The sequence below is a fragment of the Perca flavescens genome, chromosome 5 (assembly GCF_004354835.1).
Source record: "Perca flavescens isolate YP-PL-M2 chromosome 5, PFLA_1.0, whole genome shotgun sequence".
Lineage (NCBI taxonomy): Eukaryota > Metazoa > Chordata > Actinopteri > Perciformes > Percidae > Perca > Perca flavescens.
Window position 1 is genome coordinate 30,290,628 of NC_041335.1, and position 121,896 is coordinate 30,412,523.

The 121,896-nt window shown below is 40.4% G+C and overlaps 2 protein-coding genes across 2 annotated transcripts in view; one reads left to right on the top strand and one right to left on the bottom strand.

The window, feature by feature from the left end:
• The window catches only part of adamts3 (ADAM metallopeptidase with thrombospondin type 1 motif, 3), a 161,684-nt gene extending 124,334 nt beyond the window's left edge, over positions 1 to 37,350 (top strand). Inside the window, exons 16-22 of the mRNA XM_028578185.1 lie at positions 3,042 to 3,122; positions 10,177 to 10,340; positions 15,791 to 15,947; positions 18,132 to 18,264; positions 27,886 to 28,093; positions 31,999 to 32,116; positions 33,092 to 37,350. Of these exons, the coding sequence (XP_028433986.1) occupies positions 3,042 to 3,122; positions 10,177 to 10,340; positions 15,791 to 15,947; positions 18,132 to 18,264; positions 27,886 to 28,093; positions 31,999 to 32,116; positions 33,092 to 33,576 (1,346 nt within the window). The 3' untranslated portion in view covers positions 33,577 to 37,350. The remainder of the gene's footprint in view (positions 1 to 3,041; positions 3,123 to 10,176; positions 10,341 to 15,790; positions 15,948 to 18,131; positions 18,265 to 27,885; positions 28,094 to 31,998; positions 32,117 to 33,091) is intronic.
• Positions 37,351 to 76,399: 39,049 nt separating this feature from the next.
• npffr2a (neuropeptide FF receptor 2a) lies at positions 76,400 to 111,580 on the bottom strand. The gene is made up of 4 exons (XM_028578665.1): positions 111,337 to 111,580; positions 106,538 to 106,872; positions 95,058 to 95,157; positions 76,400 to 77,354 (listed from the first exon to the last, which is right to left on the bottom strand). The coding sequence occupies exons 2-4, from the start codon at positions 106,863 to 106,865 to the stop codon at positions 76,502 to 76,504; spliced, it is 1,281 nt and encodes a 426-aa protein (XP_028434466.1). The 5' UTR covers positions 106,866 to 106,872; positions 111,337 to 111,580; the 3' UTR covers positions 76,400 to 76,501.
• Positions 111,581 to 121,896: the final 10,316 nt, after the last annotated feature.

Sequence of the window (121,896 nt, forward strand, 5' to 3'; positions counted from 1 at the left end):
TGCAACAAACTACACCTGTGTACCATTTAGTTAAATAGAAAACTGTATAAACAATTAATATTATTAGAGTTTAAAAGACACTGGATAGCATCATGTTGTAAAGTAAAACCAGGAAGTTTAATTCTATACTGTGTACTAATCAGGTTTTGAGTTTGAAAGATCATTCTTAAGCTTTAAAATAGTATTAAAAAATCAAAAAATCAAAGATCCAGTTACTAGATTTGGAAATCCGAGGCTTCATCATACGATATCATCACAATACCTATGTCACGATACAATGTTATAGCGATTTTAAACATATTGCAATATTCTGCGACATATTGCAATTTATCACCTTATTTCCAACTTCAAATTTTTCCCAATTTCAAAAGATGTCCCCAAAAGGGAAACTTTGTCAACATCTGTTTTATCTAAAAAGATAAATTTCTCTGTTTGTTCATCTCACTTCAATTTTATTACTGCAAAATGGGATTGTCAGCAAAAATGACCAACACAAATATTAATAATAGATTGATACTTGGCGTCTGTGTATCAATATAGTATTGCCACGGAAAATATCATGATACTATGCTGTACCGATTTTTACCCCCACCCCTAATATCTTATGACCTTTATGGATTTTTCATCACCATAGTATGGAACTTTATAGTATTTCTAATATCTCCAGGTAAGGTGTGTTGATGAAAAGCCCGGCTGAGATCATAGAAGTGTGAATGAAATTGTGTCTACCTCCTGTAGATCTCCATGACATTTCTGTTTGCTCTTGCAGAATTTGCATTCACAGCTAATAAATGGCTCTATAGGGAGAGTGCAGAGTGACAGCCATCACCCTGAACAGTCAGGTTCATTTGGATTAAGACCCTTCTTAATTAGCAGAGGAATAATAAGACCCTTTTCATTCATTTGTTAATATACTAAGTGTGCTTTCCCTTCATACTAACTTCTTCAATTGAAGCTGCTTCCCTTAGGTTATCTCCCCTGTGCAGAGGGACACACACATACACACACATGCAAGCACGCACACACACATACACACACACACACACACACACACACAGAGTGCAGCATTAAGCTGAATGAGTAACTGGTTAATTTCCTTTTTGAAAAATGTCTTCACATTAACCACCAGCATAAAGAAAATAACCTCATGAATGACCCATGCATTTTCTTGAACGGTTTTATGATGCCTTCTAAAATCCAGCCCTGATGCCAGCCTCATCTGTCACAAATAACTTGTATTTAATCAATGTGATGATAGGGAAGATGAAGTCAATAAGAGAGCTGGAGAGAAAAATTTAAAATTGACTTTTCAGAGAGCCTGGACATGACTGCTTCATCAAACCGTTTCTTGGATTGTTGAAACTGTGATCATTCCTTTTTCTTTTTTTTTAACATCGCTGTCTCATTTATTAACCACTCACGTTTTTTAACAGGGAAACAGTTAAGCAAGAGAGCCCAAAAAGAAACTCCTTTGTTGGAATACACAATATGCAAGTATCCAGTGTTACTGAATCCCTCACAACCTCTTTCCTAGCATTTTCTGTGCAGCTTGTAGTGGAGATGGATGCCTAACGCTGTAAAGACCTAGACACATGAGTAATATAATTAGCTGTTTCTTCTGTTCCTCTATACTAATTAAGTGTTTATTTAGGTCTGACTCGATTGTCATAAATGTCACAGGTTCATTATCCAGTCAACTCACTAAAACTCTCTAGAAGTTATTTTTGATTTTGGGTTTAAATGAAATGACCATATATATATATATATATATGGTCATTTCATTTAAATCGCTTCAAAAGCTTAACAAACTAACTTTAAATTCTTTGTGCAGACAGAAAATGTCACGTTAAACAAACCTGCAGACCTTTGGAGGCAATCTGGCATGTTGTTGGCTATTTCCAATCTGATTGATTGAACCTCAACTGTTGCAGCCCCACCCTAATGGTCTAATGGTGGACCTTGTGTTCAGTACTTCCTATAAGTCTACAAACAACTCTGTGATCAAATTGTAATTTATATCGAGCGGCTCGTGGTTTTTGAAATTGACTGCCATCACAGAATGTTCTCTCGGAAGCGAAAGTGCATCTTTTGCCATTTTCCGAAAGGTAGATTGCTATTCACCCCTTCAATATACTGCAGAGTGAGCAGCACTTGATACTCTGCCACCTGTTCTAACCTTGTGTTAACCCAGCCAGCACATTCATAATCACCTCAGTGACAGCGCTGCATCAGGAGGCCTGTCTGTCAAATCTAAGGGGGACTAATTAACCAATTTTAATTTGTTGGGTCCCAATTAAGCTAATTTTAAAGCTAATTAAATAATAAAAAATGCCTCCACTGTAGGTGATGTTGTTGCAGAGAAACAATGAGACAGTGGAACGTAGAGGAAAGGAAACACTGCAAGACTAACTGATTTATTTCATTTTGAAGGGAAGACCAGAGGAGCCTTCTCTTTGCCCAAAGGAGCCCGAAATGTGTTTTTAAATGAAACAGAAGACTCTAGAAATGTACTTGGTGAGTCACGGTAGGTTTGCAAGCGGTGGACATCCCTGACAGAAGGCCACTTTGCTGCCCTGTAGTCTGACAAATCTGCTCCTAATGCTGTATTGAAACATGGCTGATTCACATCCTGTCTGCACATAATCAATATGAAAACAAAGAAAGGGGAGTTGAAGTTCATTTGGAAGCCGTCCAAGTTATGTTAATATTGCATAGGGACATATTGATATTTCTAAGAGTTCATTGATGACACAACAGATGGATGTGAATGAACGGCCTGTTTCAATTTTTCAAGTTTTACCTGCAGGCTTCTACAGCGAGGAGGAAAGTAGACATTTTGCCATTTTCTTTTTTTTCTCAAATGTCTTCAAACATGTCTGTAGAGCAAAGGGAACCAAACTTCTGTAACATGCGTGATGTCCACCAGTGCAAACAAACAGATTGTTTTTGTATCTGCTTAACTTACCTCTGTCTGTGTCTTTATCTTTCCTAACCCTCCCTCTTCTGCTTCTGCTGCTGCTGCTGCAACAAACTTGGCAAAGGTTACCTTAAGATGTTTCTCATTCCTCCTGGAGCTAGACATGTCATCATCCAAGAACATGAGGCCTCCCCTCAAATTCTTGGTAAGTGTATCTTCCTAACACGAACACATGTATGAAATCAGAGGACAAACTTCATCATCCTCCTCGTGTTTCCCTGAAAGACTAATGGAAACATATAAATTCATAGATTATAGGCTTTGCATAATTCATCCCATGTCTACTCTTGGGCTGAGAAAATCAGTCTTCATATTGCTCATTCATTATGTATCAGTCTATTACAGAGAGACTTATTGATAAATGAGTTCTCTCTTTACTGCAGTTTTTTCTTGAGAAACAAAACTGAATAAAAACTATTACATTGTATCCATGATGAATGTCCATACCACTAGAACTTGTAAATCAGATCTTGAAAACCACATTTTACGATCCCCTCAATATAAATTACTTTTCAATTCCTGTATTAGCCATTGTAATAAATAACCTAGAGAACAATAATCAAATGCTACTGAAATGTATTAATTGGGAATTTAAAAAAAATGAAATCTCATAAAATATAAAGCTGACTGCCAGTGTGGTCTATCAGATAACATTGTAATAGCTTGTACAGCCAATAGTGGCTAGCAGGCAGTAAACACGCAAATTAGCTCACTAGCGGTAATGCTAGCTCGGCTATCCCCGACGGTTGCCTAGCTTAGCAGGTCGTAGTGTTCCATTGTTTCCCGCTGCTCGTTTCCCATTTCCTACCAACCATCAACATCGGATTCCTTTATCCATCATAACGGTGGTTTCCCAAGCTTAACCATTGGTTATTATTTTATATGTTAACATAGTTATTATTTAATCAGAAACCATGATTTTGCTAAACCCTAATTAAATAGTTTTTGTACCTACACTTAACCAAACCTCAACCATAGCAGTGTCAGATCATGTTTGGAGGGCAATTACAAACAATGTATTTTGTATGTTTCATTTTGAGGACTTGTTAGTTTAGCATATATACTGTTACAGGGCTGTGTCCGACCCTATCTACATTATTATATACTAGAAGGGCAGTCAGAGAGCACAGACCTCGGCTAAGGCCATGCCCTATCACAATGTTAATCCAGTGTGAACTTTCCCAGTCAGGAACTAATTTTTTTGATTATTCCAGCACCACATGAATGCCACACAAACACCCTAATGTATCTTGCAATGTTAACAAAAGTGAAAAATAATATGTGTATCCGACCCGTGAGTCGGATCCGCTCTAAAATGTAGTGGGTTCTTCCTTCCAACAAGTTTCATGAAAATTCCGCCAGTAGTTTTTCTGTAATCATGCACAGACAAACTGAACCGAAATCAAAACTTCTTTGGCGGCAGTAATAATCTTGGGGCTAGGTAGTGTTGGCCAATCAGTTTACAGTAATGCTGGTAAATAATGTTAAAGCTGCCTTAATCGATTATTTTTGCACTACGGGCCAGAAAACAAGCTGGAAAGCAAACTGACAAGCATGCAGTCCTGACAAGTTGTAATCGTTAACATGTTAGTAGTTAAAAACATTATCATTCATTTGGAGTTGAATGTCACACCATTGTTAATACACTCTTCTTTTAGCCCCCGTTTGGTCTTCAAAACAGACTCGCTCTTTAGCTGTTTGATGCCCCACTATTTTTATCAACTAGTCTCTAACTTCAAAGACGGGTGTTAGTTATAATTTAATCCAATGTTAGTATAGGAATTAAAACATTTAGAAAGCTGTAAATGAACAAACACAACTTATAAGACCTCCAAAATTAATTTGTAACAAGCCTTGTAAAATTATGTGATCACATCATCAAGTACAAACATGACAGTTCAGAAAACACATCAGAAAATAGACAACAGTTATTTATTCCCTTATACAAACAACTATAGGGTCAATTTAAGGCTTTGTGAGACAGGTGATTGAAGGGTTGACTAATCTTGTTTCTCATTCTGCGAGTGGCCCAATGAAAAGCACGCAAAACTAATTCAGCATCAACGAGGTGAAACAGGTCAGCATCAATCTCTTCAGCCAGAGGCAGGAGCTCCGTGAGATAAACATGTACACTTAAGTTATTTATACATCACTCCCATCCTGGGCAATAGTTATAGGAGAGGAGGAGATAAGTAAAGAAAATAAAAGTCCTACATAACCTAAAGAAGAAAAATAAACTGATGTGTGGAGTAAAACTTTGAGGTAAAAGGATGGTAAAGAAAAAGAGGACGAATGGCATAGATATTCCAACACATTGAAAACGAGCATAATGTGAATTCCTAATATAAAACAGTGAAGGAGTTAGTTCATCAAAGAGGAATAATGTATAATGGTAAAGTAGCCAGGCTGATATTCTTCTGACATCTAAAAAATAAAGCCCACCTCAACCTTACAGACGTAAGTCCTGAATTGTGAATGGTATCTGATTTTGCAGTAAACCAAAAACATGAACACCATATCTACATATCTACAAAATGGTGCGCTCTGGGTTGCTTAATTTTGAAAAGTCACCTAAGCTGTCAGATATATGTAGCAGAGTAAAAAGTACAATATTTCCCTCTGAAATGTAGTGGAGTAGAAATATAAAATGGCATGAAAAGAAAATACTCACGTAAAGTACAACTACCTCAAATGTGTACTTAAGTACCGTACTTGAGTAAATGTACTTAGTAACATTCCAACCCTGATAGTAGCATGCTACCTCGTCTAAACACTTGAGATAGCAAAGCATGTGGAGACATTCAAAGCTTGACTGGACTGCTGTATAGCTGCAGTTGCTAAGCTATGATTGGACAATTGCAATTCGTGGAGTTTAACAAACCGTTCATAATAAGCTTTGACAGGCTCAATCACAGACATTCAGCTCAATCGCCAATCAGACTCAATCACAGACATTCAAGCTAAATTATTGATGCTAGGGTGGACTAACATGTACTAGTGATGCTGATTATTATTTCATATATGATGAGTAGGATGATTTAAAAAAAGTAAAGAGATTTACTTATGATGTGTTTATTTAAGTTATTTTAAACTGCAAATGGGACTAAAACCATAAATGTTTGTCATTTTTGTCCTTTTTTCAGGCAGATTCATAACCTCAAACTGTGTACCTTCCTATGAAATATGAGCAATATAAACAATTTAGAGGGAGAAATCCTCACATTTACTTCCATATTAAAAAAAATAAAAATAAATAATGCACAACTGTGTCACACTTAAACTGCTGTTTTGAATTTAACAATATCCCTCCGTAACGTTTGCTTTCTGTGCAAGCTAAATTTGTAACCTCACCATTACATTGACTTTCTCGTGTTAATGAAGTCTTTTAAATCCCTCCTAATTAAAACACGTTCAGACCTTTCAGAAACAGCCTCGTCAACTTGTTTGAACAGCTGAGGCACGGCAAGAGGTCGATGCACATTAACTTGAATTTGCAGTACCCCAATAATGTAACGATTATCATCTCATCAGTAGAGATTCATGTGCCTCAGCTACAGCATGCCTGTGAGAGAAAACTGGTCCGTGAGGTCGACTTTAAGGCTGGTGTCATTCTGTATTTTTCCTATTAAATAAAACTATTATAGAAAAGACCAAAATCAAACAATGTATCCAATTCTCATTACTTTCTGACTTTCGTCTTGTGTCTGTGAATTGAGATAAAAATGACTACATTAACATAAACATATTCTTGTTTCTTTAATGTCTCCGTTAGCAAGATGTTAGTGATCAGTGGTGGAAAAGTAACTCAGTACATTTACTTAAGAACTGTACTTAGGTAAAATTTTGAGGTAGTTACTTTTCATTTTATGTTACTTTACATTTCTACTCAACTACATGAAGGATGCAAATATTGTACATTTTACTCCACTACATTTATCTGACAGCTTCAGTTCCTGCCCAACCCTGGATCGGGTACCACTGGACTAAACTAGATAACTGTATATGAAGAGAGACCCCACGATACGATATCATCACAATACTAATTTCACGGTACAATATTATTGCTATTTTAAACATATTGCAATATTCTGTTCTTCCAACTTCAAATTATGTCCCCAAAAGATAACTTTGTCAATATTTGTTTTGTCTAAAAAGATAAATTTCTCAGTTTGACAAAAGAAAACTCAACTGCACCATCTAGTGGACTGAGAAAAACTACTATTCTACTACCAAAATGTTAAATTCTCTTGTGCAATTTATATTATAAAAGATCGATACATGGCATTTGTGTGTCGATACCGTATTGCCACGGAAAATATCGCGATTCTATGTTGTATTGATTTCCCCCATCCCTAATATTAAGTATTTAAAACTCGCTCCACCTCAAGCAGCTACAGCAAAGGCAGATAGGCCCGGCCTATCTGCCCGGCCTATATATATATATATATAGATATATATATATGTATATATATACATACAGTAGTGCTGTCAGTTAAACACGTTATTAACAGCGTTAACGCAAACCCATTTTAATGGCGTCAAATTTTTTTTATCGGAAGATTAATGTTCTTTTTGGCATAGCAAACTTTATAGTTTTTTTCACATGCTGTTGCAACAACTAGTAACGTTAGAAAAACTACAACATCACACCGGACCTAGCTAGACTGGAAACAAAACAACAGGCACGCTGCACACACTTGTTTGGGCTTGCAAACCGGCCAAAGAGTAGTAGGCTAACGTTGCGTTTTGAGTGGATGGCGACCGCGAGACGCCAAAATAGATGCCAATAAGATTCTGAAAATGAGAAAAAAATAATTGGACAAAAACAAATCTATGGACATTTAAAATAGATAAAAATGTTATAATAATTGCGAGTTAACTATGACATTAATGCGATTAATCGCGCTTAAATATTTTAATCGTTTGACAGCATTAATATACAGTACAGTATACCCACTACAATACGTTAGACTACACCACTGAGTAAATTATCTATATACTTCTTCCACCACTGTTAATGATTAACCACCATTCCTTAAAAGTATAACCATAATTTGCCCAACACACACACATACACACACCCTTTCTGGAGCCAGCTGTCATGGCCTGTGATGGAGCATTCTCCTGAGTTATCATGAAGCTGAAAGGCCCAGAGAGTGGTCAGCGTGAATGTTTGCGGCTACTGTCAAACACAAATTGGCTCCGTACTTCAGGAGAGAGTTGAGACTGTTCCAGATGAAATGACCTCCATCATGACAAAGCATCAATCACTGAGAAACGTCTGTAAGATGTGGCTGCCCTTTTTTGTTGTTGACCAAACCGTGCAGCTGTGGAACAAAGAAAGAACAAAACTCTCCATTGCAGAAGCAATAGTGTAAAAATACACAATTACTGTAAATGGGTTTTTATAAAGATTGCATCTGGAGTGTTCTGGCTCTTGATGAATCTTATGCTTCATAAAAAAGCTGCCAATTTTTTTGCATCAGAATTATTCCTCTGCTGTAGTTTATTAAACAGTATCCATGCTTTCTGTCACTGTCATTACCTGTAAAATGACATGTGCCTGTGAAGATTTTTCTGACTTTTGTCTGACAGTTCAAGGATTAGCTGCTATACGTAGTTTCCTGCTGTTAAAACTGCATTTCTGCCAAAGTGTCCATATTTCATATATACTGTGGTAGAGCTGACCCACTAAATAATCAGAAGTTATCTATCATGACTTAAAAACTAGACTTTTAATAATTTAGAACCTAAGTTTGAACACAGGTTTTGCTATATTGGTTAGTCTTGCCTGTCCAAATTCTAGTTTCCATTAGCATGGGAAAACCCTGACGAACTTCCGGCAAATTTGAGATTTGCTCTGCAAGTCAGTCTGGCCAAGAGCCCATTCAAGCCCATTTCCAATTTTTCCAAATCGAGGCACCAATCACAACCGTTGAGGCTTTACACGATGACGATAGCGCAGCGATGGCAAGCAGCTTTTTGTTTACATTCATCATGATGGCCACCAAAGCGCAGCAATCCGTTGATGCCGCTGAGCTGCTACGTCACCCAGATCGTTGGTCTGATTGGTTGAAGGACTATCCAGAGGCATTTGAGCGGTGGCCATTGGTGACGCCCCTTTGGAAATGGGCTGTGAATGAAGCTTGCCCAGACCCACTCTCAGTTACAACTGAGAAGGTTCTGATACTCCAGTCTTCACACTTAACTTTGTTGACATGAGAAACAGTACACGTCTAGCACTCAATGCAGATGTACAATAAGAAACAGTTAATGGCCCAAATTATTAACAGTTGCAGTGCAATCTTATTTTTTCACAATAAACTGTTCCATTATCATTCTATAACTTTGTCTGAACTGCTGACATTCAGTGCTAAAGTTACTTCTATGGATACAGGGAACAATTGAGTACATTTGTACAATCCAATAAGTTTCACAAATGTATTTATGATGCACACTGCACACATATATTTCATATTTTTAATAAATGTAGTAGAAATTTGCTTTTGGGTTGGGATGAGGGGGTTGTTGAAAATTAGAATTGGAATAAAAAACATTGTTAAAAAATAAATAAATTCACAAATATAAATGAATATAAAACATATAAAAACAAATTTGGATGTAGTTAGATTTATACACAAACTGTTGAGACTTATCTGACAGAAGTAAAATGCGAAAAGTTGGATCAGTGAGTTATGTTTGCTCTTGAATTAACCTGTGGGTTATCAAATAAAAATACAAGTGAGTTGTTACTGCTAAGAGACATAGATGGTTCCTTATTTTATTCAGGCAGAAGTGTAAGACTTGAGCACCAGAGGCAATAATCTGTAGAAGAGACTTGAGTCATTTCAGCATCTTTTAATTATTACTCATTTGCATTTAAATGCATCAGATGTATTTAAAGCAGCCCGCAAAGCATTTTCATTTCAGCTTCTCGCGTCTGAGACGTTCTATCATATTAGAAGTTTGGCAGCTTGTTGTGTATAAATTATAGCATGAATAAGACATTGTAATGCTCAGGCATAATCATTCCAAACGAGTGCCAGGAGTAGACTGATTCCATGAATCATCCATTTGAGAGCACAATTTAAGCTTTTTTTTTATCTCACTGAATGATACATTCAGCTTTTCAAACTTTTGTAATTGTTAGAGTAAAGCCTTTTTTTGTCAGTGGCTCATAACCAAATGACTGATTACAGCAATCAAGAACCAGGCAACAGGGCATTACATCCTCAACGGGAAAGGAGAGGAGGTCCAGTCTAGAAGCTTTATCGACTTGGGCGCGGAGTGGCACTACATCATCGAGGACGACGTGGAGACGCTGCACACTGACGGACCTCTGCATGACCCCGTGGTGGTTCTGGTAATAATACTTCTCTATCAAAACTTATAAGCTTATATTTTAATTCATTCATCGAAAGCTTATTTGCTTGACAATGAGCACTGTATAAAAGGAGCAGGTCAGCCATCCAGTTCAATTCCCCCTAACTCCAGTTATTCTCATTAGTTTTACATCACTAGATCTTAATTAATGAAACTCATTAATCAATAAATGAATTGCAATTATAAACTTTTTTATTTTTTAATTATTTATTTTTTGAAGTATTAAAGATTCTGAATGTGTCTGCTTGAGACCTAAAACTTGCCAGGCCACAAAGATGATTTGGCAAGATTTTTTTTTTTCTACCAGAGGATATCAGGCAGCAATCACACTCCTCTGATTGGGAAAGTCACAGATACAGTGTAAGTAGGAGTCTGAGCATGCAAGGTTTTTGAAACCAGCAGTAGAATCTTTAAATGAAATCCAAAATGGACGGGCAGCCAGGGGCTTGTTTGGACCACAACCATCTCAAAACTCAGCCTTCATTTTGATCACTATCGCACTATAATGATAGAATGATTGAATCCGAGCAGCAGTTATTGGTTGTATTTAGCCACCTCAGAGCTCCGGGCCCCCGGCTACCAGCAGCAGTTGTTTAGCTGCCAACAGGTGAGTGCGAGCCGGGTACAGGCACCGCCAGATGACAGCCCTTACAGGGGCCATGGTAGTTGAGCTTAGCCAGAAAAAGTGAGCGTCATGCAGCGATGACCGTTAAGTTTAGGCACCAAAACACTAGTTACGTTTAGGAAAAAGACTGTGGTTACAACACTCCTAAGTAATGAACAAGCGTTTCCTGGGTGAAAGTATTTTGTTTTCAAGTCACTCTCCGACTTGAAAGCGCTGTGTTTTATGTTGACACCACATTGTGCTATTTCATTTTGAGATTATTTTCCATTGAATATTGTTTTGGCATGGCTGACCACTTTGTCAACAACACCAGCGTCGCTGTCACAGCTGGTAAACAAACTCAGTGGTGCAACTAATTGCAAATACCATACTTATTTTCATTATTGCGTTGAATAATAGATTAAATGTCTGTCAATTTGTTTCTCTCTTTGTTTAAGAGGGCACCATTATATGCCTGTTTTGTCTTGAATCTTGAATGTTCAGCTTGAATTCAAAGCTGTAATTAATTGACTTGCTGAAAACGTTTCTGTTGACTGAGTGATTGAATCGGTTCAGCTCTAGGAAAACTAATCTAGCACCACATCGCTCATGCCAAAATGATTTTCTATGTCAAGTCAAATCAAGTCAATTTTATTATAGTCCAATATCACGAACCACAAATTTGCCTCAGAGGGCTTTACAATCTGTAAGGCATACAACACCTTCTGTACTTCGACCCTCACATTGGATAAGGAAAAAACGTGCAATTGAGTCGTGTGTACAGAACAGACCAGCATAATGAAATTACAAACAATCCATATGACAAAATGATATGTAGAAAGAGATATTGTTTCCCTGTGTTAAAGGGCCAAGATCACAGAGGACTAACATGAAATGAAATCCATATAATTGGAGCATTTAGTCACTTTTGACCTTGATTACAGCAGTTTCAGTGAAGAGAGAGAAAATGTGGGCCCCTGGATAGCTCACCTGGTAGAGGGGGCACCCATGTATAGAGGTTTACTCCTCGACGCAGTGGCTGCAGATTCGACTCCGACGTGCAGCCCTTTTCTGCATGTCAATACCCCTCTCTCTCTCCTCTTTCAAGTCTAACGCCTAAAATGCCCAAAAAATAATCTTTAGAAAAAAATGCATAAAATACTGAAACAGCATATGAGAAAACAGAAAACCTTCTTCTTCCGTCATATCTTTACTCTAACTCATCGCTGTTTTCGAGAAAAGAGGCTATTTCTGAAACCGTCAGGTCAAGTCTGAATAAAGCCATGACTTTACATTTACACTGAATGATAATAAAAGCACTTTAACAGATGGATAAAGCCATGTTCAATGTCTAAAAAGGGCTCTACTAACTAACTAGTCAGTGAAATGGAGCTAATGACAAGAAGACCTAGATTTGTTTCCAGTGAGATATTATTGAGTGTATATAGTGACTTTGCTGTTGTAGACATTAGGCTACTGTTGCTAGTCTAGAAACTACATTTAGTTAGATTTACATATAAATTAATTCAAATTCTGTTCTGAATGTATTCTTTATTTTAAATAATACATTTTTTTAAAGCAATTATTCAGAAATTCAAAAGAACCGATGAGAGTATTGATAAAGAACCTAACCGATAAGGAGCATCGATAAGAGTAGTAGTAGTAGTAGTATAGCAGTAGTAGTAGTAGTAGTAGTAGATAAAGCCCTAACGGTACCTGTCCCTAGATATGGGCTATTAAACCAGTTGTAAAAATCTGTTTCCCCTACAGCATTCAAACCATCGACTTACTGTATAAATGTTCCCCCTAGGTCCAGACAGAGTAAAATTCTTAATTAAACCATAGCAAGCAGCAGACAAACACAAAAATCAAAACAAAACAAAAAGTCAATTTAACCCCTGGCACTTATAAGTGTAGAATAAGAACTAATCTTTTTTTCTTCTAATGAAATTATTTTGACCCTTAAGTGGAATGGTTTCAAAAGTTTTCTTTCAGGTGTGCTACAGAAGTAATTAAATGATACAGGTGGATAACTGACAAGAAGAGCTTTGATAAGATTATGAATTTGTTTTTGTCGTGTTTCTGTCTGAGGCGTTGTTGTTATTGGTTAATGTCTTTAATACTTTACATTTTAATTAAGGTTCTTTTGAGCCAACAGGCATTTGCTCAAACACACACACTTCACTTTTTTTTTTTTACAAATTAGTTTTTTTCCCACAAGACATCAGCTCTAATTTCTTACATGGCATTAAATTGCCATTCAAGTGCGAGTTGAACTCTCCATATTATGACAGGGAAATAATTACAGATATTTTGTTTCAAACATACTGAGGAGACCAGCAGATAGACAGAGGTTAATTTACAATTTTCCTATGGACAGTATTTTTCTGAAAAGCAATCTAATGAACATTTTTTAAACAGAAAGGGCGATCTTGTGGTTTCAGAAAAAAAAAAGCTTTTAAATATAAGTATTGTGCTTGTTTGATGAATCATTCAGATAATTATTCATATTTAATTTAGCAGCAAGTGGAGGATACAAATAGATTACATTGTTACGGTACGAAGCAGATCTATTTCGAAAATGAGATCAAATGTTATATTCATGAGGCTTTCCTAATTCCTCATTCATACGGGATGTAACTCAGTCATCATCATTGGTATTTAGTAAGTTGTCTCAATTGTTGAATTTGAGATTACCCACAAACCGTTCATTTCTGCTTTCATTTGCCTGATGGATTAATAATGATCAGAGATTACATTTTTTTAGTAAATGTTGTAGGAAGAAGTCATAGCAATTTCATGTGAAGTTCACTTCATATAATAATCAAATTAATAGATCAATAACATGTAATATTTGGGGAAAGCCCCAGATATTGAACAACAACCCAGATAAGCTTTCCTGCTAAAGTCTTATCTCATTTACAAACATAAACACATTTTCTTCTGCAGCTCAGTTTTCTGAAGAAGTGTCCAAACATAAATTCACCTGGGAAAAGTGCACTTTGTATGTCAGTTTATAGCAAGGTTGTGCAAGTTTACATTTCACAAGAGCTAGCTCAAAGTTCAGTTCACACACGGATTAAAATAAACCACTTCACGTTCAGTTCTTCCTTTTTTTTTTTTTTAAATGAGCTGCTCCGGGCTATTCTTTTTTTGTAGAACCTTCTCCCATCCGTTCCCAGCCACCCATGATTGCGACTCCCCACTTCCCAAACTAAATTAATTACGGAATCTGTACTGATATGTTCATAAAACTCCTTAAAATGTTCATGTGAACTGGCTTCAGCAGCACCGGTAGCTGCGTTGTCTGGATTGCCAGTTGCACTAGCCATTCACGTTCATTAGTTACAAACGGATACGTTCAGTTCACCGTTCACCAAAAACATGAGCACTTTGGCACATTTATGCACAACACTGGTTTACAGGGTAGTTAGCAAGTCAGCTGTAACACAAAAAAAACTGCTTTAAAATGTTCTGGCAAGTGCCATTTCAGTCAGTTTAAAATACTGTTGTAGTCTTAACACCATTCGTTACCTCAGTATTCTTGATTCAGTCACATATAGAGTTCCATACTTTAACCTTAAAGGGAAAACAAAATGTTATTTTAGATCTTCAAAGCTACAAAAAAATGTTAACAGTCTGGGTAGACAGGGTGCATCTGTGCTGCTGGATAGTTAAAAAAAAAGAATTATGTCATGACTTTTCCCTTAGGGTTTGTGTTGGGGACACTGTGTGACCAAATCTTTTGTTTGTTCTGCACAGCTAATTTGTTTAATATTCGTGATCATCACATGTGCATATAAACAATTTTTTTAAACATGAAAGTTGATCAAGTGAAGTCAAGCTAAACTAGCTTGAGACTATCTTTGTCTTTATTTTTCAAGCTGCTATCAATCATCTCATCAATATGCATTTAATCTCATTTAAAAAATTTGTTATGAAGGCTGTTAATAAACTGTGTAACAGAAGTGTCATGGATTGGGAGGATCCGGACCCTGGAATAAACTCACTCCTGGAAAATAAAACTCAGTCAATAGACAATTTAATTAATTTAGAAGACAAAGAGATGACATGGAGTTCCTATACAAACAACAGGGATTAATGGTTGTTCGTTAGGTGCGCATATTCAAAGCTCAATGGCATTTATTTTGTTCAATTGTTTCTTTGAATAAATAAAAAAAACAAAAGACTTTAAGGATAAAATTGAAAATCACTAACATTATTATTGGCTGTAAAAAGGGATGACGAAATGTGATATCCGCTGGAGGCTTAGGGTGTTTTCAGTGCTCACTTCATGGCTTTAGCTCACAGATTATGCCATGAATTATTTGATTATATACAGTATATTAAATATCAAATGTATACAGTCTACATACTGTACTGCTTTCTGTTTTTCCCACCTACACTGACAGTTATGTAGTTCTAAATTCCAAGTAATCTCGGTGTGTGTTAATCCCTTAAACCTACCCACACCAACACCTGTTTTCAAATTTCTACATTTCTGTACTCCAGCAGGGTATTCTGCAAGAAGAATATGTTTCTGTAGTCAATGCCCTAGGGGGTTCCGTCTTGTCTTGTCTGTGAACGCTCCTATTGTCTGTTAATTCCCTGCAATGTCTTCAACCAATTACCCTTAACGCTACGTAATAGTTGTCACTGAGACTTTGAGTTGAAAAATTGGACAATGCAAATAATGTAAAATGCAATTTTCTTCTGTCTTCTTGAAATTCAATGTAATGCATTTATTTGCACACCTTTGCACTTTGCAAATGTCACTCTGCATTGAGGATGCTATAAAGGTGTTTCTTTTGTCTCGTGTTTTGCAGATTATACCCAAAGACAATGAAACACGGTCTACTTTGATGTACAAGTACATCATCCATGAAGATTCAGTGCCTGTCAACAACAACAATGTGATCCAGGAGGACACGTATGAGTGGGCTCTGAAGAGCTGGTCTCCATGTTCTAAGCCTTGTGCCGGAGGTAATGAAAAAATTACCATCAAATTTTAAAAAAAGAATAGAGAGGAATACAATTTATGTTTATACTTAAAGTAAACAATTATTTTTCAAGAAGAGAAGGGATCTTGCAATTCTGAAATTATCACGAGGCAATTATTTTATCTTTCATCACTAAGATCAACCTGTAAACGCTGTAAAAATAGGCTTCACATTACAAAGTTATCTATTAGCAATGTGCACTTTTATGTACCGTATTGGTCCGAATATAAGAAGTTTTCTTTCTTTCCTGGAAATACATCTGAAAAAGTGGGGTTGTCTTATATTCGGGGTCTAGACTTTCAGCCTTTCAAGTCGCAGAGGCTGGTTTTAGATCGTAAGGGACATCACCCGTTTCAACAGCCAATAGAGAAGTCAGCTATAAAGTTTAGAAATGAAATTATCAAGAATCCATTTTATTTTAATGTTACACACTGGTGTACAACAGCTGGTCGAAATGGCAGAGTTTTAGACGGAACCTCAACGACCGCCCAAAAGCATGGTAACGTTATGGTCAAGCCAGATAGAGAGAGACTGAAGAGAGAGAACAAAGCAGTGAATCAGAGAAGAGGCTGCTACCAAGAGATTGACAGGACAGTGTGTGATCACGTGACTGAAAAACGGAATGATGGGATGCCCATTACCAGGAAAGTCATTTAGCTGAAGGCCTTGGAAATATTTACCGTTAATTTAAATGTGACACTTTCATCTAAAAAGATATTGAAAATATTATTTTATTTAAAAGATGTCAACAATTCAGTGTGTTTTTATTAATTATTTTCCAATAAAATTATTTTCTTTATGAAAATAAGATTTGGTCTTCAAATAGTATTTTATCAAAAATGAGTCTTGAAGGGGGGTGAGGGGGGCGGGTCTTATATTCAGACCAACACGGTATTTGATTAGCCAGTGCAGCAACTTGCTGTATGACGGTGAATAGTGTTGGCCAAAAGTGGAAGTTCCGAAATGTTAAATGTTGCCTAAACACAAGTCAAGAAAGTCTAAAATAGGCAAGATTATAACTCAAATCTGAAGCTGTCTGAAAAATGAGGAATATTTTTTTTTGTAAAATAAACCGATCCGGATTGTTCTAATCCTATCATCTAATGGCTTGACCCCTGTGAGTAGATTCTGAAAGCAGGGTTCAGTTCACAATGTTCTAAAGGTTTAATGAGACACATGTGGATATACATATTCTCTAACAATCGCTCCATTCATTTAGTTGAGGTGTAGTAAGATAAGAGAGTCAGAATGGGAGGAAGGATCCTCTCAAGGTCTGTTCACACAGATGGGAAAACAGTGTTGTACTCTAGGTAGTCTCACTTTGCCAGACCTTTCTCCACAGCACTGTGGAGGAGGGTCTGGCTAGTCCACGCAGCATTCTGGGAAGGGAAAAAACGTGCTCTGGTTTATTGGCATTTCTTTATACCAATCACATCGTCATGGATAGCGCTAAGCACCGGGAAAAGCCACGGTGGCGCTGCAAAATAGCCTTAGAAGGAACTTGTTTTGGTGGAATGTGTGTACGTTCAAAAGTTGTTTTAGTCGTGCAACAGAAAACTCAGATTGGACAGATAGTCTAGCTAGCTGTCTGGATTTACCCGGCAGAGATCTGAGGAGCAGTTAACCATAGTCCTCATAAATCCACCGGAGTTAAAAATTCCAACACAAACAAAATGGAAGGTAACGGACATCCGGCCGAAAAGAGTGAAATCCAGCGGGATTTCCGACGGCAACGGAGCAATCCCAGAAGTGGAACGTCGTGGATGTAGACTACACTCTAGGATACAAATAAAATGGATGAGAACGCCTTTCTTCAAACTTCTCACAGAATGGACCTTTTTTACAGCAGACATGTTGACTTGTCATAGTAGGAAAAGCACAGCCGAAATTGATAACCTTAACGATGGCTCAATTCCGTCAAGTGTCCCAGTAAGCTATTTCAGTGAGTCAGCATGCCCAATACCAGGGCCTCTCCTAAGAGGAATGCAGCCAGCATCATTAATGGTTTTGAATACACCTGTGCTTTTCCTACTATGACATGTCAACATGTCTGCCATGAAAAAGGTCTATTGAATGTAACATTATTATTATTATTATTATAACAGTATTCACAACACTTATAGAAAGTATGTTTTTCTTACTAAAAAAGTCTTCAATTCTTTCACAGGGTTTCAGTACACCAAGTATGGATGTCGAAAGAAAGGAGACACCAAGATGGTCCATCGAGGCTACTGCGATGCCAGCAAGAAGCCAAAGCCCATCCGCAGAATGTGTAACCTTCAGGACTGCACACAGCCTCAGTGAGTACAGACATCCCAACTTTTCACAGGAAAACATACTGGGCTGTTTTTGAAAATGCTGATTAGATTCAAATTGGGATTTAGCTGCAGTCTATTAAGATAAACATATTCAAATGGCTTTTCAGCATGACTTGAATTTGAATTAGTTTCTCTTTAACTGTAGTGTGTGTGGTAAAGTGGGAATGGAGAGAAAATAAGCACTTAAAACCCCAAAATCTGTTCTGTTTCATCTAGATGTGAGATAGATGGTTCACTGAGTGATTTCCCTTCCATCTTTATTTTTCTTTTTCTTTTTTTGTCTTGTCCAACCACTTCATGTTTTGGCTCAAAACCTTTGAGTTGTAGAAGCAATTTAATTTCCCCTTACATATGTCAGTATAGGTGACACCTAAATAAAGTGGATACAATTCTCTATCATTCTATATCTCATTATATTGCAATCTTGATGTGCATTGAGATGCTGTAAATATCCTGGAAAACCAATGAAACTGTGAATATACAATAATCAGGTGAGTGTCTAATTTGGCTAATCCAGAAAATGTAATACAAAGACAAATTAAAGTACGACATTATATCGCTGCAAAATCATATAAAAGTGACCATAAAGAAGTCCTGCTCACTAATTTGCAACTTTGTCAACAATGATGTTATAAACCCAGATATATAAAAGGATAGGTACCACAGTACATGGTAAAATCATTGTCAAATTATATTGTCTCAAGGTAAACTGTATATTATTATATTGCAATTGTAAGCATTGCCTATTTCACATAAACTGTCATAAACCTTTAACATATTGTGTACATTGTATCATCTCCATACGGTCCTGCAGAATTTGATGTGCACAACTCAGTGGGCATACCTCATTTTTGAAATTGCACACAATTCATTCTTTAAGCCTTAAAATTACAGCTTTTCAAAATGTGTTTTGAATCACAGATGCAAGTTACCATTTTCTTGAAGGGGTACTCAAGGGGTACTTGAAGGGGTATTGCATTTCTATAAAGATGTGGGGCTTGTGAGTGAGATAAAAGTAGAATGATTAGAATTAAAGCAGCAGAGGCCGAGATATTTCACACATACTCAAAGTTGTCTCGTGCTAGATCCACACTACTACGTTTTTGTTTAAAAAAATCTTTTGCTACAGTTACGCCTGACATCCAAACTATTCCGTCGTTTCAGAGGCCTTAAAACAAAGACGTTTGGAAATGCTGCTAACCCCATTTTAAACTCAGGGGTTGCGTTTTAATCTGAATGGGCAGAAACAGAGAACTTTGGAAACAATGACACAAACGAATTGCAGACGTTTCTGACCCTGTTGTCGATGCTAGCAGCTGTGGTGCATTTAAATTCAGCATTTTATAATGCTACTACTGCCGTCATACACAGGAGGCAAGCTATTATTAGAGTAATCTGCAGCCAATTGTGTCCAGTGGCATTACCGACACGCGCATGCCCAGTGTACGTGAATGGTCTGTGAAATGCATTTTCAGGAGGGTTAGTATGGAGGGAGATTAGTTCTGAAACACAGAGGACAGAGATTGTTTTTGTCTTAAAACACCGGTTTAAAATGAAAACAGTAGTGTGGATGCAGCTTCAAAGTTGTCACTCTCATGCGTCAAAGGCAGGGTTTTCCGCAGGGTCTCAAAAAGTAAAAAAAAAAAGTCTAGAATAATAATAAAATAATAAAATAAAATACACACAAAATGTGTGCAGCCAGCAAAAACATTCCAAGGAGGAATCTAAATCTAAATTTTAGGCCTTAAAAAGTTCAAATTCACTGAAGTATTGCGTTCTAGGTTTTAAATCATTTTAAACAGGTATTAATTTTCCAACGTCCATGTAACGCATACCTCTAATGCTCATTAAAATACTTTTTTTTTAAATTCCGTGGTCATTGTAGTTCACTTTTGATAGTTCAAATATAATTAGCTGTATATGTACAGATTATTATTGTCGCTTTTGAAAAACAAATTTTTTATACATTTACTTTGCAAGTACTTTTGTGACTCTGCATTTTGTTGTACTTTAATGTCGTGATATAGGTCTTAAATTTGACTTGTTGAAAGTTGCAGAAACCCTGCAAAGGACATTTGCATAAAGCTGAAGCTCTCTTACCAGCTCCAGAGTTAAGAATCACCAGGGTGTTTTTTGGTTACATTGACAATAAATGGCTGCTGAGTGAAGACCTCAGCATGTATAAAAGTCCCCTTTTAACATTTTTATTATTTAAATAGCTCATTATGCAAATACTGTATATTGTTTCCTGAATCTGAATGTTGATAGTGTTGCCCTGAAGAGCTGCCAACCTTCAAAATGTTTAATTAGTTTGGATTTTAATGTGGTATCCCATGATAAACTAAATGCCGCTTTAGAGGTTGTCTTTTTTTTCACCCTGATAAGGGATTTTCAGCTTTTATTTGGAAGAATAATTAAAATAATAAGCAAAAATGTAGGTTTTTGAGTGCCATTCTAAGCCCAAAATTCATGGACAAGGTGTCATGAGCTTCCGGGAATTTAGGACCCAAATGCAGAGACCAGGCAGAATAGAGCTTTAATGTTACAACAAAAGGTCTCCTGAAAACAGCACGCAAAAATACAAAACAGGAACAGGCAGAATCCCAGAAACAGGAACAGGCAGAAACCCAAAAACCAAGGACAGGAAGAATTCCAAAACCACAATATACAAAAACAAAATATTAGGAACACTGAGACTAAACAGGTAGACTAAACACAGAGACACTCCTAACAGAAAATAATGACCTGACAAAATACAAGGGAAACACAGAGACTAAATACAAGAGGTAACGAGCAAACAAGGGACAGGTGATACAACAGGTGAAACACATCAGGGCGGGGCAGACAATCAAACAGGCGAGAAACACAAGACAGGAAGTCAAACAAGACAAGACTAGGGAGAAAAACAGAGACTACAAAATAAAACAGGAAACAAAACATACAACCATGACACAAGGACATGGCAGCCACGTTTTTGGCCCATCTGAGATACTTTGTGTGTTAATAATACAGGTTATTGTTCTGTTTAAAAGACATACAACATACTGAATGTATGTGTCTAGATTTGCATTTTGCAATTGGCTAATAGAGGTTTAATTAAACTAATCAGAACAATCACATTCTAATTAGGAACAAGAAGTGGAAAGTAATTTAATCTTTAAATTAATTACTCACAAGGACCTGTTATAATGATTAAAAAATGAAAGACCAATGGGTGTTAAAATGATTTAAAAGCGATGGCAGCTGGGTTAGAGACGGGACAACGGAGTGAAATGGCCTCTTTAGCAGCTACACTTGAAACAGTAGCAGGGATGTGAAAGTTTATTTAAAAAAAAAAAGAAGTAAAATCAGAGGACATGAATGTGTTGGCTGAGGTCATGGAGTCTAAAGTCAGGGCCATGACAGAAAAGGCCTGCCTGTGAAAGAAATGGATGCATAAGCTGATTAGTGGTGGAAGCTGTAAAATGCCAAGACATCTGAAAAAACTGCAGCTAATATCATCCATATTGAGGCATGAGGCGGCGGCTTCTTCAGTTAATCAGCTAATTTATTCACAGTGAAGACTTCAGATAGTAAGCTATTGTTTACCTGCCGGCTGTTCGGTAGAACTTTAAACCAAAGATAAGAGAGAGCCGAGAGATCCTAAACTGCTGTCATCTGACGCTGGATATAACATTCTTTCTCTGCTGTTTGGAAAAGTTTTTTTCTCTCTCTTTGTGACTTTGAAGTTGTGATCAACTTCTCTTTGAGATGAACTGAACAATAAGAGAGAAGCAAAGTGTATGCACACTCTACATTACGGCCAAGCATGTGCCCTTAAAATAGCATCTGAATAACGCGCCACTGACTTTAGACTAGCTTTTTCCTGGTCTGTGGCGGAATTGTTTTCTGAAAATAGCACCAGGGAACGTTTTCGCTGGAACACGCCTCCTCATTTTGCTGAACCGCCCCCGGGAGCGCAAGTTCATTCCCTAATTTTTTTTTATTGAAATTCATCCAGTTCAATGTCTTATTGTACTCTGAAATGAAAGAATAGAACAAATGAACAATTTAAATTAAAAAAGAAATCATGGAATCAATTTATAAACCAAAATGTATTCTAAATTTTTGACTCATCAAAGTAGCCCCCGTTTGGCAGATATAACAGCTGAACACACTCGTGGCATTCTTTCTACAATGGAAATCAAATATTCTTCAGAAAGTTCTTCCCAACTCTGTTGCAGAAGTTCCCATAAATGTGTGGCACTTGTAGGTTGCTTTGCTTTCACTTTTCTGTCTAGTTCATCCCAAACCAGCTCAATGGGGTTTAAGTCTGGTGACTGTGCTGGCCACTCCATGTTTTTAAGCTTACCATCTTGTTCTTTTTTGCTAAGGTAGTTCTGGCATAGCTTGGACTTATGTTTTGGGTCATTATCTTGCTGTAGGATGAACCCCTGACCAACTAGGCGCATACCAGAGGGTACTGCATGGCGCTGCAAAATGCTGTGGTAGCCGTTTTGGTTCAGGGTGCCTTTCACTCTGTACAAATCACCGACCCTGGATCGAGCAAAACAGCCCCAGACCATCATGCTTCCTCCTCCATGTTTGACAGTTGATGTCACACACTGAGGAACCATCCTTTCGCCTACTCGACGGCGTACAAAAATCCTGCATGATAAACCGAATATTTCAAATTTGGATTCATCAGTCCATAGCACCTTCTTCCAGTCTTCAGTAGTCCATTGCCGATGTTTCTTGGCCCAGGCAATCCTCTTTTTCTTATTCTAACGTATTAGCAATGAATTTCTTGCTGCAACTCGACCTATCAAACCTGCAGCTCGAAGTCTTCTCTTTACAGTTGAAACTGTGACTTGCTTATTACGAACACTATTAAGCTGTGCTTGAAGCTGTTGTCCTGTGAGCCGCCTATCACGCAAGCTGTTGACTCTCAGAAACTTGTCTTCTGATTCTGTTGTGGCTTTGGGTCTGCCAGACCTCTTCCTGCCAAAGGTTCCCCCAGTTTCTAAGTGCCTTGTGATGGTGAAGAATACTGTACACACCTTGACTTTCTTTGCAATTTCTCTTTAGGAAAGACCAACATTCTTAAGTGTTATGATGGTCTGTCTCTCTTCCATTGTTAATTGCCTTTTTCCCACCATTTTTATAGCAACACACTACTTTCTGCAGTACAATACTGTTCAAATAATGCTCACGAGGGTACGGTAACACAGTGTGTTCCAACAATACTTTTATACAAACAGAGGGGGTTGTAAATAATCCAGACAAGTTGGAACACCTGTAGGAATTGGTAGCACCAACAAAGCAGGATTTTCAATTTTTTTCTGCTTTTCAATTCTGATCAAAACACCTTATTTGCCCCCAGGGGGATTTTGCAATTTTATTTGACTCTTTGCAATTTAGTGTCAGAATGGTTCTTTGTGAGGAGGAGGACCTTTGAAAATAAAGGCAAATTCCCTTGATAGCTTGCCGGATTTTCTTTCTTCATTGCTGGCTCATTGCAGTGCTTGTGTTTCTTCCCGTTTAACTCTCTGACATTGATTTTTTCCTATGAATGTGCTGCAGTTTTGAGATCGCTGAAGTATGTGCATCATCACAATAGGGCACACAATACATTACATCATTTGTAGCGCTGCAATCATCCCAAAAATTACAACTAAAAAACTCAACGTGAATTTGTCTTTCTTAAAAAAAGAAATCCCAGTTACCCTTTCATACTTAATGGTAACAAATGTGGATTACTGTCCAGAAGTTTCAGTGGCTGAGATCCATCACCTCCACAAATAAATCCATATCTGTATTATATAAATATGTACATATGTTGTGGCTGATTGGGTTGCATATTGAAAGAATCTTATGGCTCATTCTGAGTGCTTCTAATTATATATTCAAAGAATTCTCCATTACAGTATCTACACATCCTGTGTTGAATATGAATGCTCTCTCTCTCTCTCTTTCTCTCTCTCGCACGCACGCACGCACACACACGCACAGTCCTTCTGGGAAGACATACAGAGATTTCTGATGACATGTTAGCATCAGTGAAAATTATAGCTTTCTTGATTTACTCTATACCAGTTTCAGTTTAATCATGGGTGAAATGATTTTTTTTTTTAAATCAGCCAGACCTTTATCACTAGTCTGTTGAAATAAAAAAAATCAAAGTACATACAACAGTGAGGGAAATAAAAAGCATTCTTCTGAATAAATACAGGTGTATCTTAAATTTTGATATGCATAATCTTAAATTTTACTTTTATAATATTAACCAAAACCCTCCAAGCTCTTACTAAGTTATGAGTCTAATCATATGAACCGTTTTAAGTGTTTATTCTGCTGTTTGCAAAAAATAAAATGCGTCCTCCAAAGAATCTAAAAAGCAGCATGTGGAAGATCCAGGTAGAAACATGTATGGTGTATGCCCCAGTCTGTTGGGGAACCAGATAATTATAAAGCAAGGAGGTCTGATCAGTGGTTTGGTGGAAAAGATTATCCTGCAGTGTGACGGCTTTACAGATTCAGACCTCAATCAATCCACTTGCAGACTGTCCAGAAGCCTATCATTACTCAGCAACACAGCGAGAGGGTTTAGTGAGAGCAATCTGGGTTTAACCCAGTGGTTTCTGTCTCACAGAGATTGCTCACTTTAAGAGTAGTAGTAGATTGTGTTTTCAGCTTTTACTGAAACTACAAATGTATCCAAAGGTAGATCGATGTAACTTGATTTAAGGCAGCAAAAGGTTCAGTTGTTCAGTAGAGCTACAACAATTAGTTGATCAGATGACATTTTTCAAGCAAAGATGCCACATGTTAAATAGTTCCTGGTTATGAAGTGTGAGAATGTGCTGCTTTTCCCTATTTTCTAATCATTGTATACTGAATATCTTTAGGATGGTTTGGATTATTGATGATATCAACTTGGGCTTTTTAGAGACCAAACAATTAATCAATTTAGAGACCAATGAGTTAATCAATTTAGAATGGAAAGTCGACAGATTCATCAATAGGCCTAATGAAAATAATTATTAGATGCGGCCCTGCTGTTCAGCACAGTTTACAGTAATTGGGCCTCTAATGGCGAAACAAAGTCATATGTGTCAAACATCAGTTTGACCTGATCATGGCGCTACATGAAAAGACACAAGATCGCCGAAGTTATCACAATTCATCCTGAGGGGGACATGAATGTCCCTGCCAAATTTCAAGGCAATCTATCAAATAGTTGTTAAGATATTCTATGGTGGTGTTAGAGAAAAAGTCAGTAGGGTCCATTGTCTGGGAACCATTTACATCTGGACTGAAGTTGTGAGTGTGTGTGCTTCAAATTCTGTTCCAGACAATGCTACCATTCGTCTCCTCTTGTCCTTGACGTTGTTCTTTTATTGATATAATGGTACAGCAATTATTGTTACAGTAGTCTGTGAGGTTATCAGTCTGAGGTCTATAAAGGAATACGTTTCATACAAATAGATATAATCTATTTGTGACAACTTCACACTAGTTTCTGTCGCTGCAGTTAGTTGTACACAGACAATGGCTGAATAACAATAATTATGAAAGTAACCAGCCGAATCAGAAGTTATTTGATGTGAGGTAAAGTACTGCAGGCTGGTGGATGATTTCAAGTGTATTTATTTATGACATTTAAATGCTTTCATGCATCAATGAATGGCAATATTTTCCGTGCTTTGGGGACTTGGAAAGGGACAAAAAGATCAGATGATAGAGCATTTAACAGATTGTTTTATAAAATTATTATTGGCAGTGATGCATTGATAGTTTTTGCTGCATTTGTTTGTTTATTTAATTATGAATTTGAGGACTCAAGAGACCAAAACTGAGGCTGTATTTATCCTTTTGAAATAAGGCTGTTTTTCACTCAAGTTGATTAACTGAGCTCTTGTCGTAAATATATGTTCACGGCTCAGCACTCTGATTGAATTTTTGGAGTGTTTGTTCTATTAGTTTAATTGATTCCTGCCGTTTAGAACAAATGCATTCAACAAATAAGCACGAGGTGCTTGTACATGTATCTTATCTTTTAATTCCTTTTATTGTGTACAGTGCTGAAATGTAAATTTAGTATGTAAAAGTCACAGAGCCCCCAAAGTTCATAAAGACAGTCAGTCCACCACTTTGGTCAAGACCACTTTTCCTCTATACTAGACAATTGGATGGTTTGCCATGACATTTGACACACACATTTGTGTCCCCATCAGGATGGATTGTGATAAATCAAATTAACTTTGATGATCCCCTGACTTCTCATCTAGCACGACCATTAAGTAAAAAACTGCACATATACTGTAAGACGTGATTGCCATAATTTGCTGCCAGATAGATTTTAAACATTTGTGAAAGTTGCATTGCTGAGTGTATTAATGCCTGTTTCTGGCAGTAGTTGCATATGATGAACCCAAACCCAAATTTGTGAGCAATGGAGATCCACTATGTCATAGTAATTCTTTTCCAATGAGTTCTCCAATTACTAGCACTATCCAGCCATGTATCCTCTCACTGCCAGTTGATAGCTACATGCTTAATATTCAAATCAGGGTAAACAATCCTTTCAAGAAGCCACTTGATGTTAGCTGTGATATCCATCAAATGATTCAAAAAGTTCTTAAATCTCTAACTCTAGCCAAATAACAAATAGTTTTAGTTTTCTCTCCCATTAATCATCTCACAACCCCTCAGATTTATAAACCTTTGGAGGGGCCGACCCCTAGGTTGGGAACCACTCAACTAAACTACCTAACTATATGCAAAGTAGTTAAAACTAGCTCCACCTCGAGCAGCTACAGCTGTAAGATGCTTCTTACATATCAATGCATCTGTATTAATAATCTAATAATCTCATATAAAATAATATATCAGTCACAGGGGACATTTTACTGATGAATGACAACTTTTACTTTTGACCCTTTTAAGTACATTTTACGTCGTCTATATCCACGATGTTCCACTTCCAGGATTGCTCCAGTGCAGCCATAAATTCCACTGGATATCACTCTTTTTGGCCGGATGACCGTTACCTTTCTTTGTGTTGGTATTTTAAACTCTGGATGATTTATGAGGACTATGGTTAACTGCTCCTCAGATCTCTGCAGTGTAAATCTAGACAGCTAGCTAGACTATCTGTCCAATCTGAGTTTTCTGTTGCACGACTAAAACAACTTTTGAACGTACACGTTCCACCAAAACAAGTTCCTTCCCGAGGCTGTTTTGCAGCAGCATTTTGGCTCCAGGTCCTGCGCTTAACGTCGCCAATGAAGATTGTTTTAAAGAAATGCCAATAAACCAGACCACGTTTTTCTCCCATCCCAGAATGCTGTGTGGACTAGTCAGACCCTCCCCCGCAGCGCTGTGGAGGACGGTCTGGCAATGCAAGACTACATTTTACGGAACAACTCAGTTATTATTGTAGGGCTTTTGCTTTTAATTGAGTATTTTTACATATGGTATTGCCTTATTTACTTAAGTAAATGAGTACTTCTTCCACTTTTTGTCCCTTTTTCCTGTCCACATTTTGGTCCGGATCTGTGGTTTGGACTTCTCCTACCACTGTTCTTCTTAAATGTGTTCCTTTTTGTTTGATTCATCTAGATGGATCTCAGAGGAATGGGAGCATTGTACCAAAACCTGTGGCAGCCTGGGCTTTCAGATCCGAACCGTTCGCTGCGTGCAGTTGCTCCACGAGGGCACAAACCGCTCCGTTCACAGCAAGTACTGCAGTGGGGAGAAGCCAGAGAGCCGGAGGCCCTGTAACAGAGTCCCATGTCCTGCCCAGTGGAGGACCGGAGCGTGGTCAGAGGTTCAGTATGATTTATTTAAAGAGAAGTTTTTCTTTGACTGTAATATCAAAAGGCTCCAGTGTGTGCAGCTGATCTTATTTCTAGAGGTTAAAGTATGTTCTTCTGTAGTCTGGGTCTGGATCATTTAGCCACCAATCCATCTGATGGTTGGTTCCAATTAACAAATGTCAATTTAATCGCTACCAGCTCGCCCTTTTCCTGTAGATGTATGTTGATGCAGCAGCAGCTTTAATGTGTATGATATAATTGGGATTTCTTAACTTTACAAGATTATGTATTAAAATAAAACATGAGGCATCTATTAAATTTAGAGCAGTGTCACATCTCATCTGAAAACACGCCAGTTTTAGTTCACCTAATGAGACCTTTGAAACCCTCAAAAGATCCAATACATCAGACGTCCTGCTGAGTGGTGGGGAGCAGGAAGGTGCTAATAAGATAAAATTATTCATGCCAGCAGCTGATTTGTGAGCTGAGTTCAGAATTGTGATTGTGACATGTTGGAATATAGCGCTTTATATGATTGTATATACAGTATGCATATTTGTGCACTTAATGATAGTAGTAGTATATTAGTAAAATAAATTGTGAGTTATTTGTAGATGCCTGTAACATGAATTCATAAAGGTACACTGTGTAGTGTTTTAAGTATTTTATTAGCTAAAATCAATGTCTTCATTCATAACTATGTCCTCATTGGGTTAAAATGACCTCTGCCAATGATCTGACTTATCCTCGTAAGCGAAGAAATTCTTATCTGTATTTACATTGGACGGGCAAGTCCAAGGAGGCTTCCATGTCGTTCTGACATTTTGAAAAACTATAATAGCTGAGGGACATAAAGCACTAGCCTACCGGTCTAGCTAATCCACAACGTGTTTTTGTTCAGAGCCAGCAAACGAAGAAGGAGATCAGTGAGAGGCGCTTGTCACTGCCCCGGCAAATTTGAAAGCCTGCACTGCACTTTAGTTCATAATGGAGGATCATACTTATGCCGAGCCACAGGAGAAGGAATCCTCGTCACCAAAAAAGCGAAAATTGGAAGACATTTTGTCATGGCTTCTTGGTACATAACGGCTACCGTAGTTGCCACACGCATTTGAAAAAGCGAGGCGCTAGAGCCAGGGCTGGACTGGGACAAAAAATCGGCCCGGGCATTTTTGGCCCATGCGGCCCACACCCATTGTGATTGGTCAGACACATTCCCTGCAGACAGTCTTCTTAAAATATGCGTGCATTCTATGATATGAGTTGCCTAGTGTTCAGCGTACATGTGATCGTTTTGGATCCTTCAAGAGGGGTCTCAAGACTTATCTGTTGATCTTACACTTAAATAATTCATTCATTCTTAGAGTTATGATTTGTATATTTATGGTATTTTTATTATTTGTTATTATTGATATTTGATATTGTATTGCCATTATTACTATTTTGCTTAATAGTGGCAACTTTAAAAACAGTTTACTCATAATTTTAACTATTGAGATTCATATTTTGTCACTTTAGACACAAGTGTCTGCTAAATACTATAACAATAACTATAACCCTTCCCAAAAGCTACAGTAAAGCTGAGAGTAGTATATGCCCTGGAAAAGGCCAACACAACCAACACAAGAGAAGCTAATTAAGCCATTCAAGGAACACTGATGCTTGTTTCAACACTGATTTTATAGATCACACAGACTTTTCAGCTACCCAACAGGCTAACCGCTAGCATTTTCAATGACAGCCACTATTTTTAATGTTACAGCCAAACCGCTTGTTATCGTTATGACATGTGAGACACACACACACACACACACACACACACACACACACACACACACACACACACACACACACACACAGCCTCCCTCCCTTCCTGAGAGTCCCTGTTAATTTGCCTACTCCTTACCACATCGTCATCTACTCTCTCTTCCATCTTTTCCTCACTCTCTCCCATGGCCCTGTCATGGTCACTCTCCTCCTCCTTGTCTTCATCCCCGTCTTTCTGCTTCTCTGTATAGCCAGCCACCTCTCCTCCTCCTCGGCTTCAGGTAATGCTGATGTTGAAGCAGCTACTACATCCCCAAACATGTCCGAAATTTTGGCACATTTTGAGGAATCCGCCTGTAGATTCTTAATCTTTTTCTCCTGTCATTTCTCTGCACCTCCCTTACACGTTGGTGGTCGTTTCTCCATTTTAACGTGGATGCTAAACTTCCAGCATAACTATTACAGCTCATGTCCCATAGTGCCATAGTGGGATTCGTAAATTTGCGGCCCGGAGTGGGGAAGGGGGCTCCTGTTTTTGATTGGGTCAGGCCAGTGCCAGTAAAGAAAATTAACCAATGGGCCGCTGTGAGTTCTTTATGGGCCGGCTCGGCCAAAAAATAAAAAACGCCTATTTATATCGGCGATTCGGCCCAAAAGTGCGTCGGCCCACCGGGAAAATGCCCGGTATGCCAGATGGCCAGTCCAGCCCTGGCTAGAGAGCACTATTCGTTTGAATGCAAAATACAATTTCACCGCTAAATGGGAGAAATTCCTACACAGTGTACCTTTAATAATACATGAATCATGATAATTATCTCTCTTTTTTTTTTTTTTTTACTTTTTCTAGGTTTTAACATTATTAATGTATCTTAAATCAGTCACAATAACTAATTTGGGCTACAGCTGCTCTCAAAGTTGTCTCATTCAGGAGTATGCAGACTAATTGCCTCCCTGACATTTTCATTCCATCACAGTAGGTGACGTCAGCAGGAGATCTATAGCAAGTCTAAAAACAGGCACCTAAGGTGGAATTAAGAAAAAGATCTGCCGAACAGTAGTGGTTTGTTTTCATATTTTTTTTTCAAGATTATTTTTTGGGCATTTTAGGCCTTTATTTATGACAGGACAGCTTAGACTCGAAATGGGAGAGAGAGGTGGAAGACATGCAGCATAGGGCCGCAGGTCGGAGTTCAACCCGTAAGCCTCTTTATATGGGCACGCGCTCTACCAGGTGAGCTACCCAGTGGTTTGTTTTCTGCTTTGGTTTTAGCCATCCACAGATCTGTGTTTATGGTTTAAACAGTACAAAATACCAAATTGATTAAGGCTTTTTGTAATATTTTTCTATTTACGTATCTAATTAAGGTCAGGGTGTACATGCGGACGGATCATGCCCTACATATTTGGCACATAACATACTGTATGTTGATTGAGCTGATACCAACGTCATTTTATTGATTTTATTGATTCATGCCATAGGATTTGGGTATAAAGATCATGGCTATCAAGCGTTCATAATGTGCATTTTGAAGCTGCCTGATTGAGATATAAGATGAAAACATATGTATTGCTACTGTTCTAAGAAAAAAAAAACGAATTGTGCAGTGATTTTTAGTTATGAATTAATTCCTAAAATCCCATTCATGATGCTGAAGCTTAATTGTCTCCCAGCTGTTTAGAATTTTACAGTGACTTTACAAAAAAATACTGGAATTAATTTTGGGGGCTCTAATCCAGTTTGTTCTGAATCTGATAAACTGGTGAAAAAATAAGTTTTAGAAATAAAGTTGAGATGTCCCCTCTTCCAGAAACTAAGAACCAGCTCTCAAAATACAAGCAACAGCATGTTGCAAAGTAAGCTTCCTGTTATCCAGGACACAAACTGTTGGGTGGTAAGTGATAGACTTTGTTCCCTCCAGATCCTCTGAAAAAGGGAAAGAGAAAAGTCTTCATGCTGATATTTTTGCCTGGTCAACTGTGCAGTGAGACATTTTGTTTGTAGGTGAAGATAGAACTTTGAGTTGGCTTGTGATCCCACCCAGTTATCCTGACATCTACTGCTGCCTGTCTGACCTGCTGTTAACTCTGCTCTCCAAAACTCTGTTCTTTTGCTGTGTGTGAGTGAGTCTCTGTTTGCACTCTTCCACAGTGCTCTGTGACCTGTGGAGAGGGGATGGAGAGGCGTCTGGTCACTTGCCGAATCGGAGATCAGTGTAACGGAGATAAACCTGAGACCGTGAGGCCGTGCAGACCGGGACCCTGCCACGGTAAGCATGTCATTTTATATAGGCAGATTCTCTGAAATCCGGTTCCTCTGCCTCCTCCTGGATCTCATAATAGCATTTGCAAGCACTGGGCCCAGACCAATCAGAGCAGAGGAGCCTTTCTTATGCAGGTACAGGTACATCCGCATTACCTCAGCAGAGCAAAGAGCCGCTTCACGCACGCATGACCGCGATTGCATGCGGGGGCCGCGGCGCCTCCAGAACGCAGCGCAGACATGTCTGGTGGAAAAAAGGGGGTAGACGCTATATATTTTTTTCTAAATTCACCGCTGTGAAATATATATATATGTATAAATATAAATATGTTCTATTCAAAGCTACCAGGCTCTTTATACCTTGCAGAGTAGCTGGTCTACTGCTGCCTCGATCGGTTAATTTGTTTGTATTATTGTGTGATTTTGGTGAATCCGAACTAACCCTTCAAAATACCAAAGTCACACAACAACACAAACTGAAGCTAACTCAAATCCTGCTTAGCATGAGTATGTACAGTAATATGAAACTGGGGCGCAGCTCTTGTCTAAGCAGACTTCAGCATAATGAGCATCATGCTGAATGTGGCTTAAAATGTACTAGTTTTTTTGTGTGGCATAAACACTTAGCTGTCTGTGTGGCTGGGTTGGATCAGTGGGTAGAGCAGGCGCACATATACTTAGAGGTTTATACCTCGATGCAGAAGTCCAGGGTTTGAATCCGACCTGTGACGATTTCCTGCATGTCTTCTCTCTCACCTAGCTGTCCTGTCATTTAAAGGTGGAAAATCCCCAAAAATAATCTTAAAAAGGAAACTTAGCTGTCACTCTCTGATAAAAAGCATTTTTGTGTGTGTCAGTGTTCTGGAATGCACCCACTTCAACGCAGCCCTTTTTTTAATCTTTTTCCATGGCCAACTTTCACAGCCTTTCAGCGCTGTGTGGCATGCACTGAGCTCATGCTGTATGCCTTTTTGCCTTTTAGATGAGCCATGTAATGGAGACAAATCCATCTTCTGCCAAATGGAGGTCCTAGCGCGATACTGCTCTATTCCAGGCTACAACAAACTGTGCTGCGACTCCTGCAGCAAGCGCAGTGGAGCTTCGTCTCTGTTCTCGGAGGCGACTGAGACGGAGGAGCATGTCCGCTTCGGATCCGCCTCTCAGCTATTAGAGACATTAACAGCCTCAGCAGTGGCCAACGGCACTCGCAGTGGTAAACACGGCTCAGGCAAAGGATCCGCCACATTAGGAAATGCTGCAAAACATGTCACCACCCCTCCCCCGCTTAAGAAAACCCTGTCAAAGATCACCACTGCACCACGGCGGGTCCGACGACACATGGGACTCACTGACAGGAAGCTGCCCGCTATCAGCACATCTCCTCAAGGAAGTCCCACTGATGGTCAAAGGTCGAGCAGCTTGAAAGATAGTCGGTGGCCCACTGCGTATTCTAAAGTGGAGAGATGAAAGTGATGCCCTTCCCCTTCAGGACTCTTAATGTACAGCAGATAATGCAGCTTCATCCCGAGTCTTCTCACGCCATAAAACACCACCGAGAGACAAACAGAGAGAGAGAGAGAAAGAAAGAAAAGTGCTGGTTCACTTTTTTGTTAAGAATTTTCCATCCCTTACAGGGAGCTCCCAGGGTATATTATTACTTAAACAGCCATGTTGCTTTGCTTTCATACATTTCTTTGAGAGGAGAAAACAATACAATAATTTTAATGTAAAGAGGGCCCATGGTCCAAAGGGAATTTTCGTCCGTGTCAAATGAAAAGCTTAACGCAACACAGCGCTGGTAGTTCATTGTGAATCATTTTACAAAATAGCCAAAGCACAGATTAATATTCAAAAGAAGTATTTAATATATACGATACTGGCTCCTAACTTTTAACAGTAGATATTACAAAGAAATGGTTGCTTAATTCCAACCCAACCTTTTAACCCAATGACTCTTGAAGCTTCCTTTGATGTCAGCTACCGTGACAGGTTCAGGAAGGTGTCTGTATTTCTCCTCTGATTGGTCTTTTCTCTGGTCTTGTCATTTAATGAATGGGGCCCCTTGTGTCTGGATAGTGTTGCAACGGGTCCTTTGGTGAATCCTCAGCAGTGACAAGGGAGAAAATGTCAACAGGTGCAGTCATAAGAGCTGATTCAATTTGTGAAAAAAGAACTCAGAACATACACTTGTGGCCGTGTAAAAAAACACAACACGGCTTAAATAACATTGCACAACAGCATGATGCAACTAATGAAACACTTCCATGTGAAATCTGTAAACTGATGAGAGATTTACAGTAATGTTTCTATAAATGTGAAGTGGAAGATGATAGAGAAAAAGTTGGGACGATTTAAAACGGATCATATGATGCAGCTGAAAATTCCCTTTTTACTTGAATGTTACAAACTGCCATTTTCTTGCCAAAAAATGTAAGTGTGAAGCTTGACTAGTAGATAATTCAATTGTCCCAGGAGTCACTGCATGTACTAAATCAAACACCGGACTTCATTTGACCACATATGGAAAGTGGCCAAACCAGTAAAAACCATTAGAAAAATGGTTTTAGTTGTATAGATTTTTTTTTTTTTAAATATCCAGTAATGTCTGTTAAATGGCGCTCCACAGTTTCTATGGAAATGGGTATTTATAAAGGTTCCTGTAAATACTGTACATGAAAAATCAGTATTATTTTAAGAAGCCGAGGATGCCATTTTAATCAACTACAATAACATATATATCATTCATAATGTTTACAGTTTCAGCACAATATGTTACATGGACATAAACAACTCTCTGACTGTTAATGCTGTTGCAAAGTTCTCTGGGGAATGTTTTAAAAGAATAGTTCAACATTTTCAGAAATATCCTTGTTTGCTTGCTTGTTGAAAGTAAAATATGAAGATTGATCACACTTTTATATCTCTGCTGTAAATATAAAGCTTTCAGCCAGTAGACGTTAGCTTAGCATAAATACTGGAAGCAGGGCAAACAGCTAGTCTGACTTCGTCCAAAGTAAAAAAATAAATGCCTACCTACACCTCTGAAGCTCGCTTATTATGCAATATCTTGTTTGTTTAATTCGTACAAACCCGACATGTAAAAAACAACACTAAAAGGTTTTGTTACCTTTTGACAGAGCCAGGCTAGCTGTCCCTCTATTTCTAGTTATTGTGCTAAGCTAAGCTAACTGGCTCATGTCTGTCAGTTCATGTTTACTATGCAGACATAAGAATGGTGTCAATACCCTCTACTAACTTTTGGCAAGAAAGCAAATAAGCACATTTCCCCAAATGTCAAACTATTCCTTTAAGAAGTATCTTGTATGCATTACTTCATCCCAGCCTTTACCTTTTTTTCTAAATCAGAAGTTTGAACGGTGCTAGCCCTCGACCTTTCCAACTATATTTATTATATTGCCCTCCTTGTGAAAGTGTTTGCCCAAAAAAGTTGAAGCTGTTAGATCAAAGAAGGGAACTAAGTAAGGAATGTATTTAACAAGTGTTCTCAATACTGTATGTTATATACAGCAGGCGCTAGTTCAGCTTGAACAGACTAAAAAAAAGGAAGTGAAAATTCCACCATGCAACTAAAATGAAACTTCTACTTTGATGTGACCATGAAAAACGCAAACATTCATGTTGAAATAGATTTTTTAGTGTTGGATTTGCAGGTTATTTTCTATAGCAACATAAACTGTCGAATTTCAATTCACTTAAAGCTGCATTAAGCGTTTTTTTTTATTACCACTAGGGGGCAGAAAGACTCCCAAACAAACTCACATAGTTGCATATTTTACACATCCAGCAGAAAGAGAGCAACAGGAATCACAGTTCTGTCCACCTGATGAATTTAAATCCAGCATTCACTCTCCTTTTAGCTCTTTTTAGGTCTCTACCAACTTCTGAGGGAAGTAGCTGTCTCTTTAGCTCCTAGATGTTCCAATTTCTTCACCAGCTACTCGTGTATTTCAGCTCTCTGCTGTTTGGTGCTAACATACATTCAGCTTTTTGATTTGATCTGTGGGGGTTGAGGAGAGCCAAACCAATCTGCTAAAAGCAGTGTAGTGGTGCAGGTGTTTATTCTCATGTGATTCAGCGCTGTTACATTACATAGTCATTTGATTCATTTTATAATAAACAGATCTCGCTTAATGGAGCTTTAAGATCATCACGGCCATACATAACAACAAGGTTTTATTGTACATTTTGTGTTTACAGGAACAAATCCTCATTTTAAGCACACTAAAATTTAGTGTATGTGGAACATGTTTTTTCCAAGTATTTTCCAAATGGCTTTTTATGGTGTAAGAAGGTTCAGGAGAGAGAAAGCTATTTATTTAAAAAAATAATAAAAAAAAAGGATTTCCTCACAACCACCATGCATCTGACTGCAATAGCAAAGACACAGTTTTGTGTTTTCAGCAAAGAAATAACTATTCACACTCACGTCTGTGTGCCAATGTATAGTACATGTATATAGCATTGAGTACATGAATATTTATTGAAAGTTAAAGCTTTGTTTTTACAGTATTTGCAGTGCCAGCTGGTCAATAAGCTGCACATAAACCATTGAGTCACATTAATCACCATTTTTCTTTCCACATTTTAAAATTTTAAATAGATTTCTACTTCTATTTTAAAACACATGATAGAGTAGGAATTACATTGTTTTTTGCAAACAATTAGATGTAAATACACATGCTCAATTTTGAGATGTTTTACTCGTCAGAAAGCTGTCTTTTCACAGCTGTTTCGTAGTTGTTAACACAGCTGTTACATCACAGCGAAGTGTACTGACCAGACAAATGCTTTATTTTAACCAATAAAACATTAATAGTGTAGTACCAGAAAACCAGTAATGTTGTTTTTTATGCTGTTTGTAGATGTCAGTATTTTCTAACCATTTTACATTTTCCTCCCTTGTTCTTTTCACGCCCTTTACTTGCTGCCTATACAACATTGCTGCTAATGTTATACAGAGCTTGTAATGATAAAATAGGGTAGTTGTAGATGTTACATTGACAATCCCTGAGCCTCAGACAGATATTACTGCATAGGATTCTCCATGTACTGTATCAATACCCCTGTGCTATCCATGCATTGAAGTATTATGATTGTCATGACTGTCAGTCACTCTCTGCTCTATTTGCTTTTCTATGTATTTGTGTAGATTGAAGTGTACACTACTGATGCTGTTTGTTGTAATGGGGAGCACATAGCAATAAAAGATATGAATAACTACTTTGATGTCTTGCCTTCTCCACCCTAATTTCTGCATTTGTGAGGTTCAGTATTGTAGCATTCAAGTGACAACCATGTATAATAAGTCAAGTTAAAGGCACAATAAATAGGATTTTCCAAAAAAAAACAACAATTAACAGTATATACAAAAGTAATCCCTTCCAATCATCACTTATTACCCAATGGAAGTTTGTGGCGGTGTCTGTATCTGCAAATACCCTGCCCTCTGCCTGTATCTTCTTATTTGCTGTGTTCGGGATGTTTCCGGCCGTCAATCTCTATGATAACATAGCAACCAGTTGCCAGATCGTAAGCGAGCATCCAAGAGGAAGCTACGAAAATGGCAGACACAGCACCGAAAAAAAGATGAAACGCCAAGCTAACAAAGCTTGTTCCAAAACGAGAGTGAATTTGGGGTTGGCTTTCACCAGTTGGCGAGCACCGTTACCTTCCTTGAGCCGTAGATGGAGGGGCTGACTTTGAATGTTGTGTTTACAAACTGCAACCACAAATCCCACTGATTCTGCCTTTACGTTTGAGTTTTTGTGCATTTTTTTTGTTTGTGTACGAATTACACAAAAAAGACAAAACGTAAGCTAATTAGTGAGCTTTAGAGGTGTCGGTAAGTGGATTTATGAACTTTAGAGAGAGTCAGGTTAGCTGTTTCTGCCATGTTTCCAGTCTTTACGTTGTTTCTGGCATGGGCCAAACTAAAGTACATGTCAAATGATTTTTCCCCAAAGATGGTTTCTGTCATTTTAGGTAGCTCTATTATCATGCTGATGTTTGTTTAGGTGTTCATTTTTCCAATAAGTTTGGTTTTATTAGTTATGCGATGCTATAAAAACGGGGTGAAACATCATGCTTGAAAGCTGTGATTGTCTCGTGAATGGACGCGCCAACCATCTTTATATACAGTCTATGGTTCAAACCAATAATGAAGGGAACACAAAAATTCTAAAAAGAACAAACGTCCAAGGCAGTCTTCTGGCAAAAAGTTAAAAACCCTTTATTTAGGTGGCTATTTCATGATGAACTACTACAACCCACGCTTAGCGGATACAAACAGCCTTCTTCAAGGTGTGAAATGCTACGTGCTCAAGCAGAGGGAAGGTGTACTCTATTATACAAGATCTAGTGTAATAATTTAAAGTGCTCATATTATGCTCATTTTCAGGTTCATAATTGTATTTAGAGGTTATATCAGAATAGGTAAAATGGTTTCATTTTCAAAAAACACCATATATTTGTTGTACTGCACATTGCTGCAGCTCCTCTTTTCACCCTTTGTGTTGAGCTCTGTTTTAGCTACAGAGTGAGGCATCTCACTTCTGTTCCATCTTTGTTGAGAATCGTACATGCGCAGTACCTAGGTAAGGACTACAAGCCAGTCAGAAGCAGAGTTTTAGGGCGTGCCACGCTAGCAGCTAGGTGAGCATTATAACGTGTGTTACAAAGTGACGCACGCTCGTCACGGAAGTAAAGGCTGGACTACAATAGAGCAGTTTGGAGCAGTTTGTGAACAGTGTTTTCTGTTGGAGATGGTAAGTCCCCTACCTATCACATGCACAAAAAAAGATATATAACACAAATAAAGGAAACGGAAAAAGCCAAGAAAGTATATTATGAGCACTTTAAAGGATACATTTGGCAATGGCATTATTCTGTATTTGTCTTTTTAGTTTGTTTCTTAAAATGTTATGGCTTCCTTTCTCTCTCTGTGATACTTGGACCCAAACTCATCCATTCACTTAAAATGGAAATGTTTTAAAATGGCTGGGAACTGTTGTTTTTAGAGAATGAATCAAAAATAACTACAGCATTCACTTCAAGGTAATGAAGGAACATGTCACAGTGCAGTGTGACTCATCAAGTCAAACCAGTTTCTTCCAGCACATGGCTAGGTGGTGGAATTAATCTCAGTGCAGGTGGAATGTCTGAGACAGTACACCACATACAACATCAGCGCAAACATTAAAGTGATGGTTCGGAGTAATTTAACCCTAGGGTCCTTTGCACCATGACCCATGACTCAAACACCCCCCTAGCGTTAGTAGCTTAGCGCAGGGGCTAATGGACCCACGTTTGTATTTCATAAATGACCCCACTAATAATGCCCGAAATTATACCAAACGTCTACAGATGCATAGGCGCGGGAAGTAGGGGTGCTGGGGTAGCTGCAGCACCCCCTGTTGGTGGCAGCACCCCTTGTTGGCGGCAGCACCCCTTGTTGGCAAACTGCGATCAAGCCCGTATTACCCAATGGGCATTAATCATTATGGTGATAATTATCCAATCAGAATAAAATACGTTGTTTAATGTAATGATTGGGAAAAAGGCCGCATGCACTGTGTAGATTGGCTAAAGATAAAGGTGGGTGGGCATAGAGCAGGTTGTTTACATCACACTGATCCAAGATCAGCTTTCTAAGAACGACTTGAGATTGAAAGAGTGGAATTAATTTGTAACTGATCCCCGGTCAGATTGGGTTGCATCAGTGAGTGAAAGTGTGGAAAACGGAGAGAAAGCGGCTGCTATAAAAAAATGTCCCGCGAATAAATAGCTTTTTAAAAAGAGCTTTAAAAAGAGCTGGGAATGACGAAGAGCAGGATGTCGAGGAGCTAGCCAACGTTAGCTTGGAAGAATCGCTGCCTTCTACCAGCTACACTCAGCCACAGCTAACGGTGGCTAACGTTAACTTTAGCGAAGTTGTTGTGGAAAAAGACAGAGATGAGGCCGGCGGTCATCAGCATTACAGAACAAGGTAATGGCCCCTCAAGTACCATCATCTCTGGAGACCCTGCACTACGGGGACCGATTACAGAGACCGTCCGGGAGGAAGTTATACCCAGAGGGATATTAGCCTTTCAGAATCGGCGGCTAAATGTCCAGCATCTCGGAGGGGGGACGAGGCTGGCGGCAGAAAGACCCGCTCTCTCACTAACGAGGCACTGACCCAACACCCACAACGGTGAAACGGTACCACGGGAGTGGATTCTAGATCACTGTCCACCGGAGACATTTATTGCGTTGCCTGTAAAGTGCTCCCAACACACAGCAGCGCATGTGTAGTAGGGGTTAGCAAGCTGCTGAGGGAGCTGGACTTTGAGGATTTGATCTGCGACTTTGCAAAGAAAAAGACAAGAAATTAGAACTTCTAAAGGTAAGAGCTATTATGCTATCTGTAAATTGAGTAGGTTAATATAATCTGTTGTGACCGTGTGACCAGATAATGTACATATTTTGTTTATTTTATTGATATGCCATGCATATCAGACGTATTGCATCATAATTTTGTGATGCTGCTATAGGCCTGTATGAGACAGTTGTCAGGTGCAGTAGCCTATATGTTGGCTTTTGCAGTTTGTGAAGTAGCCAGCTGACTAAGTGACTGTTATTTTACAACCTGCACTCAGCTGTGTTGTGTGATGGCATTGTTGTATCTTCAGTCAATCACGTTTCAGAATTACTATTGTGCTTTCTGCTTGGGTGATTTTTAGTGAATACTATATCGCCATAGTCTTGAGCCATACAACGCTTTGGTATGATTTAATTAATTGTAACATTGTCTTGTGATGTGTGAGTCAGATGGCAGTACTTGGTTTGTTGAACTGGAAAGGCATACTTGATGCCTGCTCAGCTGGACTAGTCATTCATCTTTTTTTTTTTTATTTTTTTATTCGATAGTGGATAGACAGGAAAGGGGGAGAGAGAGGGAATGACACGCAGGTCGGATTTAAACCCGGGCCGCTGCAAAAGAATCTTTTGACCAGTAGTGATTGGCATGTGATTTAGTGCCCATTTAGTTCGCACCGTATGTAGCCTACTTCATGGAGGGGGAGGCAGAGGTAGAGTCGTTCTGCGCCCCCCCCTGACAGCACCCCGCACCCCCTGCTGAAAATGACTTCCCGCGCCTCTGTACAGATGGATTGGAAAAGTTTGTAAGTACACCAGAAGTTTATGTAAATAACACTTGCCTGCTGGCTTCTGCTCTCTGCTGTTGTTGTTGCTGCTGTAAGACAAGTGCTTAGGGCCGTCTACAACAACAAACAAAAATAACAAAAATATTTTTTAATTTAACTTTTTTTTTTAAGTAAGTGCTGTAGTATAACTAGCAGGAGACAAGTAATAATTGAGGTAAGTTTGGAGACATTACCTTATTTAATCATTGAATTAATAAATATTTTTGTTGTATCTCTTTTCGGTGTTGTAATTTGTAGATGTCCCTAAGCACTCGTCTAACTGCAGGTAGTAGCAGCAGCAGCAGCAGCAGCAACAGAGAGCAGAAGCCAGCAGGCAAGTGTTCATAAACTTCTGGTGTACTTACAAACTTTCCAATCAATCGTTTTATGAGTGCATAACCTATATGTACTACTGTAGACGTTTGGTATCATTTCGGGCATTATCAGTGGGGTAACTTGCGAGATAAAAACGTGGGTCCAGACACGCTACTCTACGCTAACTCTCCCAATGTTAGACCCAGGTGAAAAAAGCTTCTGGGGGGGGTGTTTGGCTCAAGGTCATGGTGCAAAGCACCTTAGGGTGAAATTACGCCGAACCATCACTTTAAGGACATAAGTGCAAAGAAAAAAAAAAACATACAGTACACTATTCTACATACAATTACAGGCCAACGTTTGTGTGTTTAACAACTGCACATCTTTGGGGAAGAAGCTCTGGTGAAGCCTCCTAATGTACACCTGTACCTTCTGCCAGAGTGGAGACTCTGTAAAAGATGTCTGTGTCCTTGTGTGAAGGATTTGGAATATGAATAATGAGATGTATGTGTGAAATATCTTTACACTGTTTATGTAAAATAAAATAAAAAAATACTGCTGGAGCTGCTCCCCCCGCGACCCGACACCGGATAAGCGGACGAAGATGGATGGATGGATGGAAAATAAAAAAATAAAAAGATGATGATCCATGATCTTGACTGCTCGTGAGATGGTGCGTTATGTGTATATGGAATCCAGTGTGGGGATGGGAGTTTGTCCATTGAATAATCACCTGATCATCAAAGATCTTTGATGCTCTGGTGATAATTCTGTCCATTTCCTTTGTTGTGTGCATAGACTGTAAAATCTCATCAGTGACATCACCCATTGGTTTGTGGACTGCCATTTTGAAGGCGCGAGTTTGGCTAGGCCCGGAAGTTGCCGCTTGGTTGTGTGCTTATGCTTATGTGTTTCCATAACAGACAGTAATCAATAGTGACAGGATGCTTTGGATTATGGCTGTGTAAAGTTGGACCAGTAAGCTCTGTCTAATTGTGTTTTAAGTTTTTAGATGTAGCAACAATTGAGCTCTATGGCACAGAGGTGTAAGACATGTCACACTTTGGTTACACGGACAATATGTCACCGGCTTCAGGGGATTTAGGACCCAAATGCAGAGACAGATGGGGAACATTGAGTTAGAGGATTTAATAAGCAAAAACAAAAAGGTGTCCTGATAACAGTAGGCAGAGTAATCCAGAATAAGAAAAATACAAAACAGGAAGCCATGAACACTTAAGCCTGGATGATTGATTGCTGGAAAATATAAATTTCCTTCCAAATGCATTTTTTGCTAGCCTGACAAGGAACTCTTATTCCGAGGGGCAGGATAAATGGTTGTCTTTCAATTTCCCTCTGCACTCATAGCCAACCAGAGCAACGCTAGTTGATAGATTAAACTTTTGCCGTCGGCAAAACTCCGAACACATCTTCCTTTTTTAAGAATGACTTCAGGGCTTAACTCCAAGTCTTCCAGAGCCAATTCGAAAGACTGCTGTTCGCCAGCAGCAGCAGCCATCTTCTTTGTTTTCTAGTAGCAGGGAATTCACAAGGGGGTAAGCTTTGCTTCAGAACTCGAACCTCCTATGGTACCATTTTGACACTACAAAGAGATCACCTCCCATTAGCATTCCACAGACTAGCATACATTTTGGTGCCACTTTGACAGCGAATAACTTTACATCTGAAGTGTTTAAAGACTTTATTTGTCCATTGTTTATTTCTAAAGAAACACAACAATGTATAAAAGGCTCCATTACCTTGTACCTCACGTTATAGCTCCGTAGCAGACGTTTTTATAAAAATAGGCTAACGATTGTGTCATAACCAAGCGACTTACTGTCGCATAGTAGAGGAATTACCGCATAGTACAGGAGAAGCTCGCAGGCAGTTTGGATTTACGTTAGTTGTTTAGGTTTAATTACTAATGTTAACTAGCATGTTAGTGATCAATAATTAGCCTGTGCCCATGTTATCTCCTTACATATACCTACGCTCTCTGTCTCTGTAAGATTGGGAATTATTGATATTTCTCTTGGCAAATTACATTTGCTGCCGCTAGGGTGCGTCTAGATTTCTAGGCAAATTTTTTGCATCATTGGCGGTGTTTTTATAGAAACGTCTTCACAGACATGCAGTTGCGTTTAAAGACAACAAGCTGTGAAAATGTGACATCAGGTTTCTGTCACAATGCTCTTCTTTTGTGCAAAAAAAGGGATGAAAAGCATCATGTTTGGTCCCTTACACCACATGGAGGAATACCATTAGTTGTATGTGAATAAGTTTGGTGCCCAGCCCTACTACCATACTCACACATTGATTGACAGACCTTTCGAGGTTATAGTACAGTCCATTATAATAATTGATCGTTAAAATCATGGAAGATTAAACATAATTACAATAATTTCCTCCCCTTTACGCAGTCTAAATGAGAGTTGACATTTGCTGCACTAATCACATCTCTGACTGATTACATTTATTGATTTACAATTGACAACTGTGGTTGAGGGGCTAATTAAAGTGTGTGTGTGTGTGCGTGTGTTCACCTTTTGAACTTAAATGTGACACATATGGGGGTTTAAATATACTTATGTAAAACCTATTTTAATTGGTGTTGCATAATCTTGTTAGCAGTAAATGTTCTGCTCCTCATTTTCTTCTTACTTTAACAAAAATGCATTATAACTAAACATAACATATTTTGGAGCTTGAATGCCTCTCTGCAGTATTTATTAAATTGTCTGCACAGCATGATTCAGATTTTTGTTATTATATTTCTGACGGCAGCAACAAAAGCTCAGTGTGCCTGTATGCTGGAGAGCAGCGAGCTGGTATTAATATCCTGAAGAAATTGCTCACATTGTACACTTATAAAAAGGATACAGCTAATATGCACAACAATGATGCAATACTGGATTAGTCTGGTTGGCTATTTCAACCTTTAAATATGATCTATATTATTTTCAACAACGATGTAATCCTTCCAATCCAAAGACTCTACTGGTTAGCTGTATTGCTGCAAATTCTATTTTGACTTAGCTCATTTGGATACGTGGCAAAATTGATTTCTATAAATCATGATTATGAGGAAAAAAGCCCCAAAACGTTTTGTCCAAATAAAAAAAAAACTACAATTCCAGCTCATCATTCTCAGTCTGCTGAATGCTGCAGTGCATCCCGAGACAGGAGCAACACTTCTTAAACTTCTCCATACATAATAACAAAATCCTAGAAAAACTACCATGGCTGGAGACATCAGTGTACTTCTGCATAAATAATAATCAAATCCCGAAAAAAGTACCACAGCTGGAGACGTCAGTGCCTATAAGCCTCTGAGCTAGGGGCAATTCTAGGATCAGACCTTTAGAGGGACTCAGCCCCTAATGAGAATGTGACATGGATACAGTGTAAAAGTGTTAACCTGTAATTGTTTGCCTTCTGTCACTAACAGACAAGTTCGCAAACAAAAAATTGATTTTTTTTTTATAAATAAAATAAAAAATAAAATGTATTTGTTTTTTATCATTATAATTTTTAGGGGAGCTGAGATTAACTAAAAAGGAAAATCGCCAATGCTCCGAGCTCTCTTGAGAAATGGGATGAGACAGAGAAATCACAAACAGACAGAAGAAAGAAAGGAGGATGACACACTGCTGGTGCAGTCACTGTTAATGAAAAGACAGGAAACAAGGGGAGGAAGGGGGTTGATTATAAGTGAGAAAGCAATATCTATCTGATAGATAACACACATAAAAATTAATTATGTATGACAACTGCCTTTTTCACCTTTTCTATTTTTCCTTTTAGTGTAATATTGTTTAATGAAAAGCAGCATATGAAGTTAATGAGCAACCAGCAAAGCAACGTACGACTTACTTTAATTGTGTTGCATTTGGCACTCAGAGCACACGCGTCTTAGCCAGTAGCTGCTGCATGACAGAAGAGGGCTTATCCTCTGAGCTGACACAGTATAAACTACTTTGCACTTTGGGTGGCTGCTTTTGGCAGTGATGCACAAACATGACGTAAGCCTACTGTAGGAAAGCCACAAGCCTGCGGCGACATTTGAATTATTCTCTCTGACATCTTGACATCACAGCACGTTAGTCTCTTCGTCACATGCCGGCTGCATTCTCCTTCGGTAAAGAAGCCTAATTGTGCTCCAGTATTCCCTCGTTATTATTGCAACTACAGATTATTTGAGTTGTGTTATTTGTTGCAAATTAACATGTTTAGTGTAAACAAACACTACATCGTTTCACTATGTTTCTCAGGAAGGACTATGTGACAAATGACTCAGTGACACTAATCTATGTGACTCAATGGTGCACGTGGCGGTAAGAACTTTACGTCTACTCCACTGCACAACGTTTTGATAAGTTATAAAATGATAACACATTAATAAATTAATGATTTGATTAATTCAATATAATTCGATAAATTAATGTGTGAATTATTTGAAAATCAAGGAAAAACATTCTAAAGTCTGCTCTGACAATGAATGAATGAATGAATGAATGAATGCCTTTATTGTCATTGCATTTACATACAATGAGATGGTAGCACCACTCTAGTAAGGTGCATCATTATGAAATGACATTTACGGGTAATTCAGAGTTGCTGTGGTAACTGTATGAATCCAGTCAGGGAATAAGTGAATCTTTTTGTATTAACAGATTTTTTTTGCAGCGTGCACAGCCAAAGCAGCGGTCCATCCCAGTGGTAGGCGGCCAAGTGGGCCCAGCCTGTGTGAACATTTGCATGACAGTGTCTCTAATTGTGTGAGCTCCTACTAATGAGGGGTGAGCTTGCCAAAATGTTTCCACGAGATGGCTTTGGCTTGGAAGATGGTTTGCGAAGGTTTTTTAACAAACTCTTGGGGGAACAGTGATCGTTTGATAACAACATCAGTGATTTCGCCGATGACTGTCCTTTTTGAGCTGAGAGAACAGACTGCCAGCTCCTTTTTGCTCTGCAAGTGGCATTCTCAGTGCATGTGATTGAGGGGACTATTTTTTCTGAAGCAATAATGTCAGTTCAGGTAAGTTGAAAGACCAATGATGTGGGTATATGACATTTACCTTTTTATTTGAAAAACCTGCTCATATCCATGTAGAGATTCAAAAACAGGGCATAAATTAATGAAAAGTGAAAGTGGTACCAGTATTTAGAGTAAATCTTCACTAAAACCCTCAGCTCTGCTTGATGTGATGTACTTACTCACCTGATGACACGCCCTCTAAACTAAAGGGTTGACAGGAATGTTCATTTCTCCACCGTCAATAGCCCCAGTGGACCATGATGCACTGCAAACGGTATGGCTGCAACCACAAATGCCCCAGGGTTCATTAACTATTCAGATCCTCAAGCATCAACATTTTCTTGTAACAGACAGTTGTTGTTTTTTCATTCTGTGGGAGTTATCAAATTTCATTCAGGTAGATCAATGTGGTAAATCAGTAACTGATGAAGAAGTGGTTAGGCCTATAACAATAATTCACAGCTCTTCATCACAAGCTAAATCTTACACATGCTCTGCTGATGCCATTCAAGCATCTGGATATGGATTTTCATTATCAAAACAAAGTGTCTCACTTAAAAACAAACAAACAAATCAATAAATGAGGAGAAGTTGTCTCCGGTTGCCTCTCAGTGCCCATGGGGAGTAAACTGCGGTCTCCCATTGTTCACCTCCCTGTGGATTGGTGGTGGGAGCAGCATGAAAGGTTACAACCCGCTGCATGTCAGCTTATTGGCTCCATTAATGTTTCTACTCAGACATGTTGTTCCATGGCTGCATCCTTTCTGTTTTAATTAAAGGATGTGTTCACAAACCTATGGTGTTACTACTAAAACCCATATTTGCTTGCTGTGATCATTCCTCCCTTCCTAATGTACTTTCAATGTAAGTGATGCGGGACAAAATGTAGTGGGTAAAAGTTATATATAAAGTTTTATATTTTGTTATTTTGTCAAATTATCTCTTTTTGTTTCCCCAGACAGTGTTTCCATGGTGAGCTACATTACACTGGATGGATAGTGACACAAAGTGGTAATTTGGTACTATAAACACTGTAACTGTGGAAGACACCCTCTTGATTTGTCTAACTCAGACAGCTAAAGGCTAATATTACAGTAAAGGTTCCCTGTGGACACACTCTTGGGTTGTTTTTTGATGCAATCTAGTTCTTATTTCAGGATGAAATATTTTACATGATTGTATTAAATGTGTTATTTCTATTTCTCCTCTTTATTTTTGATGTTGTGGCACATTTTGTGTCTATTTATTTATTCGTACATTGTTTGTCTGTGTATCATTGTATATCTTCTCCAGGGAACTCCAGGGAAAGTTTTTGTCTCAGCACAGACAGCAACGCTTTCCTGGTTAAATAAAGACTGCATAGAAAAAAAAGTCTATCTGGAGAGCCTTGATAACCGAAGGGTTACAGCATGCCACTTAACTGCCAGGTTTGATTCTAGCCGGGGACCTTTGTTGCATGTCATACCCGCCCCCCCCTTCTCTCTCCACCTTGTCTCTTTACTATCAACTGCCAAATAAAGGCAAAAATCCACATTGCATATAACCATTGTTGCCACATCATTTAAATTATTATATTCCAATATGAAGCAGCTCCTAACTACACAAATATTCTAAAATCCTAACTTTGACCTGAACGTCTAGCATCTTTTCACCTGCAAATTAACATAGCCATGCTTACTGGGAAACGGCCAATGCTGTCACTTTTAACTCATTGTAAACCTTGGCTCATTCCAGCTCAATAGTGTGGATGTAAACAATGGGCGTGAATGACAGCTGTGTTGTAAATTCTCTGTGCATGACTACACACCACTAGAGCTGGTGCTTTCTCAACCAGTTTTATAATTCAGCCTGCATCCCTTCCCCCACAGCATATAGCTTCTCTTTAATTAGTGGAGCTGTGGTGAGGCATGCTACTGTAGCTAAGTGTGTTATGAAGCTGTGAGTCGTTCTGTAGAAGTAGTGATGATGACCCTGTGACACTCTTCAAAATCGTCTTTTAGAAAAGCATGTTGTAATTTTGTATTATTTGATTTAAGGAGACCATATTTAAATGAAAGGGATTTATGTTGATTATCAAATTGTGCACACAAAAATGCATACAATATAATACAAAATGGCTTCATAAATGAAGAAAAAATGCTTTTTAATTAAATGGTTATGAATCATTAATGCAATAGGTCTCAGACATATTGATACCAAACAGTATAAATTCCCCAGGTTTGACATGCAATGAGAGTTAAATGTGTTTGATTAAGGTTGCATTTGTTATGCTCACCAGGGTGCTTGTTTTTGATTTAGGCTGCCAAGATTTAGTGATAATGAACCAAAGCTTGGCGGAGCACATGCTACACAATAACCTGAGGCATGCAGAAAATGATATGACTAATATTGATTATGCAACATTGTCACAGTTAGTATTCAACAGTGTATTCAGAGGTTCAAAGCACATTAACAGATATTAACATAAATAATTGACGAATTATTAACTGACTATAAGATAATGGTTCAAATTAAAGAGTATAAAAGATATAGACTCACAAAGAGAGCCTTTGTTTGTTTGTTTAAAATTTATTTTGAACATGTAAAAAAAGATAAAAACAAAATAACAACTAGAACTGCAAGCAGTTTTGATGGGGCCCAAGCCTCCGATGCCATTCGCCTCCGATGCCATTCGCCTCCGATGCCATTCTCCTCCGATGCCATTCGCCTCCGATGCCAGTCGTCCGCGACGCCCCGGGGAGCCGCGCCAGTCGTCCCTGATGACCCGCGAAGCTGCGCCAATGCGGGACCTGATGCATTATGTAGGGGGGAGAAACGTTGGTGAATATCGAGAGGTTTGATGCACGAGGTCTGGGGTACTCTGCCGTTGCAAATGTATTGGTTAACAGTGCCTTTCCATGCATATACAGAGTAGCTTTAACAATTCTCTACCATAAACAAACTTCTTAACCCCCCTGACCACAGGGGACAGCAGGGAGAAATGAGAGACTGACTGAGAGGGTGGAGGGGGGGAGGCAGGTGTGGTGTTTGAAAGAGCAGGGGAGGTGGTCAGGTTGTTGTAAATGGTGTCGTAGGCGCCGATTGATGTTTTCCTCCGAGGGTGCACACATGCGCACGTCGTTTAAAAAAACGTAAAGTAGTCAAAAGTTGTTTGCATTTCAGAACCTTAGGAAATGGACAGCGGCCGACACGAGCACACGCGCCTATTAAGTCGATAATAAAGCCGTAAAGTAGGCTTTCAACTCAATAGGCTTTCATCTCACAGTGTATCAATCTTGGATATAACAGTATGGATCAATTTAAAAATACCCAAAAAACTCTGGACTTCAAGGCTGGACGCAAAACCTTCTGTAAGGGCTAGTAAGACAAAGAAAACACCAGCAGAAAGGGGCAACTGTTAGCTTTTAGCTCCAAAAGACCCTACGCTTCGACTATTTATGATTATGAAGTTATAAAGTTAGTATTAAGAAGTGCCGTTTGGCGTTGCATAGGACATGCTAGACCTCAGAATGGATTAAAAGGCCCAAACTGGTATATACCAACATATGTTGACTATAGCGCCCCCTAATGGCCGATCTTCGCCAAATTTGGTACAGCGCCTCAGAACGCCATGCCGAACGAGCACAACAAATTTCGTGTTGATTACTTTTACTGTGGCAGAGATATTGCAATTGCAAATTTCCCATTTAAATGCATTGAGTTAGTGGGCGAAACAAATAAACGTTGCTTATAGCGTCCCCTAAAGGCCGATCTTCGCCAAATTTGGTACAGAGCATCGTAGTGGAATGTTGAACAAGGATCTCAAATCATTTGGTGATAACTTTAAATTTAACGGAGATATGATATGATACGTGTGTGGTAGCTAGCTAGGACAATTTGTTTGGTTGTCAAATTGGCATAGTTTAACGTAGCAAAATGATTTACATAAATTTTTGTCAGGTCCATCTGGAGATGCTAACTACCAGGTTTCGTGCAGATCGGTCGCACGGCCTAGGACGAGTTCAAAAAAGTTGGTTTTGCACGTTGCGCGATACTGCGAAAAAAAAATTGCGCGGAAATGGGCGGGGCCTATATCAGGCAATTCAGCATGATTCAAGGAACACGTGGATGTAAGAATTTCTAATGTGTGATGTGTATTGTGGGAGTTAATGACAAAAAACCATTATAGCGCCACCTAGTGGTCCACATGTGTAATTTTTGGTAGGTGTGATCCACGGCCCATTGTCCATCTACCCTGTAAATTTAAAGTTGTTCACATTAGTGTAAGTGGTGAATCTAGAGTTTGGTCACATTGGGTCCCATAGGCCACGCCCACTTTGACCCCTCGGTACTCAATTCTAGGGGTGGCCTCAGGATTGGCCACAGATGGTACCCATAAAATTTCGTATAAATCGGATGAGCCGTTCATGAGATATAAACTTTTTGTAGTTGTAGCGCCCCCTAGTGACCTCCAGTACCTCCAGAGGGGCATGACAAAGAATAATCTAAAGTTTGGGGTTGATAGCATTTATTTTGGCTGAGATATGGCAAAGTTGGTGTTTTCATAGTTAGCTACACAAATTTGTCTGTGCGTTATATGCGCAATTTTTATTGTATAAAAATTCTTTCCATAACTTTTAGTCAGGTCAGTCTGGAGATGCTACAGTCCAAGTTTCGTGCAGATCGGTCGCACGGTCTAGGAGGAGTTGGTTTTTGATAAATCACGATTTTTCACGCATAAAAGTCTAGGCGGAAATGGGCGTGGCCTATATCACGTGATTCAGTTTGGATTCAGTAGATGTATTGTTTTTGAATGTCGGGTGTACGGTGTGGGAGTTATAGGGCCAAACGCGTTTTTGTCTGCTATAGCGCCACCTAGTGGTGGAAATGGGTCAATTTTTGCGCCTGAGGTCCTTGCGGGGTTTTGGACCAGTCCTGAAAATTGCAACCCCCCACCATGTACGGTTTAGGCTGCAGTCAGAGTTTTAAGCGGAGAAGAAGAAGAAGAAGAAGAAGAAGAAGAAGAAGAAGAAGAATCGGAATAATAAAAATCCTTAGAAAAACAATAGGGTTCCACAGCCCTGCTGTGCGAACGGTGTAGCTATTGCTACCGCCGGTTCTTCCAGACTCGGGCTTGGACCCCTAATAAAATATAATGAACAATAAACTCCATAAATAAATGCTCATAAACACAGATTAAATCTACGAAAAGGAGTGGGAGGAAGTAGGCTATACAATACCCTTATTTATTCCTACCCCTTTTCTTCAACGCTTAAATTAATTCATAAACTTCTACTATCGTTATCGTAGAAATGTAGAAATGTTTTGTAATACTCAATTTTATAAGCATGTCAAACAGCAAACCGTTGCTACAGCGTTTCAATATGTTGTCTGTTGCGCGACAGTGTGACGTCATGTACGCTGTAACTATTTATACTCGCACGTGGTGGTCACAACACTAGTTGCAGTCTTCTACTGAACAGAGGTGTTGCAACTGAGGAAAGGCTACCGACTTTGCTATTTCTACGGACTAGAAGAAGAAGAAAAAGGTAAATAATGGTGAAGAGAAGAGAAGAAGCACTTTGTATACTTTAGAATGTAATATAACGATTTGATGACCTACTTCGTCGGATCAAGCCTTTCATTCACCATAAAATTATTATTACATGTCATTTAGCTGATGCTTTTATCCAAAGCGACTTACAATTCTTACATATCAGAGGTCACAAACCTCTGGAGCAACTAGGGGTTAAGTGTTTTGCAGGTAATGTTAGACATTAAACCAACCTGATCTCACGGCCGTGGCAATGTCTTAATCTTCTTCTGAATCATTGTTTTTTTATTAATAATAATGTTTTATATATACTCTAAATATTACCTCTCCGGGAACCATTACCTTATCGTGGTGGAGAGGTTTGTGTGTCCCTATGAACCTGAGGGCTGTGTTGTCTGGAGCTGTGTGCTCCTGGTAGGGTCTCCCAAGGCAAAGTGGTCTCAGGTGAGGGGCCAGACAAAGAATGGTTCAAAAACCCTATGAGCCAACGTAGAAGAGGTGAAGTTACCCTGCCTGGAGGAAGCCGGGGGCCCCCGTCTGGAGCCAGGCCCAGATGGCGGGCTCGTCAGCAAGCGCCTGGTGGCCGGGTTTGCCACGGAGCCCGGTTGGGTCGGGTGCGCTGCTACACGGGTGGCAGTGAAGGTCAGGGGCCTCGGCGGACCAGACCCGGGCAGCAGACGCTGGCTCTGGGGATGTGGAACGTCACCTCTCTGTGGGGGAAGGAGCCGGAACTGGTGCGGGAGGTGGAGTGCTACCAGTTAGATCTGGTGGGGCTTACCTCTACGCATAGTCTCGGTTCTGGAACCGTACTCCTGGATAGGGGTTGGACTCTTTTCTTCTCCGGAGTTGCCCAGGGTGTGAGGCGCCGGGCGGGTGTGGGGATACTCACAAGTCCCCGGCTGAGCGCCGCTACGTTGGAGTTTACCCCGGTGGACGAGAGGGTCGCCTCCCTACGCCTGCGGGTTGTGGGGGGGAAAACTCTGACTGTTGTTTGTGCATATGCATCAAACAGGAGTTCGGAGTATTCGGCCTTCTTGGAGACATTGACTGGAGTCTTGCATGGGGCTCCAGTCGGGGACTCCATTGTTCTGCTGGGGGACTTCAACTCGCACGTGGGCAATGATGGAGACACATGGAGAGGCGTGATTGGGAGGAACGGCCTCCCTGATCTAAACCAGAGTGGTTGTTTGTTGTTGGACTTCTGTGCTAGTCATGGATTGTCTATAACGAACACCATGTTCGAACATAGGGATGCTCATAAGTGTACCTGGTACCAGAGCACCCTAGGCCGAAGGTCAATGATCAATTTTATAATCGTTTCATCTGATCTGAGGCCGTATGTTTTGGACACTCGGGTGAAGAGAGGGGCGGAGCTGTCAACTGATCACCATCTGGTGGTGAGTTGGGTCAGGGGTGGGGAAGACTCTGGACAGACCTGGTAAGCCCAAACGGGTAGTGCGGGTAAATTGGGAACGTCTGGAGGAGGCCCCTGTCCGACAGACTTTCAACTCACACCTCCGGCGGAGCTTTTCGTGCATCCCTGTGGAGGCTGGGGGCATTGAACCCGAGTGGACAATGTTCAAAGTTTCCCTTGCTGAAGCTGCGGCGAGGAGCTGTGGTCTTAGGGTCTTAGGTGCCTCAAGGGGCGGTAACCCACGAACACCGTGGTGGACACCGGTGGTCAGGGAAGCCGTCCGACTGAAGAAGGAGTCTTTCCGAGATATGTTATCCCAGAGGACTCCGGAGGAGGTTGCAGGGTACCGAAGGGCCCGAAGGGCTGCAGCCTCTGCCGTGAAAGAGGCAAAGCAGCGGGTGTGGGAGAAGTTTGGAGAAGACATGGAGAAGGACTTTCGGTCGGCACCAAGGTGCTTCTGGAAAACTGTTCGCCACCTCAGGAGGGGGAAGCGGGGAACCATCCAAGCTGTGTACAGTAAGGATTGGACACTGTTGACCTCAACTGAGGAGGTAATAGGGCGGTGGAAGGAGCACTTTGAGGAACTCCTGAATCCGACTAATACGCCCTCTATGTTAGAGGCAGAGCTGGAGGATGATGGGGGATCATTGTCAATTTCCCAGGTGGAAGTCACTGATGTAGTCAAACAACTCCACAGTGGCAAAGCCCCTGGGATTGATGAGATCCGTCCAGAAATGCTCAAGGCTCTGGGTGTGGAGGGGCTGTCCTGGTTGACACGCCTCTTCAACATTGCGTGGAAGTCTGGGACAGTGCCAAAGGAGTGGCAGACCGGGGTGGTAGTCCCCCGGACCAGAGGGTGTGTGCCAATTACAGGGGTATCACACTTTTCAGCCTCCCTGGTAAAGTCTACTCCAAGCTGCTGGAAAGGAGGGTTCAGCCGATAGTCGAACCTCGGGTTGAAGAGGAACAATGCAGATTCCGTCCTGGTTGTGGAACAATGGACCAGCTCTTCACTCTCGCAAGGATGCTGGAGGGAGCCTGGGAGTATGCCCAACCGGTCTACATGTGTTTTGTGGATCTGGAAAAGGCGTATGACCGGGTCCCCCGGGAGATACTGTGGGAGGTACTGCGGGAGTATGGGGTGAGGGGGTCTCTTCTCAGGGCCATCCAATCTCTGTACGACCAAAGTGAGAGCTGTGTCCGGGTTCTCGGCAGTAAGTCGGACTCGTTTCAGGTGAGGGTTGGCCTCCGCCAGGGCTGCGCTTTGTCACCAATCCTGTTTGTAACATTTATGGACAGGATATCGAGGCGTAGTTGGGGTGGGGAGGGGTTGCGGTTTGGTGTGCCTACTCCAGGTAGGGAATGAGTCCTTACCCCAAGTGAAGGAGTTCAAGTACTTTGGGGTTTTGTTCGCGAGTGAGGGGACAATGGAGCGGGAGATTGTTCGGAGAATCGGTGCAGCGGGTGCGGTATTACATTCAATCTATCGCACTGTTGTGACGAAAAGAGAGCTGAGCCAGAAGGCAAAGCTCTCGATCTACCGGTCAGTTTTCGTTCCTACCATCACCTATGGTCATGAAGGCTGGGTCATGACGGAAAGAACGAGATCCAGGGTACAAGCGGCCGAAATGGGTTTCCTCAGGAGGGTGGCTGGCGTCTCCATTAGAGATAGGGTGAAAAGCTCAGTCATCCGTGAGGAGCTCGGAGTAGAGCCGCTGCTCCTTCGCGTCAAAAGGAGCCAGTTGAGGTGGTTCGGGCATCTGGTAAGGATGCCCCCTAGGTGCCTCCCTAGGGAGGTGTTCCAGGCACATCCAGCTGGGAGGAGGCCTCGGGGAAGACCCAGGACTAGTTGGAGGGATTATATCTCCAACCTGGCCTGGGAACGCCTCGGGATCCCCCAGTCGGAGCTGGTTAATGTTGCTCGGGAAAGGGAAGTTTGCGGTCCCCTGCTGGAGCTGCTCCCCCCGCGACCCGATACCGGATAAGCAGACGAAGATGGATGGATGGATCTAAATATTACTATATGAAATAAAAAATTTTTTTACTTTTTCTACACCTTACACAAAGAAGTTTTAAAACTAGAAAACTACCGCCCATTGCATGACGTTATTAAACCAGCGAATCCATGTGTCCACCACGAAAAAGAATCCTCATTGAATTTACATTGGCATTGTTTTCCGTGATGGCCACCTGTAATTTTCAAACATTCCGTGCCACCACCACGTAATGCAATGGTAAGAGTTTGTCATTTCATGTAATTCTGTGAGATCAGGTTGCATTAAAGCTAGCTAACATTGACTAACTTTAACTGTAACATTAACTGTGACAATATGCTCTCAATACATACGGTGCCTAATTTAAGCCCTGCTGTTTAGCTGGAAGGGTCAGCTTTAAGTTATATTCTTTTAGTTAACTTGATAATTGAACAGGGGCAACTATAATGCAGAGTGAGTGAGAACAGTGCACCTGAAGTTATTGGATGCCCTTACTTCCTAAAATATATGTTGATTGTAACATGATTTAAGGCATTATTTTAAATGCTAACTGAGTTTGAACAAATTTACACCTTTCTCATCCAGATCTAGCTAACATGTAGAAGAATTACTGTAAGCTGTTACATCAGATAAGTATACCCCTAAAAGGGTTAGTATGTGAACTTAACTTATTTTGTTGAGGTGACAGCAGAACATTACTAATCAGTCATGAATCAGTAAAATACCCTCCATTTGAAATATGCAACAGTTTCTGCACATCCTGCAAAACTTGGACAACTGTAATTCAGCTTTCCAGACCTGGAAAACCACTGGTAAACAATAGGAACACTCATATGTTGAATATGCTGTGTGACATAATCCCTCTGCTCCCTTTCCCTTAAGGTTAATGTTTTATTTCGTTCAAATATAATTGATTTTATTATGTTAGACTGTGAGAAATGCTGCAGGAAGCAAATCCTGGAATAAATGAATTGTTCTAGAAAAGTCTATTTAAAACTCAAAGATGATCAGATACCATTTTGAACTTTATGAGTCCCACAAGCGCCCAGTTCTTTATTGCTATTCATGTTTTGGCGGCAGCTGGCAGGAATTCCAGCTTCAAACAATGAAATCAGCTTTTCTCAAACTAAGATATTTAGATTTGCTAAAATATTATAGAATTAATAATTGAATGGTGGGATAAGCTTTTTTTTGCATAGAATACTAAGCTATTTAAATAGCCTAATAATTGTGGCATGATTTTATAAATTATGTTTTGATGGGAAACATACATGTGGTATAGTGACTCCTTAGGCTTAAATGTATCTGTGGATGGCTGCCTTAGTGAATACCAACTACAGGCCAGTAAGCAGTGTGGAGTTATATTTGCTAATAATATGTTGGATTCATGTTAAGATTTTGTAATTTTTGAAAAAGATTTCAAAAATTAAAGGTACACTGTGGTGAAATTGTATTTTGCATTCAAACGAATAGTGCTCTCTAGCACCTCGCTTTTTCAAATGTGTGTTGCAACTACGGTAGCTGTTATGTACCAAGAAGCTATGATTCCTTTTTTGGCGACGAGGATTCCTTCTCCTGTGGCTCAGGAGAGTATGATCCTCCATTATCAACCAAAGTGCAGTGCAGGCTTTCAAATTTGCCGGAACAGTGACAAGCGCCTCTCACTGATCTCCTTCTCCGTTTCAGCTGATTTCAGTCACGTGACACTGGCTCTGAACAAAAACGTCTTGTGGATTATCTAGACATATAGGCTAGTGCTTTATGTCCCTCTCAGCAATTATAGTTTTTCAAAATCGTGGAACGACATGGAAGCTTCCTCGGACTTGCCCGTCCAATGTAAATACAGATAAGAAATTCTTCGCTTACGAGGATAAGTCAGATCATTGGCAGAGGTCATTTAACACCAATGAGGACATACTGTATTTATGAATGAAGACACTGATTTTAGCTAATAAAATACCTTTAACAATAATTTGAAGGCCCCCCCTGCATTGACTGTGAGGATCCCCTAGGGGCCCCGGACTCCCTGTTGAAGATCCCTGTTTTAGCGGTTCTTGCCGTAACTTTAAACCAAGATAGGGTGGTTGTCAGTCGGGTACAGAGCTACGCGTGAGCGAGGGCTTTTATCATAGACAGTTAAAGAAATGGACCATCAGATCCCGTTGTTCTGGACTGAGACCAGTGAAGGATATTAGACGCACTTTTCCGGTGATGGCTGAGCGTTACCGCGCAGTCTCCAACTGAGCTTGAAGACGTAAATGTGACGTGAGCAACCTGTCTGAAAGTTGTAAGTCTTCTGGTAGCTCTGCCAAGAGAAATCTCAATCATTCCGAATCTTGCAGAGACAGAGAGCGTAGGTATATGTAAGAAGATAACATAGGCACATGCTAATTATTGCTAACTAAAATGCTAGTTAACATTAGTAATTAAACTTAAACAGCTAATGTGAGTCGAAACTGCCTGCGAGCTTCTCCTGTACTGTAATTCCTCTACTATGCGACAGTAAGTCGCGTGGTTATGACACAATCATTAGCCTATTTTTACAAAAATGTCTGCTAAGGAGCCATAACGTGAGATACAAGGTAATGGAGCCTTTTATACATTGTCGTGTTTCTTTAGAAATAAACAATGGACAAATAGAGTCTTCAAACGCTTCAGATGTAAAGTTATTCACTGTCAAAGTGACGTCAAAATGAATGGCAGTCAATGGGATGCTAACAGCGGGTGACGGCTTGTTAGCATCAAAATGGCGCCATAGGAGGTATGGGTTGTGGAGAGAGACTACCCTCTTGGCTTTTATGACTGTTGTCAACATAGCCAGCATCTAATGTTAGCTACTCCGCTGTGCGCTGTGCTGTGGAGTAATGTCTGGTTATGTAAGACTAGCGTCTAGCAACATTGATGCTGTGGTCTCAACCTGCCAACCGCCAGCCTCTCTGAACTTAGAGTCTGGGGAGGAGGGGCCGGGGGAGACAACTCTGTCCAGTATTTTGAATTTGGACTGCAGTAACTATTTTAAACGCTAGCTGTCAGTATTACATATTTGACCGTTAATATTTCATCATTTGTTGTGAACTCAACAGCATAGATTTTAACATACGTTACTCCTCTACTCAGGGCGATTGCTAAAGAGCTGCAAATCAGCGCAATCTGAATATCTATTAAGAGAGCAATCCATTCTTGTTGACAGTTTGCATTCTCAAGGCCATAGTGAAAATTCGTTTTGAAAAAAAATGACTGGAATGCAAAATATGATAAAGGAGAATGCTGACAAATGTGGAATAGAGAAGATTAATGGACCGAGAAAGAAAGACAGAATGAACATCACAGTCTGTGAGGGAAAATACAATACAAATGCATCTGCTGTGTATTTATAGTGAGGTGAACATCTGGGCACATTACAGCCAATTATATTTCACTGCTATTCTTTGCATGCTTATCTCACTTAATCATTGTCTCGTTGCTTAGATGTGGATTGAAAGAGGGGTCAAAGGTTTTATGATGCCACTGACAGGCAACTAAACGAAACGTCCCGTGTTATTAAAATAAAATAACAGATTTCTCTGGGTTTTAACATTGTTGGAAACATTTGGAATAGTGTAAGAACACAACTTAACAGAATATGTAACATAGGTATAGTTTTTTTTTTAATTATTTTAATGCAAAAATGTTACATATTGTACCTTTAAATATTATCTTAGCTAAGGGGACCCCAATGATACAAATCTAAATATCAGGACAAGCTAGAGCTGTGAACGTAGACAGTTTTGCACATCATTTGAACATCGTCATACTCCGTTATACTTGCATACAGTCATGGACAAAATGTGGCATTTCTTTAGATTTTTAAACTGAAAGACTGGCTAGAACAGGTCAAGGTGGCTCCCTTTACGATCCTCGACAAGTCAAATTGAACATAATGTTATTCCTTCACAAGTCACAGGTTTGGGGAGAAAGTCCCATAATGCCTCAGTCCAGGCGATAAGTAGGTTGCACAAATTATTAAAGGACCTTTGTGAGTGTCACAAGGATTGGTACATTTGAGGAGTGCAGTCTGTTACATGATGTGCTGCAATTTGGGCTTGCAGTGCTCTTTCTCCAGTTTGGACATGTTGTGATTTCTTACATGGTTCTGACCTGGCATTGCCCATTGTGAGTAAAACAAATTTGGGAATAGTGAACAAACTTTATTAAGATTTGTTAGTGAGGATAATGGTGAATTTATGTATGACGTTTATGTATACTTTATAGGACAATATATGCCATAACTGCAGCTACGCATCACGGTTTCATAACTGTAGGAAATATAGAAACTGTGATATCTATGGTGTCCTGATTCCTGCATTGTTGCCCTCTAAAAATGGGTTGAAAACTCACTGTGGCTTGATGTCTACAGTATATTATAACAGCCAAATTATTTATGTCCTCTCAATGACTTAAAGTAAGTACTAATCTTAGCCTAAAGAAAATGTATTCAGAGTTAATTGCTGAGTAGTAGAGGTACATGTTGGAAGAGATAATTACACAGCAACTGAAGGCAAATGTTTAGCTGAATTTATCCCCTTACAGGCTCAAGATGTACAGTAGCTTGTGGGATGTACAGCAGGCTAACTCTCTTTATGACTGGTTTATGTCCAGTGATTCTTTATTTTATATAAAAACTGATATCAGGTGTGCTATCAGGTGTAGATTCTCAACTAAAAGTATTCTCAAAGTATCAAAACATCCATAGAAATTTCTCCAGCCATTCCCGCCAGATTATCCACTTCTGTAATTTTGTTTGGTGGAATGTGGTCCAAATATAGTTTTGCCAAAATGAATTGGTTTCTGACAAATCCCTCCTTTGATAAGATGATGAAAGACGTATCCTCATCTCTTCAAATCAAATATTTTCTCTTTTCAGCTTTTTCAGACTGAGTCAGTTGGATCCCCGCCAGGCCAGAATTATTTTTGTTAATGCCAAATATCCATTGTGTTTCCCCCTATATTCATTCTGCAGGGGTGCACTGCCGTGTGTCCATGAACAAGGCAACTGTCTGTGATTAGTTCACATCTGTAACAGAAGGCTCGGTAGTGAACAACACGCGCTGCCGGATTCAGTTTTTTTGTGTTTGTAGCTGAGCTAGACCAGAGATTATTTGGTTTAACAGATCGGTGATGCTGTTTTGCCCTCATTGTTCTTCCAGAAATTTGCTGAAAGTGATGTAATTAAGCGTTTTGTGTGAAGTTAGCACTGCGCCGGACTCCATTTAAAAAATAGCCTTTTAAATGCTACATTGCTTGTAAGGAAATAACGGGAGTAACAGGCGAACCACCTTTAAAAGTGACTTATTTTATTTTTAAGTAAGTACTGTGCTGTAGATCAAATTCATGTCAATGTGAAGAGTTTTTCATGTAGATGAAAGCAGTCAACCTATGGGGAGTCATGGCAAGAGATATGACAAGTTTGTGTCAATTTCCATATTTGTCTTAAAGCCAAATTTGCCCTCATCCCAGCTCAGGTCTTCTTTTTCACTATTGATTTCATCTTCATTCTGAATCTTCATTGATTCTCGTTTGGCTCTCTGTGAAGGCGGTCGATTTTCTCCCTCTCCTCCCATTGCCTACCCTGCTTTGCTCTCTCGTCTAGTCTTTGTCTCTGTGTACTTCTAGAGTCTCTCTCTCGGCACTGCTCCTAAACTACGAATTATGGATTTGATCAACTGGTCTCTCAGCGCAATTGACACCATCTTCTCGACAAGAAGCTCGGGTTCGGAGGAACCTGACTGCCCTGCCGGAACGTTCGCAGCTGTGTACACGATGGACGCATGGGAGAGAGGTGGCGGGTCGTGTGTCTGGCGGTTAGATATCTACCTATTCGGAACCATGATAACAGGTCTTTTGCTGATTGGCTCAGGCACTGCCCTGGTTTATCGAGAAATTAAGAAGAAGACGGGAACCGAGCAAAATACCAGGCTGCCCGTCATGGTTGAAGCTGTGGGCAGAGCTGTCGGAACTCAAATTGTGACTTTGACCACCATGAGCCACAAATTGGATACTATTTGATCGATACGGAGACTAGAGGGGACATTTCAGAGAAGTCGAGAGTGACTAACTGCGGCTCCTGGCCCTAAGACAAAACAAATTCCAATATTATCTTTTTCGGCTCCCTGAACCAGCACTGGCCTTGGCCAAGGCCGGTGTTGAATAATCGCCTCCCCCTGGAGCACTGCAGCGAGGCACACTTTTGCGTTCCCTACCCGATTCCCACAGACACCTTTTGATTGTTGACTCGGACTGGGTCCTGTTTCAAGGCTGACTCCATGGCAACCGGCTGTGTATCGCAATGACAATCGTGCGGACTGAGAAAACCAGATTACGGCCAGACGTAGCTTGACTACTCAGGCCTACATACACACGAACTCTTACATATATACAGATATGCAATCACCCCCCACCCCCAATCCAGCGCCTTCACCGCTTCTACCCCCAGTGAGGCGGGCGGGTCTGTGACCAGCGCCTTTGTTTGGCTGCAGGACCAGATGTCTGCTTGCCTGTGCTGGACTACCTGCACCCCAACAACATTTTATCTGTGAAATGCGCTCTATAAATAAAATTGGATTGGATTGGATTGGATTCACTCTGCTGAAAAATGTTTTCAAAGTTGAGTAAAACAATGATCTCAGTTATTTAGTGCATGCCAAAGCTGTGCAATATGCCATTTGTTGTGGTATTTCAGTGCAGTATCTGCAGGCATCTGCACATACAGCAATGGTAGCTGCTGCCTCCCCAGCTCCTCCATCTGTCCCGACACTCTTCCCCAAGGGAGGGTTGACTCGTTGGCAGCAGATTTCTTTCCTCCACAGCACTGTGGTTTGGTTTATGTCGCACTGTGGATTTGCTGTCTCTAATAAAATGTGGTTAGAAATGCTGTTGACAGAGTGGTTTCATGCAGATATATTTGCTTCAGCTGTTTTGTGACTAGTAAACTAATTGTCTGTTCATGTTCATTGTTACAGGAAGCTGGAACCTATCGCAGCATGCATTTAGCAGAAGGTACACTTGTAAACTGTGATAGAATGGTAAATTATCATATTTTATTATTATTGTCACACTTACCCTTGCACATATGGACAATAAGGAGATTTCAGTCCTAACCTGTATGTCTTTGGACTGTGGAAGGAATCCGGAGCACCCAGAGGAAACTTTGCAGACAGAGAACACTCCACACAGAATAAATGATTCAGATTTGATTACATGCTCTTGCTCCTGATACATTGCAGCTGTCTTTGTCACTGAGGCACCAGGTGGTCAAAGGACACACCGCTGGATCCCCAGCGTCAAAGGATTTTAGAACCACCCAGGCAGAATAATGTTATTTCAGTCAGACTATTATTGTAATTAGAGTGTAATGGCTCTTCTGCCAAGACAGAAAGACATTCCAAAGTCCCTGTTGAAAGAAAAGCTTTCACCAATGTTGAGCCATGATGGGGATCAGTGTTACTCAGCAACTCAAGATAATCTTCATTGACAATACATTTTTTTTTTTTTTTACTATTTTTGATGAATCATCAGCTCGTGTGGGTGGTTTGTAAATGAGGTCATCTATCTTCCTAATACTATGTTATGAGATTAATTTATGCAAATCAGAAAAACAATAATAAACTTTTTTTGTGAAGTCAGTGCTACCCCTTGTGTTGTCTTCCCGTCATCCTTGGAAAAAAAAAAAAGAAAACTTTTTTTTTCGCCGTTTTTGACGCCTTTTTTTGTTTTGTTTTTGCTTTTTCCAATGTTTTAAATTGTTAAATTTTTTTTCAACACATTTTCAGCACTTATTTCTACGTCCCATATTTTCTGATATAAAACAAAAATTTAAAACGGGTCAATGTGACCCGAAGTCAACACAAGGGTTAAATCTCAGGATCCTAGTTTACCCAAAACTATTTGCTTTGATTGAAACAGCCTGACAGTAATCAGTATATCTATCACTAAAATATCACTTTTTGCCTTTCAAAAATCGTGATCAGTGAAACAGAGGCTAAAATATTGTAGTTATACTCTTTTTGCACATGAGGCAAAAGATTGATTCAGATTCCCTTTTTTATTTTGGAGAAATATGGAGCCATGGAGGAAATGAATTGCAGTTATTTTAATTGATCTTCATTCAATGTTATACAGACACTTCCTCCTTTTCTGTTCCAATGTGAAATTGGAAGCATGTTGTACCGCCTCTCTTAGTCTGACTGCATCCACTCACCATATTAACAAAAGCTTTATTGGCATTATAATGGATATATTGAATGATCAGGGTGAGGGAATATGTTACAGCAGTAGAACAACTCCTGTAAATCAAAGTGATGTGAAGCAAATTTACTGGGTACCTGTAGTAGATATTGATATTAACATGTTGGTGTTATCTTTGTCTGCACCTTGACAGCCAGTGACACATGTATAAAGTCATGATTCTTCCATGCATTAGGCATATTTTTCTCCCTGATTTTAAAATCTAATCTTGAACATGGGCATATTATTAGGTGTATTAAGTCTGTTCAATATGACTAATGGCATTATTCTAAAATTTGGTCATTGGTGACCAATACAACTCAATACTTGCAATATCTTGTCTGTCTGTATTAAAAAGTACCTTTTAGGCAACAGAAAAATGTTACTGGAGGAATACTAGTTTGGATTTTATTTGAATTTATGGAATAGAATCAATAAATGTGAGAGATTTTAGTACTTTATTGTTAATGAGTCAATACCAATATCTTTTATTTTTGACCATTCAGACATTTTGCAGTAACAAGAACACAGACGCACCCTTTCACAGTTTGGGCACATTGAAATATCTCTTGATACAAAGGCAAGATAGGAATGAGCTTGACCATTTTTTAAAAGCATAACACAACCACAACTTTATTTTCCATTAATACAATAGTCTCTGCATATTATCAAAACAATAAAAAGGAAACAATATACTCATTGGCATTCAAATGCCAAGCACTGAGTCTTTTAATACCTGGAGGTCAAAACCTTGATGCCAAAGCTCAGCTCAACAGCTTATCAGTACAGTGCAGGTTCATACACTCATGGACATTATGTATCCCCTAAGGAAAGAGTAAAGGAGTGAATGTAACCTTGCCTCTTTCAGGGAAACTTGCTTATTTTACATAAACATAAAAGTAGTAGAAAGGATGAGACAAAAAATGGCATTCATGGCACAACAACTGTGCATATACTGTTTACCAAACATGTTTTACATCAGCCATGATCTTAACTTGTTAAGCTGCTTAATAGTTCATGTGATATAAGAGATGATACCTCTTCCATAGCATCCTGTCTTAGTACAAGAAGGGTTCTATGAGGTAAAAAGTGGTTCAAGATGGTACTAGACAGGTTTCTTTTTCTGTTAACTGAGTGTATGTAGAACACAGAAAGACAGAAGGCAAGCATCCAGCTTTTCAGCTAGGTATACTGAAAAAAGGCAGAAAATAACTCAAATAATAGAAATATTGTGTCAGAAATTGCTAAGTGGTCCCTAGTCACAATACAGACTGTATACTGTGTTGGTTGGTAACTTTATAAGACAATATCGGAAATTATTCTGGCCATGGCTCTGTGTCAAAACTCATCCCTTGGTCTCAAATTTACATACTATACTGTGGGATAGTTTGCATTCAAGGTATACAAACTCATACTGCACAACTGGACACCACTACAGTATAAAATGGCATGTATAAACACGTTAACTTATTGTTACCCTTCTTCCCCTGGAAACACATTTGTATTTTTCTTATAGACAAAATAATTACAGAAAATTGTTAAGAGCTACCCTGTATTTTTGTTGAAAATATATATAATACCACGGTATACATTTTATGATGAAACAGTGTTTTACAGACCTTCAAAAAGAATGAAAAGCACCATGACAGGAATTCAGTGCACAAATATTTTAGTCATTATCAAAAATGTTTGCCCCATCAACATTTCTTAGCAAAAAAGAAATACAGTAATTTACAATATTAGGGGGTTTATTTTGCTTTTATTATTTATGTGTGTTGGTTGCTGTGTAGTCAAAAGAAATCTTTAAGAAGGATAATGGAGGGCGCCTGGTTAGGGCGCCTGGTTAGCGCTCCTTGTAGAGCGTGAGTCCCATGTACAGAGGCTTGGTCCTCGCTGCAGCGGCCGTGGGTTCAGTTCCGACCTGAGTCTCTTTGCTGCATGTCATACCCCCTCTCTCTCCCCTTTCATGCCTAATCTGTTTTATCAAATAAAAGCCTAAAAAAAATGCAAAAAACATAATCTTAAAAAAAAAAAAAGATAATGGAAATATTATCTATATATCTATAATATATATAAATTTAAGAATTTGTATAAGAAAAAAATACAGGAATGTTATAAGAAAAATTATGACTAATACGCTTAAAATGATGATAATTAAATGTAAGATAGGTAGTACTGATAATTTTTGGTGTTTGGGGTGAGGATTGGGGTTGATCCACTCATGAAGTAGCTGTTTTTTTGTTATTTTCTTTTTTTTTCTCTTGATGTGCACAAATAAGTGACAGGTACCATAAGATTTTCTTCTTCCTGTTCCTTTTTTTTTCATTCATGCATGTTATGAATGAATGAATAAAGTATTACATTTATAGTTAGTCATCCTCAGAATAGCTTCTAACTATTCATAAATGCTTGATTTATGAATAGTCTCCCTACTAGTTTGTCAAAGAGGATTTGGCTTCTGGTGGTCTTGGTTTATTGTATTCTGCTTTCAAATATCCCAAGTGAATCATTCATTGACATTTACAAGAACTTCGATTATCACAGTATTGACCTTATTTTATTTAGATCAAAAGATTATTTTTTTGGTCAGTAGGTGATTCATTATTTTTAACTGGGAGACAGACTTGGTTAATTTCTTTCACCTGCAAAACCGCCCAATGAATGACTTGTGGTTCTGTATTCTGTGTGTTCTTAATCTCTACCATGTGTGTTGTTTACATATGCATAAAATAATCTAATTGTGCACTGATTATATCATAGCCCCTACAATTCATTGTAAAGCCAGTTACCCGCCAGTAAGTCTCGCATTGCCAGACCTACCATCACAGCCATGCGGAGGAGGGTCTGGTATTGCATCTATCAGGCCAATATAATATTGCAGTCCATGTATTGATATGTTGTCACTAGGCCAACTTTGTATTTCCCAGTGTATCAGAAATTTGGGGCCAAATCTGTTAAAATGTTATTTCATTATGTGATTATTTTTACCAGAGACACAGCAGTTAAATCTTCTAGTAATTAAATTCTTAATTCTCTTCAAATACTGTATAGCAAATTACATCAGATTATGTGCAAATAAAATACTCATACCACTAATGCCGCTAAGCAGTGGCATTCGCAAGCATTTGTTGATACTCAGAATCTTGACTAAACCTTGCAGATTTTTGCAGACAATCACAGTGGTAATATATATTTGTATGTATATATTGTGATGAATAGCCCTTCACAATTAAATAGGACACCATTTACTTCCTTACTTTCTATAAAAACCTACTATCTTGCACCCTGTTAAAACAGCAATCAGCATGTGTCCCAACAAATAAATCTTTAAAATTGTTATTTAACATTTTTAAGAATGTGTAAGTGCAGACACAAAAATCACACATGCACAAGATATTTACATGCTCACAATACAGGTAGGTAAGGTAACAAGAGTCTCTAGATCCCCATTTTTTTCACCACAGGCACCAAAAGTACAAATTCATTACATTCAATACTGGAGTGTCATACTTAACATCTTATTTGTGCCAAATGTCTCACAAGAAATGCTTTGAATGCCATCAAAAGTCTAGATGTGTTTAGATGCCGTGTCTAAAAGGTAACCCAACATTTGCGAAACCTTCGCAAGATGGTTGAGGTTAGACATTGACTTTGAATGTTGAGTTTAGGCAATGAGCTTGAATTGTTAAGGTTAAGATAGGTCGTCTCATGAGAGTTTTTGCAAATCTAGGGTTACCATCTAGATACATCCTAGAGTCCACTGACTTCCTTGGTAGGGATAAATCAATGCAAATGGCTGCTGTTTTAAAATTAACTGAAAAATGTGACAAAAATGTTTTTACATAGTTATGACAGATTTTTGGTTTCTGTGAGAAGCGCCGGGTATTGAAGAGTATTGAAAGTTGACAACAAATGGCTGGACTGAATCTTGGGCTTGTTTACTTATTGTTCGATCATTTTTTTCCTGTTCTAAATCAGCAAACCTCATAATATATTTCTATGTAGGCAAAGTTCATTGCAGTAAGCAGTTTTGGCATATGTGGCAAAAAGAATAAACAGTACCAAAACTCAGCTACTGTTTCGGCTTTGATATCCAACATTTTTTTTTAAACTATACGCAGCCGTAGCTGTGAGGCTATAAGCGAAACAAACTGACATTGATGACCTCCTGATGTTTTTACGCTGTGGCTCATTCCTAAATTAGGCTTGTAAATGACTTTGGACTCCTGATTGCTAGTCTCACTTTGGATCCTGGTTCTGAGCTAGTGAATTCCCCAGATTTCTCAAGCAGAACTTAAAATTTCAGAAGGCTGTACCAAACTACATTTAATGGATTCAAAATGAATTCAGATTTAAATAAATGCTATCACACCTGTAGTGTGCAATTGCATCTAGTTATAAACTGGATATATGAACAAGGTTTCCAGATGGTCGGTCTGTCAGAAAATCACAGGAAGTATGTATAATGACGAATGTATAATTGATAATAGCACTCACCCAAAGTGAGTAACAGTATTCAATGAGGAGATGTGAACTGACTCTTCAAAAAAGGGTCAAATCAGGGCCACAAAGGTACTTTGCTGATGCATGTGTAAACACATCACGAAGCCATACCCAAAAGGGAGACATTAAGCCTTTTCACTAGAGAGGTCACGGCCTCGTTGCTGGATGCAGTGAAATACCACGGGAGAATGAGTTATGATCCCAAAGAACAAGGGTGTGATTACAGTTAGAGACTTAACGGGTGTTAGAAAACTCTTAGCAACCATTTCTGGTGCCATCTTGGAGGTCCTCTGTAGAAAGGGCTTATTATTTGATTATTGTAGTGTTTGTAAGTTTACTATTTTTAATAAGCATTGAGACATACTTAGTCTAACAATTCATATCCTAACTCTTGTGACTCTAACAAGTCTCATATAATAGTATTTCACCTCAGCAAGTCTCGTGTGACACCCAACTGTCGCATAGGTTAAAATGCTTGAGGCCTTCAGCTATTTAGGATCAGTGGCAAAAAGTACAGTTGCTTTTGACATACTGCTTGTAGATATGATGATTTTTTTAGTGGACAATGTTATACTTCTCCGTGAACCATCACCTTATCGTGGTGGAGAGGTTTGTGTGTCTCTGTGAACCTGAGGGCTGTGTTGTCTGGAGCTTTGTGCTCCTGGTAGGGTCTCCCAAGGCAAAGTGGTCTCAGGTGAGGGGCCAGACAAAGAATGGTTCAAAAACCCCAATGAAGAAGCAAGGTAGAGATGGAGTGACCCTGCCCGGAGGAAGCCCGGGGCCCCGCCTGGAGCCAGGCCCAGACGGCGGGCTCGTCGGGCGAGCGCCTGGTGGCGGGTTTGCCACGGAGCCGGCCGGGCACAGCCCGAACAAGCTACGTGGCTCCCATCTCTCCAGCCCATGGGCCCACCACCTGTGGGAGGAACCGTTGGGGTCGGGTGCGATGCCACATGGGTGGCAGTGAAGGTCAGGGGCCTCGACGGACCAGACCCGGGCGGCAGACGCTGGCTCTGGGGACGTGGAACGTCACCTCTCTGTGGGGGAAGGAGCCGGAACTGGTGCGGGAGGTGGAGCGCCACCGGTTAGATCTGGTGGGGCTTACCTCTCACGCACAGTCTCGGTTCTGGAACCATACTCCTGGATAGGGGTTGGACTCTTTTCTTCTCCGGAGTTGCCCAGGGTGTGAGGCGCCGGGCGGGTGTGGGGATACTCACAAGCCCCGGCTGCGCCGCTGTGTTGGAGTTTACCCGGTGGACGAGAGGGTCGCCTCCCTACGCCTGCGGGTTGTGGGGGGGAAAACTCTGACTGTTGTTTGTGCATATGCACCAAACAGGAGTTCGGAGTATTCGGCCTTCTTGGAGACCTTGACTGGAGTCCTGCATGGGGCTCCAGTGGGGGGACTCCATTGTTCTGCTGGGGGACTTCAACGCACACGTGGGCAATGATGGAGACACCTGAGAGGCGTGATTGGGAGGAACGGCCTCCCTGATCTAAACCAGAGTGGTTGTTTGTTGTTGGACTTCTGTGCTAGTCATGGATTGTCTATAACGAACACCATGTTCGAACATAGGGATGCTCATAAGTGTACCTGGTACCAGAGCACCCTAGGCCAAGGTCAATGATCGATTTCATAATCGTTTCATCTGATCTGAGGCCGTATGTTTTGGACACTCGGGTGAAGAGAGGGGCAGAGCTGTCAACCGATCACCATCTGGTGGTGAGTTGGGTCAGGGGTGGGGAAGACTCTGGACAGACCTGGTAAGCCCAAACGTGTAGTGCGGGTAAATTGGGAACGTCTGGAGGAGGCCCCTGTCCGACAGACTTTCAACTCACACCTCCGGCGGAGCTTTTCGTGCATCCCTGTGGAGGCTGGGGGCATTGAACCCGAGTGGACAATGTTCAAAGTTTCCATTGCTGAAGCTGCGGCGAGGAGCTGTGGTCTTAGGATCTTAGGTGCCTCAAGGGGCGGTAACCCACGAACACCGTGGTGGACACCAGTGGTCAGGGAAGCCGTCCGACTGAAGAAGGAGTCCTTCCGGGATATGTTATCTCGGAGGACTCCGGAGGCAGTTGCAGGGTAAAGCCCCGGGGATTGATGAGATCCGTCCAGAAATGCTCAAGGCTCTGGGTGTGGAGGGGTTGTCCTGGTTGACACGCCTCTTCAACATTGCGTGGAAGTCTGGGACGGTGCCAAAGGAGTGGCAGACTGGGGTGGTGGTTCCTCTTTTTAAAAAGGGGGACCAGAGGGTGTGTGCCAATTATAGGGGTATCACACTTCTCAGCCTCCCTGGTAAAGTCTACTCCAAGGTGCTGGAAAGGAGGGTTCGGCCGATAGTCGAACCTCGGGTTGAGGAGGAACAATGCGGATTCCGTCCTGATCGTGGAACAACGGACCAGCTCTTCACTCTCGCAAGGATCCTGGAGGGAGCCTGGGAGTATGCCCAACCGGTCTACATGTGTTTTGTGGATTTGGAGAAGGCGTATGACCGGGTCCCCCGGGAGATACTGTGGGAGGTGCTGCGGGAGTATGGGGTGAGGGGTCTCTACTCAGGGCCATCCAATCTCTGTATGACCAAAGTGAGAGCTGTGTCCGGGTTCTCGGTAGTAAGTCGGACTCGTTTCAGGTGAGGGTTGGCCTCCGCCAGGGGCTGCTTTTGTCACCAATCCTGTTTGTAATATTTATGGACAGGATATCGAGGCGTAGTCGGGGTGGGGAGGGGTTGCAGTTTGGTGGGCTGGGGATCTCATCGCTGCTCTTTGCAGATGATGTGGTCCTGATGGCATCATCGGCCTGCGACCTTCAGCACTCACTGGATCGGTTCGCAACCGAGTGTGAAGCGGTTGGGATGAGGATCAGCACCTCTAAATCTGAGGCCATGGTTCTCAGCAGGAAACCGATGGAATGCCTTCTCCAGGTAGGGAATGAGTCCTTACCCCAAGTGAAGGAGTTCAAGTACCTTGGGGTTTTGTTCGCGAGTGAGGGACAATGGAGCGGGAGATTGGTCGGAGAATCGGGCGCAGCGGGTGCGGTATTGCATTCAATCTATCGCACCGCCAGGACGAAAAGAGAGCTGAGCCAGAAGGCAAAGCTCTCGATCTACCGGTCAGTTTTCGTTCCTACCCTCACCTATGGTCATGAAGGCTGGGTCATGACCGAAAGAACGAGATCCAGGGTACAAGCGGCCGAAATGGGTTTCCTCAGGAGGGTGGCTGGCGTCTCCCTTAGAGATAGGGTGAGAAGCTCAGTCATCCGTGAGGAGCTCGGAGTAGAGCCGCTGCTCCTTTGCGTCGAAAGGAGCCAGTTGAGGTGGTTCGGGCATCTGGTAAGGATGCCCCCTGGGCGCCTCCCTAGGGAGGTGTTCCAGGCACGTCCAGCTGGGAGGAGGCCTCGGGGAAGACCCAGGACTAGGTGGAGGGATTATATCTCCAACCTGGCCTGGGAACGCCTCGGGATCCCCCAGTCGGAGCTGGTTAATGTTGCTCGGGAAAGGGAAGTTTGGGGTCCCCTGCTGGAGCTGCTCCCCCCGCGACCCGACACCGGATAAGCGGACGAAGATGGATGGATGGATGGACAATGTTTTATGATTTTTGTGGACAATTTTTCAAGATTAAAGCTGTCTGCTTATGACGAGTGTCAATTTCTTTTAGTGCTAGCTGGCTGAGCCATCTTTTTTTTTTTTCCTACAACGGCAGCAGTGGCAGTGATAAAATCTGCTGTTGAAGCGCTCCAGTAACAGTTAAGTTGATCTGGCCCTAATTACTTCTGTCCTTTCACATCTCACACAAGCAGACGAACAATGTTCACAGCATCCGGCTGCGTCATGCCATCCAGCACAGCTGCCATCTCTGATGTGAAATTCACATGTGTGAATATGCCTGTATTTACTGGCAATTGACTTCATTTTTAAGTTTGTTAGATTCTGACTTTGTCTTTACACATACACAGTACAATTTGTTTTTCATGTTTGTAGTTAGAGAGACAGATGGAGAAAAGTTCAGTCCCCTCCTGCTCACTTTGATCACATATACTGTGTTTTAATCCAGCCGGATTCACAATACAGTTCTCATTTAAATATTTTTTGTTTCCGTTGTCAGATAATGGAATGATTATGGAATTTTATGGGGGCTCATAAATACTATGTTGACCGCAGTCATTACCAAGCTGCTGAGCTGCACATAAAATCAACATTTTATCATAATTACAGGTTAATGCTGTGCTGTGATATCTACTTTATTGACTTTTAGAATAAGTGATCTCAGAAAAATAGAGCATAAAGAGCATATGTTAGCACATCTAAATGAGCCACTGTATTGATGCTTGTAAAACACGGAAAATGTCAGTGAAACATAATGATGAACACAACTTCTGAAACGTTTCCAGTGGACATAGAAACAGAGCACTCCCAAAACGCGGTGTAGTCAAATACTGTGTACATTCGGCTTAAAGCCTGAGATAGTGAAAATAGATTTAAACCATCTTAGTTCCCACTCCTCATTACAACTTTATTTAAGAAGATATTGCGAGGCACATAGTCAGTATTCAGAAAGGGTTTAGCAAATGCAACAGTATAAATGAATCTATCACTTGCTGTCAGTAAAAGTGTGCATCATATATCACACTGCTACTGTCAACATACATTACGGATTTTCTATTAGATTTAACAATGATTTATGACTCAGCTGGAGTCTCATAATTTGCCAATAAGGAAAAACTGATAATAAATTAGGAGAAGCAAACAAAATGTATTTCTCCACCACAATCACCACAATTGTTTTTGTCTGAGATTTTGCTCAGTACTTACTCTCTACACTCCAGATGAAGTTCTTGAGGCTATTTTCTCTTTACGTAGCAGGTTTCCACTAAAAACGACATTCACTCACAATTTATTTTATGAATGCATGTTTTTTTGTTTTTTTTTCCTTTTACAGTTTAACATCTTTGCTATACACATTTTCAAAATCGGCTCCTGTTAAAGATGTAATAGACACCACCAACAGTAGAGATTCAAAGTATGTAAAATACCTTTTGAACCAAATAGTCAGTTCACACAGACATATTCACAGTATCACGTTTTATCGAAGCTTTAGACTCAGTAACATATACTTAGAGCAGATAATACATGTTTTGTGGCCAATGCAGGCCCTCTTTTGTTTTTCCCATTTACTTAAGAGTTAACTGCACAAGACTGTTCATATAGAGATAAAAAAAATACAATAACAGAAGAACACTATCTGAGATTTACATGGCACATTCATAATAGGCTCAAGAGATATTCACGATTTAATTAATATTAAATTAAGCATCATTACACCCTTTTTATGTACATGTTTACAGAGCAGATTTTAGAATAAATGCCTGGATAACAGTTAGGATATTTGTAAGTGGATGGCTCACAATCAAAATTATAGTTTTCTTCTCTCCTCTGCACAAAAAGTTTTTTAAGCCTGATTTAGAATAATAATGCAGTTATGATTTTGGATCTCACTTTCACTTGTTTTGAAGTTTCATCGTCTGTAGTCATCACTTTTTTCTTTGTTTATTCGGCCATAGTAATCCTGAACTGAATTTGCCATTCAGTTAATTAAAAGAAAAAACTTTAGACAAACTGCAAGGAAAAAAAACTTTCTAAAAACACATTTTCTTTGTCAGAGGAAGCTGAGACATTCGGCCTGAATTTTGAGAAACACCAGCCTCAAAAGTGCTACTGGAATAAGAGGCTGCCTATGGTCTCCAACATTTCAGTAATTATACCAAAGTATAATTAACTCCTTCATCAGTATAATCAGTCTTGTGCTTTCCATGCCTCATGTGCTGTGGTTTGTGAATGCTACTCAATAATATTTGTTAAAATGGCAGATGCCACTTTATCCCATAATACGACAGGGAACGACAGGGACATATTTGAAATGTTTAGAAAGTCTGAAAAGCTAAAACCCATTTAGTAACTTGGGCTCTTTTTAGTCAAACAGCAGCAGCCAAACTGTCTCCATAGACTGGTACGTTGGTAAGTTTAGTTTGAAAAGAATTGATAAAATAGTCAAGTTAATTTCAACTACCGTATTTTCCGGACTATAAGTCGCACTTTTTTTCCTACTTTGGCTGGTCCTGCGACTTATAGTCAGGTGCGACTTATATATCAAATATATATAATTTAACATGTTTTTACATGTTAATTCATACTGAAAACATTACCTACAGCTGCGAGAGGGCGCTCTAGGCTTGTGACAACTAGAACGCTCCTCCTAAAGACAACTGAGAAAGAAAAGAGATAACAAACTGCAGGTAGTAAAATATGCAGCCGAAAACGGTAATCGAGCAGCAGAATGAGAGTTTGAAATGAGGGAGAAACTTATGAGGGAGACTGGCAAAAAGGTGACTCTTACTGCAATGAAGAAAACAAAGAAAGCTAATCGGCTAATTGTGGGCTGAAAGCAAGACGGCCAGAGCTGGAGGAACGAGTCGGGAGGGGCTCGTTCACGGTGAAGCTACGTCTCCACGCCTTTTAATCCATCCATGCTCCACGCCCTGTTAGCTAGTTGTTCTGTGTGCTATTGTATAGTTCAATAACTGTTAATGTGTTACGTTAACATACAGGACACCTACCGTATTCAGCGTATTGTTCTGTGTGCTATTGTGTAGTTGAATAACTCTTGTATTTATAATCTAAATAAATGCGATTTATAGTCTGGTGCGACTTATATATGTTTTTTTTCTCTTCATGACGCATTTTTTGACTGATGCGACTTATACTCCGGAGCGACTTATAGTCCGAAAAATACGGTATTCAATAGTAATTATATAATATTGCAATATAAGTGACCTAAATAGGTGTAAAATAATTGACTCTGCAAGCCTCAGACCCATAAAAGACAGAGGCTGCGTTCATATCAGCTAAAGGGGATCCGGCGTTTTTCCGCAGGGTGGTGCAGCGGTGTGGGAGTGCCAAGTACATAAGTAGACTTTATATTTCACAATTAAAGTTTTCCATCAGGTCGTTTATAGATCTTGATGTTTCTGACTGCACTTGAAGACAGCTTTATTTCACGGAGAAAGAGAGAGAGAAAAGGAAACAGTCAGCGGTTACACAAACTCCAGTTCAGTGATGTGTTTCAGGGGTTTTTTTTTACCCTCAGTGCTTCCTTGTGGCAGCGATGGAGGCAGTGATGTTTCCTGTTTACTGTACGGGACTCTCACACCGCCTAAAAATCAACTGACAAGTCTGATCTGTAGTTACATGATTGGACAGCGCAGGCTTTTGACGTGGTACATATAAATAAATATACTTTAAAAAATTGTTTAAAAAGTATGGTTATGGCTTCAGAGGTAGGTGCTTATGTGATTTGCTATTCAAGTTAAAAGCCTTGATACAGCATCCGCCCCGTACAGTTTTGTTCTCTGAAATATAACTACATATAATGCTTATGAGCTGTATAACCATGGTCACTGGGACCTGAAAGGTTGTTATTTCACCTTCTGTCACTGTGCTGAAGTCTTTAATGGATGTTGGACCTCTTTACCTTTGAAGCCTGGTTTAAAAGCTATTTTAATAGGCCAACAGAGTTTTTCCTTTTTAAGAACTGTAAGTACTTTAAGTACTTCTAAATCTCAATAGAAGTTAATAATACACAAATACAGCGTAGACTTTCCATCTACAGTAATGTGCCAATCTACAGTATAAGGTCATTAAATTAAAAATTATTTTTGTCTAGGTGACTTTACTTTTTAAATCTGCTCTGCAAACATCACAGTACATTTATGTTTGATGCATCTTTATACATTTATACATACAGTTTTATAAGGAGTGTCATGGAGCATGACAGTAGCCGGTTATCAATGCAGTATCCTAATTGATAAGTAATGCACATCCAATAAGATTTTTTCTCTTTTCTTGATAAGTAAAGTCTCTCCCCCCCAACTCTCCACTTCCTGGGTAGCTCACCTGGTAGAGCACCCATATATATAGAGGTTTACTCCTCGACGCAGCAGTTGCAGGTTCAACTCCACCCTGTGGCCCCTTTGCTGCATGTCATTCCCCCTCTCTCTCCCCTTTCATGTCTTTGGCTGTCCTAAATAAACAAAGGCCTAAAATCCCCCAATTTTTTTTAAAAATGTATCCACGTGTCTCCTCAAATAGACACTGCAGTCACACCCCCACTGCTGCAAGATGCCTTCTCCATGTCCTCCATGACCAGATCCTGTTCAGTAACGTGGTTGAGTCGCCTGGAAGGGTTCTTATCTAGGCTGTTAAGAGAAATGGGCTCCAGGGACGTTTGAGCATTATTAGCTGGGAGCACAGAGTTTCCCTGCAGCCTGTGCGAGTAGGTTTTCCTCCGCTGTCCTTCCGCTGTGCACAGGCTGAACTTGAACACAGTTTGAAATCCTCTGCGGAAATTCTCATTGAAGAAACCGTAGATAATGGGGTTGATGCTGCTGTTGAAGAAGGCTAGCCAATGGGCAAAGGGGTAAATGTAAATGTTGATGAGTCTGTACTGCTGCTCAGTCAGGCTGGCATAGTCGCTCAACATCATGAGGGTCCACAAAGGTAGCCAGGAAAGGATGAACAGCAAAGCAACTATTAGAAGCATTTTAATCACCCTTTGCTTTTTCTTTGACACGGTGTGGCGGTTGTCTTTGCCCGGCTTTCCTCCCGTTGGAACCGCTGTTTTGAAAAGCGTAATGCCTATCCGGCCGTACATGATCACGATGAGGGAAAGAGGACCAAGATAGATATTTGCAAACAGGACAGTGGTGTAAATCTTCCTCATCTCCTGGTTTGGCCAATTCTCCCTGCACCAATAAAATGGGCTTGTTTTGTTGTCATAGCCCAGTAACACCCGAATAGTTTGCTCCTTGGTCACTTGTAGCATCACCCCAGAGGGACACATAATGGATATGGCCAGAACCCAGATAATGACTATTATCAAGGAGGCTGTGGATATGGTCAGCTTTTGCTTGAATGGGTAGACAATGCATCTGAATCTGCAATAAAAAGAAAGACTGGATCAGGAAAATGGATGCCGACATTAAACCTGCTTTTAAAAATACCTTTTCCATCAAAAATAGAGTGACAGCTAAGAACATTTACTTAAAATGGGACAACATTGTATGATTAGAATTACTGTATTTCATGAAGTGAAAAATCCAGGCTTTTTTCACATGGAGGGGCTGTTGTCAGGAAACTCAGGGTCATTAGTATAAGGGATCTATACCAAAATGAAAATTCTGGGCCGAAACTGAAAACTGCACTGTGCCAAAAACCGAAACCGAAAATGACTTATTTTTTTAAACCCATTTTAATATATATATATATATATATATATATATATATATATATATATATATTTGTATTAATATTATACTTTTTAATTGATTTCATGAATTTAATGAATCTGAATTGAAAAACTACAAACCAATAAAAGGATCACACTTTTAATGAAAGTAACACACCAAAATTTGACAATATACTGTATATAAAACACAATATTAAATATATTATTCTTCATTCAGTTCTGTAATAATCAAATGTAACAGATTTTTTGATTTACTCATTTTGATTTTGCATATTGAATTGGATGTCATGTTTTCAGGTGGCGTATCAAACCTGACGTGGAATCTTTGAAGTAATTCCACACCGCTGGCATGATCGGCCTTTGCTGGGTAGCACCATGATAACGGTTAGATCAACTGAGAGGGAAATCTGAGCACTGAGGGGAGGGGCAGGGTGGAGAGGCATATATTTCCGGCTCATATTTTCGGCCGTTTTTCTCTTTTGGCCAAAAACCGAAAATGCCATTTTTCGGCGCATCCCTACTGGTCAGTATTTATTAAATAACAAAGAACAAAGTGAAAACAAATGCACAAGCAAAATGCGATTTAGCTTTGGAATTACAAATACTGTCTCTCACTCTGTGGTGGACTAATGTTTAGTATTAATAAAGAACATTGACGTCACTGTTTGTTCTTAATGCAATTTGTACTGCAGATCAATTTAAAAACAATAGAGGCATTATTAACCCAGCTCCCCTTGTTACCATCATTGTCATCCACAACTATATGGTCTGTCTGTTAATAAAAGGTACATCATGTCCGCAGCAAACTTTACACAACGGTTGTCGTGGGGCTTTTTGGCGGAATACAAAGGCACACCAGGCTGTTTTTGCCAAATGGTGATAGATTTTTATTTTTCAAACTTTTACGGAGATCAACCTGAAATGTTGATATTTATGAATATAGTTATGATATTTAAATTTATGAATCAGCTGATATAGGTGTGCTCTAGGTCTGCACAATTAATCCAAGCACAATCGCGATGTCACTCTGTGCGATTACATAACCGCAAAAACTGTGCAATTTGAGTAAACAAAAAGGTTTGCTGTGTGTGTGACACTGTGTGCATTCCATGTCTCCACGTTGTAATATGATTTAACTCTGATCAACCACACAGGTGTTCTGCTTCAGCTTCAGCTTATTTGACTCTGCTCAGATTGAAGGTGGCCCCGAGATTTGATGGGAACTTCTTTGTACCAATAAAAATGATAAAGCTGTCATTTGTCCCGCTCTAACAGGTGCAACAGCACTAACAGGGTACTCAGAAAGATGTCACTCAATCAGTCTTACCACACCAACACAGTCCTGGAAAGAGGTCCAATCAGTCACATTAACTGAAAACCCCTGTATGGGTGTTCAGAGCTTTTAAGAAGCTTGGTGTTTTCTGTTAAATCACTTTACATCGTCTTTGCGATCTCTTTTTCCTCTCACTTTTCCCTCACATAGCCGCTACGCTAACTCTGACATTGCTCATGGTTGCTCTCTTCTCTTCACCACTCACACACTGAAATCACTCACTCTCGTTCTTGCTCTGACTAATGCCTGATGTATGGCTCTGTGATGAATCTGTCCTCTGAATTACATACCCCATGAATGTATTAAGTGCGCCCCCTTAACAACGTCCACAAAAGATGACCAGTGACCAGTCAGTCTGTTTAGGCAGTAGCGTGTGTGTCGCGTATGGTCATGTAAGTATCAGAAGTGTGGAGCCTTTAAGAAGTGGTTGTACGAAGTATTTTTTGTAACTTAATCACTAGTTATTATATCACACCCATCTTAACAGTAACAGATCCCATCGATCAATGTCTACCTTTAGAGAAGACAGGCGAGGAGGGAAATTTGCTGTGAAAAGGTCTTAAAATTTGTGTGTGACCCAGACAACCAGATATTTTATTTTGTCCATGCACACTTTAAACGGCACCATATGGAGAAACGGAGATTCCTTTGCCGCTAGATTAATGGGCATCAGCTCATTTTTCTGAGTGTTTACTTTGTAGCCCGAGATTTTGCCAAACTCATTCAGAAGACTAAGAACTGCAGAAAGAGATGAGGAAGGATCAGACAAGTAAAGTAACATATCATCCGCATACAATGAGATTTTATGTTCCAAATCTGCCCTTGTAATACCCTTAACATCTTTACTGTTACGCAAAGCTATGGCTAGCGGCTCAATCGTAATTGCAAAAAGGACGGGGGACAGAGGGAACCCCTGCCTTGACCCTCGTGTTAGTGAAAAAGATGGTGATATATTATTATTAGTGCGTACAACTGCTGAAAGCGAACTATATAGAATTTTGACCCATGATAAAAAATTTGGCCCAAATCCGATTTTCTCAAGCGTATGGAATAAATAGTCCCACTCCACCCGATCAAAAGCCTTTTCGGCATCTAAAGATATAATAACTTCTGGATGGTTGGCTGGAGAGGGACCATAAATTATGTTATACAGGCGGCAGATATTAAAGGAGGCCTGCCGATTCTTTATGAAACCAGTCTGGTCCTGTAAGATTATAGTTGGAAGAACTGTTTTGAGAGCAACAATTTTTGCAAAGATTTTGCTGTCTACATTAAGTAAAGAGATAGGGCGGTAAGAACAGCATTCCTGTTTGTTTTTGCCTTCTTTCAGAATGAGTGATATAGTTGCTTGCCATAATGTTTCGGGCAGTGAGCCAACCAACAAGGAATTACTATACAGTTTAGGATGGGAGCCAATTGGTTTGAAAATTTCTTGAAAAATTCTGTTCTAACTCGGCTGCTTTTGCAGGATCCATATGAGGGATGTCAATGCTTTGGAGAAATTATTTGATTAAGTTATCATCCCTTAGTGATTCAGATTTATACAAGTTACGGTAGAACCTCATAAAGCATGAGTTAGTGGCGACATGGTCTGTACAGACCGTACCAGATTCGTCACGGACCTCAGAAATTGCCTGACTTGCTGCTCTTTGGCGAAGCTGGCGAACAAGAATTCTCCCAGTTTTTTTGTCATGCTCGTAGTACCTATGACGATAATGATGATCAAAAGGTTCTCAGCTTTTAGTGTGGCTTATAGATCAAATTCTTTTTGGAGGAGTAGGCGTTCCTTAATGTCTTCAGCTGATGTTGTTACTGCTAACTGTCAGTCAAGGCGACCAATATTTTTGATTAATTCATTAATATGGGCATTTCTGTTTTTTTGTAGCTGTGCACATTGTAGGAGATTTTTTTATGTTCATACAACGTTTTACGCATGTTAAGTTGGCTGAAAATAAAAGCAGTTGAAAGTGAGATGACAAGTTACTGAGTTTATTGTTCATGTCTCCACATATTATCAAATAATGTTCGTTTAAATCAGGCAGACGGGAAAAGAGATTGGTAAAGAATGTAGCGTTATCCCAATTGGATGCATAAGAAAGGCCAGATCAGACTATTACTCATCATTAATAGAAGAAAACAAGAACAACCCAAGGTTTCTTTTCAGCACTGTAGCCAGGCTGACAGATAGTCACAGCTCTACTGAGCCATCTATTCCTCTAGCTCTGAGTAGTGATGACTTCATGAGCTTCTTTAATGATAAAATTATAACAATTAGAGATAAAATTCAACACCTTTTGCCCTTAACTTCTAACAGTTCATCTTTAAATGCAGGACCGCTAGAAAGAACGACGACTCCCGACATATACTTGGACTGCTTTTATCCTATAGACCTTCAACAATTAATGTTAAAGATATCCTCAGCTAAGCCGTCTTCCTGTCTCTTAGACCCCATCCCAACGAGGCTACTCAAAGAAGCGTTACCCGTGGTAAACACTTCATTATTAGATATGATCAACATGTCCTTACTAACAGGTTATGTACCGCAGTCATTTAAAATTGCTGTGATAAAACCTCTTCTGAAAAAACCCACCCTAGATCCTGAGGTCTTAGCAAACTATAGACCTATATCTAACCTTCCCTTTCTATCCAAGATCCTTGAGAAGGTGGTTGCTAATCAGTTATTTGATTTTCTACATAGCAACAGTCTATTTGATGATTTTCAATCAGGATTTAGAAAGAATCATAGCACAGAGACGGCACTGGTGAAAATTACTAACGACCTTCTAACTGCTGCAGACAAAGGACTTGTCTCCATTCTTGTTCTACTAGATCTTAGTGCTGCATTTGACACTATTGACCATACTATCCTGTTACAGAGACTGGAACACTTAGTTGGCATTAAAGGAATTGCACTAAGCTGGTTTAAGTCCTATTTCTCTGAACGATCCCAGTTTGTTAATGTTAATGATAAACCCTCCAAGCACGCTAAAGTTAGCCATGGCGTTCCTCAAGGCTCAGTGCTTGGACCAATTCTATTTTCCTTATATATGCTTCCTCTAGGTAATATTATTAGGAAACACTCGATTAACTATCACTGTTACGCAGACGATACCCAATTATATCTGTCAATTAAGCCAGATGAAAGTGGTCAGTTAGCAAGACTTCAAACGTGTATTGAGGATATAAAATCCTGGATGACCCACAATTTCCTGATGTTAAACTCAGACAAAACTGAAGTTATTGTGATAGGACCAACGCACCGCCGAACTTCGTTTTCGAAAGATATAGTTACTCTGGATGGTATTACCCTGGCCTCCAGCACTACTGTCAGAAATCTAGGAGTTATTTTTGATCAGGATATATCCTTCAACGCCCACTTAAAACAAACCTCAAGAATAGCCTTTTAACATCTTCGTAACATTGCCAAAATTAGGAATATCCTGTCTCAAAACGATGCTGAAAAACTAGTCCATGCATTCGTTACTTCTAGACTAGATTACTGCAATTCCTTATTATCAGGTTGCCCAAATAAGTCCATTAAGACTCTCCAACTGATCCAGAATGCTGCAGCACGTGTTCTGACGAGAACTAAGAGAAGAGATCATATTTCTCCTGTATTAGCTTCTCTGCATTGGCTTCCAGTGAAATATAGGATTGAATTTAAAATCCTCCTCCTGACTTACAAAGCTCTAAATGGTCAAGCACCATCATATACTTAGAAGAGCTCATAGTACCTTATTGTCCCACTAGAGCACTGCGCTCCCAGAATGCGGGGCTACTTATGGTTCCTAGAGTCTCTGGAAGTAGACTGGGGGCCAGGGCCTTCAGCTATCAGGCTCCAGTATTATGGAACCAGCTACCAGTCGGGGTTCGAGAGGCAGACACCGTTACCACATTTAGGAGTAAACTGAAAACCCTCCTCTTTGATAAAGCTTATAGTTAGGGACGAGGAGTTGAAGCGTCCACCTAACCCGGCCCACTGCTTCTCCTCGTAGTCATCAGTTTTTTTCTATACTGTATAATTAATAATCGAGCGAGAGTAGAGGGAGGCGGTCCAGTACAGCCCGACCCGGTTGGGGGGAGTTCTAGCCCGACCAGGCACCTCTCTTTAACCTGCCTCTCTTAAGTTATGCTATTACAATTCTAGACTGCCGGGGAGGCTGTTCCTCCCTAAGACACACTGAGCTGCTCTCTCATCTCTACTTGTTACTTTTGTATGCATCCTGTCCCAGAAATGCTTGTTACTAATCTAGCTCTGGGGAGTTTACTCCCCGGAGTCCTTATGTTTCTTCTTCGCAGAGCTATGCTCTGCGATTCTCTGCATTTCCCGGCTGCATCCTGCTGCGTCCTGCTGCATCCGCAGCCTCCCCGTGCTCTGCAGCGCCCACGTTACATCCCGCAACGCCCTGCTGTGATGTTCATACGCACAGAGTAGTCAGGATCCGGTATAGGAGACTGCACTACTCAGTATGACACGATGTGCCCTGCTATGACATGAACTTCCACGATAACCTTCAAAGTCAATGTGACTTCTAATGTGACTGTTATCACCACTGTTCATCACGCCCCAATCGCCCGTCAGACACCGCCTACCAAGAGTCTGGGTCTGCCGAGGTTTCTTCCTAAAAGGGAGTTTTTTCTTGCCACTGTCGCAATAGCCACTGCTAATGCTTGCTCTTGAGGGAATTACTGTAATTGTTGGGCTTTTGGAATTTATAGAGTGTGGTCTAGACCTACTCTATCTGTAAAGTGTCTCGAGATAACTTTTGTTATGATTTGATACTATAAATAAAATTGAATTGAATTGAATTGAATTGAATAAACGCTTGCTATAATAACTGGGGTGTTATACAATTTGCCCCTAACAACGACATATCTGCCCGCAGGGTCTGCATCGATCTGAGAAATGATACAAGGTACATGTTTACCAATAAGAAGTGATTTAGCATGAAACTTTGAGTGATAGACCTCACCAACCCATCTAGCCTGCAAGCGTGAATGGTCCGATACTCTCAAGTGGGTCTCCTGAAGGAAAGCAATATCTACTTTTAGCTGCTGTAAAGGTGTCAGAACTTTCTTACATTTCACAGAATGGTTCATCCCCTTAACATTCCAGCTCACAAATTAAATTGGACATGTAGCTATCCCGCCTGTAATCACACTCTGTGCCATGACAAAAAAATAAAGAGTATATCTAAAGACAGATAGTAATTTGCATTTTAGGCCCCCATCATTACGTAAGTCAAGGCAAAAAAAACAAGTGCAGAAAAAAAACACAATAAAAAAATAGTCAGAACGTACTAAGACCCTCATTTCCCTTCCCATCTCACCCAACTTAACTGGGTTCAAGCTTCTCCCCAACATAGAATATCCACACATTGTGCTTATAATAGGGGAACTAACCAGCTAAACACTAAACTCAACAGAACATGAAAAAACTATTAGGCGTAGATATCAAAACGTAAAACAATCACTTCCAAAAAGGTTTGGTAAACTGACATTAACCTCCAGTTATTTATGCTTGTACACACATCAATGACAGGAAGAGACAGCTAGATACTACAGCAAACCTCTCCAGGTAGGCTTAACATTTGGTGTGATGTGCATACACACACACACACACACACACACACACACACACACACACACACACACACACACCTTGACATTGTGACACTGACTTGGCACTTAATACCCCGAATGGGTGTAAAGATTAAGTTTATGCAAGGTCACATCAGCTATAGAGATAAGTAGCCGCCTGCGTTTGTTGAAAACAACATTACAGGCTAAACACACTGAACGTATCCGTAACTGTTACCTAAATGACACAGGTAGTGTAAAAATAGTGTATAGCCTGCTGTAAACAGTCCAGAGTAGTAGGCGTGGACTGACATTAAATTGACATCATCATGGCACTTACTCAAATCACCTGATTTATGAGTTTGTCAGACGGTCAGTAGTCGTCGCTTGCCTTGTAATGTCCTGGTAAATGTACTTCTGGGCTTCATCAGGCGAGGTGAAAAATGTCTCCACTCCATTGTGTGTGATACGAAGACGTGCCGGGTGAAGTATGCCAAACCGGAGCCCCTCAGTCCCACGCAGCTGCTGTCTAATGCCATTGAATGCTGCTCGTGCACGGGCAATTCTTGCTGTGTAATCCGGGAAGACCTAGACAGTTATGTTGTTCACCTTCACCCTCCGCCGTTCTCTGGCAAGACGCAGGATATTGGAGCAGTCATGAAAGTAATGAAGTCGGGCCACGATGGCTCTTGGGCCCCCTTGGGCCCCCTTGGGGCCCCTGGTTTTGGGGGCGGTTGTACAGTCCGGTGTGCTCTATCCACTAGAGGGGCATTTTCCAGCTGGAAAGCTTCTTTCAGCAGCACAGAGACTGCAATTGTGCTACAATTATGGCCCTCTGGCACCCCAACGATTCGTATATTGTTGCGCCTGGATCTACCTTCCAGGTCCTCACATTTATCTTCTAAAGCAGTCACCTGGGTTGAGAGCCGTTGCACAGTGAGCTGTAGAGCCACGATGTCATCTGAGCATCCAGAAAGTCCCCTCTCCATCTCCATGGTGTTCCCCATCGCGGTCACCTCGTTTTTTATAGCAGCCTTGAAGTTAGAGAGCTCCATCTTGGCACCTTGTATCTCTGATTTAATGCCAGACATTTCACTTTCAAGTACCGCCCGAATCTCATCACTGAAAACAGTCACAAAGTCTGCACGTAGCGATGACAAGAGTTAATTTTTAAGGTCCGTGATGTCGGGCCTTCTGCTGACGGAGACGCCATAGCGGGGTTACCTGAGTCACTCGAGGCCCCGGAGGGGGACAGCGTGCTGGTCTTAACAGGTCCGGTCGCTAACGAGTTAGTATTCCAATTTTTTGTGTTTCTACCAGGGTTATAATTGTTAACGTTAACGAACGAAATAACGAAAACTAGGTGGGAAAAAACATTGATCGTTAACTGAAATAATAATAAAAACGTGGCATTATAAAAAAACAATAACTAAACTAAAACTGTAATGTCTGTTTGCAAAACTAACTAAAATAAAATAAAATAATCGAGTAAATGTCCTTAGTTTTCGTCTTTGTCAATGTCTTTCACAGACCAAATAACGTTATTTTCAGAGTTGACATTTCCGACCATAGACCTTTTTATTCAGTCTGCTGTAGACAGTGTTGGGCAAGTTACTTCAAAAATGTAATACATTATAGATTACTAGTTACTGTCATTTGAGAGTAATTAGTTATATTACAATATTACTGTCTCTGAATTGTAATGCGTTAATGCGTTTCACTACTTTTGCTTTACTTTTGAGTTACTTTCGCCAAAATACCAGCAGAAGTTTGACTTGGCAGTGAGCTTGTGAATTTCATCACTGGATCAATAAAGTCTCCTCTTTACCCACTTTAATACATCATAGATTATTCATAATATTTGTATAATTAATATGGATATGCAAAGTAACTAAAGCTATAAAAATAGATAAGTAAAACGTACAATATGCAAGTAGGAGAAAATAAAAATACTCAATTAAAAGTAGGCCTACCTTACAGTTGTATTAAAGTACGGCATTGTTGTTAAATGTTTGTTTAAAGCACTTTGAATAAGAAAGTCATGTTGTTTAGTTTAAAACAGTCTAAAGGAAATGGTCAATTGTAGTGCGATTAAAACTCACTATTTACATTATTTACAGTAGATTTACAGCTGACATGTGAAAAGGTACACAACCTTATTTAACAGTAATTTAGTTTTACTGCAAACCATCACAGGAAGTGCTTTTATTTTGAAGTAGCCTACACGGAAGTTGTCTGTTGTGTACTCTTGCTAGCCAAGGGGGTAAGCTTCGCTTCAGAACTCAAGCCATCTATGGCGCCATTTTGTTGCGGCTGTTAGCATTCCGCTGACCGCCATTTTTTTTTATGTCACTTGACGGCGAATAACTTTACATCAGAAATGTTTGAAGACTCTATTTGTCTGTTGTTTAGTTCCAAAGAAACACGACAATGTATAAAAGGCTTCATTACCTTGTACCTCACGTTATGGCTCCGTAGCAGACGTTTTTATAAATATAAGCTAACGATTGTGTCATAACCAAGTGACTTACTGTCGCATAGTAGAGGAATTACCGTACAGTACAGGAGAAGCTCACAGGCAGTTTCGACTTACATAAGCTGTTTAGGTTTAATTACTAATGTTAACTAGCATGTTAGTTAGCAATAATTAGCCTGTGCCCATGTTATTTCCTTACATCCACCTACACTCTCCGTATCTGTAAGATTGGAAATGATTGAGATTTCTCTTGGCACAACTACCAGAAGACTTCCAACTTTCAGACACGTTGCTCACGTCATATTCTCTCAGTTGGAGGCTGCGCAGTAAAGCTGGCCATCACCGGAAAAGTGCTTCTAATAGCTTTCACTGGTCTCCGTCCAGAGCAACGGGGTCTGTTGGTCCATTATATACTGTCTATGTTGCTAGCTTGTGTTGAGACGAACGTGAGACCCTAGATGCAAACATCTCCGTCAAGCTAAGTTGCTCACTTTCTTGTGTGTAAAACTGCAACATATTGAGCAGTAAATGGTCACAGTAAAAGACAAGCGTTTTTGGTCGTCATTCAAGCAGTTCCACTACAGGCATAGTTACTCTCCACGGCTGATAAAACTGCAATGATATTTATGTGTACTAGCAAGCCTAAACATTAATTCCCGACATGTTTAAATCTGTCAGCGGCTCGGACACACTGCTGTCTGCGCTGACGTACCGTCACCTGTTGGGACACAGATGTTATGGAATAATACTCTTTTAATACTTTTTTTTCATGTGAACAAACGTTTCGCGGTGTTGGGAAATTCTTAAAAAGTGTTAAAATGCGTTGTAACTCGCGTTACTGAGATTGTAACGGGTATAATATTACCGAAATTTAATTAGTAATGCGTTATATTACTGTGTTTCAGCAAAAAGGAATACATTACTGTAATTGTGTTACTTTTGTAACGCGTTACTCCCAACACTGGCTGTAGACATAAGATGAAAAATGAGATTCAGCCTATAGTTTCCGACCGGGAACCCAGAAATTCCGACATACCACATCAAATTGAACACAATATGTCAGTACCCCTCGCCTGGCATCATACATAGATATATACACTACATGTCGCCTTGACTACGTCAGTTCATTGGAACGAATGCGTCAACAAAGCCGCCATCTTGGAACAGGGGAGTCACTTCTCTTTAATGCATCAGCGTCAATGTAGGTAAAGGGCTAACGGAAATAAAATCACCATAAATCGTCATAACTCTGTCTTTGGCTGGTCCGATCTAGATCAGCGGGGACCGGCGCAGCAGCGAGGCGAAGCAGTGTTTTTGCCCGGGGGAAGAGACGCTGCGGCCAGCCACGGAGCTCTCCGCCTCCCGCTGCCACCGGAGCTCAGATTGCTGGTCGAAGGCGGAATATATATCATGAAACACATTGTCACCTGTTAAATGTTATCCATTGCTGTTTGTTCTTTTCATTTCCTCTATCGAACATCATTAAGCAGTACAAAAGTCCGGCATCTTAAGCGTTGATCTTAATGCGGGAAAACTTCGGACCCCTGTTCCAAGATGGCGGCGGTTTTGACGTATGTTTATAACCTCAAGGCGACATCTAGTGTATATATCTATGGGCATCATAGCGGTACCGAAAGTCGGAAGAAAGCGGCAAAGTCCTATTTGATTATGGCTGTGTCAGATAAAAGCAAGTGCCTCGCGGTGGAAGGTGGTAAAATAAGTGGACAATTAATTAAAGGGAAAAATCCCACGAATTTGAAAGTGCATTTGAGAAGCTCGCACAAGGAGGCTAACCTAGCTTACCTTAACAAGCAGTGACAGGGCAAGGAGAACGCAAAGCCCCCTTCCTTGCCCCTGCCCCTTCCCCCAAAACAGAAGCTAACCCTGGGCTGGTACAGGGCATGGATGTATGGGTACAAGGCCAGGCAGCAGGACAGAGAACACTACAGGAGGGCTTTCACCGGCGTGAGGAAGCGTGGGATATATGTGTATTGATACTGGGATATCTAGCTACACAACTGCGTGAGTCGATTGACTTCAAAAAGTTCGCCACTTTACTCGAACCAAAGTTCGAGCCTGTGGCTAGTTTTTTCCTGGAACACGTCACTTGCACATTTTGCACTTACTGCAGCGTCTTGTGTAGACTGTTTACATATTTGTGCTCATCATCATATGTACATTTTATGTACTGGTGTTATTAATAGGTTACATTGTGAATACATATTTCTAAAATTGTATGATGTTTTTGTTGAGTTATTATTACACAATACTTTTTTCAGACCTTTTTGAATCTTGCCCCCGACAAATAACCCATATTACAAAAAAAGACTAAAACTAAACTAAAACTAACCATTTTCAAAAAAATAAATAAACTAAACTAGTAAACCCGCTTTAAAAACTAATTAAAACTAAACTGAATTTGAAAACAAAAAGTAAAAACGAAATAAAAATATAAACTATTGAAAAATGCAAAACTATAATAACCTTGGTTTCTACCTGACATGTTTTGTTTGCCTTCGGTTAGTGAGCAAGTTAAATGAAAGATTGTGGTTTTTTTTGGCGATATTGCGCCAGAATAACAGTTAAATGATAAAATGTTCCCGAAAAGCTCCGCAAAACACAGCTACTCCATTGCTCGCTTACTAGCGCCCCCGTTTATGTATTTCTTCTTATGGTCGTTTAACTTGGTATGTTCAAGTAAAAAAATACACATTTCAAAGCTTATTTTCAGCATTTCCTTCCTAATCAAGTAAACTAATGATAACGTTATATTGCAATAGTAATCGTAGCATTGGAAATCACAATCGCAATATGATTTTTTCTCCAAATCGTGCAGCCCTAGTAGTGTGCTCTCTCTTTGTGTAAATGTTTTACTGTATATTTCCATCTGCATGGGCAGCAGTGTCTCCCTGCAGTCTGTTAGAGTCCCACCAGCAGCAATGTGTCTGAGGTTGGCAGCCACGTGACCTCTCTTCCTTTATAAACTGTGACTGCTCTAGGTGGCTAATATACTTTTTGGCCTTCCTTTTGAAGTCAGTCCCTTCTTTCTTTATTTCTGTCACTTTGCGGAACTGAAATGTATGACTAACCACATCAAGCCTTCACAAATGCTGCTAACCTTCTTCTTTAGGGTCTTTTCTCACCAGCCACAGTCTGAGACATTTTACCTATTGACTTATACTTTAACATATGTATACAGTATATGTAAATGTAGAGTTGGCACTTGCACGCTCACATGCCCACAAATTCACTGTAATTTCAGGGTGATAAATCAAAAGCGTCACCAAAAACTGGAAAAACTGTCCTCATACGTAATATATATTAATGGGTCATTATTATTGATGCATCAACAAGTAGAAGCCTTTTAATGGTGTAGCTGTTAGTACTCAAGTACAATTAGTAGTAGTTTACTTGAATAGCAGGTAGCTACATTCCACCACTGGGAGGAAGGAAGGCCAGCAAGGACACAAGCTTTCAAATACTGTTATCAAATATAACTCGAAGAAAGAAAATAAGAAAATAAGAGAGAGAGCGTAATTTTTGGCTGTGCCGGAAGCTTTGATTGTGAAGCAGAGCAGGCATGTTATACACAGACAAGTTAAGACGCAGACGAAAAAAACACTTGATGAGAATGTAGATTTGCCAGCAGATCAGATGTGATGTTAAACCTCTGTCATCCCAACATAGTATTTAGAATAATAGTTTGATAACAAAACGGTCACATTAGAATAGACGCAGTAGTTAAGATCTGTCTCTCTTCATTCATTCAAAACTAATTCTAGTCATGTGGCTGATATATATGTAAGGTGACTTTGACTTTTGAGTATCAAAGCATTTCAAACTCTGTCCTTTCCAGAGGCGCAGACACCTTCCAGTGATTTCAAATTGTGACAGAGATGTCAATGCACATCTGTGTTGTCTGAGGACCGGGCAACATTTCTGTCATTTTTCCAGCTTCGAGAGCTGCTATAACTCCACTGGATGTGTACTTCCGCAGTTCCCCACTGTGAGATTCTACGTCCTCCAGTGGTTTTTAAAGTGATTAAGTAAGATTAACAGCCAGCTGGTGTCGTCTCCATGAACCGCAATTAGGCAATTCAGCATGATGGTTCAAAAGAGGACACGTACTAGATAAAGATTTGAAAGCTGTACAACCCTTCTCATTTGCCTGCCTTTTCTTCTTGTGTTCTTCTTGTGTTCAGGAAGTTTATGGGCGTCGACAAAGAGCCTTTGGGCCCCATGTGGGTGTTTAACCCCCAGCCAATAACAGTGTGAAGGGTGTGCAGCCCCCTATCTTTTCCAGGCGGTGGAATACCGTCGCTTTGTCACCCACCTCAGCGTCTGATACTGACGCACAAGGCACACTCCAGCACCTGGGTTGTAACGTCGTTGTGTTTTTATGCCTTTCCCCTGCTTTCCCCTATTTGTGGGTAAGAATGTAATCGTAACCGAACATTATGTTTTATTCCTCTGATTTACAGCTTTGTTATGGCTAATGCCGATCCCTCTCTTCTCTCTCTCTCTATCGCTCTCTCTCTCTCCCTCTCTCTCTCTCACTAAAGAGAGAGAGAGAGGAAGAGTTGCCGATTTTTAACCCTTCGGAAGCAAGTCATCCAGCTGAGTTTTACCAGCAGGTAAATATAGACCTCCGGGCACTTGGGCCATTCGTCTGCATGTACGGCAGTACAGAAAATCGAAGAAAAACGTTCCCTTAAGTTTAGGGTGAAAAGACGTCCCGGTTTGACCGTGACAGTCCCGATTTTCAGTTGCGTGTCCCGAGTCCCGACAAAAGCCTGTCGGGACGCTAAAATGTCACGGTTTACACCAACCACTATGAAATTGTCCCGGTTGTCAGCGATTACATAGCCGACGTGGTCTCATTATAGCCCGATCATTAACCGTTAACCCATGTAGAAAGACTAATAAAGCGTCCAGTGTATGATTTTAACAATGTGTGTGTTAGTCAATCGTCTGTGTCTAATCTGTGTAGCCAGCGTTACAATGTATATTTGTAAACATTGTTGCAATGCCTCTTTTTATCTGTCGTTTTAACCATTATTATTATTATTATTATTATTATTATTATTATTATTATTATTATTATTTTTCTGCAAAAAAATTGGTTATCACTGTGCAAATTCTGATTTGAACACAACTTGTGCATAATGATGTACCCACCTTACCTAATGCTTTAGTTGATTTGTTGTTCATGCATGAGGGGTCATGAATGAGAGGCTATGAACTCATGTCAATTCCTGATGATGATTCATAAGATGTAAAGGAATGAAGTAATGCACAAATCATTAATCATTCATGCATGAATTCATAATTCAAGTACCCTTACCGTGAAGTGTTACCATAACTTTACAGTATTTCAAGCCTGTGACAATAGTTCCAAATAATTTGTTTCGTGCCATGCAATGAAAAATACATTTTCACAAAGGGTGCATTTTCCAAATGAATGCTTTAATTCTGAAAAATAAAGTTGGTCGCACACGAAACTCACTCAATGCCTTTAATATTATTTCTAAGATATGTAGTCTACATACCAAGAAAATTCCTGAATATTAACTGAGATACCCCATTATGTTGTGAGCAGTAGGCCTACATGTGCTGTTGGCAAAATTGTGTCTAATCTGTCTGCGTCTAACCTGGGCTGGCACATGTTCACGTTGAAAAGTGTGCGCGTGCACGAGAACTACGGTCACGCGCAAAGTGTCCCGGTTTTAGTTCCGGGAAATCTGGTCACCCTACTTAAGTTACCCATTCGCGCTAGCTAACTTTGATTGACAAGGTGCTACCAAACAACATAATTTTAATTTTACTTTGATGAAGTGAAAGCACACAGCGAGAGGTTCAAAGTTTAAGATGAAAACATGGAGAGGGAACAAGTTCACGGCTATTTTAATTTACACAGGTCCATGGTTAGCATCACTAGGCCTCTTTGATGATTGACAGGTCGGTGTGTAACCATGCCCTAAAGCACCCCCTGCTTCATCATCTTTTTTTAAATAAATAGTACCATATTTACAAAATGTCATGCTGTATTGACAAAGGCTTGAAACTAGCAACCATAAATTTGTTAGAAAAATGTTGACTGAGGTAATATATCAAGTAAGAAGTAGGCTCATTTTCTCATAGACTTCTATAGAAACAGACTTCTTTTTGGAGGCAGTGGAGTTGCCACCTGCTGGAAATTTGAAAAAAGGTTTAGGGCACTTCCGCATTGGGTTAACTTTTCATCACTGGAAGTTGCAGTTGTGTATTAAACCTTTTTTAAGTGTAAAAAGAAATCTGTATTTTAATGCAGATCTGGAGTCAGATGTAGATCAAAATAACACATTGTATTGCCTTGAGCAATGATGTTCACTTATGACCTCGGGAACACATATCTGTAATAAAATATCCTCAACTCAAGGTTGGCATACTGGACTGTGACTTTATTCAAAATATAGTTTGAACATGGTAAAAAAAATCTCATATTTTGTCTATAATTAATTAAAAATGAACAGTGTATAAGCACATAAGGCCATGGCATGTACTCCGGCAGAGGTTGTTCCAAAAATGCACCGTCCATCTGACCAAATGCACGCCCTGTTCTTTTTGCTAACACGCAGTAGAGAAAACTGTGCTACAGATAATTATGACACCAAACTGTCACTTCACTTTACCATGATGTAATGTGAGGAAGCATTTTGGATTTAACACCATAGGTGGGAAAATGTGAATAAAGGTAGGGCTGTTTGTTTGGCAGAGTTAGCTTCACCCTGTCAAATCACCTTCTATTTGTTTTTTCTGGAGCTTTCAACCATATCTTCCACTCACAAAAGAAGGCTGTGAGATACAGAAAGCTCCGGGAGAAAGGCAGTCAGTGAACCTTGAGTTTAGAATATAAATTGAAGTGATGGTTCGGAGTAATTTCACCCTAGGGTCCTTTGCACCATGACCTCGAGCCAAACACCCCCCCAGAAGTTTTTTTCACCTGGGTCGAACATTGGGAGAGTTAGTGTAGAGTAGCGTTATCAGCTGAATAGCTTAGCGCAGGGGCTAATGGACCCACGTTTGTATCTCGTAAATAACCCCACTAATAATGCCCGAAATGATACCAAACTTCTACACTAGTACAAATAGGTTATGCACTCATAAAACGATGGATTGGAAAGTTTGTAAGTACACCAGAAGTTTATGAACACTTGCCTGCTCTCTTCTGCTCTCTTCTGCTCTCTGTTGCTGCTGCTGCTGCTGCTACCTGCAGTTAGACGAGTGCTTAGGGCCGTCTACAAATTACTACACCGAAAAAAGATACAACAAAAATAATTATTAATTTAATGATTAAATAAGGTAATGTCTCCAAACTTACCTCAGTTATTACTTGTCTCCTGCTAGTTATACTACAGCACTTACTTTAAAAAAAAAAGTTAAATTAAAAAATATTTTTGTTGCATCTCTTTTCAGTGTTGTAATTTGTAGACAGCCCTAAGCACTCGTCTTACTGCCGGCAGCAGCAACAACAACAGCAGAGAGCAGAAGCCAGCAGGCAAGTGTTCATAAACTTCTGGTGTACTTACAAACCTTCCAATCCATCGTTTTATGAGTACATAACCTATATGTACTACTGTAGACGTTTGGTATTATTTCGGGCATTATTAGTGGGGTCATTTACCAGATACAAACGTGGGTCCATTAGCCCCTGCGCTAAGCTATTCAGCTGATAACGCTGCTACGCTAACTCTCCCAATGTTAGACCCAGGTGAGAAAAGCTTCTGGGGGAGTGTTTGGCTCGAGGTCATGGTGCAAAGGTCCCTAGGGTGAAATTACTCGGAACCATCACTTTAATAGGATTGTGCAGCCTTTGTGGAGGTTTGTGTAATCATAGTTTTTTTCTGGTTTGTTCTGTTTTGTCCACATAAAACAATGCTGTAATCAAATGTGAAAGGTGCTGGAAAAAGAAAATGTACTGTTACATAATATGCAGCAGCAGTAGTAAAATACAGCCACTGTACCTGTCAACAGCAATAGCAACCAGAGTGAAGACCGATGCTGACACGGAGATCCCTTGAACCATGCCGCTCATTTTGCAGACCAGGCTTCCAAAAGGCCATCCTGTTGACAAGAAAGATGCATTCAGCTGATATACCTCTATGACAACGCCTCAGGACAGACCAGCTGTTCATGTATGATTTCAAACTAATTCACATACCCAATCAAATCAGAGTACAGGGGAGCGGGAAGCAATAGCCATAATATCCTATCTATAAGTGTATTCAGGGGGAACAATCCCTTTTTTATTTGTGCTTAATCAGGACTGCTGAAGACTAGAGATGCTGACAGTGTCTGTGTCTTATTGTGGCTGACTTAAAATAATCAGTCTGCAAACTGTCATCAGTATAACCTCTGGCTTCTGTAACCCATACTCGTGCCTAATTGTCATATGCTTTTATTACAAAGGTTGAATGATGATTTAAAGCTTTCGGGGGTCACTGCAGTGGTTAATTGTATAAGTGAGGTACAAATTAATTGAAACATTTGTGGAGCTTGATTCTGGGTACTAGAAATCAGAATCTCAGCCTTTGCTGCTGCTTCGACTTGACCATTCTTATTTGAATTTGTCTTGTGAGTACCACAAATTCATGACAATACACTTGGTGGAGTACCCCTTTGAAAGGGAGGGTTTGATGGGCAACAGGATTAGAGTTTATAGTGATGGAAAAAGTTCTTCTCAGCAAGCCAAGACATTTCATAAAATTAAATGATCCACATTTCATATCATCTGATAATACAGCATTTTTTTGGTTTGCAAAAGATTTTGCTAGAAGTTTGCCTAGAACATATTTTCTAGTGGTTTGATTTCACTGATATTAAAAGACCAGATTGAACATACAATAAACTAGAAGTGTACTCAGACAACGCAGACCTCCGCCAAGGCAAAATGCCCTAACTCACGAAAGTACAGAAAAATAATTTGTGTATCTGCGCATGATCGGATCTGCTACAAAATTGAATGTGTTCTTCCTTGGCCCGTGCTACACCTTCCCACCTAGTTTCATGAAAATCGGGCAGTAGTTTTTCCGTAATCAAACAAACTGCATCAAAAACATAACCTCCTTGGCAGAGTAGCCATTAGCCATAAGTAGCCATTAGTGCAGTTGTCTTTTTACTATGTAGTTTGTCCCTAAACATTTAAACCCCTTACAAACATGTATCTGCAAATACCCTTTAAGTTCATGATCAATCTGTGTTGTCTACACAGTGGAAGAATTGCTTTATGTCGGCTTGAGTTCCGAGAGTGACAATGCTGAAGCTTGTGCCAGCACTACTTATTTACTCTGCCCTGATTTTGCACTGCCCTGCTCTGCATTTAAATTATAAATTTAAACTTTAACCATGGTTTTTGCTGACATTTCAAAGCATGTCCAGTCAGATTACAGATGACCAAGAGACTTAAAGGCAGAGAAACCGTAATAATTAACTGAAATGGCGGCTCCTTCGTTTTTTATTATACTTTTTTCAAGGAACATACATCTTTAGTGTAGAAACCACTAATTAACACTGCCTATCCGCAGCCCTCCAGAGCAGATACGCAGAGCTTCTATTTTTGCCGAACGCCGGACAGCTCCGCAGCAATTCAGCACAGATTTTGTGGGACAGGAAGTCGAGCACAGAAACAAAATAAAACATCCAGTTAATTTTCAAAATAAAATACACCGTGCTCACGGCGGATCATATTTCAGCAGGTCAGCACAGATTTGTTTCCCCTCTACTCCTCTGGATGGAAACAAACTGTTGTTGGTTTTGTGGTTCTGTTTATAGAAACTACATCTTGTTATATCGCGCGAATCGCAATCATACATGAATTCGCAATCTCGTGCGTCCTTTTGACTTCAGCTGTCAGTCATGGCCGCAGCCATTCCGCAACAAATCCAGACCTGGTGGGAGCCGATCCACAGCAGTTGGTGGAAATTGCGGGTAAGGCTCTGAAGAATCGTGAGCTGCCTACCAACCAACTCTTACTGTTTTTTTGTTTTCAAGAACACTATTAATATTACACACATTAGACCCTAATTGATTTCCAAAAACAATTCAGCTGTTAGATTTATATCCACAGAAATATGCAAAAGGTTTTAAATACTAAGTTAATGTGACACTAATACAACGCATGTGTTATTTATTAAGCTGCAGAAGTTATGCAAGTGTGATAATGCAGTCCCATTATCCACAATATCCTTAAAAGCAAATTGATGGTTGTTGAGGTGATAAAAAGAACACATTTGGGTGACATTGTCGCTTTCATCTCTTTGTGTTTCTTCTGTTATGAGGGAATTGCTATTGGCCAATAAGCATTGATGCAGATGACAAAACCCTGTTAAATGTCCATTAAAGCATTATGTGCTGGCAACATCCTGATGTTGCAGAAGATAAAAGCTTTCTTTGAGAGACAATGCTCAGATTGCTTGTTGTCCAGTCTTACCAGAGCACTCAGGGGCCAAACAAGAGGCTCATATTCACACTACAACTACACAGTGACAGAAAGCAGCACATAATGCTCTAAGTAACTGATCTCTCATCGTGGGTTTTACTCAACAACATAAACCACAAACACACACTTCACATCACTGATAAACATGTCCAGAGGATATTCATATCTTCTATGAAATCACTTTTTTTGGAGTCCCTGAAGTCTAGAAAATGTATTTTGAACCAACACTTCCATGTCCCTCCGACTGGTGTGCCGTGTTCAGCTGTATACACTCGGCATCACTATCCTATTAGAGTCAGATTCATTGCCCGGTCAAATGTCATTGACTGTCTGAATGTCCCACTCGCTGCTGTTAAAATGCATTGCACAGCATGAGGCTGTCATCACAAAGCTTTCTGGTAGACTGTGATGGGCTCTGCCCATTGGCTGGTTGATACTGTGCTTCATGTTACAGCTGACTGAGTTCAATTTTCATCTCTGTGACTTTACCCTTTATATCCAGGTGTCACTTTCTCTGCTACGCCCACTCTGTTTAGATCTGATAAGTGCTCCTCTGACTGCTGTGCTTCCAGCAGGCTCTTCCCTCAGCTTCTTGGTCTACTCCTTTCTTCCCTCATTGCTCAGTTTGGTTGAATGATCAGCTGTAGGAAAAATCTTACTTCCATATCCGTTGAATGCCAGTCAACAGAATGACTTGTGGTTGCTCTCCCTCCCCCTCCTGTAATGGATATGCCACATAACATAGTTGGGTGGACAAAATGAGAAGCAAATTACCCTACAGTAGACTGCAGTAAATAGCAATTTGGTGAAGCTTTGAATGTTCCTTTAAAAGATCTTCTCAAAGCACGTTTTAATATAAAAAGTTTAACTACTGGATACACAATGTTTCCGTTCTCTTTGTGCGTGCACTAGAAGTGTCAAGTTTCCACATCACTCACACACATCAACATCAACACTGCAACTCCTCACTCCCTAACTATAAGCTTTATCAAATAGAAGAGTTTTAAGTTCATTCTTGAAAGTGATTACAACAGGATTGAATGGTCAATAGTGTCAAATGCAGCACTAAGATCTAGTAAAACAAGAATGGAGACAAGTCCTTTGTCTGCAGCAGTTAAAAGGTCGTTAGTAATTTTCACCAGTGCCGTCTCTGTGCTATGATGCTTTCTAAATCCTGATTGAAAGTCATCAAATAAACTATTTTAGAAAATCACATAACTGATTAGCAACCACCTTCTCAAGGATCTTGGAGAGAATGGGAAGGTTAGATATAGGTCTATAGTTTGCTAAGACCTCAGGATCGAGGGTGGGTTTTTTCAGAAGAGGTTTTATCACAGCTACTTTAAATGACTACGGTACATAACCTGTTAATAGAGACATATTGATCATATCTAGTAATGAAGTGTTTACCACGGGTAACGCTTCTTTGAGTAATCTCGTTGGGATGGGGTCTAAGAGACAGGTAGATGGCTTAGCTGAGGATATCTTTAACATTAATTGTTGAAGGTCTATAGGATAAAAGCAGTCTAAGTATATGTCAAGACTAGTCGTTATTTCTAGCGACTGCGTTTAAAGGTGAACCGTTAGAAGTTGAGGGCAAAAGGTGATGAATTTTATCTCTAATTGTTATAATTTTATCATTAAAGAAGCTCATGAAGTCATCACTACTCAGAGCTAGAGGAATAGATGGCTCAGTAGAGCTGTGGCTATCTGTCAGCCTGGTACAGTGCTGAAATGAAATCTTGGGTTGTTCTTGTTTTCTTCTATTAGTGATGAGTAATAGTCTGATCTGGCCTTTCTTAGGGCCTTCCTATAGGTTTTGAGACTCTCTTACCAATCCAAACAGGATTCTTCCACTTTTGTGGAACGCCACTTACATTCGAGGTTTCGCGAGATTTGTTTTAATTTGCGAGTTTGGGAGTTATACCAAGGTGCTAATTTCCTTTGCTTTATCATCTTCTTTTTCAGGGTAGCAACGGAGTCTAAGGTCGTCCGTAGGCAAGTCGTAGCACCGTCTACAAATGTATCAATTTGAGAGGGACTGAGGTTAACATAGAGGTCCTCTGTTATGTTAAGGCATGACATAGAGTCGATTGCTGTTGGAATATCTTCTTTAAATTTAGCTATAGCACTGTCAGATAGGCATCTGGTGTAGAAGCTTTTATCTAATTTAATATAGTCAGGTAGTAAGAATTCGAAAGTGATTAAAGAATGATCTGTTAATACCGAATTCTGCGGAAATATTATTAAATCTTCAATTTCAATACCATATACCAGCACAAGGTCGAGGGTGTGGTTAAAACAGTGCATCGCCTTGTGCACACTCTGACTGAAACCGATTGAATCCAGTAGTGAGTTGAAAGCAGTACTAAGGCTATCATTGATATCAACTCGTTTACCAATAATGCTTTAGAGGACAGAGATCTAATATTTAATAGTCCACATCTAATTTTCCTATTTTGTTCTATCGTTGCAGTCGTTTTAATTCCAATTAGGTTGTTAAGTATAGCGCATCTTTTGTTTACCTTTGATTTAACCGATCTGAGTCGGGGAACAGACACCGTGCTTATTAGACTATGAGTGGGTGACTGCTCCAACGGAAGCACAGAGGGGCGCGTAGTCCTGCACCCCTGATTACTAATATCAAACTTGGGTTGTCATGGTTTATGTCTGATAAACTCGGTCAGATTTTTTGATATGAGAGCGGCTCCGTCCCAGGTGGGGTGAATGCCGTCTCTCTCCATCAGACCAGGCTTTCCCCAGAACACCCTCCAGTTATTCACATAGCCCACATCATTAGCTGGGCATCACCCCGACAACCAGCGGTGGAAGGATGACGTATGGCTGTACATTTCATCATTGGTCAGGTTTGGCAGGGATCCAGAGAAAACTACTGAGTCCGACATTGTCTTTGCATATGCACAAAGTGACTCAACATTCAATTTAGTGATCTCCGATTTACGACCATTACCCCCTACGTGAAGTATGATCTTACTGTATTTACGGTTCTTTTTAGCCAGCAGCTCTAGGTGGGTTTCTATATCGCCCGCTCTAGCCCCGGGCACACATATGACCGTAGGTACTGTAGCCGCTGGGGCCGCCGGCTTCACATATTGCAGTATAGAGCTCCCAATAACCAGAATTGGCTTCTCAGCGGGTGTATCACTGAGTAGGGAGAAACTGTTAGAGAGGCGAAGACGCTCCGGTTTAGAGCGACCGTCATCATGTGCACTCCCTGGTCTAGATCTAACGCTACGCTTCCCTCTAACGCTACGCTTCCCTACATGGTGCTGGCTAGCTACGGAATCATACGATTCTGATTCCATGGTGCGGAGCCGTGACTCAAATTCACTAAGCCTTGCCTCCAGAGCAGCGAATATACTACATTTATTACATGTATCGTTATCACTAAAGGAGGCAGAGGAATAGGTAAACATTTGACACACAGAGCAAGAAAGAGCAGGAGAGGGAGAGGAATTAGCCATTGCTAATGGCTAAGCTAAAGTAGGGATGGCTGAAGTGAAACTGACGTTCCGAAGCTTTGTCGAGATCCCGAAGCGCAGATGTTTCGAAACACTGATTCAAAGCGTGATTCAAAACACCCATGTCACGTGACTACGGCTAAATGAAACATCGGAGTGTTTCACAAGTGTTTCAACAGGTGGCATGAATCAGCGTTTGATTGACAGGGTCGGGAACACACAATGACACATCAGTATAAAAGTGAAGTCAACGCATATTGACCTTGTGGGTTTTTGTGAGAGGAGTTGGATTTTGAGATAGCGGATTTTTGGTGATATAATGACATTCATAGTGCGAGTTGTTTAGTTATATTTAGGCTTACATTTAAATTTACACATTGACTGATAGGCTAGAGACAGACAGAGTATACATAGTGACACATTAACATATTGATAGGTAGATACATATATAGATACACAGATAGATAGATATATAGATATAGATAGAGATATAGAGATATATAGATATAGATAGATAATTAGGATTGAAATATAATAAACTGTTGGGACATTCATATTTTTGAATAAAAATCTCTAAAGAATTGAGACATTGTGGCTTGATTTATTTTATTAATATTCTTTTGTCATGACCAAAATAACATTATGCACAGTGAGGAACCTACAGGTTACAAGCTTCACATATTAGAAAAATACAATAAAAAATGGCTCATTGTCAAGGTTGTTTAAGATCAACACCTGCAAGTGACCACTAGGTGTCATCGTTGAGACAGGTGTCGGATTGTTTCGAAGCCTCGACACAATATGGCACATTTGCTTCAACGGTTTCATTGTTTCACGAAGCCTCGATCTGCCCACCACTAAGCTAAAGTAGCTAACAGCGTTTTAACAATTGTAAATTCAGCGAGTCAGTCACTGTAAGTGAAGCTAAGTATAAGTGCTTGAGTAAAACAATTGTAATTCAAATGCAATCCAGGCAAATAGCCGCTAGTTTAAACAGTAAAGCAGAGTTCAGTAAGTTTTTGCTGGAGCAGCAAACTAGCGTTTGTAACACGGGAACACCGGAAGTGACACAATACGCTCACCTTACACGTCAGCACGTCAGCCTCCTCCTTTCCTTCCGCTTCGCTACCTTCTTCGTTGCTCTGCCTGGTTGTAGACAAGGGGGTAAGCTTCGCTTCAGAACTCGAGCCATCATGGCGCCATTTTGTTGCTAACTGGCCATCACCTCCTGTTAGCATTCCGCTGACCGCCATTTTTTTTTTACGTCACTTGACTGCAAATAACTTTACATCTGAAGCGTTTCAAGACTCTATTTGTCCGTTGTTTAGTTCCAAAGAAACACGACAATGTATAAAAGGCTTCATTACCTTGTACCTCACGTTATAGCTCCGTAGCAGACGTTTTTGTAAAAATAATAATAACGATTGTGTCATAACCAAGTGACTAACTGTCGCATAGTAGAGGAATTACCGTATAGTACAGGAGAAGCTCGCAGGCAGTTTCGACTTACATGAGATGTTTAGGTTGAATTACTAATGTTAACTAGCATGTTAGTGATCAATAATTAGCCTGTGCCCATGTTATCTCCTTACATACACCTACAGTCTCTGTATCTGTAAGATTGGAAATGATTGAGATTTCTCTTGGCACAGCTACCAGAAGACTTACAACTTTCAGACACGTTGCTCACGTCACATTCTCTCAGTTGGAGGCTGCGCAGTAAAGCTGGCCATCACCGGAAATATGCTTCTAATAGCCTTCACCGGTCTCCGTCCAGAGCAACGGGGTCTATTGGTCCATTATATACTGTCTATGGTTGTAGCGCTACCCTATTACGTGCAGAAGGAATTTGAAAGACAACCGTTTATCCCAGTAGTAGTCCCGTTTAGTACAGTAGGGTTTCCAAACAACTCAGTTTTGAGGGCTCCAAAACGTCAAAGTAGTGTGGACACCAGCAAATGTTATGTGTTTCAAAACGTAGATGTATTATAGATTTCAGGTGAGCACAAAAAACCTTCAGCAAATAAATGTGAAAACAACCAATGTTCAGGAGGCAGGATGAAAAATGTTGGTGTCCTGTGTTGACGTATGAAAATAAGTTTTGTTTCATTCTCTCAGCACCGCTCTTACTCCCTCTCTCTGGCACTAGACACCCATGTGCAGACTGCAGTTCAGTGCGACTGCTGGGGAGCGTGAATCTTTCTTTCTTCTCTCTGACTTTTGAAAAAACAAATCAGTCGTAAAGCCGACAGCAAAGCCCCATTTTACTTTTAATAAAATCAAACAAAGAGCAATGTTCTACGATACTAGAGTAACCTACTTCCTTTTCCAGCTGCTGCAATAAATATGAGGAGAAACAGTCTGCACAAAATCATCTGAGGAGTGTTTGATGGTTATTTATCCGTGCTTTAGAACATAATCACTGCGAAACAATCACAAAATCCGCTTTATTTTTCTCTCCCTACTGTACAAGTAGCTGCAAAACCCTTAGTTATGCTGGTATATAGATGGCCTGGAGTATGTGATGTTAGCTGTTCACTGAACATGACGTGTAAAGACCCGCCCATTTCTAGCACCTTTGGTAATTGTTATGCATTTCTCCCGCGTTGACCCAGTTGATCTCTGATTTGTCATGACCAGGGATATAACGATGTTGACTGGCTTGGTTTGAATTTCCAAAAGGAGGGTTGAACCCTGATCAGACAACTCTAGCCTAACCCTGGTAGGTGGTGTGAAAGAGGTATTAGACAGGTAAAACAGGAGTAAAGTACATCATTTTAAATGTGATAATCTAATGCAAAGCTGATACGCTTTCATTCTTGTTTACTTCTGGTAGCACTAAACTGTCCATAATATTTCAGGATTTAATTTTGAGTTATGTCATTGTAGCAGGGATTAAATGACACAAAGCTTTCCCAGCTGGATTTCCCCAAACTCCATGTCAGACCCTGATTCCTGATTCATAAAATAATGACAGACTGGCTTTGTTTTGCTGCTCTTGTTTAGAGGCATTAGATGTATAATTTGTTGTAGTGTTATCTATTTATTCATTATACCCACAATAAAGTAATCTCTGGAGGTGAATAACGCGATTTAAGCTACATCCACACTACATTTTCATTTTAAAACAGCGTTTGACACAGGAATGGTCACAAATCACTCCAATAATAGCTTGCCTCTGTGCATGTAGGCAGTAGTAGTATTATAAAATGCTGAATTTAACTGCACAACAGCTGCTAGCATCAACAACAAGATCAGAAAAGGCTGTAATTTGTTGTCCACGTTGAATTAACCGCCAGTAGTCAAGGCTGATGTTTGTTTTCTTCCAGAAAAGGGCCAGGGTGCAATTTGTGAAACAAGCCGAGGGGGGGATGTTCTTTGATCATGCAACAAAAAACATGCAAGAATTGAATTCCTCTTCTAATACCATAGATAGTACCAGTCAGCCAGCCATGTTAAAACACTTATTTATGAATTTCAATATTCAAAGGAAAATAATCTCAAAATGAAATAGCATGTGTTGTCAAAATAAAATACAACACTTTCAAGCCGGTGGATAAAAAGTAATTCAGCAGTGGCAGGGATATATAGACCAGAAAGGGGGAAATCCCCCCGAATAATTGCACCTCACATCACATGACAGCACCGTGAGCCGTTGGTCGTTGTTGGTGGTTCAGTTACCCAAGAATAGGTGACTTTGAGCCGGGTACAGAACACTGCGAGCTGCCGGTCACTTCGGCAGAGATTACAGTTTAGTTTAGGCAAGAAAAGTGAGTATTATGCTGCGACGAAAGTTAACGTGGTTGTCTGCTTCATTGTTTTAAAAGCTCTTCGTTTCTGACTGTCCAGATTAAACTGCAACCTTGTAGTTTTCAAACTAAAACTGTCAGCAGCGTTTCCAAACTTACAAACATACTACATACTACAAACATTTTAGGTATTCGGAAATGCCAGAGAATTGAGAATGACAGGCGTAAACGTAGCAAATGTTTAAAAAAGATTTTACAACAAATATGTATGTGTGGATGTAGGCTGAGTTGATCCACAGTCACTGAATAACAAAAGAATAAGCTGTGATTGCTCAGAGCATTCTTTTGTCAGTCAATTGACATTTAATAAAAGAGACGTGCTTGCCGGCTTTTTTTTGTTAGTATTTTCAAGCTGACTCTTCACACTAAGTTAGATCCAAATTTTAATGCCTTTTAGGAGGTTCCAGGTTTATTGATTTTTGTAAAATGAATGATCTTGATTTTAGTAAGTTGAGAGAAAACTTGCAACTTTCGGAATTATTATGTCTGGTTTTTAATTGTTTGTTTTAAAACTGATAAAATTAAGTCATTGCAGCTTCTGTAGACAATCTATATGAAAAAGATAAACTCTCAGCCACAATCTCTCGCTCCTGTGAGATTTGTATCATAAAAAGCCAACTGTCAAGTCTAATCAGCCCAATGTGTAAAAATGCCCTGATCTTATTCATGCATGCAGGGAAGTCTGCCTGACTCCACCATGACAATTTCAACTCTTCTGAGCCTTCTTCACTTTTGATCAACACAGGCTGTCAAGAAAACAATAGTTCCTTTTAGGATCGCCTCAAGACTCATGTTGCCTGGGATGGCCTCCAAGTACCTCTTAGTAGTCCATATTAATGCAAGTCTAAACTAAAAAAACAAAAGCAGTCCTGCAGAGAATTAAATACAATCAGTGGTTAGGGATTAGGGAACAAGGTCAATCAAAGGATTAACAGGGCTAGCAGCCCTGTGACGCTGTGATGCATCATGACACATCCAAAAGCTAAATTGTCAGTTGGAGGAAAAATGGAGATATTATTTTGCTGCATCGATCTTTAGAACTAGTGGGGCAAAACATGTCAAAATAGACCTTTGTAGTATGTTGGCCCTTACATCTTAATATTAAACTGTACCTGAGACTGACAGCAATCAAGTAATTCGTTTATGAGGTATCCTTTCATTAACTAAAGTGTTGGACAAGTGAAATGTTTGACCTGTTTTTAGTGCAAGATCAAAAGTCAGGGTATCGACAAAGTTGTTACAATACATCCTGAAGTTAACTTAAATGTCTGTACCACATTTAATATAGTAATTCATCCAATAGTTGCTGAGACATTTCCCTCAATATGTCAGCCTGCTGGTGACGCTAGAGGAAAAGTAAGGGATCACCAGTCATTAGGATTCATCTTTCAGGGTACAATGAATGTCTTATCCAAAGTTTATGGAAATTCTCCTAAAAGCTGTTTAAGTACAGTTTTTTTGAGATATCTTGTCGTCAGACTAAGTGTTGGGAGATTTGGCCTGTTGGTGGCACTAGATTGGATTAAAGTCAAAGTCAGAGCATAAATGCCCCTTCCTAAATTCACAGCAATCCATCAAATAGTTGTAGTTAAGACATTTCAGTCTGGAAAGTGTTAAAATGACCAACTGCATTACCTATATGACCACGCAGCCAGCTTGTTAAACACAACAACAACAGCAACACAATGAAAGCTTCACATTACTGCCCTGCTCACCTGTAATTATGTTGTCAAGAAGTGTTGTGGGCATGCAGAAAATCCCAACCAGGAGGTCACTCACAGCAAGGTTTAAGATGAACAAGTTGGTGACAGTCCGCATGTTTTTGCTCCTCATCACAATGAAACACACCACTCCATTACCCACCATGCACACGAGGAAGATCAGCAGGTAGGACACAATGAAGATGGCTGCTGTGGATGGCTGATGCAGGTAAAATCCAACATAGGTGATGTTGCTCCTGGGTATGACATACTCCACGGAGGAGTTGTAAAATGTCCAGTTGCCATGCAGTTGAGTCAAGTTGTTCTCAAGTCCTTCGTTCATTTTAAATCTGAAAAATAAAGGACGAATAGATGACTTTATGGTGAACCAGCCCACTTTTTAGTGCAATTTCAAAGAATGGCAACTTATTGAACAGATGAGATTTTTAAAAATGCTTGGACTTAAATCCCATTAAAAGACCTTTTGAAAAATGAACAATAATGCATTTTCTGCATTCATGCTAGAAAAAATTTAAACTACATCAAATAATGAAAGCTATACACCATTGCCGAAATGCTTAGTATGTGTTCTATGTTTTGCAAGGTTACATTAATTACATGAAAAAAGGTCTAAACTGATAGAAGTAGAGATTGAGCTGCAGAAACAAAACTGACATATCACCTTTATTATAAGGTTGATCTGCAGAGTCGGGAGAACTATTTCGTCACCATGAGCTACTACCTCTTTCACATTACATGTTGTCATTTGGCTCATTGCTAATATTAAAAATGAAAATAACTAAAATATTGAGTAGTGCAGCTTATTTTAGTTGCAGCACATGTATGACATAGTCCCATCGTTTCCATTAATGTAGTGTGCATAATTCATCGTATCACCAGCTCTTATGTATATATGGAAATCTAGTCTCGCTTTGCCAGACCCTAATCCAAAGTGCACTGCAGGAGAGTCTGGCTACTCCACATAGCATTCGGGGATGGGAGGAAAAGGTGCTCTGGTTTATTGGCATTTCTTTAAACCAATCACAATAGTCTTGGGTGGTGCTAGGCACCGGAGAAAAGCCGCAGTGCCGCTGCAAAATAGACTCGGAAGGAACTTGTTTTGTGTACTTGTTTTGGGGTACGTTTAAAAGTTGTTTTAGTCATGCAACAGAAAACTCAGATTGGACAGATAGTCTAGCTAGCTGTCTGGATTTCCCCTGCAGATATCTGAGAAAAGGTTAGCCATAGTCCTCATAAATCGACCAGAATTTAAAATGCCAACACAAAGGAAGCCCAAGGCAACAGATATCCAGCCTAAATGAGTGAAATCCTGAAATCCAGCGGATTTTCCGGCGACAACGGAGCAATCCCAGAAGTGGAAGGTCAAGGTTACACGTAGACTAATGGAAATCAGACACTATTGGCGTGCCTATTAATCCTCAGCCTCCCTCTTGTACTTTACTTAAGTTTTATGATTTTCTAAATTCAAGAACAATGCTTATTTATTAATCTTAAAATGCTGATGTTTGTGCCTTAACATATTTACTTAATTATCCATGTCAACTTTTCTGACCGTTTAACAACCCTTTCTTTATGACTTATGCCAACAGAAATGCCTCCTGGTACAAGCCATTATCTGGAGTTTGTCTGCTCGTCACTGGCGGGGACAAACCTCACAATTGGTAAAGTGCTCTATAGGCTAACTGCTGATTTCTTTGTGCGGATGAGCTGAACAAATGTGAATATAAAACATGAATGGGCAAATTTGGGGCTAATTGGAGGAACTGAGGAAGTATAGATTTTGAAAGGTCTTTAATTTGCCAATCCAATTCTGCAGTTTTAATGACTTATTTATAGAAACGCAGATGTGTCCTGGTGGTCTATGTTGTGTGTTGTGTATCTGGGACTATGGCTGAGTTCCAAATCACATACCTTTTCAATTATTTACTGTAGCTACCCTAACAAAGTGTGTACTGTTGCATGCAGTATGCATATAATTGGGAGAGGCTACTTCTTATTAACAAAGAGCCTTGAACTTTTGCACTCTGGCTCATATATGCTGCGCAAAGGATTGTGGGTCAGATGTCAAAAAAGCATGCTGGCTTACATACTGCAAAATACATCAGCAACAATACAATGTATTGAGACAAACTAAACAGTTTTCTGGCATACTAAATAGTGAAGGTACACCTATTTATGACTAAATGTATACACTTTCTAAGATGTTGGTCACAGCCCTTTTTCTCTGAAACCACAAACAAGTCCGCTGCATCCTGCAGACATGAGTTCATGGTGTTTTTCGGTGCTATTCACTTTCCCCTTGCGCTTGCCTAGAAACTCAGCAAGTGTGGACAACGGGCAGCAACATGAGAATCTATAAAATGCACGTAATCTAATAGGGCCTGAGACTGAAATCCCCACAAACATGGGTCCTTTCAAAGAGATGTTTTTTTTAGACAGTAAATGGAAGACCAGTGCCACCCTAAAATGTGATTTTTGCCTACCCCAATGATGTGGTACATCCACAATATTCTTTTTGGATTAGATTTTTTAGGATGTGATGGGTGAGACATTGTGGGATTCAACCCCATTACTCTTCATTTTTGGCCTACATATGATATCTCGAACCCGGTGATGAACCTGGGGTGATTGATGGTTTCAGATGACATCTTCCTGATTACTACTTCCTGCTACTACTTTTAGTCTAACTAAATCCTGTTTCTGTATTAATGTACAGACATATCATGAGTTTAATCAAATTACATCATACCATAGAGCACAGTCTTCCTAATTGATTGATTGCTAAAGATGAGAAAGATAAGATTCCTTATCCATTTTTTACTCATAAGATTAATTGAATTGCTTGCACAGTGCACTGATGGACCCACAGCTAGTGAATTTTTATTAGAATTGTTTGACAAGAGAGGATTCATTATAGTGTGGTGTGGTGGTTCTTGTTCTCTCAGAATGTCAGTCTCTGCAGTGAAATTAGGTAATTCTGGAATTTGAATTAAAATCATTATCCAGTCTAACGTTCTCGGGAGACACTTAATAGCTCTAATTTGTGGCCTTCGCTTTGTGTGCTTTGTTCTCAAACTGAAAGCTTTGGAACTTCAGCACAACTGTCCAGATTAAGTCAGGATTCCTATTTTTTTATCAGAGTATCATTCATAAACAGCATAAGTCTGGGGTTGGATTGGTAGAAGAGCCATGTAAACTCAATATGTTAGAGATCATATGAACCTGCTACCATAACCACTGAGGAAAATATGTGATCTGGATTAAGGTTATCTTCAAACAGTCAGATTCATTAAATGATTAACAATTTTATATATCATATTACTGCAATATGTAAAAATAGGTGACCAAGCTATTTTAAAATGCAAACAAGTAAATGGTTGAAAGAAACCAGGTTGTGCAAAATATCACAGTTATGACATTTTATGTTATGACATTTACCTGTGCAGGATAAACTCTAATTGTCATAAAACCAACAGAGTCCTGTCAGTTTAACGTCATTAAGCGTCCCTTAATTAAATCATGATGTTGTCACACTACTTGCAGTCTCACTAATATAAGCAGCTTACAGATGGAGCCGCTCGAGTGGCAGCCTGTTTCTTCAGCTCTCATAACTTTCTGTGTTTTTGGTGAATGTAATCGCATTTTTTTTATTACTTTATTTTTATCTATTTTAAGACTGATACAAACGATCACCCTGGACTCATATACCTTTCAACATCTTTCAATCATCTGAGCCATAACTGAATTACAACTTTACAATCTAATTAATTTGACAATATTCACATGTCCTCCTCACTAGGTTTTTCTTGCTACCACTACACAGCATTACACATGTATTCTTCCACTTATTTTAAGCTACCGATGATAAGTATTGTTTTTTGCTCATTATAAATGAATAAAAAATGATTCATCTTTGTGTTTTTCGCTCTAAGCTGCTGTTGATATTTCAGTCAATTTCCTTTGTTGCATATAAGAAAATAAGCACTGCAAATACACGATATATATCTGCATTGGCTACACTGAGCATGCTTCTTCAGCTCAAAACACTTCGAGCTCTGCATGGCACATAATGGGAACGGTCAGGGTCAGAGGTTAGCGGATGTTTAGAGGCTAATTGTATGGTATATACAATACAAGCTCAAGACATATGTTTTATTTAAAGCCACCATATTTTTTTTTTTTACTCTATTCCTGTTATTCATGCCCCCAGACTTCCCTGCTGCTACGCCACGGATTTCACGCACAATTTTCATGATTCACATCTGCCTACAGCCAACGGGACTTGCGCCGGTGGATGGAGGAAAGTACCTATGGATGTGCATTTTGTGCCAACGTTGCGCGTAAAGCAGTCGCTGCACTTCACATGCGCTGGTGAAAAATGAAAGGTTTCCAGAGCTGTTTGGATTCCGATTGTTGCTGCTGTTACTGCTGGGAATTTTACGCATCACATTGCGCTTCAGGATGCAAACTTCAGGAGCTGATGCACAAACACGCTGACTGACCACTCCTGGACAAAGACGTGTCTGTGTCCAAATTGCTTTCAGCGCATCAACGCGGACAAAACTGGCTGGACAGACAGAAGGATAGAGAATAAGACGTGCGTGCACCGAAAAGCTTGAGTTACTTACTGACCCGAACGCTCTGCGCCTTGATAACCTATTACAAGCACTTAACGATCTTAGGCTGCAATGAGTCCTATTCACTCTTCGAAAATTAGTTTTTAAAAATAAATTTCACAGACAATTATCCACTGTTTTGACAGTAAATAACGCTAATAAACTACCTTGTCTTACCTTGGTTTATTTCAAATCAAGCTGTTGACGGACTGTGTTCTCCGAGGAAAAGAAAAGTAAATTAAATGTCCACTTTACTCTGACTAAGACATATGTAGATCAAAGAGACAGGAAAAACAAACAGAGCATGGAAAAAAAGAAATAGTTAAGCTCCGTCCGCCAGTCCGGTTTCATGTGCGTCGCTGCGAAGCGCTTCGTGTACAGGATGCGCTCAGCCAGCCGCTCAGAGCGCAAGTGGAGGATTTACAGCCGGATCCGTCCGTGTATTTGATGCGGTGACGTCGGGAGTGAAGGGGGTGGGATTAACGGGTTGAGTGATATCCCCCCTCATCTCTCACAGCTCCTGTCTCTGAAATGTCAAGTCTGCTATTAAACAAAATATCTAATGTGTTGCTGATTATGAGAGGACAGGTCACTGATGGCCTGAGAATTTAATAACATAATGAAATGAAGACATTAAATTAGTTAAACTGCATTAATTTAAAGTATAGCCTACAAAAAGTGAAAAGCATATCTTATGTTTGAATGTTACATTTATTTGTCGAATTCAGAATGCATTTACAGTTTCTCATTTTAATTGATAAAACTTTAGATAGATTATTTTTTCCTCTAGTAGTGCTGGGTGATATTCATCATCAAAATGATATAACAAATCTGTATCTGTCTATATCATTTCTACTGTAATGGCGAAAAAAACAGCGGCCGATCGGCATTACTGCAATATTTATGTCATTTGGACAACGCTTCACATTCTGATCCTAGCACTTATGTTCATTTTGCGCTAACATTTTTATTTGTCTAGTATTTAATTCACACGGGAGTATACAAATAGGCTTTATATAGTTATTTCATATACACTTTTTATTTATCGAATTACCAGAAAACATGCTATATTGTGATATATATAGTTATTGAGATGTGAAATGACCTATATCGGGATAGAAGGCCATATCGTCCAACACTAACACTAACTAGTCATCCTGATGACCTTGATTAATTGATTTTGAAGCCTTATATGCAGAGAGTTTAAATATTTGAGTCGTCTGTATCTGGTGCAAATCAGAACCGCTGTCATGGTGTTTACTCCACCTCCTGTTTGTAGAACCACAGAGGACTTAAAACTTTAATTTGAAGCTGAAAAAAGAGATGTGGACAGGAGTTGTGAAGTGTGACATGAAAGCTGATGATGAATGGCCACAGTCAGCAGCTGGTTGCATACAGAGCACTTGGATTAATGTTGCCTTGCTGTCAAAACCACTTTTGCTGCAGATTGTTTTTAAATCAATCCAACTCAGACCACCCAGTTTGTTAACTGGCTAATTAAATAAATCATTTGACTAATTAAAAAAAATGTGCACACACACACACACACACACAAATTCCTAATGGTATGTTATTCGGAGGTAAAAACCCACCATTTTAATCTCAAAAGTAAATTGTAAAGTAGTTCTGCATCTGATGGCCAGTTTAATTTAATTTAGTTTATTAGTTTATAATTTCGAGGACAACTGCACAGTAATTTCCAGCTGTAGTCCTGCACGGCTAATTTCCAGCTGTAGTCCCTGGCCAGCTGACAATAGGCATACTAAAATACAATGGTTAACTATTTAAAATAAATTACATATAATGACAGCAGTTATAGTCATATCCTGATAGTTAAGGGGTTTAAGATGCTGGCCATGTAATCACTATGTTACTAGTTTGAGTTCCTGTCATTGCTGTACTGTATGCTAAAATACAAAAAACCCTAAATATTTTCATCATGAAAATTAGGGGTTTGGATAAGCCGATAATTTCTGCATTCTGTCGATGTCCTCAAATTGGACCAAAAGCGCAAAACCCAAAAATAATTTGTGTATCCGCCTCGTGATTCAGATTCGCTCAATAATATAATGGGTTCTTCATTGGACTATGCTACACCCTTCCACCAAGTTCCATGGAAATTGGGTCAGTAGTTTTTCAGTAATCCTGCTGACAAACAGACAAACAAACAAACGGAACGAAAAGCATAAGCTCCCTGGGGAAGGTAGTGATGTGTTACAATACTTTTTTTCAAAGTTTAGTCTGCTGATAAAAATGTTGGTCCATAAAATAGTGGAGTCAGTCATCATAAGTTCTACATCAAAAGTCTACAGCCATGCGTGTCTAATGCTAAAGCCAGCATGGCAACATAATCACAATGAGAATGCTAATATGTTGATGTTTAGCAGGTATAATGTTCACCATGTTCATCTGCTTAGTTTAAGGTATTAAATGTTTGCTAATTAGCATTAAACGCAAAGCAGAACTGAGGGCGGATGGGAATGTCATTCATTTTGCAGGTATTTGGTCAAAAAACTAAATATTGGGAAAATTAAAACTTTGACCTGATGATGGCGGTAGAAGAAAAAGTCTTAGGATCACCAAAGTTATTAAAATTCATCCTGAGGGGAACGTGAACGTCTGAACCAAATTTCATGGCGATCAATCCAATAGTCAAGATATTTCAGTCTGGACTGTTTAGGTCAGGCTTTATCAACCAAAGTTTTGTCAAGGTTAGTGATTTGGTTATAAAATGGTTTTGTTGTTAAAAACAAACAAAAAACACTTGCTGTAAATGAAAACCTCACATAAAAACTCCTTCATTCAGTTGAGAATTTAACCGTTTACCGTGTTGAGTTTGTTTGATTGACTTTCTTTTGAGCTCCACCAGCAGTAAAGGACAATGACTGATACATGGTTCATATTAGGGTCAAAAGACTATTCTACAACAACCCACATGACTCCAGGACAGGGACGGACTGGGGCTAAAAAACAGCCCTGGACTTTCTCCCAAATAGGCCCATCATCCGGCCATTCGCCCCTAGCCATGCGCAACAGACACTAGCCAGGATGTCCTAATACTATGCCACAATACTGTAGCCTATCAGACAAGGTGTTCACAGCAAGTAACATCAAAAAGTGTACAAAAAATGTACAATGCCATTACATCTGCATTGAAAATAAAATACAAATAATGAAATGTCACTGGCTACAGAAACCCCAAATCACACAAACTTGTAATTATAAAACAGTATAGAGTATTACTGACAACACATAAAGTATACTTACTGTACCTAAACATGGGGATAGATATTAGATATTCTGTAGGCCTATACCAAACCTACACTGAGAGTGTTAGTTACTACCATCATCTTACTTACTGTCATCTTTTGTGCTGCAACTATCTTCAACCTGAATAAACAAATGATTTTAAAGATAGGTTATTAGCTATTATTGATGATATAATGTGTTGCTTTGTGTTAAAGAATTAGCATTCCATCCATCATCCATCCATCCATCTTCGTCCGCTTATCCGGTGTCGGGTCGCGGGGGGAGCAGCTCCAGCAGGGGACCCCAAACTTCCCTTTCCCGAGCAACATTAACCAGCTCCGACTGGGGGATCCCGAGGCGTTCCCAGGCCAGGTTGGAGATATAATCCCTCCACCTAGTCCTGGGTCTTCCCCGAGGCCTCCTCCCAGCTGGACGTGCCTGGAACACCTCCCTAGGGAGGCGCCCAGGGGGCATCCTTACCAGATGCCCAAACCACCTCAACTGGCTCCTTTCGACGCAAAGGAGCAGCGGCTCTACTCCGAGCTCCTCACGGATGACTGAGCTTCTCACCCTATCTCTAAGGGAGACGCCAGCCACCCTCCTGAGGAAACCCATTTCGGCCGCTTGTACCCTGGATCTCGTTCTTTCGGTCATGACCCAGCCTTCATGCCCATAGGTGAGGGTAGGAACGAAAACTGACCGGTAGATCGAGAGCTTTGCCTTCTGGCTCAGCTCTCTTTTCGTCACAGCAGTGCGATAGATTGAATGCAATACCGCACCCGCTGCGCCCGATTCTCCGACCAATCTCCCGCTCCATTGTCCCTCACTCGCGAACAAAACCCCAAGGTACTTGAACTCCTTCACTTGGGGTAAGGACTCATTCCCTACCTGGAGAAGGCATTCCATCGGTTTCCTGCTGAGAACCATGGCCTCAGATTTAGAGGTGCTGATCCTCATCCCAACCTCTTCACTCTCGGCTGCAAACCGATCCAGTGAGTGCTGAAGGTCGCAGGCCGATGATGCCATCAGGACCACATCATCTGCAAAGAGCAGCGATGAGATCCCCAGCCCACCAAACTGCAAAACCTCCCCACCCCGACTACGCCTCGATATCCTGTCCATAAATATTACAAACAGGATTGGTGACAAAGCGCAGCCCTGGCGGAGGCCAACCCTCACCTGAAACGAGTCCGACTTACTACCGAGAACCCGGACACAGCTCTCACTTTGGTCATACAGAGATTGGATGGCCCTGAGTAGAGACCCCCTCACCCCATACTCCCGCAGCACCTCCCACAGTATCTCCCGGGGGACCCGGTCATACGCCTTCTCCAAATCCACAAAACACATGTAGACCGGTTGGGCATACTCCCAGGCTCCCTCCAGGATCCTTGCGAGAGTGAAGAGCTGGTCCGTTGTTCCACGACCAGGACGGAATCCGCATTGTTCCTCCTCAACCCGAGGTTCGACTATCGGCCGAACCCTCCTTTCCAGCACCTTGGAGTAGACTTTACCAGGGAGGCTGAGAAGTGTGATACCCCTATAATTGGCACACACCCTCTGGTCCCCCTTTTTAAAAAGGGGAACCACCACCCCAGTCTGCCACTCCTTTGGCACCATCCCAGACTTCCACGCAATGTTGAAGAGGCGTGTCAACCAGGACAGCCGCTCCACACCCAGAGCCTTGAGCATTTCTGGACGGATCTCATCAATCCCAGGGGCTTTGCCACTGTGTAGTTGTTTGACTACATCAGTGACTTCCGCCTGGGAAATCGACGACAATCCCCCATTATCCTCCAGCTCTGCCTCTAACATAGAGGGCGTATTAGTCGGATTCAGGAGTTCCTCAAAGTGCTCCTTCCACCGCCCTATTACCTCCTCAGTTGAGGTCAACAGTGTCCCATCCTTACTGTACACAGCTTGGATGGTTCCCCGCTTCCCCCTCCTGAGGTGGCAAACAGTTTTCCAGAAGCACTTTGGTGCCGACCGAAAGTCCTTCTCCATGTCTTCTCCAAACTTCTCCCACACCCGCTGCTTTGCCTCTTTCACGGCAGAGGCTGCAGCCCTTCGGGCCCTTCGGTACCCTGCAACTGCCTCCGGAGTTCTCCGGGATAACATATCCCGGAAAGACTCCTTCTTCAGTCGGACGGCTTCCCTGACCACCGGTGTCCACCATGGTGTTCGTGGGTTACCGCCCCTTGAGGCACCTAAGACCCTAAGACCACAGCTCCTCGCCGCAGCTTCAGCAATGGAAACTTTGAACATTGTCCACTCGGGTTCAATGCCCCCAGCCTCCACAGGGATGCACGAAAAGCTCCGCCCGGAGGTGTGAGTTGAAAGTCTGTCGGACAGGGGCCTCCTCCAGACGTTCCCAATTTACCCGCACTACACGTTTGGGCTTACCAGGTCTGTCCAGAGTCTTCCCCACCCTCTGACCCAACTCACCACCAGATGGTGATCGGTTGACAGCTCTGCCCCTCTCTTCACCCGAGTGTCCAAAACATACGGCCTCAGATCAGATGAAACGATTATGAAATCGATCATTGACCTTCGGCCTAGGGTGCTCTGGTACCAGGTACACTTATGAGCATCCCTATGTTCGAACATGGTGTTCGTTATAGACAATCCATGACTAGCACAGAAGTCCAACAACAAACAACCACTCTGGTTTAGATCAGGGAGGCCGTTCCTCCCAATCACGCCTCTCCAGGTGTCTCCATCATTGCCCACGTGTGCGTTGAAGTCCCCCAGCAGAACAATGGAGTCCCCCACTGGAGCCCCATGCAGGACTCCAGTCAAGGTCTCAAGAAGGCCGAATACTCCGAACTCCTGTTAGGTGCATATGCACAAACAACAGTCAGAGTTTTCCCCCACAACCCGCAGGCGTGGGGAGGCGACCCTCTCGTCCACGGGGTAAACTCCAACACAGCGGCGCTCAGCCGGGGCTTGTGAGTATCCCCACACCCGCCCGGGCGCCTCACACCCTGGGCAACTCCGGAGAAGAAAAGAGTCCAACCCCTATCCAGGAGTATGGTTCCAGAACCAAGACTGTGCGTAGAGGTAAGCCCCACCAGATCTAACCGGTAGCGCTCCACCTCCCGCACCAGTTCCGGCTCCTTCCCCCACAGAGAGGTGACGTTCCACGTCCCCAGAGCCAGCGTCTGCCACCCGGGTCTGGTCCGTCGAAGCCCCTGACCTTCACTGCCACCCATGTGGCATCGCACCCGACCCCAACGGTTCCTCCCACAGGTGGTGGGCCCATGGGCTGGAGAGATGGGAGCCACGTAGCTTGTTCGGGCTGTGCCCGGCCGGGCTCCGTGGCAAACCCGGCCACCAGGCGCTCGCCGACGAGCCCGCCGTCTGGGCCTGGCTCCAGACGGGGGCCCCGGGCTTCCTCCGGGCAGGGTCACTCCATCTCTGTCTAGCTTATTCATTGGGGTTTTTGAACCATTCTTTGTCTGGCCCCTCACCTGAGACCACTTTGCCTTGGGAGACCCTACCAGGAGCCCAAAGCTCGAGACAACACAGCCCTCAGGTTCACAGAGACACACAAACCTCTCCACCACGATAAGGTGATGGTTCACGGAGAGGTAAGAAAGAATTAGCATTGAATAACCTATTTAATATGTTGTCAATGTCATATTACACTTTTGATTCATATTAAGGCTGTGAAATGATGAAAATGACTAGGCCCTATCAATTTTGTCTGTGAAGCTTTCACAAACAACCACCAGCTCTGTTCCACAATAGTAACAGAAATTATTAAACACGTTAAGTTTGACAGCACTAAATGGCACGATCATTTTCATAATCATGATGCACACCCATGTTGATAGCTGACTATGCAATTCGCTAAGATAGGGATAAAGGCAGCCTATTATAATGTGTCCTGCTCCTGGCAATTACCAGTACCTCTTGCTGATGTGAAATTAACTCTGTGAGCTTTTTGCATTTTGCTGCATCAGTCTCGAGAGACTTGGCCCTCTTTTCTTTGAATTTTTCCCATCCACCTTTCTCCTTACGTTTTCTAAAAGCCATTGTCACGTCTAATGATATAGGCCTATAGACTGGGTAAACCCAACCTGATCTACCGGCGATTTGATTTCACCCTGTAATGTTCAATCTTACAGAAGGACGAGGTAGACGAGGAGGACGTGGTGAAAGATGAGGTGGAGGAGGAGTAAGGGCAAGGAGACAAGCAGTTTCGGATGAAATTCGAGCCACTTTAGTGGACCATGTTCTTGTCCATGGTATGACCATGAGGGAGGCTGGGCAACGAGTCCAGCCTAATTTGAGTCGCTTCACCGTCGCCTCCATCATCAGAACCTTCAGGGAGGAAAACAGGTAGGTGTACTTACAGTACGACTGCTCTGTACAGTAACTTTGAGTGCTGTGCTTTGACATCACATGCACTGTTGTACTATGCTTCTGTAATACTAAATAAATCCATAAAATTTAAGTAATGTGTGCTTCTATTTTTGTAGGATACAGAGACGACCATCTGGTGGTGGGAGGCTAAGGCTTTTGTCAGAGGAGCAAGAGAGGGAGCTTGTAAACCTGGTCATTGCCAATAATGTAATCCGCCTGCGAAAGATTCAAAGGAGACTGATTGAGGATAATAATCATTTTGAAGGAATAAATTCCATCAGCCTTTTCACAATTGATCGCATTCTCCGAAAGCATCGGTTCTGGATGAAACGGGTGTACCGCGTCCCTTTTGAATGAAACTCTGACAGGGTAAAAGACCAACGAGTGGAATATGTTCAGGTATGACTTTTGATATTGTATGAAGTATTGTGCTCATCACAGTATAGCAGTCTATGCTGCCATTTGTGCCCTCTTGAACTGTGCTTCAGGGTAGTGATATACTCTATTGTGTTTTGATGTGTTTTGCAGAGAATCTTTGAGATTGAAGGCTGGCCTGTTCCACCTGAAATTATTTTGTGGATGAGGCTGGTTTCAACCTCACCAAAAGAAGGAGAAGGGGGAGGAATATAATCGGCCATCGGGCTATTGTAAATGTCCCTGGTCAGCGTGGAGGGAATGTCACGATGTGCGCAGCCATCCGCCAACAAGGGGTACTCCACCGCCATGCCAGTCTAGGACCCTATAATACTATGCTCCTTCTTGCATTCCTTGATGGTCTAAGAGAGCATATGTTCCAGCTGGACCACAGGGAACCAGCACAACCAGAGCACCCTCACTATGTTGTTGTTTGGGATAACGTCAGCTTCCATCGCGCTGCTTTGGTTCGTGACTGGTTTACCAATAACCCAATATTTTCCAACCTCTTTCTGCTTGCATACTCTTCATTTCTTAACCCAATAGAGGAGTTTTTTTCGGCATGGCGGTGGAGAGTGTATGACCGAGAACCTTATATGCGTGTTCACCTCCTTCAGGCCATGGAAGAAGCCTGCCTAGACATATCCGTAGATGCGTGACAGGGGTGGATCAGGCATGCAAGAGGATTTTACCCCCGCTGCCTGGCTAGGGCCAATATAGCCTGTGATGTGGACGAGATTCTCTGGCCTGACCCAGAGCAAAGACGGGATGCTGATGCAGAATAATGCAGAATTTGTTTTTGTTTTTTACTGTATAGTACTGTAATACAGTAGTGAATAAAATGTGCCAATGTAACCATTGGTTGTGTCTTGTGTTCACCTGAAAAGGTTTGTGGCAACATAACTTAACAGTTTTGGAAATGTTGTTTTGAATTTATTACACCAGTGTGTAAAACTAAGTTTTAGTGTGTATGTTGTGACGGCTTGTGTGTCCCGTCTGAGGTCAAAGTTTGGTTTTTCAGTAAGAGTTAATGGTTTTGATATAGTGTTTCATTTTGACCTGAAAATAGGATGTTTGGTGAATTGGGTGAGACGTTATGGATTTGTGTGTACTGTTTTGAGAATACGAGGCATAGTTTCAAGAAATGTGTTTAAGCAATCGAGAAACTGTAAAAGATTGAGCTTGGTCTGGTGACAGCCAAGGGGGTAAGCTTCGCTTCAGAACTCGAGCCATCATGGCGCCATTTTGTTGCTAACTGGCCATCACCTCCTGTTAGCATTCCGCTGACCGCCATTATTTTTTTACGTCACTTGACTGCGAATAACTTTACATCTGACGCGTTTAAAGTCTCTATTTGTCCGTTGTTTAGTTCCAAAGAAACACGACAATGTATAAAAGGCTCCATTACCTTGTACCTCACGTTATGGCTCCGTAGCAGACGTTTTTGTAAAAATAGGCTAACGATTGTGTCATAACCAAGTGACTTACTGTCGCATAGTAGAGGAATTACCGTATAGTACAGGAGAAGCTCGCAGGCAGTTTCGACTTACATTAGCTGTTTAGGTTTAATTACTAATGTTAACTAGCATGTTAGTGATCAATAATTAGCCTGTGCCCATGTTATCTCCTTACATACACCTACAGTCTCTGTATCTGTAAGATTGGGAATGATTGAGATTTCTCTTGGCACAGCTACCAGAAGACTTACAACTTTCAGACACGTTGCTCACGTCACATTCTCTCAGTTGGAGGCTGCACAGTAAAGCTGGCCATCACCGGAAAAAGTGCTTCTAATAGCCTTCACTGGTCTCCGTCCAGAGCAACGGGGTCTATTGGTCCATTATAAACTGTCTATGGTGACAGCCAGACTAGTAGGCCTACTCTTCTTCCTCAATTTTTTCGTAATATATATATCTATCTATCACTTATATAGGTGATTGTATTAGCGCCCCCTGCTGTTGACTGTTAATATCGCATTAGACTTTTTTTTTTGTGCCGACGGCCATCTGTTGGACGGCCGTACTGGACTGTTCCCGAATGCACAGATTGTCAGTCCGTCCCTGCTCCAGGATCTTTAAGGACAGTTTAAGCTGCCACTTTTTCCTTATGGGGTGTTTCTGTCTTTTTATTTCATTCCTCATTAGAAGCCATGCCTGAGCTCCAAAGTCCAAACCCTTGACATTTTGACATGGACTGCATCTTTGAATTGGCAGATTGCTCAACAGAGTTTTGATTTACATACTGTCACAGTAGCACCCAAAATGAACACTGCTGCTGTTTGGTTGACGGTACATTAATGCTGTATCCATGAAACCAACTCTGCTGAAGTTTTTGCTGATTGAAATGTGAGCTAATTCTGGTGAACTTGAGTACAGCTGGGTGCATTAATAGACTCCAATCGTAGGAAAATAGACTTCTTGTTGTTTTGCTTTTCAGCTTGCCAGCAGTGTGCCGGAGCTTATCTGCACATTGCAATCAGCAGCAGGAAGAAACTGAAAAGGATTTATTTTTAAACTCTGTACCTTCTTTCTGTGATAGAAAAGGCATAAAGAAAAGATCAAGAGCAAAGATCACAATATTTTTGACCAAATACCTAAATAACGAGATTGTAGAGTTGACAGTTGGTGCTTTCACAAAATATTTACACAATGGGATTTTTGATAAATAATCATCAGTAATGTGGATATAATGACTAAGTGGGTAAAT

Excerpts from the sequence above, each read along its gene's own strand:
- npffr2a (XM_028578665.1), bottom strand. The coding sequence starts at position 106,865 with ATGAACGAAGGACTTGAGAACAACTTGACTCAACTGCATGGCAACTGG. Across the intron at positions 95,158-106,537 it reads TCTTGACAACATAATTACAG|GATGGCCTTTTGGAAGCCTG; the intron begins GTGAGCAGGGCA and ends TCTTGTCAACAG. Across the intron at positions 77,355-95,057 it reads GTTGCTATTGCTGTTGACAG|ATTCAGATGCATTGTCTACC; the intron begins GTACAGTGGCTG and ends TTTTTATTGCAG.